This window comes from Rhinatrema bivittatum, chromosome 13 (genome assembly GCF_901001135.1).
Source record: "Rhinatrema bivittatum chromosome 13, aRhiBiv1.1, whole genome shotgun sequence".
NCBI lineage: Eukaryota > Metazoa > Chordata > Amphibia > Gymnophiona > Rhinatrematidae > Rhinatrema > Rhinatrema bivittatum.
Genome location: NC_042627.1, coordinates 4,264,867 through 4,407,467, shown reverse-complemented (window position 1 = coordinate 4,407,467; position 142,601 = coordinate 4,264,867). Strand labels below are relative to the sequence as shown.

The 142,601-nt window shown below is 47.7% G+C and overlaps 4 protein-coding genes across 8 annotated transcripts; 2 read left to right on the top strand and 2 right to left on the bottom strand.

Annotated features, from left to right (window-relative positions):
- Positions 1-11,646: 11,646 nt before the first annotated feature.
- On the top strand, positions 11,647-29,981 carry SLC15A3 (solute carrier family 15 member 3). Its single transcript, XM_029574694.1, has 8 exons — positions 11,647-12,867; positions 14,672-14,973; positions 17,050-17,194; positions 18,033-18,143; positions 22,217-22,385; positions 23,148-23,306; positions 27,510-27,668; positions 29,464-29,981. Exons 1-8 carry the CDS (start codon positions 12,289-12,291, stop codon positions 29,637-29,639), a joined length of 1,800 nt encoding a protein of 599 aa, XP_029430554.1. The 5' UTR covers positions 11,647-12,288; the 3' UTR covers positions 29,640-29,981.
- A 2,863-nt stretch (positions 29,982-32,844) lies between these two features.
- TMEM132A (transmembrane protein 132A) lies at positions 32,845-81,486 on the bottom strand. Its single transcript, XM_029574688.1, has 11 exons — positions 81,323-81,486; positions 60,837-61,048; positions 59,132-59,347; positions 58,161-58,561; positions 52,585-52,734; positions 50,527-50,716; positions 49,484-49,627; positions 46,149-46,348; positions 42,815-43,094; positions 40,995-41,186; positions 32,845-35,516 (listed from the first exon to the last, which is right to left on the bottom strand). Exons 1-11 carry the CDS (start codon positions 81,399-81,401, stop codon positions 33,552-33,554), a joined length of 4,029 nt encoding a protein of 1,342 aa, XP_029430548.1. The 5' UTR covers positions 81,402-81,486; the 3' UTR covers positions 32,845-33,551.
- A 6,600-nt stretch (positions 81,487-88,086) lies between these two features.
- TMEM109 (transmembrane protein 109) lies at positions 88,087-108,548 on the bottom strand. 3 transcript variants are annotated; one of them, XM_029574700.1, is made up of 4 exons: positions 108,413-108,548; positions 93,757-94,033; positions 92,688-92,790; positions 88,087-91,644 (listed from the first exon to the last, which is right to left on the bottom strand). In XM_029574700.1, the coding sequence occupies exons 2-4, from the start codon at positions 93,994-93,996 to the stop codon at positions 91,250-91,252; spliced, it is 738 nt and encodes a 245-aa protein (XP_029430560.1). In that variant the 5' UTR covers positions 93,997-94,033; positions 108,413-108,548; the 3' UTR covers positions 88,087-91,249. The 3 variants fall into 3 exon arrangements, with proteins under 3 accessions (XP_029430560.1, XP_029430561.1, XP_029430559.1); XM_029574701.1 differs by lacking the exon at positions 108,413-108,548 and adding an exon at positions 108,317-108,340; XM_029574699.1 differs by lacking the exon at positions 108,413-108,548 and adding an exon at positions 103,205-103,284.
- Positions 108,317-135,820, top strand: PRPF19 (pre-mRNA processing factor 19). Of its 3 annotated transcripts, none has more exons than XM_029574698.1 (16): positions 108,317-108,414; positions 111,995-112,144; positions 112,490-112,566; positions 112,846-112,987; positions 118,487-118,560; positions 118,736-118,798; positions 119,545-119,586; positions 120,083-120,157; positions 125,785-125,860; positions 126,271-126,380; positions 126,464-126,619; positions 126,707-126,776; positions 127,325-127,410; positions 133,233-133,403; positions 134,211-134,316; positions 134,406-135,820. In XM_029574698.1, exons 4-16 carry the CDS (start codon positions 112,855-112,857, stop codon positions 134,501-134,503), a joined length of 1,260 nt encoding a protein of 419 aa, XP_029430558.1. In that variant the 5' UTR covers positions 108,317-108,414; positions 111,995-112,144; positions 112,490-112,566; positions 112,846-112,854; the 3' UTR covers positions 134,504-135,820. The 3 variants fall into 3 exon arrangements, with proteins under 3 accessions (XP_029430558.1, XP_029430556.1, XP_029430555.1); XM_029574696.1 differs by lacking the exon at positions 108,317-108,414 and adding an exon at positions 108,608-108,857; XM_029574695.1 differs by lacking the exon at positions 108,317-108,414 and adding an exon at positions 108,608-108,918.
- The last annotated feature ends 6,781 nt before the right edge of the window (positions 135,821-142,601 follow it).

Genomic DNA, 142,601 nt, shown 5'->3' with positions numbered 1-142,601 from the left:
ACCCATACAGCTCAGGCTTTGGGGTTTCCATTTGACCTCGGCCTTTGACTGTGGTTGGCCAATTCTGGAGCTTTGGTTCTGGGCATCTTCTTCTTCTGAGACACCATGGGGAGCTGCCTGTCTCTTAAATGCTGCACTTCCTGGACCGCCTGGACCTGTCCTTGCTGCTGTTGCAAATGGAAGAAAGGGTAAGGAGCAGGGTGGCCATCCTGGCTTTCATTTATTCTGGATGATGATTAGGGCTAAGCCACAGCTTGGGTTTCTCTTCTCTTCTTTGAGTCGAGCTTGGCTCGGATTGAAATGCGGCTCAGTGCAGATATTTTAAATAAGTCATATAAGCTGGGGGGGAGTATTAAGAGGGAAGGAAGAGAAAGATTTCTTGCGATTAAACAGCCCTCCCACCCAGCCCAGGCAAGAATCTAACCTGAGGTCTCGAGGAGAGAACATTATTGAGGAGTACGGCACTAGAAAGAAGGTGCAAGTTTATGTTACTTCACGCTTATTGTATTTTCACTCGCTCGATTGCTTTGGACATTATCCTTAAAAGTGTATTTTCCTAAATCCTTGCACCTATTTTCTCTGCAGAAACAGAAATCTGGAAGAGGAAGCGGTTGCCATCAGTGTGGGTGAGTGGTTCCCTGGAAAGGATCTCTTACAAAAGCTCCAGGAGCCTGAGGGTAAGTGATTCCAATCTAATTATTCTTTCATTCATTTTCATTTAGTAGAAACTTTTCCCGAAGGCCCACTACAAACAAATTAGAAACATCAAATACAAAGCAACAAAAAATACATAATAAAAATCACAAAAAAAATAAATATATGAAAATATATAAACATAGAAAGCCATGTAACAATAAAAACTATAAAAACATTTAGAAACTTCAAAATCATCATGTACTCATCATTAATGTTGTCTGGTCTGTTAATCTTCCACACTCCAGCAAACCTGCTGATTGGCTGACAAGGTTGGGAACACAGCAACTATGATTTCCTCCAAGTTGATTCTCTAAAAGGAATGCAGTTGCATTTCCTTTTCCAGAGGCTGTTCTGAAGGAGACTTTGTCAATGCATTAGCGCCTCCTTCTCTGCTCTGAATCCCTTGCAAGTGAATTCAGTATACGCCATGAGGACCGCCCCTTGTAATTCTGAGAGCCGCTAAAGTCAGCAAAGGATTTAAAAATTACTTTCTCCCCCTCCCCCCCCCCCCCCCCCCCCAAGAAAGAACCCAGAGATGTTGGGGTGGGAATGTGCATGGCTGCCCAGATCTGTGCATGGCCCCTCTGTTCCACCTTGCATGAGATATCATCAGAATCCTTTACTGACACCAGAGAATCTTTAAAGAAGGGGATGGATCACTCAGGTATTGCAAGAGCACTGGGATTGTCAAGTGAGAGCCCACTGAAAGTGGAGAAAGCCATGGGACTGGACAAGATGCATTCTTGGCTATTAAGGAGTGGAGGAGCAGCCTTAGTGGTTAAGAGCAGCAGCCTATGACCTAGGGAAACCAGCGTTCGAATCCCACTGCCAAGCATTGTGACCTTGGGCAAGTCCCTTTTACCCTCTGTTCCTTTGGGTATGAGCTTGGGGGTGAATTTTAAAAGAGCTGCTCGTGTTAAAAGGCGCGAGTGTGGGCTCATCACTAGCAGCTCACGTTTTAAAATGCCCCGGTTACGCGTTTATGCGTGTGCACAAGCAACCCAACGCGTGTAAAAAAAAAAAAAAAAGGGGGGCGGAGTTAGGGCATGTCGGGGGCGTTCCAGGGCAGGGCGGACATGTACACTCATAAATACAGATTTTAAATCCCATACCCACAGTCTGCACTGGGCTAAGTCACGTCTGCTTTTCAAGAGGTGAAGAAAACTCGTTTTAGGCCTAAAGACTGGATGAGGGATTTGTGTAAACTGGGGGAGTGCAGGCTGAAGAACCAGGGTCTCGAAGACTGGGATAGACTGGGCATACTGGTGGACTAATTGATCAAACTGGCTATTTCCTTCACGCTGCACAGTTTAGCTGTGTGAGTTAAACCTGACAAATTCTTAAGGCAGGTACGCGAATAACGTTTGCTCATGTAATCATTTAAAATTAGGAGTGCCATACATGCACTAGGTGTATTTTAAATCATAGGCATGCACTTGCACTCACGATTTAAAATTACTGCGTATGTGCACTCGTGCGCTCGTTTTAACGTTACCGTCTTACTGAGAGATGCATCAAGCTGCGATAGTGCTCTGACATGCGTTAAACAGCATATATCATGTGACGTACAAGATATTATGCATGTCCCCACCCAGGTTCCCTCCCTCATTAAAATGATTTGCATGTACAAATAATGCAAATGTATGCAAAGAAGGTCGTTAATAGGCAATGTGATGCAAATATTGTATCGCAGCCCAACTGAGAAAGTGATTAGCTGTGATAAAATAACACTTTTTTGAAAAGCAGTAAATGTGGCGTGGGAGTCCTGGGACCCTAACACGGGTCCCGAGGCTCCAGCATCACATTTAAAGGGCCAGGGGGGGAAAACAAAAAATGCCGCAACAAAAAAAAAGATTGTGCAGGGGGGTCAGGGCTGACACTTGGCTCAACCCAGGCCTCCACTCGAGACAGCCCAGACTCCTCCATGTAAAAAAAAAAAAAAAAGATAGTAAAAATCACGTGCTGAACGCCCCCATTCAAAGTTTCACATAAAAATCATTGGAGGTTCAGGAGTCCCCACCCCCATCCCAATAAAAGCCTCAACTCTTCTGGGTATAGGGTCCCCACCCAGGAATCCCCCTCTCCCCCCCACCCCCAAAGGTGTGAAGGTAAAGCATTGGTGATTCAGGGCCACCTCCTGACTCCCCTCCCGCACCTCCAAACCTTAAAAGGAAGAATCTGGTCCCTGGTTGGGGCCGGAGCGCCCCTCAGCACCCCGTCCGATCAATGCCATTTTTCAAAATGGCGTCAGCCCAATCTTGCGCCAACCATGTGACTGGAGCAAGGTCAGGGATAAGACCTTGGGATTTGAGAGAGGCAGACGTTGTGGGTAGTTGGAAGGTAGTTGGAAATTGCAGGCCTGTTAATCTGGCCTTGGTGGTGGGAAAATTAGTGGAGACTCTTCTGAAGGAAGAATAGGGAAGCATCAGGATCCAAAGCAGCATGGGGTTAAGTAGAGGAAGAGCATGTCGGATGAATCTGATTGATTTCTTCAATTGGCTGACTAGAGAATTGCATCATGGGGTAGGTTCTGGATGTGGTGTACTTGATGCTGTCTCACATAAGAGGCCCATAAATAAACTGAGCATTTTAGGAATGGGCACAAAGGTGGTGCATTGCATTAGAAACTGGTTGAGGGATAGATGAGAGACCATGGTGGTAAATGTCATTCACTCTGAAGACAGGAAGTGGTTCTGTTCGATATCTTTGTGCATGAGATGGCAGATGACTTAGGAGGAAAGTTTGTCTTTTTGTGGATGATGATAACATCTGCAATGTAGTGGACATGCCCGAGGGAGTAGATGGAATAAGAAATGATTTAAGAAAGTTTGACAAGTGGTCAACTGTTTGGCATCTAAGTTTTAATATATCAAATGTAGAGTTATGTACTTTGGGTGCAGAAATCGACGGGCATACACTGCATGATCCTGGATGAGAGACTGTTGTCCATGAAGCAGTAAAGAGACTTCGTGGGGACTGTATCCAATGATTTTAAGGTACAGAAACAGTGTAACAAGGTGATGGTCAGAGCCGGAGGAATAATAGGGTGCAAGACTAGTAGAAAAGAGGAGGTGATTATGCCTTTAGACAGGCTGTTAGTGAGAACTCACCTGGAGTATTGTGTTCAGTTTTAGAAGTCATTCTCACAAAAGGATAGAGATCAGTGATGGCAAACTCCAGTCCTTAAGTGCCACAAACAGGCCAGGTTTTCAGGAAATCCCCAATGAATATGCATGAGATAGATATGCATACAATGGAGGCAGTGCATGCAAATCTTTCTCATGCATAATTATTCATTGTAGATATCCTGAAAACCTGGCCTATTTGTGGCACTCGAAGACTGGAGTTTGCCATCACTGATATAGACAGTGGAGGAAGTTCAGAGAAGGGCCATCAAAATAGTACGAGGTCTTCATCAGACGACCTGTAAGATAAGATCTAGAAATCTAAAGAACTACTCTACAGTAGTGGTAGGTAAGTAACTCCGATTCTCAAGAGCCACAATCAGGTAGAGTTTTCAGTATATCCAAAATTAATATGCATTAGAGCGATTTGCATGTACTGCCCCATTGTGGATCAATCTTGTAATATAACACACAGGCAAATATAAATAATGGGAACCACTAAACTTTATAGAAAAAAAAATTTTTTTTTTGAGACATCATAGGTAACAGTGTTTGTTAACCACCCAAATAGTGTTCCGCTCACAAATTTTTAATCATAGGTCTCTTTAGATTTTTTTACATTTTTTATGCATATAAAATAATTTCTAGAATGAATAACACTTATCTGTGTGCATAGTTGTTGAATGAATTTTTTTTGTCCAGAATGCCAACCCAACACAAGTCACGTTTTGTTGCTTCATCAGGAACTGTGTTTGACCAACGGTTAAATCAATATTGCACTAAAATAAAAAACAAAACCATTTCAAAACTCCCAAACTGCAGGTTATTCATAAACATATTCTCTTATTAAGGAGTCTCACATCTCAGTACACATCAGCATCTTGAATCCAAACTCCTCACATATAGCACTGTAAAGGGACATCCTTACCACACGGTCTTTTAATATTTGGACATCCTATAAGTAACCAAGCTTGCAATATAGATAGCAATAACTTGAATGAATTGATGGGCCATTTGGTCTGTGTCTGCCATCATCTATTATGTTACTGTGTTAATTACATTTTTAAATAGAAATTAATATACTTCAAAGCTCAGTCGCACTCCCAAATAACCAAATAGTATGCTTTGAAAGAACTTTATCACACATTTTCAAACTGAAATATAATATTTCAATTTAGGTGTGTGATTGAGCTTTGAAGTATAAATTTTCTAAGCTCAGTCACGCTCCCCTCAGCAAGCAAAATAGTTTAGCAATATAGGCCGACCTCCATTTTTATCCACTGCAAAGTCCTGTTTTCATCAGCTTTTGCTTCAGAAGCAGCTTCCCCAAGACGTACGTCCAGAAATCTGGCACATCCTAGGGTTTGACATGCATATCTGTCCCTATAAGGTTCTGTTTATGTTTCTGCATTAATCTTTCTGATTTGTACCCCCTTTCCTGTCATACAGACTTCTTCACGATCCACCTGGACCTGGATTCACGTGCAGAACAGCAGGATAACCCTAGTCCAACGCGGGAAGAAAAGTCACCAGCATTCAGGTAGAGACCTTAGTGCAGGTTTCAAGGCTCCCCAGTCGTCGTCAATATTCAGGATGACATGGAGAAAAAGGAAGCGCCCTCCTGTAGATACAACATTAATCTTTACACAGGGATAGGTCTTGCACAGGTCTGAGAAAAGGGACTCGGATCAGTAACTTCTTCTATTGCCCAAGCCACACCAGTACTAGGGGAGAACTAATGAACTATCTCATCACCAACAGCCATTCTGCAGAATAGGGCGCTCTCTTATCATCAGCACCCGTTCTGCAGGTCAGAACCTCATCATCATCATCATCACCGGCAGCTACTGTGCAGGATAGGGCTCCCTCCTGCTCCTCATCAGATCATCATCATCATCATCACCACCAGCAGCCACTGTGCAGGATAGGGCTCCCTCCTCCTCATCAGAACATCATCATCATCATCACCAGCAGCCACTGTGCAGGATAGGGCTCCCTCCTCCTCATCAGAATATCATCATCATCATCACCAGCAGCCACTGTGCAGGATAGGGATCCCTCCTCCTCCTCATCAGCACCTCATCATCATCATCACCAGCAGCCACTGTGCAGGATAGGGCTCCCTCCTCCTCCTCATCAGCACCTCATCATCATCATCACCAGCAGCCACTGTGCAGGATAGGGCTCCCTCCTCCTCCTCATCAGCACCTCATCATCACCAGCAGCCACTGTGCAGGATAGTGCTCCCTCTTCCTCATCAGAACATCATCATCATCATCATCACCACCAGCAGCCACTGTGCAGGATAGGGCTTCCTACTCCTCATCAGATCATCATCATCATCATCACCAGCAGCCACTGTGCAGGATAGGGCCCTCTCCTCCTCCTCATCAGATCATCATCATCATCATCATCACCAGAAGCCACTGTGCAGGATAGAGCTCCCTCCTCCTCCTCATCAGCACCTGTTCTGCAGGTCAAAGCTCCTCCTTCTCATCACCAGCACTCACTCTGCAGGATACGGCTCCCTTCTCATTACTGGGCAGCCTATTTTATGTCTTAAAATCCCAACTGTGCCCTTTCTTGCAGACAGCAGATAATGCAGGACAGTGCTGCAATTACAGACATAAAGAAAAATACAGAACTTCCAGGTGGCCTGGACTGGACTATACCTGTTATCAAGGAACATAAATAAATCCTTCTAAAACGTCTTATTGTCGGTTTTCAAAGTATTTCTGTTATTATTACTGAGCATGTCAGTTTTATACATCCATCACACAAAAACCCACTAAACACCACTCGTGTATTCCAGTACACCACTCTGTAAACAACCAAACAACCAAATCATGTACTGGTATAAAACTATAAAGCACCTTATTACCGACCCAACAAACTTTTGTTAGACCCTCTATACACGAGCAGGCATAGAACAGACCATCTTGTTTTTTATAAGGGGTCTTAATTACTTTAATTTTCAACTCCTAAAATTTTTTCTTTTTTCAAAATATTATAAAAACAGTCCCGATCCAAATTCATAGAAAAAATTTCAATTATTGAATCCAAGGCTAATGATAGTATAAAGATACTCATCCATAATGCATCGATCCCTAAGCAGGTTGTTAATACAAACAAAAAAACACTTTGAAATGTCTGTATGCCAATGCCAGAAGCCTAAGAAGTAAGATGGGAGAGTTAGAGTGTATAGCAGTAAATGATGAGATTGACATTGTGCTGGCTCAATAGAAAACATCCGAGTTTCCCTCATCCAGACAGCTAACTTTCCTTCCCAATCAGTCTTCGGACAAAGATCTCTTAAGTTTGAAATTATTTATTGTACAGATAATTTTCCATTACTTACAATTGTTGCTTCCAAATGTATAGCCCCAGGCAAAGACCTTTGTAGCTGGAGATAGGCAAGAGAAAGGAGAACGGAGTTTCTTGGGATGCAGGGTGAGAAGACAACAGGGTTCTGAAGCTGATTTAATCTTTAGAATTAAAGCGATAAGAAGGAATGTAAAAAAGCTGATCGTATCACAGAGGTTGCATGCACTTCTACCTTTGAGGCAGCATGGCTGAGACTGGCTAACAGTCTTGGAGAATGATTACAAGAAACATCCCCACAAGCTGGGGCTAGAGGGCGAGATCCAATGGTAGCGAGCCTAGGATCCATGTGACACAGAGGGGAACATGAAGGGCAGTCCCTTGAGCCAATAAGGCACTTAAGAAGACTCAAGTTAGATTGAGAGGGCATACATACCCTTCCCAAGTGAGAGAAAGCAAAGGATGAAGGGAACTTCTCTTAAGGGCAAGCTCCCTTAAAGGCAAGGCTCACAGGTTTTTATAGTGGGTTACAAGAAAGGTGTTTCAACACTAAGCACAGTAGAGGTATGCATGTTTGTGGTATTGATTTGGAAATACTCTCGGACTCCCTCTCCTAGGCACCGTACAAATTTTGGATCTTGCAACAATGATTCATTTAGCCTCCAGAACCTTACACCTGGCTGAATTGTGGTCAACCTCATGTCCATCCAGACCGGGGCATGATCAATCCATGTGATAAGATCAATGTCTACCTTTGTGACTCTATTTTGAACTATGGGGCCTACCAGAAAAATGTCAATCTGGGAATAAGATTGGTATGCCGGTGAGAAATAGGAGTAACTATGGGAATGGGGATACCTCTGCCTCCAGATATCTTGCAAACCCCACCTCGTCACAAGAGATTTGAGAGACCTACGAGCATGTCGAGAAACATTAGAAACCTGTGATGAGTTATCCAATTTAGGGTTGTAAGTGACATTAAAATCACCCCCAAGAATAAGTAGTCCCTCCAAGAGTTTCACTAGCAAGGCGTCCAAAGCATCAAAGAAGGGGCCCTGACCTACATTGGGAGCATATACAATCAATAAAGTGAGAATTTCCGTCCCCAGACATAACTTTAGAAGGGCATACCTTCCCCGAGGGTCTGTGACAACGGCTAGCACCTCATGTAGCAAGTCCCGACTAATCAATATTCTCACTCCCGTGAATTTAGCTACTTTAGTGCTTGCTGCCAGAAATCTGTGTGGAAATTGCCGAAATGACAATAATTGTTCATGCCTTTTACGTAGGTGAGTTTCTTGTATCAATGCAATGGACGCCCTCCTAGTTAGTAAATCCTGCTCCAAGAGAAAACACTTTCGATGGTGATTGAGCCCTTTCACATTTATAGAAACAATGCGCTCATCCACCGCCATAATGAAAAATCGAATAAATGCCCTTGAAAGCAATGATATCAACTCTTATTGCCCCCAACCCTTCTCCCCTGTAGATAGTCTAAGAGCAATTCCCTCCGGAGAAACCTCCCCACCCCCTTCCCCCCTTCCCCTCTAGACCTCCTAACCACCTGGATGGTAATTTCCTCTCCTACTTCCCAGGGATAGCCTCCTACCCGTTCCCCCCCCCCTCCTCCCCCCGAAACATTCAAGCAATGTACTAGCTGCTGATCATTCTATATATAGAAAAACTCTAAATACCATTTATAAGAACTAAAATAGTTAACCAGCCCCCTTGGGACTCTTTAAATAACCAGAATGGATTTCCCAGGCAAGATGTGCTTAGTCTGGAAAGCCTATAAGTAAACCTCTGTACGAGGTAACAGAAAGTAGTAAAGGCAAAAGGATAAGAGTTCAGTCTTCATCCCTGGTCCGAAAGGGCCGCTCTTGAATCCTCCGAATTTCTCTGTAGCCTCCATCCTCCTTTGCCAACCCGATGCCAGCGTGGTTGATCATCTATTTTCTGCAGTTTGGGAAGGAGCGATGCTGAGCTTGAGACCTGCCTTGTCCAGGGCCACTGCTGCTTCAGATAAGGTTTTTACCCGGTGGGTCGAGCCGTTCACCATAAATTGGAGACCAAAAGGAAATGTCCATCGATAACGTATGTTTTCAGCCCTCAGAAGGGCCGTCGCCTCTCGCAGATCGTACCGCCATCTCAACGTCGCCGCCGCCAGGTCCTGATAAATACTTATAGCGTGGCCCTCCCATGACCAGTTGTTTTTCTTTTGAGCTGCTACTAATATCTGAGTTTTTTTGCACAAAGCTGTGAAAGCATATGATAATGTCTCTCGGTCTAGTCTCGGACCTCTGGCCCAGGGTCCTGTGGGCTCGCTCTATTTTGATGATGCACAAAGTATCGGCCGCCTCACCAGCTGTAGATCGCCCCTCCTGAAGAATGAAGTTGCATATTTTCTCTGCCACCTCTTGGGCATTCGCAAAGTCTGCTGAGTCAGGGACCCCTCGGATTCTGATATTGCTCCTGCGGGAGCGATTTTCCAAGTCTTCCAGTTTCTCTTGGAGAGTGGCCACCTCATTGGCCATCGAACTCTGTTGTGCCTGCAATTTATAAGGCTGCAGCATGGCTATCTGCCCTTACATCCATGTCATCCACGCGGTGGCCCAGCGACACCAGGTCTTCCCTTAAATCAGTAATGGAGGTGAAAAGTTCTGTTTTGTGCTTCTTGAGATCAGCCCGGATGTCTTGAAACCAGTCCCGAATTTCATCCTGAAGCAGCGGGGTTGCTGCTGCATTTTCAGTCCCACTGACCTGGAACTCCCCGGCGCCCTCCTGAAAATTTAGCTCGGTGGCTCCCACTGCGGCCTGCTCGGGCCTATCAGCTGTTTCTTCTGCCAGCTCCAGGGCGATTTTAGAGAATGAGAACTGCTTTAAGTCAGCAGTTTTGTGCTTTGTCGTCATCGTGGTCAGTCAGGCTACCCAGGATTGCACCAGGAGAATGTTTTTTCGGGGCTCAGGCTGATCGCTAAATTCTTTTCTTTGTTCCGGGAGGGAGAGCTCCGCGATCATGCGGCCATCCCCGTCAACGACAGAAGAGCACCCCCCCCCCCCCCCCCGAAAAAGTGGTCTTTTATGAATGCTAGGATTGTACCTGCTATGCAGCCTCATCCTACCCTGCTGCCTCCTGCTATGAGACCTCCTCACCCGCAGAGGTCTCTGCTCTCTGCCACTCAGGGACCACCCTGACTCAGCCTGTGGTGCAGCCTTTTCTTCACTAGGAGTACTTGTAAGGCTTGGATTCCAGAATTTGCCAGGCTCCTCTTTCTGCCTGCACCAGACCCAACCCCAGCTCTATATAGACTTGCCTTGCCAGAACTTCCTTGCTGGTTCATTGAGTTACTCTTGGCTCTTTGTCCTGGCCTCTGTTCCTTGCTCTGCTGTGTGACCTACAGGCCTTCTTGCTTTGCCTTGTGGCATAAGAGCCTTCTTGCTCTCAGCCTTGCCTTGTGGCCTAAGGGCCTTCATGCTCCTTGCTTTGCCTAGCTCTGTGACCTCTCTTGTCCAGGCCTTGTCTTCTTTGTGTCTTGTCCTGTCCTGTCCTGCCCTGGCTTCATCCAGCCTTTGTATTCAGTCCTTACCTACCGCCCTGTATGCCTCAGTCTCCAGTCCGTCCTTACCTGTTCCAGCTAAGTCCTACTGGCCCCAGAACCCAAGGACCCAACCTGTGGAGAAGGGGGCTGGCTAGGCAGAAGACCAACCCAGCCTTCACCATCGTGCTCAGCGGGTGTATCCAAATCCTTCTGGTCCCCAGAACCCAAGGGCTCAACTTGCGGCAGGAGGGGGCTAGCTAGGCAGAAGACCAACCCAGCCTTCACCATCGTGCTCAGCGGGTGTATCCAAATCCTTCTGGCCCCCAGAACCCAAGGGCTCAACTTGTGGTGGGAGGAGGCTAGCTAGGCAGAAGACCAACCCAGCCTTCACCATCGTGCTCAGCGGGTGTATCCAAATCCTTCTGGCCCCCAGAACCCAAGGGCTCAACTTGTGGTGGGAGGAGGCTAGCTAGGCAGAAGACAGATCCAGCTCCTGCCGTGTGGTCCTGCCCTGTTCCCGAGGGGGTATCTCTGAACTCCACCAGCTCTGACACTGAGCCAGCAACCAGCAGTACAATAGCACTCGGTGTTCCACAGAGGTTCACCATCAGAGGACTGGTCGGCCAGCGTGGGGGAGGTTCTTACTGACTGGTCCTAGCCACATCCTGCTGCACTGATCCTGTGCGCAGGAGGTTTCCTTAAGGAGGTTCCACTGCCGCTGCCTTTAAACATCACAAAGAGAGATAGTGATAGGGGCAGAACAGAAAAAGAGTTTGTGATAAAAGCAGAGGGAGAAATAGAAAGAAAGAGATGGAGATAAGGGAGGCTTTTATTTCAAAACAGGAACATCACTCAGAATGCAAGTGACTTTGGGGAAAGAGTTTCAGTTCTGCTCAGATCCTCGCTAGCATATGACCAAATATCATGTGATCTCCCAAAATCAGCACAGGATGTAAGGAGGAAGTCACAGCAGGGGCAGGAGAAACAGGTCCCAACACAGACAGAAATATGGACAGAGGCACCAAGGCAGGTGTGGAGCCCGACAGATACACAGAGAGAGACATCAAGAGACGTGAGCGGTAAAGAACAGATACACAGAGAGAGACATCAAGAGACGTGAGAGGTAAAGACAGATACACAGAGAGAGACATCAAGAGACGGACGTGAGAGGTAAAGAACAGATACACAGAGAGACACATCAAGAGACGGACGTGAGAGGTAAAGAACAGATACACAGACAGAGACATCAAGAGACGGACGTGAGAGGTAAAGAACAGATACACAGACAGAGAGATCAAGAGACGTGAGAGGTAAAGAACAGATACACAGACAGAGACATCAAGAGACGTGAGAGGTAAAGAACAGATAGACAGAGAGTGGGAAGCAGAGACAGGCAAAAGGACGCACAGAGATAAAGACCGAGCAACAGACTCACAAAAGGGAAGGCTAGAGGGAAGGTACAGATGAGGGAACACAGTGCTACACTTACACGCTTACATATGTACTGATTTATAGACACACACATGCATACATTCATTTACATACACTGCGACCCAGAGACCCACACCCACCTCTGGACACACTGACTGGGATACACGTACGGAGAGATGCCGCAGACTGAACGGAGTATGCCCAGACCGCAGAGTGGAGAACGAAGGCCTCTCCTGGGGAGGGAGGCTGCCGGCAGCCCCAGCAGCAACTCGCCTCTTGCCGGACGGAAGGCTGCCTGCGCGGCCATCCTGCTGGTGGAGGTCCTGGAGCGTCTCGCCTTCTTTGGGATCGTCTCCAACCTTGTGCTCTACCTCAACAGCAGCGTCTTCAACTGGGGGGGCCCGCAGGCCTCACAAGCGTCCCTGCTGTTCCTCGGGGCCTCCTACCTCCTCTCGCCCCTGGGGGGATGGCTGGCAGACGCCTACCTGGGCCGCTACTGGACCATCCTGGCCAGCTTCCTGCTCTACACCGCCGCCTCCGGCCTGCTGCCAGCCACCGCCTCCGAGGACCTGCGGCCCCTTCTGTGCGGCGCGATGCCGGAGTTCCCCCTGGTGAGGAACTCCTGCCTGACGGCCGGGGGTTGCGAGCAGCCGCCGGCGCCATACTGCGCTCCCGTAATGTACAGCTGCCTGGTGTTCCTGGCGCTCGGGATCAGCTCCGTCAGAACCAACGTAACCTCGTTCGGGGCAGATCAGGTAAGGCTCCCAAGGCAGAACCGCTTTTCCCCAGAGAGCAGCGGCGTTGTTGGCTGCTCCCAGGCCTTTAGCTGGCCCCTTAAAAGAATTGGCCAAAGGTGAGGATGTGCAGGAGCTTTGGGGAGCCGTACAGGGCCGGATTTAGGCTCAGGCAACACGGGCGCGCGCCTTGGGTGCCGAATTCTGGTGGCGCCCAAAATCTGGGACTCCCTGTGCCGCAGTCTGGTTTCTGGGAGCAAAACTGCCCACCCCAGGGCCTCTGCCTGCGGGCAGCAGAATCTTAAATCCGGCCCTGGAACCTACGCAGGAAAAAAAAATCTTGTGCTGGTTCCAGAAAAGGATTCACAACCTGCAAAAACACCTTGGCAAGAAAATCCCTCTTCTTCATGTTTTTTTTAATTAATTTCTATGGCAAGGTTGGTGTTTAAGGGTTTTTTTAAAGCTCCTTCCCAAATTATGATTCTACATTTAATAGGGTGGTGCTGATTTACCTATGCAGGCCTCCCGCTGAAAGCCCGAACGCAGCCTGCTGGGACAGTGGATGTGCGGGCTGGGGGAGAAGGGATTCCTGTAAACGCGGGGAAGAGGTCGGAATGAAAGGCGCAGCCTTTGTCTTCCACTAAGAGCAAAAACATAAGAAATAAAATGTTAGCATACTGAGAAAGGAGACTCAGGAATAAGACCCAAAGCAGCCAAAACGGAGGCAGGAAACGGCAAAGTGAATATGCTTTTAGCGTTTGTTATCAGCAAAGTATTTCCCGAGAGTTCGGTCTGGAGCTGGCCTTAGCTGCGCAGTGGCAGTGCGGAAGGACCCTGGTCCGACCCCTGGGTTGGGTCTTCTGCACGCGAGGTCAGCAGGGCTTGGGGATGTAGCAGGGGCTACCTGGAGGCGGGAGGAGCCACGATGCCCGGCTCCCTCCCGACCTCAGCACCGGTTCCGCAATGACCAGACTAGGAGCAATGGGAGGGGCTATTAAAACGGGGGCGAAATCCCTGGGGTGGTTGTGAATGGAGGTTACAGGACCCGAGTCCCAGCACTGGTTCTGACTGAGCTGGAAGAAAAAGGAGAACGGGGAACTGCTGGACCAAATTAATACATTTTCTCTGGGCAGCAGTCGATATGAACATTTTGAATGGTTAAGGTATGAGACTGGGGATTAATGCCCTTGTCCTCCAGCTGATGGTGTTGCTTGGAATCACAACGTCTGTTCTGTGTGGATAATAATTAGTGTCACAGGCCTGGGCTGTGTCTGTGAATCCAGAGGTCATGCAGAGAGGAAGGGATAGGACAGCCTTGCGCACTGTACGACTTCAGAGCTTTCCTTTGTAAGTTTTGTCCGAGGCGACAAAAAGAGGGAGGCAGCTTATCTCAGGTCAGCTGACTCAGTTTGGTTTTGCCCTGCAGGCCGAAGGTCAGACCCAGGAAGGAGAAGTCAGTGCCTGACTGAGAAAGAGAGTCAAAATGGGGACAGAGAGAGTCAAAACAAGAAGCAGAAAGAGAGAGGGAGGGTGAAAAGAGAGAGGAAAAACTGTGATGAAGAAAGCCAGAAACAGAGAGATGATGAGGACTGAGAGAGAGAGAGAGACTGTGAGATAAGGACTGAGAGAGAGAGAGAGAGAGAGACTGTGGATACAAAGAGAGACAATGTGGGGCCAGCCTGAAGGGAAGAAAGATCGGGACAGGACAGAGAAAAAGCTAAAGAATATAACAAGGAGAGGGTAAAGAACTAGAGAGACACTCAGAGATGGAAAAATAATGTCAGGGTCTCCTTGATTTTCTAACTTCATGTTTGCTCCTGGCTAGGTGACCGATCTCGGCCAGGAAGCCACCCGCCGGTTCTTTAACTGGTTTTACTGGTGCATAAATATCGGGGCCATCATCTCGCTGCTGGTGGTGGCTTTTATTCAGCAGAACGTGGACTTCCTCATCGGCTATTCCATTCCTTCCATCTGCGTGGTGTTGGCCCTATTTGTCTTCTTGCTGGCCACACCGTCCTTCATCACCAAACCTGCCCATGGTAGTCAGATCTCAGCCATGGTAAAAAGCATCGGTCACACCTGCTGCCGGACCAGGAGGAGCAAAGCCAGCCAGGACACAGACTACAGGTGGGCGGCCATTTTCTGCTATCTGATTGGCTCAGCACAGTCATGTGATGAGTCAATAACACTAAAGCTCTCGTGCATTTTTAACCAACATGATGGCAGCTGCACTTTGCATCCCAAGAAGCAATATCCCGCAGAGCCTCTGATGTCGTAGCTACCATGAAATTAAGTATCAGCTTCTTATAATATCAGAGATAGGAAGAGTGAAACCTCACCTTGCAAACAGTGAATGGAGAGGGAGGCGCCACACACACACTGTCTTCACTCAATCCATTCTCTCCACATCTTCCCCTCCATTCCTGCTCCTTCATGCTGGTATCTCTGTGCCCCTCCCAGTGCCTCTTTACCCGAGTTGTGTATACTTAGGGGTAGATTTTATAAATCTACGCGCACGAGTACTTTTGTTCGCGCACCAGGCACAGCACACTGAACCGACAATTTCAATGTGTTATCCACTATGACACCTAGATCTCTTTCCTGGGTGGTAGCTCCTAAGATAGAACCTAACATTCTGTAACTATAGCATGGGTTATTTTTCCCTATATGCATCACTTTGCACTTGTTCATGTTAAGTTTCATCGGCCATTTGGAAGCCCAATCTTCCAGTTTCGCAAGCTCCTGCAATTTTTCACAATCCGCTTGAGATTTAACTACTCTGCATAATTTTGCATCATCCGCAAATTTGATCACCTCACTCGTCATACCCCTTAACAGATCATGTATAAATATATTAAAAAGCACCAATGCAAGTACAGATCCCTGAGGCACTCCACTGTTTACCTTCTTCCACTGTGAAAACAGAACATTTAATCCTACTCTCTGTTTCCTGTCTTTTAAGCATTTTACAATCCACAAAAGGACATCGCCTCCTATCCCATGAATTTTTAGCTTTCTTAGAAGCCTCTCATGCAGGACGTTGTTGAATGCCTTCTGAAAATCCAAATACATCATATCTACCGGTTCACCTTTGTCCACATGTTTATTTACCCCTTCAAAAAAATGTAGGAGTTTTGTGAGGCAAGACTTCTCTTGGGTAAATCCATACTAGCTGTGTCCCATTGATTTTATTCTTTATAACCATTTCCATGGTTTTCCCGGCACTGAAGTCAGGCTCACTGATCTATAGTTTCCCAGATCACCCCTAGAGCCTTTTTTAAATATCAGCATTACATTTACCATCTTCCAGCCTTCAGGTACAATGGATGATTTTAATGATAGGTTACAAATTAATTTAATAGATCTGAAATTTCATTTTTTAGTTCTTTCAGAACTCTTTAGTGTATACCATCCGGTCCAGGTGATTTACTATTCTTCGGTTTGTCAATCTAGCCTACCACATCTTCCAGGATCATCTTGATTTGGTTCAATTCATCTGAAACATTACCCATGAAAACCTTCTCCGGAACGGGTATCTCTCCAATATTCTCTTCAGTAAACACTGAAGCAAAGAAATCATTTAATCTTTCTGTGATGGCCTGATCTTCCTTAAATGCTCCTTTATCCCCTCGATCATCTAATGATTCAACTGATTCCCTTGCAGGCTTTCTGCTTTGGATATATTTAAAAAAGTGCTTCTAGGATGGTATTTTTTAAGAATGCCCATGCACACTTTTTACCTTTGTAGTTTTTATGGTTTTTGTTTTTACTATTTTTCTCATTTTCTCAAAGTTTCCCTTTTGAAAGTTTAGTACTAGAGTCATGGATTTTCTTACTGTCCCACTTTCATTATTAATTCAAATTTGATCATATTATGATCACTATTGCCAAGTGGCCCCACCACAGTTACCTCTTTTACCAAATCCTGCACTTCACCGAGAACTAGATCTAAAATTGCTCCCTCTCTCCAGGTATGATTCACTGTCTATTAATCATCTCAGAAAGAGGCCTGTGTAACTAGCTCTTAGATAATGACCTGATATTATTACCAATTGAGGCATAAACCCCACCACAATAAAAAGGGGCTTGTAGGCAGAATGTTTACTGCTATAAGCTCACTTGTGTCTGGGCTCTTTACTGTGGGGGCGAAGGATCTCTTGTGCTGTGCAGTTATTGACAATTTATAGTCACCTCACCTCACAGGGCAGACAGAATCCTGCCACAGATGCAGAACAGCAATAAGAAGTCTCCCAGTGATGAGAAAGAGGTGGCTTCTAACATTGAAGGGTTGAAGAAGATTCTGCCCGTGATGGTGACTCTCATTCCTTATTGGATGGTGTATTTCCAGGTCTGTATGCCCCCCACGGAAATAAAGTCAGCAGTCAAAACCGCAGTAGGACCCTTCTCTCACTGCAGTCAAAATACACTTGATGTATCACCAATATCATCTATAAATATCAGCATCAGACACCCATATTATCACTGCATATACACAATAGTATCAACCACAGAAGCCTAGAAATATTGCCTCTGTACAACAATATCAGTGCCAACAAAACCACTAATACAACTCTCTTCAAAGTCAACAAGCAGACTCTTACATGGACCAGTTTCATCTTGTACCCTGAAGATTAGCATATGATAGCCATTAGCCAATGACAATATCAAACTCTGCATAACATCCTCAGAACAGCCCAACAATCATACCTCAGGCACCTTCCACAATATTAGATACTTACAGTGTTATCCTGCACACTCAGTACGGCAATACAATCTGAGCAAGCTGCCAATATATGCCAAATGATATTCCCAGCAACTCCCAGTCCTACACCCAACAACATTACCTTACATCCACTACCAAGGATATATCATTACCATTATTATGCCAACAAACTCACTTCATGGAGCCAAGAACGTCTGGCCCTATAGCCCCCACAGTAACAATAGCAGGATCATATGCCCACCAAGCCTGCCAGAACCACTGCTATCATTATTACTCAGCTCATAACATTGGCATCAGACAGGTTATACAGCCTACAATATATCCAAGAAGGCCTGCGCTATACAGCCAGTAACAGCACTATACAAACAACATGATCTCCCACTACCAAGATTATTAGCACCATAGTTGAGTTTTCTTGTCTCAGCGATTCTCTTTGAAATAGGTTTGTTTCATTTTCTTTCAGATGCAGAGCACGTACTACTTACAAGGTCTGCACCTGTACATCCCCGACATCTTCAGTGGCCAGCCGTCAAACCACAGCTCCAGCTATGCGGCGGCAGCTGGCAACTATACGGTAACATCAGTCCTAGCATCCTGCTCGTTCAGCCACGCGCTTTTGGTAGAAGTAACAGACTTGTACTGTTTGACCTGCTCCCTGCTCTGAACACCCACTCACTGAGGACATGACCCCTAACACGCACAGCCTATCACATCTGGAGATGGTAATGATGTCACTAGTGATGTCATCATGAATCGAGGTACCTAAAAGGGGAAAGAGTAACTAACCTACTTTGGAAACAGGCTTCAATGACGCTTGTCCATCCACTGTGTGTCTCATGTTATGAAAACATTCAAGGGAAGGGCCGCTCATGACCGACTATAGCTACATCACCTCCGACCTGAAGTGATGCCTTCGGTTTCATTACCAAGCCCTTAGGGACTTGCATTTTCAGTTTTCATTTTATTTTTCCTCAAAATTTATCAGCGTTTATTATAACAAATGAAAACCAGGAGAAAAATCAGTAGGGAAATAACTCATTCATTATAATAAAAAAAACTATTCATTATAATATACACTGATAAATTCCCAGGAAAAATAAAATAAAAACTGAAAATTAAGGTCCCTACATACAACTCATCCAGTCCTGTGGCTCCCCCTGCTATGCCAGCAGGGAGAGAGAGAGAGAGAACACACCTAGCCATAAAGCCCTTACACTAGATAGGTATTTATATCTCTATGGGAGGCCCACCTAGTAACTCGAGGTGAGGTTTAGGTATTAGTGTTGGGGGTTAGGGGCAACTTTGACATTCAAAGTGAGACGTACGAACAGAACAGTGCTCTCTTGTGAAGATTTGATTACTTTCGGAGTGAGGAAACTCACACAAAGATGAGATTTGTACAATGTTCTCTCAACCTAGCTTGATGGACTCTCTACCTGGGTAAGATGCCAATGCACCTCAATCCTAGCCTCTAGCACCCTCTGCTATTTTAGTACTCTCTCTTTTTTTGCATGACAAACTCCAAAGTCATATTTCATAAGGAGCGGAACAAAGCCATGTTGAAGACCAGTCGTTGAGTATCGATAGATTGCCAAGGCAGCGGAATGCAGGGCTTCCCGTAACAATGCATTCCAGTCACAGATGGGCCCAGTTAAGAGAGCTCCAGGAGAATCTGTGAAGACTGGTCTTGAGAAAGATTTGCAATAAGGAGCATGCATTCCTCAGAGACCCATCATTCTTTCCAAAGGCACAATATATCATTCTGGTACCCACCCCACAGCTCTGCCAATGCACCTCTGACCTCTGCTATTTCAGTACCAAATCCCAGTACGCAATTTTGATAGTAATTTTATAAATGCTAGAATCCAGCTGTTTCCTAAAAGTAACAGCAGGCTATCTCATTGCGATTCCTTTTTCCGTGGAGGTCTAATTCTCCCCACAGCACTCTGCGAAAAGAATCTCAAATAAAGGGAACTGATCCGAGCAGCCCCTCCCCGAGCCTTCTGCTCGTCCTCTCCCATCAGTGACTGCTGAGAACGGAAACACAGAACTGCTCACAATTAACGCTCAGAGCAATCCTATCTCATTTTCTGTCAATCTTCTCCCTTCTCTCCTCTTTTTTTCTCATATTACTTTCTGCTTTTTCTGATCTCTTTTTCTCCTGAGCCTTGGGAGTTGGTGTGTGCCGTTCCCCAGGGCTGGGTCATGTCTCCCTCTCTGTTTAATGTCTAAATGTCACCCCTTTGTAATGTGATAAGGGCAGCAGGATTCAGTCTCCATTCTCTTTGCAGTCGCTGTGCAGATTTTTCTGCCGGTGGGCATGGGGTAGATGGAAGGACTGGGAAAACTGCAGCACAGATTACAGGTGGTGGCAAATTAGTTGAAAATGAATAGGCTGAAATGGAATGTAAGCAAAATGCGGGTTAGTAGGGAAGGCTCCCATCCAGATTTTCGAATTGAATTGCATGGCCTGGTGCACTAGCAGACCCAGTTTTAGGAACGAGCAGCCTAGGCATCTATTTCCGTCACCAGGTTTTCATAAGCACCGGAGCATTGCAGATACCCTAACCGCTGTCTGGGCCTGCTCCTGTCAACCCACTGAAGCAACTACTTGAAAAATTATTCATTCTGGGGCCTGAGAACACTTGTGTGAAACGAGGCCCGGCGGCTCCACACCGCTCACATGGGTTTCCATGGTAACAGGACACTCGTGCAGGAGGAGGGGGCAGGCTACCGCCGGGCCTGTCAGCACTGGAGGGCTCCTAGGCCCCATGCTGAATTTCAGCCAAATAGCTGCTGTGGCAGGTCAGCACCCCCTCTCTTGCCTGTGGGTGCCGCCTTATGAAATCCAGCCCTGTGAGCCAGGGAATATAGCTCGACCTCTGGTTGTCATTTGATAAGCAAATTTCTCCTTGGGTGATGACAACTCATGCCTGGCGGCCCTATTTGTCTGTATATATATATATATATTAAGTTCACTTAATATATATATATAATATATAATATATATATATATATATATATTATATATTATATATATTATATATATATATATATAGTGAGTTTGCCCCAATCATCTAAGAACATAAGAAGATGCCATACTGGGTCAGACCAAGGGTCCATCAAGCCCAGCATCCTGTTTCCAACAGTGGCCAATCCAGGCCATAAGAACCTGGCAAGTACCCAAAAACTAAGTCTATTCCATGTAACCATTGCTAATGGCAGTGGCTATTCTCTAAGTGAACTTAATAGCAGGTAATGGACTTCTCCTCCAAGAACTTATCCAATCCTTTTTTAAACACAGCTACACTAACTGCACTAACCACATCCTCTGGCAACAAATTCCAGAGTTTAATTGTGCGTTGAGTAAAAAAGAACTTTCTCCAATTAGTTTTAAATGTGCCCCATGCTAACTTCATGGAGTGCCCCCTAGTCCTTCTATTATCCGAAAGAGTAAATAACCGATTCACATCTACCCGTTCTAGACCTCTCATGATTTTAAACACCTCTATCATATCCCCCCTCAGCCGTCTCTTCTCCAAGCTGAAAAGTCCTAACCTCTTTAGTCTTTCCTCATAGGGGAGTTGTTCCATTCCCCTTATCATTTTGGTAGCCCTTCTCTGTACCTTCTCCATTGCAATTATATCTTTTTTGAGATTTCTTAGGTATTTGCAATTAATTCAGAACACTGCAGCTAGGGTTTGGGTGGGGAGGGGTGGAGAGACCCTCAGCTAAAGGAACCATGGACCTCCCCTGCTTAAAACCTTCCATTGGCTTCCAATAGAATCACGTGGCAAACTCAAACGCCCGATGCTGGACTTTAAGATTATACAAGCGATGGGCTCCGATCATCTGATGGATAATTGGAGGCTTATATTCCAACTTGTGAGTTGAGATCCTCTCAGGACAGCCTCCTGAAGGCTTCAATGATAAAGAAAGTCCATCTGCAGAAGCTGGGAAGAGCATTTTCGGGCGGTAGCTCCATCCCTCTGGAATAGCTTCCCCAGAGAGATAAGATGTCAGCCACAGTAATTGTGCTACCATAAGTTAGTGAAAGCCTGATTGTTTGGCCAGACATTGGCTGTTGAGTAAATCGCTAGCTGGAGACCAGGCAGAAAGATGAAAGGTAATATGAGGGATCTCGGAGCTGGCGGGCTGGGTCGCACAATCGTGGTGTTTGAATTTTTGAGATCTGCTACTATTAGTGAAGGAGGATTTTAGTTATTTATTTAGAAAATGTAGACGTCGCTTATCATCATTTCTAAGCGGTTTACATAAAACGTACATAATTAATCATAAAAGTTTGACATTGGCCCCAAATTGTAATTTGACTATGGTTGTATTGTGTTGTATGTATCATGCATGGAAGTTTTAGGAGACTAAATTGGTAAATATTGTATTTATATATTTAATGTACGACTGGAGATAGAGGTCAGGCTTAGAGTAGATTTATAGTACGGAAGATCTTAGGGAGAGCTACATCGGAGAGAGCTGATAAATTGGGATGTGTTATTACACTGACGGTTATGTGTTTATGCACTTTACATTATGGGTTCATTTAAATTCCTTCGAGCAGTTTGGAGTTGTGGTCTCTTTTTCCTTCTGTCTATATGTCTCAGTCCCCTCACATTCTTTCTCTCTCGCCAGTTCCCAGATGCCTGGCTCCTCATGGCCAATGTGATAGTCCTGCTGGTTCTGGTCCCACTAAAGGATCGCGTCATTGACCCATTCCTGCTGCAGAGAAAGCTGCTGCCGTCGACCCTGAAGAGGATGGCGCTAGGCATGTTCTTTGGCCTCCTGTCTGTGATCGCTGCAGGTAATGATATAAACACGGCCCTGCTTCAATATGGCTGAAGGCATGCACGGCCTTCCGCACACATTTAGGGGAAGTGTTCCCAGGGGAGCGTGTTTTGGAGGCAGGATTGGAAGAGTATTTTCCATAGCAAAGCTACCCACAGGAAAAGTGGGTTCAATGCCCAGGGGTTCTTCGTAACCATGGCCAGCTTCAAAGTGAAAGTAGGTGGGCACTCCCTGCTCACAAACTGGTGTCAAGCCCTCAAGTCAGAAGTACTCCCAGACTCTGTCCCGACGTGGACAGTCTGAAAACTGCCCCCATGTGCAATGGGTTTCCACAGAGCAGCGTCTGCAGCTTTACTGGCTCCAGGCTCAACCTTCCCCACGGAACAGGGTCAGGATCAGGGGCGGAGCTTCCATGGAGAGTTCCTACCACGCCTTCCAGCAAGGGGGTCCCTGGGATCAACCAACTCATCACTGACGCCACCAACGAGAGAGGAATTCCTGAGAACTAACCTATAAAAGAAAAGGAATTAAACTGTCCCTATCTGTAATTATTATTATTATACATAACTGTCCCTATGGGGGGGGGGGGGGGGGGGGGGGGAGGCTGATCCTCCCAGGACATAAAGGGTTAAGGTTTTCAGCCCATGAGCCTGCTGGCCACATGCACCTGTATCTGTTACCTGTAATGCTCTTCTCGTTCTCTGGGTGGGCGGAGGGTGAGGTCGCGCAGCGTACGTGGGCAGTAGCAGGTCAGCTTGTGTCGCTCTCTCTCTCGTAGGCATCCTGGAGAAGGAGAGACTCATCTACGTGCACAGTAACCAGACGGTAATGCAGGTCATCGGCAAGGACGAGTACACGGCGGCTGCTCTGCCCATCTGGTGGCAGATTCCCCAGTACCTTCTCATTGGGGTCAGCGAGATCTTTGCCAGTATTTCAGGTAAAAGAGAGAAAAGGCAGCTCGTACCCCGCTCACTGCTGAGGAATGGGGTGTCCTGCGGCATCTCCCTCAGTTACACGTCGCGGCTCGGGCGACTGTGGAGAGCTTACGGCAACCTCCCAATTACCACAGAGTTTTATGAGCTAGTAATGAAATTATGTACAATACCAACCTTTAGGGAGAGCTAATTAAATTATATAACACTTAGTACAGTGCTGTCCTGCACCAGCCAAGGCGTTTAGGTGCCAGGGGAAAGGTTTGTTTCCTTATAACTTTTTATTGCTTCTTTTTTCATTCTTTTTGCCTCTCTTTCTTCCCTTCCCTCCATTTCCACCAGGCTTCTACCTAGCATGGTGGCCCTAGGCCACAGCAGCCCCACAGGCCTGGGGTGGCCACCTATCCCGAGCCCAGGCTGGCCGTGGCATCTCCATTCGAGGTCAGATTGGCCGCTGCGGCTCCTCTCAGGCCTGAACCCAAGCTGGCGGCAGCAGCAGTGGCTCCTCTCAGGCCTGAACCCAAGCTGGCGGCAGCAGCAGTGGCTCCTCTCAGGCCTGAACCCAAGCTGGCGGCAGCAGCAGTGGCTCCTCTCAGGCCTGAACCCAAGCTGGCGGCAGCAGCAGCTCTTCTCAAGACCACGGTGGCATTAGGCACCACATTTTAAGTGCCCAGACGATCTGAGGCCCAGGATTTTCCACAGCCCTGTGTATTTGATATATATTGAGTTTTCAGTTCAGGACTCCAAGCACTGTTAAGTTTTCTGAGGCCCATATTCAGCTCTGCTCTCTGGCTGAGCTCGTTAGCTGGATAAATCTATGCAAACCTATCCACTGAATATATCCAGCTATCTAAAAGTTAGCCGGCTATCTTTAGGACAGGTCTGCAGCACGACTAGTTAGCCAGATAAGCTATTGGGCAAACTCAGCTCCTCCCACTTACGCCCACCACTTAGCCGGCTATCTATCTACTGGATATGTAGTTAGTCGGGTAAATGGCGGCCGCTCATCCCAAGTAGATATTCGGCCACCACCATTTAGTCAGATAAGTCAAAACATAGCTGGCTAAGTGGAGCTGAATGTAGACTTCTCTGAAATTAACAGAGCATTGTGGGCTGCTAAATTATTACCATTATTTTTTTTTATTAATTTTTACATTAAAGCCAAGAAACGGCTTGACTGGAAATAAGGGAAAATGTGGTCTTCCCTGTCATTTTCCTTGAATCTTGCTACGTCATCTGGATGTGAGGGTTTATGCCACCCTGCCAGCAGCTGCAGAAAGAGAACACAATGTTTCTCGCGGCATCGCCATTGCTATTAATGGTAGTGCGGCAGGGCGGAAAGCCATGGACAGAAATCATGATCCATTCAAACCAACCCCTCATGAAGAAAATGCAGGCCATAAAGAAGAACAATAAAGAAGGATGAAGAAGAGATGATCATGAGTCTTGGATCCTTTAAGAGAAGCAAACAATCTTAGTATAAAAAAACACTCTGCACGAACTGCAGCAAACTGCAGCGCTTGAGCTCCCGGGTGCTTTCTGGACTGGTGTGACAGGATTCAAGACAAGGAAATTAACAGGTAAGACCAAATTCCTCCTTCCTCGTCACCCTGCTTCACCAGTCCCGACCCATGGGAAGTCCCAAAGCATGGGAGAGAGGCAGGGCTACCGTCAGAGCACCCGCATCCGCCCTAGCCTGTCCCGACACATGGGAAGTCCCAAAGCATGGGAACGAGGCAGGGCTACCGTCAGAGCACCCGCATCCTCCCTAGCCTGTCCCGACACATGGGAAGTACCAAAGCATGGGAATGAGGCAGGGCTACCGTCAGAGCACCCGCATCCGCCCTAGCCTGTCCCGACCCATGGGAAGTCCCAAAGCATGGGAGAGAGGCAGGGCTACCGTCAGAGCACCCGCATCCTCCCTAGCCTGTCCCAACACATGGGAAGTACCAAAGCATGGGAATGAGGCAGGGCTACCGTCAGAGCACCCGCATCCGCCCTAGCCTGTCCCGACCCATGGGAAGTCCCAAAGCATGGGAGAGAGGCAGGGCTACCGTCAGAGCACCCGCATCCTCCCTAGCCTGTCCCGACCCATGGGAAGTCCCAAAGCATGGGAGAGAGGCAGGGCTACCGTCAGAGCACCCGCATCCATCCTAGCCTGTCCCAACACATGGGAAGTACCAAAGCATGGGAATGAGGCAGGGCTACCGTCAGAGCACCCGCATCCGCCCTAGCCTGGGCATTCACTCTACAATGCTTGGTGAACAAACGTAAAGACAAGCAGTGGCCGGGTCACAAATATTTTCCGGAGACCCTGCATCTCCACCCAGGAAGAGGTCAGCTCTCGTCGCTTGACCCCATCAGGCACCTTCCTAGCCCTTTTAGCAAGCGAGGCGAGGAAGATTTGGAGGCTGCCTTTCCCTCACACAGGCCCGCACCCAAAACAAAGGGCCTGTCTGACTCTCGAAACGGATTCATCTCCTCCAGAGGAGAACCCAGCAAACGTCCAGAAGAGGAGGCGCCTTGATACTTGCCCAGATATTCCTTTGTAGAAAACGCTGGGAGATGGTGTGGTTAACCTGAGTGAAGGGAGACTGCCCCTCCTGAGAAGGTCTAATAAGGATCCCTGCACGCCAGAGCCTGGAGCTCTGACATCTGCCCAGCGGAAGAAATGGCCTCGAAGAATACTCAGGGGAACTGTCAAAGGAAAATGTAAATATAACACAGCATTAGAGGAGGTCTCAGAAGCCCATGCATACGCATTAAAACCATCGACGCTTAGCAAGTTTAAAGGCTTTAGAAAATGGTTACAATGATTGCCATTCAATTGTCAATAGGTTTCACTCACTCGCATTAAGGCGGGTAAATGGGCTTCTGAAAATTGCTGCGATATATCTTACACTTACATTTTTCTGACTTAGCAGCGGGAAAGGAGATCCTGCCAGAGCCTAAGAAATCTGCGGTCCTCCCAAACGGCTCTTCCTTCCCGGCCTCTGCCAGATTGTGCCTTCAGCTATTGTGCAGCAACGATTTGGAAGAAGGCCCCATTACCCCTGTGCGTTGAGCTTCGCCACCTTACTTTCAGGAGAAAAGCTAAGGCCTGGCTTTTCAGCCAGGTCCTCCCTGCGGACACCCCGTTCCCCTTGACCTAACTCCCTATATTTCTGATTAAGGACTTGAAGGTGATTTAAATCGATTGCAATCTGCCTTGAGGCCAGTCTTGATTAAAAAAACCCTTCAGGACATTTTCTGTGGCCAGACTTCCCTGTGTAAATTTTGCCAGGCAGCGTTTGATATTGGCCCTGCCCCCAGAATGACCTCCCTCTCATCAGCCAGGTGAAATGGGGAAATGTTCAATTCAAGATTTCTGCCTGGGTAACTAAATGTTCCCCGGACAGACCCTTTAAATATTTACCTCCAAATGCATTGTATTTATTTATTTATATTTGAAATGACATCAAACTCAAAGCTAAACTTAAACTAAATTTCAATACTAATCAATTATAGTACAAAGTACACGGAGGCTCAGATCCGAGTATACAGTACACGTGCTTTGTGACATATCAGCGAGTTACAAAGGGAATCAGATAGTGAAGAAGGGAAGGTTTTGGAAACCATGGCACTACCATCTACAGAAATCCCAAGTCAGCCCAGATTATTGTTAGTCTGCTTGAAAAATAAGCATCTTTAGATAATTAGAACAAAAAAGAGTTTTACCTGTTTATTATGTTTCCAAGCCTATATCATGCTTTAAAGCACAGCAACATGCTGGGCTGCTGGGAGATGGAAGATGTCCTATGACAATTAGTGCTGCCAGTAGCGCAGTACCTCTAACACCATGCTGGGCTGCTGGGAGATGCAGAGTGTCCTGAATATGAAAGATATCACCTGTAGCAGCACAGCACCCCTAACACCATGTTGGGAGATGGGAAAGTGTCCTGCTTATGAAAGACAGTGCCATCAACAGCACAAGCACCCTGGTTATACCATGCAGATGTGCTGGGAGATGGGTGGTGTCCTAGTTATGAAGGACATTTCATTTCCCAGCATTCTACACCATGGTAGCGCTGGGGGCATTGGGAGATAGCCTATGTCCTGTTTATGAAAGGCTGCACTTCCATACAGCACACGTTCCCACAGGACTATTAGATAAGGATTAGCTCTTTCTGTTTCCCTTTGTCACTGACTTTCTTTTCTCTCTTCTCAAGGTTTGGAGTTTGCGTACTCTGAGGCTCCCAAGTCTATGCAGGCAGTTATCATGGGACTGTTTTTCTGCATTTCTGGGGTGGGATCTTTGTTGGGATCTGGACTCCTTTCTCTCCTCTCTGTGCCAGCTAATGGATGGATGCACTGCCCTGAGGACTACGGTAAGAAAACAACAAGTACATATTAGCCTTACTGTTAATGGTATGCACTCTCCTCTAATATGCATGAGACCTGCGGGCCATTCCTGGTCAGGTCCCTGCGGCTGCTGCTTAAGAATCAGACTCTGGGAGATGGGCTCAGCCGAGCACTAGCTTACAGTGACACCTAGTGGCCAGCTCTGGCAGAAGCTGCACCATGTTCTCTGGCTTACAGTGACACCTAGTGGCCAGCTCTGGCAGAAGCTGCACCTGTTCTCTGGCTTACAGTGACACCTAGTGGCCAGCTCTGGCAGAAGCTGCACCGTGTTCTCTGGCTTACAGTGACACCTAGTGGCCAGCTCTGGCAGAAGCTGCACCGTGTTCTCTGGCTTACAGTTACACCTAGTGGCCAGCTCTGGCAGAAGCTGCACCGTGTTTTCTGGCTTACAGTGACACCTAGTGGCCAGCTCTGGCAGAAGCTGCACCGTGTTCTCTGGCTTACAGTGACACCTAGTGGCCAGCTCTGGCAGAAGCTGCACCGTGTTCTCTGGCTTACAGTGACACCTAGTGGCCAGCTCTGGCAGAAGCTGCACCGTGTTCTCTGGCTTACAGTGACACCTAGTGGCCAGCTCTGGCAGAAGCTGCACCGTGTTCTCTGGCTTACAGTGACACCTAGTGGCCAGCTCTGGCAGAAGCTGCACCGTGTTCTCTGGCTTACAGTGACACCTAGTGGCCAGCTCTGGCAGAAGCTGCACCGTGTTCTCTGGCTTACAGTTACACCTAGTGGCCAGCTCTGGCAGAAGCTGCACCGTGTTTTCTGGCTTACAGTGACACCTAGTGGCCAGCTCTGGCAGAAGCTGCACCGTGTTCTCTGGCTTACAGTGACACCTAGTGGCCAGCTCTGGCAGAAGCTGCACCGTGTTCTCTGGCTTACAGTGACACCTAGTGGCCAGCTCTGGCAGAAGCTGCACCGTGTTCTCTGGCTTACAGTGACACCTAGTGGCCAGCTCTGGCAGAAGCTGCACCGTGTTCTCTGGCTTACAGTGACACCTAGTGGCCAGCTCTGGCAGAAGCTGCACCTGTTCTCTGGCTTACAGTGACACCTAGTGGCCAGCTCTGGCAGAAGCTGCACCGTGTTCTCTGGCTTACAGTGACACCTAGTGGCCAGCTCTGGCAGAAGCTGCACCGTGTTCTCTGGCTTACAGTGACACCTAGTGGCCAGCTCTGGCAGAAGCTGCACCGTGTTCTCTGGCTTACAGTGACACCTAGTGGCCAGCTCTGGCAGAAGCTGCACCGTGTTCTCTGGCTTACAGTTACACCTAGTGGCCAGCTCTGGCAGAAGCTGCACCGTGTTCTCTGGCTTACAGTGACACCTAGTGGCCAGCTCTGGCAGAAGCTGCACCGTGTTCTCTGGCTTACAGTGACACCTAGTGGCCAGCTCTGGCAGAAGCTGCACCATATTCTCTACACGTAAGGCTGTCCCTGCCGTGCCGACTGCCGCTGGAGACCGCGATGTGGCTTCCAACAGGTGACACTCGCACTCCGCGGCTGGGATCTGCATTGGAAGTGCTGTGGAAGAGAAGCTTAACCAGTGCAAAGAAAGGGAATGTGCCCACGTGCCAGGGTGACAGGCGTAGGAGACCGGTGCGCAGCACTGAATGCACAGCATTGGTCACAGCAGGGGAGGAAGGGTCAGCAGTTCAGCTCTAGGTTGGCAAGAGCCCTCCTGACCAAGTGCAATAAATGGAAATGTTTTCTTCCCCTCCCCTGGAATCAGCAGGGGATGATCTCATATTTATTTATCTTTTTTTTTTTTTAGGAAATATTAATAATTGCCACATGGACCGTTATTTTTTCCTGCTTGGTGGCATTCAGGCTGCGGCTCTCATCCTCTTCGCTTGGATTTCATTCCGGTATGAGAAGCAGCAGCAGAGAGAGGAGTGCCACCTGTGCATCAACCGGCAAAACAACAGTGCGGACGGGCCCGGCTCGTGACAGAGATCACCTGCTCTCCAGGCTTCCTGCTGCCCTGCTCTCTCCCCAGCCTCAGTCTGCGTACGCGATGGAGACACAGCCCCCACTTCTCATTCCCCACTGCTCCAACATCTGCCGCCCATCACAGACTCCTCCACACTGCCGGGCCTCCTTCCTCAGAAACTCCGATTGCAGCGCGGTAGAAATAAACCCTCCGCCCTTGTGTGACAGCGCCACAGCTCACAATCAGGCCGATACAGAAAGAAACGCGGGAGAGCGGGCCAGCGCCCAGTGTCCTGTGCGCGCGATACAGTAAATAAAATTATGCTAATTAGGGCCCATGGTAAAAGGAGGCGCTAGGGACACTAGTGCGTCCCTAGTGCCTCCTGTCTTTGGACAGGAGCGGCGGCTGTCAGCGGGTTTGACAGCCGACGCTCAATTTTGCCAGCGTCGGTTCTCGAGCCCTCTGACAGCCACGGGCTCGGAAACCAGACGTCCGGTTTTCAACCCGTGAGTCGTGGGCTGATTTTAAATTTATTTATTTATTTTTTTTTTACTTTTGGAACCTCCGACTTAATATCGCCATGATATTAAGTCGGAGGGTGCACAGAAAAGCAGTTTTTACTGCTTTTCTGTGCACTTTCCCGGTGCCGAGAGAAATTAGCGCCTACCTTTGGGTAGGCGCTAATTTCTGAAAGTAAAATGTGCGACTTTACTTTCTGAATTGCGCAGGAATAACTAATAGGACCAGCAACATGCATTTGCATGTTGCGGGCGCTATTAGTTTCGGGAGGGTTAGACGTGCGTTTTCGACGCGCTATTACCCCTTACTGGGTCCCACTTCGTTTCGGGCTGGAGGATCGGCGGTGCCAACCACACACGCTCCTTTGACAGCGGCCATGCTGTGTGGTGTCCGATGTGAATAAGTCAGCGCTATTACCCCTTACTGAATAAGGGGTAAAGCCAGCGCGTCGAAAATGCGCGTCCAACCGCGGGTTAACAGTGCGCTCCGCCGGCCTGTAAGTGAAAACACAGGAGAGGTCAGAAAATGAATTTCCCCAAGGCATAGGAAGTCCAGAGCTCTCATGAACCCCCAGCGTTCTGCTGCTCTTCAGCGGATCAATATCTTCGCAGGTCACGCTGCAGTTCGATATGTGCAGCACCACCATCTGCTGTTGGGTAATAAAGTTTTGTATAAAATGCGATCTATAATCTGTGCAATAAATCTCTCTGTCACTGACTGCTATTTACTTCCTTCTGTGAGAGGAGTCGGGGTGAGACCCATGCCCAACTGTAGCAAAGCGAGTGATACCATTGTCCTCTTCTAAATTAACCACATCGCCACCATTCTTACACCCCGTACACGTGTACCAGCAACACATCCTCCATGGCTGAGCTGGGCCACTCTGGTAAATATCATCCAAGTGTCAAGTGACTCGAATGGTCCGGGAGTGGGATACTCCAGAAGCAGGCCTGCATGTGGGTAGGGCTATGGACAAGCTCTACCCGTTGCCGGAGGAAACCCTGGAGCTGTTGAAAGTCCCGAAGGTGGATGCTTCGGTGTCCGCGGTCACCAAGAGAACCACTATTCCAGTGGCTGCGGCAGCAGGCCCTCAAGGATCTCTAGGACAGAAAGCTTGAGGTTCACTTTAAACGCATTTTTCAGGTCTCGGCTCTAGGAATCTGAGCTGCTATCAGCAGCAGCCTCGTGCTTAAGGTGGGCCTGAGATGGGTGCAGCAACTCCTGAGCACCAGGGACCTTCCTTCTCAGGAAGTGATTAGAGGTGGCGGTGGCCTATGGGGAGGACTCCTTAAATGACCTCCTTTGGAACTCCTCCAGAACTATGATGTCGGCTATTTCCGCCAGGAGGCTTTTATGGTTGCGCAATTGGTCGGCGGATGTTTCCTCCCAGGTGCAGCTTAGTGCGCTTCCCTTTCAAAGAAAGCTCCTCTTTGGTGAGGACTTGGAACAACTTAATCGAGTCTCTGAGTGACAATAAGGTGCACAAGTTGCCAGAAGATAAGCCGAAAGGACCTAGAGGGTTTCTCCCGACCTGCTCTCGTTTTCGGAGTCAGCGGCGTGTTCGCCAAAATAGAGTATCTGGGGCGGGCCAGCGGCAAACCTCGGAGAGGTCTCAGTCCTTTCGTGGACGGTAAGCAGGCCGCAATGGATCCGGCCAGGGATCCCTCGCGGCTAAGTCCTCTCAATGAGACAAGGCTGGAAGGCAAGGTTGGACGAGGCAAGGCTGGACGAGGCAAGGTACAGGAATGCAGGAACATAAGGCAACACACACTGCAAAGCAGAAGGTTCATTGCTGAGGTATCGATGGAGCACTGGGATGGGCTTTAAATAGGACTCGGCTGATGCCATCAAAAGGCCCTCTGGCGGGCTTTCCCACTGCATGGCTTACGAGGCTCAGTGCGCAGTCAGCAAACGTGTCCAGAGGCAGTGCCGGCAGCAGGGAGGATTAGTGAGTGCTGGCGTCCCTACTGCAGCGAGGAAGGACCCTGGGATGAGCGAAACGGCTCACGGGACTGTCCTGTGATCAACAAATCATTACACGTAAATTATGCTGAGGCCGCAGAGCCTTCATTGCTCTTCTTAGGAGCAGACATTTGTTTCCTGGACCCCAGACCTCTCTCCTCCTTCTCTCCTGCCTCCCCTTCAGATCTCTCCTCTTTCCTTTTTATCATCCCACCTCTATCCCCTTCCCCTTTTCTCACCTCTCTCCCCATCTCTCTCCTCAGCACCCCATATCCTTCCTCATCTCCATTCCCCTGTGCTCACTTTTCTGACCACCAAACTAAGCTCCAATATTCACCTGGAAAAATGCCGAGTACATTTTTTCCCACTGATTTTCCTCCTGCTTTTATTCATGTGAAAATAAACCTTGATAATTCCTAGGAAAAATAAAACAAATAAAATCCAAAAATGAAGGTCCCTACACATGGTGGATCCTGAATGCTTAGTCAATGCCCAGCAATTTCCCTGAATCACCTGAAGCTGTTCTTGGTTCTGAAAAACCTATTTTCCATCGTGCGGCAGGAGGATTCTTAGATTGCAAACGGTTTATTAAATACAATAAATAACAACATTAATAATTATTTAGGTCACAAGCCCACTAATCATCTCTGAAACCTCTATCTAAGGTTCTGAGTTCTCCGTCTCTTCATGCAAAAAAAAAAGGAGGCAGAAAGAATAAAACCAATGGAGGAAAACAGAGCATTAGAAAACATTTTTAAACTTTATTAACACTGAAAGAGCCAAAAGGTTTTATATAAATAACTAAACCATTAGGAGCTTCTTTTTAAAACTATCAAATACAAAAACAGAACTAAGTGGTAGCTGTGCACACTGGATGTGAGTGTGGTAATAAATTAGTTAACGGGCACCGTCAGGGGGTGCGCGTGGAGTGCGAGAGGGTCCGGAAGACTCCGGCTGGCCCTTGCTGGAAGGAGGGGACAGAACTGCATCTCCAGAGAAAATATCAGTTCTGCAGCAGCAAACAACCAAAAGAAAAATGACGGAGAATAAAAGAAATGCAATGGTTTATATTTTCTAGCACTTTCACCCCCTTTAAATTCAATTCACAACATTTCTCCCCCCCAAAAAAAGTCTCCACCTTCAGCATCCTGATCAAGACTGGTCCAATCAGATTAAACAGAAAGGATCTTTTCTTAAGTGTTCTGCATTCCTCTAAGTGGAAAAAAAGCTTATTTGAATTCTAATGCTGGCTGGTAGAGCCCCTGAGACATTAACACAACCATCACGATTCTGTCCCCAGTCTCTAAGACAATCCCTAAGAAGGCTGGAGGCCTTCACCAGCTGGCAGTGTTTCTTGGATGCAGATCAGAATAATTTCCCTACGTTTGTAGTGCGGGGAACATACATCAACTTCAGAGAGAAAATGACATTATGAACCCACACAGGACTTATGAACTCCCCCTAATCCTCTCCATGTAGTTTTGAAGCTCCTCTGGGTCTCTTAGTCCCATGTCCTCACAAACCCACCGAATATCTTCCTCGCTTGCCACCAGGATGGACTGAACCGGGGCCGAGAGCGAACCATCTGAGATACGGGGTGAAAAGGTCACAAATTCTGCCCTTTTGCGTCTAGGAACTTGTGATTCCAGCTCCGGAAACAGGCGGCGGGAGCCCTGGGAACCCAGTTTTTTCGGCGGCATGGCTCGGGAGCCCTGGGAGATCAGCTCCTTCCGAGCCAGTATGCCAGACGCTGGCACGTTCTGCTTCTTGCAAGACAGGGTGTTGGAGCTTGGGAAGCCCGGCTCCATGCGAGACAGGGTGGCAGGCACTGGCATATTCAGCTCCTTGCGAGACAGGGTGATGGAGTCTTGGGAGCTCAGTTCTTTTGGAAATAGGGCACCAGACATTGGAAAATTCAGCTCCTGGCGAGTCAGATTGTTGGAGCTTTGGGAATGTAGTTCCTCCTGAGGCAGGGTGCCAGGCTCTGGCATAGTTAGCTCTTTGCGAGACAATGTGCAAGACACTGGCATATTCAGCTCCTTGCGAGACAAGGTGCCAGACCCTGGCATATTCAGCTCTTTGCGAGGAAAGGTGCCAGACCCTGGCATATTCAGCTCTTTGCGAGATAAGATGCCCGACACTGGCATATTCAGCTCTTTTCGAGACAGCATGTTGGAGCCTTGAGAGCTCCACTCCTGAGACAGGGTGTCGGACATTGGCTTATTCAACTCTTTGCGAAGCAGGGTGCTGTAAAAGTGTGAATTTAAATTGCCTTGAGATAGGTTTACAAGTCCCACATCCATGCTTGCCTGCAAAGGGTGGAAAGTGTTGGTCATGTTTATGGGATCCCCTAGTTGGGTGTCCTGGGACCCAACTTGAGTTCCCCCTATTGAACTCCCCACTACCCCAACTCCACATTCTGCCACCAGAGTCCCATGCAGGTCTTTCTGTTTCTCATCTACAGTCTCCAGCGCTCTCCCCTGTTCCCCTGCTTTTGGAGCACCCTCATCACAGTGTTCACCTGCCACTCTCCCCTGCTTTGTGTCCCCAGGATGACGACGCTCCTGGCCCTGGTTGCGAAGATCCAGTTGCCGGCTCAATTCCTGCTGGTCTGTTCCAAGCCACACCCAGTTGTGTGGTTGTGAAGTTGGAGCTTCATCTGTCTCCGGTGCCTTTTTGCGCTGGTAACGAAGCATAAAGGTAATGCAGTTGATAAGGAAGATGAGGATGGCGAGAGAGAAAACTCCCAGAAGAACATACATGCCAATCTCTAGATCAGTGACGGGCTGCGGTGCCTTTATGATGGCATCGGCGTCATCATCATCATCGTCATAGTTATCCATGCTACCCGAGTGTGGTGACTCGGAGGAAGAAAAGCGATCTCTACTTCTGCCAAGGTCAAACTTCCACACTGGAGGGTAGGGGACAGCTTCAGAATCCGGCACAATCCCACGGCCCTTTTTAACTTCAATTTTGCTTTGAGCGGCAAGGGTTGGGGCTTCATCCAGCATTGCTCCCTCAACTTTTTGAAAAGGAGACTCTGATTTCAGGTCCAAGTCACCCAGTGATAGGTTTGACATGGTTGGGAACTTCAAGCCTATCTTCTTGTTCTTCTTCCTGCCTTCATTGGAATCAACGTGGACTCGAACCCAGCTGGTCCCAGATGCTAGGTTTCCCCGGTGCTTCCCTTTCTGGCAAAGCTCAGGGGCTTGGAGGGCAACCTGTAGGAGGAGTCCATCTCCTTCTCCCTCAGACACAAGGATCATAGGATGTGTGAAGTCCACATTTGGGTTCATGGATACCATACGATGGTCTGCAGATGTGATGGTCAGTTTGAGGTTCTGCCAGCTGTACAGCTCAATCGGAGCCATAGTGTGATCACTGAACTGAAACCAGATACTGAGGATGGATTCCTGGTGCGAGAAAGAGACCAAAATAACAAGTGAAATAGATCAAGTAACAGAGAGAGAGAGACGAGGAGAGCAAGCGACAGATGGAGAGAGAGAGAGAGGGAGACACAGATCAAGAGAGCAATTGTCAGACAGAGAGCGAGCAGGAGAAGATTTGAAAGGCAGTGAGACAGGTCAGCAGAGAGAGAATTTGACAATGACAGAGTACAAAGAAGGGGAAAAGAAACAGTGAAGCAGAAAAACAATAAGAGAAAGATTTGGTTTTCATTTTCATGTTTTTCAGTTATCCCTAATGTTGAATGTACAGCTAGGGCTAGATTTTGAAAACCACATAAAACAAGGGTTTGTGTCAGAGTAGATCACTTTTACCTGCATAAAGAGTATTTTCAAATTCCAAAAGTACCCACACTGTTTCACAACATGGACTGCAGCTTGTGCACCCCGCTGAAACCCCCTTCCCTATCACCTCTCTCCCTCCAAAGGCTCCCAACCCAGGACAAATTCACAACGAGCTTCACCATTGGGCAGTGCTAGATCACCACTCGGTGCCAGGCAGGAGGGAGAGTTACCCCCTCTCCCCTCATCATGGAGGCCTCAACGTTCAGGGTCACGGGCTCTAGGGTCTGGGGGTCCCAGGTCCTGAAGGTTGGGGGGTGAAACAGCAGCACCTGGAACCCCCGAGGGTTTAGAATAATGAGATTTATATCAGTTCAGTAAGATAAGGCACAAATGTTTTGTGGCAAACGGGAACGAAGCTTTTAAAAAATGCTAGAAAGAATCAGAGAAATGAGCGGCCTTCATGCGGGCGGCAGCCGGAGTGGATCCTGCAGGCAGGGCTATAGGCAGGTGTGAGGGCTCAGAGGGCTGGATGGAGCCGGAGTGGATCCTGCAGGCAGGGCTATAGGCAGGTGTGAGGGCTCATAGGGCTGGATGTCTGGCTGGAGCCGGAGTGGATCCTGCAGGCAGGGCTATAGGCAGGTGTGAGGGCTCAGAGGGCTGGATGTCTGGCTGGAGCCAGAGTGGATCCTGCAGGCAGGGCTATAGGCAGGTGTGAGGGCTCGGAGGGCTGGATGTCTGGCGGCAGCCGGAGTGGATCCTGCAGGCAGGGCTATAGGCAGGTGTGAGGGCTCAGAGGGCTGGATGGAGCCGGAGTGGATCCTGCAGGCAGGGCTATAGGCAGGTGTGAGGGCTCAGAGGGCTGGATGGAGCCGGAGTGGATCCTGCAGGCAGGGCTATAGGCAGGTGTGAGGGCTCAGAGGGCTGGATGGAGCCGGAGTGGATCCTGCAGGCAGGGCTATAGGCAGGTGTGAGGGCTCAGAGGGCTGGATGTCTGGCTGGAGCCGGAGTGGATCCTGCAGGCAGGGCTATAGGCAGGCGTGAGGGCTCATAGGGCTGGATGTCTGGCTGGAGCCGGAGTGGATCCTGCAGGCAGGGCTATAGGCAGGTGTGAGGGCTCAGAGGGCTGGATGTCTGGCTGGAGCCGGAGTGGATCCTGCAGGCAGGGCTATAGGCAGGTGTGAGGGCTCAGAGGGCTGGATGTCTGGCTGGAGCCAGAGTGGATCCTGCAGGCAGGGCTATAGGCAGGTGTGAGGGCTCAGAGGGCTGGCTGGAGCCGGAGTGGATCCTGCAGGCAGGGCTATAGGCAGGTGTGAGGGCTCGGAGGGCTGGATGTCTGGCTGGAGCCGGAGTGGATCCTGCAGGCAGGGCTATAGGCAGGTGTGAGGGCTCAGAGGGCTGGATGTCTGGCTGGAGCCGGAGTGGATCCTGCAGGCAGGGCTATAGGCAGGTGTGAGGGCTCAGAGGGCTGGATGTCTGGCTGGAGCCGGAGTGGATCCTGCAGGCAGGGCTATAGGCAGGTGTGAGGGCTCAGAGGGCTGGATGTCTGGCTGGAGCCGGAGTGGATCCTGCAGGCAGGGCTATAGGCAGGTGTGAGGGCTCGGAGGGCTGGATGTCTGGCGGCAGCCGGAGTGGATCCTGCAGGCAGGGCTATAGGCAGGTGTGAGGGCTCAGAGGGCTGGATGGAGCCGGAGTGGATCCTGCAGGCAGGGCTATAGGCAGGTGTGAGGGCTCAGAGGGCTGGATGGAGCCGGAGTGGATCCTGCAGGCAGGGCTATAGGCAGGTGTGAGGGCTCAGAGGGCTGGATGTCTGGCTGGAGCCGGAGTGGATCCTGCAGGCAGGGCTATAGGCAGGTGTGAGGGCTCGGAGGGCTGGATGTCTGGATGGAGCCGGAGTGGATCCTGCAGGCAGGGCTATAGGCAGGTGTGAGGGCTCAGAGGGCTGGATGGAGCCGGAGTGGATCCTGCAGGCAGGGCTATAGGCAGGTGTGAGGGCTCAGAGGGCTGGATGTCTGGCTGGAGCCGGAGTGGATCCTGCAGGCAGGGCTATAGGCAGGTGTGAGGGCTCAGAGGGCTGGATGTCTGGCTGGAGCCGGAGTGGATCCTGCAGGCAGGGCTATAGGCAGGTGTGAGGGCTCAGAGGGCTGGATGTCTGGCTGGAGCCGGAGTGGATCCTGCAGGCAGGGCTATAGGCAGGTGTGAGGGCTCAGAGGGCTGGATGGAGCCGGAGTGGATCCTGCAGGCAGGGCTATAGGCAGGTGTGAGGGCTCAGAGGGCTGGATGTGTGGCTGGAGCCGGAGTGGATCCTGCAGGCAGGGCTATAGGCAGGTGTGAGGGCTCGGAGGGCTGGATGTCTGGATGGAGCCGGAGTGGATCCTGCAGGCAGGGCTATAGGCAGGTGTGAGGGCTCAGAGGGCTGGATGTCTGGCTGGAGCCGGAGTGGATCCTGCAGGCAGGGCTAAAGGCAGGTGTGAGGCTCAGAGGGCTGGATGTCTGGATGGAGCCGGAGTGGATCCTGCAGGCAGGGCTATAGGCAGGTGTGAGGGCTCAGAGGGCTGGATGTCTGGCTGGAGCCGGAGTGGATCCTGCAGGCAGGGCTATAGGCAGGTGTGAGGGCTCGGAGGGCTGGATGTCTGGATGGAGCCGGAGTGGATCCTGCAGGCAGGGCTATAGGCAGGTGTGAGGGCTCAGAGGGCTGGATGTCTGGCTGGAGCCGGAGTGGATCCTGCAGGCAGGGCTAAAGGCAGGTGTGAGGGCTCAGAGGGCTGGATGTCTGGATGGAGCCGGAGTGGATCCTGCAGGCAGGGCTATAGGCAGGTGTGAGGGCTCAGAGGGCTGGATGTCTGGCTGGAGCCGGAGTGGATCCTGCAGGCAGGGCTATAGGCAGGTGTGAGGGCTCAGAGGGCTGGATGTCTGGATGGAGCCGGAGTGGATCCTGCAGGCAGGGCTATAGGCAGGTGTGAGGGCTCAGAGGGCTGGATGTCTGGATGGAGCCGGAGTGGATCCTGCAGGCAGGGCTATAGGCAGGTGTGAGGGCTCAGAGGGCTGGATGTCTGGCTGGAGCCGGAGTGGATCCTGCAGGCAGGGCTATAGGCAGGTGTGAGGGCTCAGAGGGCTGGATGTCTGGATGGAGCCGGAGTGGATCCTGCAGGCAGGGCTATAGGCAGGTGTGAGGGCTCAGAGGGCTGGATGTCTGGCTGGAGCCGGAGTGGATCCTGCAGGCAGGGCTATAGGCAGGTGTGAGGGCTCAGAGGGCTGGATGGAGCCGGAGTGGATCCTGCAGGCAGGGCTATAGGCAGGTGTGAGGGCTCGGAGGGCTGGATGTCTGGCTGGAACCGGAGTGGATCCTGCAGGCAGGGCTATAGGCAGGTGTGAGGGCTCAGAGGGCTGGATGTCTGGCTGGCAGTCCGTGAGGGCAGGAAGCTCACTGTGCAGCTTTCATATCTTTAGTGGAGATGATATAGAGATTACACACAGGTAACTCTCTCCCCCTTCTGGCAGATAAGGTTTGGCTTTTCCCTGAGGGGCTCAGACATTTGCAAGACAAGGGATATCCAAAGGTAAGGATTTGAGAATCTGGGGGTAAGTTGTAATTCATTTTGCTAAGGCCACTAATACAAATAAAACTCATCACTCACCATTTCAGGTTATGATTTTGAAAACATCACCCGCTTTAACGTAAAACTGCCTTTTTTATAATTTTAAAACAGTACTTGTACATTTTTCTTTATTTTCAAATGTATAAACTGCTTCCCCTCAATGAGGATACAAAGCAATATCCCTAAAAACAAACAAACAGACAGAGATCAGTTAATCAAAACAAGCAAAATGACGATTCTATGTGGGAACCTCCGTTCCGATGCAGGACTGTGGCCCCTGGTATGGAGCGACATGCACGGCCGTCACTGCAGGAGCGCAGATCTTCACATGGAGCTGCGGCTCTTTACGGGGAGTTCACTGACTGTCAAGGCGGGACTGCGGTTTTATGCAGTTGCACAGCCATCACTACAGGACTGCAGCTCTTTGTATACAGCTGCATGGCTGTCACTGGGGAGCTGCGGCTCTTTACATGGACCTGCATGGCTGTCCCTGTGGCGCTGCGGCTCTTTACATCGATCTGCATGGCTGTCACTGTGGAGCTGCGGCTCTTTATATGGAGCTGCATGGCTGTAAATATGGGACTGTGATTATAATCAGCTGCAAGGCCACCACCACAAGGCTGCGGCTCTTCATATGCAGTTGCATGGCTGTCCCTGTGGAGCTGCGGCTCTTTAAATGGATCTGCATGGCTGTCACTGTGGAGCTGCGGCTCTTTACGTGGACCTGCATGGTTGTCCCTATGGAACTGTGGCTCTTTACGTGGACCTGCATGGCAGTCACTGTGGGCCCGTGGTTCTTTATGTGGAGCTGCATGGCAGTCGCTGCAGGAGCTGCATACCTGCTTCCAATTCACAAGTCGGCTTCCTCTTGCTGTAGTAGCATTGTTGAAATATATAGAAAGGAAGTTGCACCGTCATTAAACAATCGTTGCACATTTCTCTGTCCTGACTGTACCTTTACCAAACTTAGGCCTAGAGCCCATGCAGGACTGCAGCTTTATACGATGTTTTACTGCAGGGGATGTCACCACGATAATGGGGGCCTCTCTCCCGAAAAAGCATTCTGGCAGTTTGATGCATCCTTTTGTCTTGTGGCCTAACACCGTGGTGCATTTTTTTTCTTTACATTTTGGGGGGAGTCAAGGCCACTTCAACTGATGGCCCCGGAAGAGAAGGGGGTCAGCAGTGACCCCTCCCCCTCAACCTCCTCATTTGCCACTTTTTTTTTTTTTTTGCCCTGGGATCCGCGTTAGGGTCCCAGGCTTCCTGCCTCACATTTACCGCTTTCCCAAGAGGTGTAGATATTTTATCGCAGCCGACCACCTTCTCAGTCAGCCGCGGTAAAATGTTTGCATGGGATTGCCTACGCATGACCTTCTTTGCATCATTCATACCTTCCTACCTCAGCTTAGCTTCTAACACGCTGTCAAATTTGGTCCGTCTCAAACTCCTAGCAAGGGAAGGGAGGAAGAGCAGGACGGTAGCAGACAGGAGGGTGCCAGCCATCGGTTCTGGCTGCTCCCCTTCCACCCAGCCCCTCTCTCACCTGTTTGTAGGACTGCAGTTCTCGCCGAGCCCGACACGTAGCTACAATCACTCCTTTGTACCCCGCCATGCTGCTGAGTGACAGAGAGATCCCGGACACCAGCTGGGTGCGCAGTTCAGCGATGGAAACCTTATCTTCCGACACCACCACTGTCTGCTCCCCGAGGACAGAGTGAGAGACCGGGGAACGGACCTGCAGCAAAAGTGCAACAGGGTGAAAACCTGACATTTTCATCCGTACACAAAATGTGTGGAGCAAAAAAACCTTATTCTGCTGTCGTATAAACCCATTGAGGCCAATATTCAGCCACTGTCCAGCGGAACAAGTTGGCTGGAGAAACCTATCCGGCACATTCAGCTGAGCACATTCAGCGGCACAGGCACCTGCTGAATATGCTCAGCTGCCTTCTAGCTAGACAGATGTTTATCCTGCCAACTATAGGCCAGTTGTCTTAGACTTAGCCAGCTAACCAAGGCCTACATTCATCATTACAATATAAATATAAATATAGTGGAATATTGAGCCGTGGTCAGAAAAGGGGCAGGAGGGCGATAGTGTGCAGATGGCCACATTGCAGCAGTGCGTTTTTTTCACCCGCCGCGGCTGCGGCCACACCGCACACTATCGCCCCCGTAGCGCCACTGACAAAGGTGGTGGTATTTCCTGGCGCTACCGCTGGCGATAATGTCTAACAAAACATTATTGCCCGCTGTGGTACCGTCAGAAAACATTTTTTTTTACCCCGCCCCTTTCCCTAATTGAAATCTTACCATCACGATACGGTAGTTATCGCGTGCATTAGGTCGTTATCACCCTAACACACGCAATAACTGCCCATCATGTTTTAATGAATGACCCCCTAAGCTGGATACAGCTGAATATCCAGCTAAGGCCCAGATGTATCAAATTGCTGTAAATATCACATGTGGTAGAAAAAGGGGCATCACATGGTTCAAACATTGTACAAATCTCATCTTTGTGTGAGTTTCCTCACTGCGAAGGACATCAAATCTTCACGAGAGCACTGTTCTGCTCGTACGTCTCACTCTGCATGTCAAAGTGACCCCTAAGCCCTACACTACTACCTAATCCTCACCTCGAGTTACTAGCTGCTTACTATGGTGCCACCCCTAGAGGTGCTCTCTCTCTCTCCCCCCCCCCCCCCCCACATCTCAGGCCCTCCCCCTACTCGTATCGCACGGTTTAACGCAATTGAAAAAGGTGTAGGTATTTTTGGCGATAACGTGCATTATGGCTTCGCAAAGTGTGAAGCCAGCCCACTTTTTCAGAAATCCCGCCCTGGACTCCTCCCCTTTTAAAACTTTGCACCAGGCCATGCGTTATGGCACTTAGCGCCTGCGTCAAGGCATTTCTGCATGCACTAAAGCGTTTTCTCTCCACGCGTTTAACTAAGCGTGGCCAAATATTCAAACCACACCACTTAAATCAGAACTTAATCGGCTAAGTGGCGCTGAATTTCGATCTCACTGATTTTGCACTATTTTTTATTGGCATGCATTGCATTGCTCGAGACTATGCAAGTTTTTATGTGATAAGACTGCGTTTCGAATTCTCTGGTGAAAAGTCATCGTGAAATTATTCACCAAATGGAAAAGTGACATGGAGACTTGAGATCCCCTCCACCCGTTTCGAAGGAGAGGATCAGAAATGTAAGAAATCTAGAGCAACTCCAGAAACCACCCAAGAAACTTGAGGCTCCTGCCTTTCGCTTCCGCAATAAGTTTTGCAACTGAAGCGATGGTGTTTCTGAGGACGCTCCGGGAACAAGGGACAGGATTAACCGCTCAAACCCTGCTCACCTCCACCGACGTCACGCCCGGCTCCCGGCCGATCAGAACACTCCCCTCCTCCAGCACGGCTATCTGGGGGTCCTTGGCTCTTGCGTGCTCTCTCAGCAGGGGCGAGACATCCAGCAGCCAATCAGAGCCCAGCAGGTACGTCACGTGCCGGCCACCGTCCAACGGGTGCGCCACAAAGTGAGCCAGGAAGCGGACGCTGGCCCGCTGGTACTGGGCACGGCACTCTCGGGCCTTTCTCTCCACGGTGCCATCCTCGTCGGCTTGGTCCAGGTCAGAAAGCCTGCCAGAGAGAGAGAGACATCACATGAAGCAAGGTTTACCCAGAAGCCTCTACATGGGGGCGGCTCGGACTGCAGTGACTGCCCTATTGTTTTTCACTTCTTTTTATTTCTGAAAATACTTTCAGCATTGTTTGCTTTTTTACAGTTGTCTTAGTGAAACTCTAAATGCTGTATTTATTTTATCTTCCAGGCAGGACTGGCTCTGTTTGATCCTCTGTTCTATTCTGTCTACATCCAGCGGAAAACAGCACCTTTCTTATACTCTGGGCTGTTCTTTTTTTTTTGTTTTGTTTGTAAGATTTTCAAGAAGTACAACAGCCACAAACTGTAGTACAAGAAATGTTAACTTGTGAACCGAAAAAGAAAAATAAACCACATGAAATATTATCACAAGAGAACCTCAGGGCCATACGTGGAGGGTCAGATAACATGGGACTGAGCAAAATAGACAAAATTAATATTGGATTTAATTGTCTTATATCCAACCAGATGCTAGGGATCTACTAAGAAGCAACCTTATCAAGAAATATCTTCAAGTGCATGGACTTATAAAAAGAAATTGATTCCCCAGTGAAGGAAAGATTTGCTCTGAAGAGGTGCGTGCTCACAGAGGTCCAGGCAAACACTCCCGCTACCTCCTAAAAAGGAAAGAGATTCTTGAAAAAATGGTTTCAAAACCAAGCCCCTATCTATTTCCAAAGCTAAAGTTACAAGCAAGGTTTCCCTAGCCAAAAAACATGTCCTTGGGAAGTTTCTAACAGAACCGATACATTGAAACTCAGTGGAAAAGGGTAAACAGTGGAGTGCCTCAGGGATCTGTACTTGGACCGGTGCTTTTCAATATACATATAAATGATCTGGAAAGGAATACGAGGAGTGAGGTTATCAAATTTGCGGATGATACAAAATTATTCAGAGTAGTTAAATCACAAGTGGATTGTGATACATTACAGAAGGACCTTGCAAGACTGGAAGATTGGGCATCCAAATGGCAGATGAAATTTAATGTGGATAAGTGCAAGGTGATGCATATAGGGAAAAATAACCCTTGCTGTAGTTACACGATGTTAGGTTCCATGTTAGGAGCTACCACCCAGGAAAAAGATCTAGGCATCATAGTGGATAACACATTGAAATTGTCGGCTCAGTGTGCTGCGGCAGTCAAAAAAGCAAACACAATGTTGGGAATTATTAGAAAGGGAATGGTGAATAAAACGGAAAATGTCATAATGCCTCTGTATCGCTCCATGTGCACCCCAGACCTGAAGGCTTCCGTCTGTCATGAGGAGGGCTCTCTGGCTGAGGTTCCATCCGGACAGGGGTAAGTGAGGTAGCAAACTGTGCCTGTACGAAGACTTGAAAGCCTTGAAAGAATTCCACCCAAGAGAAGGCAGCTGGATCCATGCTCAGCCCAAAGGTACTGGGTTAGGTGCCGCCGAATTTCCCTCTCCCATGGATGACCCAGTCCCGGGGGTACTCAGGTCAGGGGTACTTCCAGTTAAGGCTGTGGCTGACCCATCCTCTAAATGGGAAGAGCCAGGCTTAGCAAAGTCCGGGGAAGCCAACTCTCCCTGGGCTTCCTCCCAGTGCCTAAATAAGCAAGAATCCAGGTCAGACTGTGCAACCCTAATATGACAAGCAGCGCAAAGAGACAGGCGCTTGTGTTTCTTTGCTGCCAGAGCCATTGGCAATGGTAACTGCGTGTTCAGTCGGCTCGCACTTAAAATTTTATGCGCACAGATTTCGGGCTCCTCCACGGGCCGCAATGAGTTGCATGCACAACCCTTGTGCCTGGCTTTACTTGTATTCTGCGTCTAGTAAGTTGTGCGCACAGTGCGTGCGCTCTATGATGGGCAACACAGCACACGCAAAGACGCGCGCAAGATGATGCTGCCGCGGCCAACCACGAGGTGTGCCGACCAAGCCTAAAGGGGGGCCTAGCCCACCAGGGGACTGCTCAACCCACTCAGAAGCCCACTTCCCGTTATCCCAATGGGATCGGGAACGACATCGGCACGGAGCGCCGAGCAAGGAGACGGGAGGAAGTCTTACTGAAACCCCTCCAAAACATCTCTGAGTCGGGAGATAAATCCTCTTCTTTTTTTTTTTTACTTACCTGGGCTCAGTGCTAACCGGCTGAGCACAGAGACGGTCTCCGGCTAGGGGGAAGAGGGCTTTGGCTGTCACCGCCACGCTCTGCTTCCTGCACCCACTGCCTTTCAGCTGCTTGAGCAGCAAAGTCCACACCGGGAACCAGCTACCGGACCAAGGCACACCTCTGAGGGATCTCGGAAATCACCTCAGGAATTCTCAACTAGGAGAGGGACCTTTAAGTATCACCGCAGCAGAGTAGGGCTCAATCTTTTCTCCAATTTAAAAGTAGAATTTTTTTTGCTTCCAAAAAGTACAGCGATCCCCATAGGGAAAGCACGTCCTCTATCTGCTGGAGACGGAGAAATACTGAAGGGCTGAGATCACTGCAGGGGTGTATGTAGGGCGACGTCAGCTTTGAAACCGGACTCCATCTCCATCTGCTGGCAGGGGAGTATAACCCATTGGTCCTGGGTCCATCTGGCTACACGCTAGAAAACAAGATTTTCATATCATCTGCTAAGACACATGGACAGAAGTATATTCTGTGAAGCAATGCAAGCTCTCTTGCAATGTAATATTATACAGCAAGGACTCTGTTGAAGAGGTGAGTGTTCCTCTAACACAACTGCCATGAAAGATCAAGCGAGCTGCAAAAGAATGTGGGAGGGGGAGCTGAGCAGTTCCTCTCAGGGGCCTGGCGGGGAAAGGATAGGGGAGGTGCTGATTATCCCCCCCTCAGAGGCTCTTCAGGAAAGCAGGGGTACTAAATAGTCCCTCTGAGGGACTCTGTAGAAAAAGGGTTGGGGAGAGACTGAGCAGTCATCCTGAGGGCCTCTGCAGGGAAGGAGTAAGGACAGAGCTGAAAGTAACCCTAAGGGAATCTGCTAGGAAGTGGTTAAGGAGGGGTTGAGCGGTACATTCAAGGGATCTGTAGGGAGGATGAAGATTTCTGCACTCACCTGTCCCGGGTCGCTGCCCGCCAACCTCGGATCTGCTCCAGATGGGTATCTGACACCTCAACACGTAGTGGCAGCAGCGGGACCCAGACTCGGAAGTGCAAAGTCGTCCAGAGTCGCTCGTACCAGAAATCCACTCGAATTCTGAGAGCCCCACGGCTCTCCTTGCCCGCAACATAGACAAAATCACAGGCCTCCGTCACCTGATTACGAGGAAAGCAGAGAGGACCAAAAGAGAAAGAGAAAAGAATTGGTTAGAGTTATGCCAGGCAGATCACAATGAAAAAGAAAACAGAATATCGTCAGCATAAGAACAGAAGATCTGCCATACTGGGTCAGACCAAGGGTCCATCAAGCTCAGCATCCTGATGCCCAACAGTGGCCAATCCAAGTCACAAGCACCTGGCAAGCTTACATGACACACCTAGCTATCCTAGAATTCGGCATAATGGGGTTAAATAGACGTGAAAGAGTACAGAGGACAGACCAGAACCCTGTGGAACACCAGATTGTATGGAATGCCAAAACGAATTAAATGAATTGATCCTGATTTGATATGTTCAGTTAGCCAGATAGGAAGCAAACCAATTAATGACTCTACCACCTATGTCAATTTCTCTGAGTCGTGATAACAATACTGCATGATCCAGTGTGTTGAATGCAGAACTGATGTTTAATAATACTAAAATGACTTTCGGACATCGGGATAACAGGTACGGCTTTCAAATGGTTCGACTCCTTTCTCAAGAACAGAGGCTACAAAGTAAAGATCAACAATAAGGAATCTCCGCTCATCAACACTACAAGAGGTGTTCCTCAGGGCTCCTCTCTGTCTCCTACACTATTCAACCTATACCTTCTCCCCCTTTGCCAGCTGCTTACGAATCTTAAACTCAAACACTATCTTTACGCCGACGATGTCCAAATCCTGATCCCTATAACCGAATCCCTTACAAAAACACTGAAATTTGGGACAACTGCCTCCAAGTAATCAACGACCTCCTTACTACCTTAAACCTTGTGCTCAACACGTCCAAGACAGAAATGCTCCTTATATCTCTCAACCACAAAGATAGCCTACACACAAGTCACACCCAAACCCTGGTCAACCAAGCAAGAGACCTCGGAGTTATAATTGATAACCAGCTAAATCTAAAAAAGTTCATCACCAACACAACCAAAGACTGCTTCTTCAAACTTCAGGTATTAAAAAGACTCAAACCGCTACTGTATTTTCAAGACTTCAGATCGGTACTCCAGGCCATTATATTCTCCAAATTAGATTACTGCAATTCCATTCTGCTAGGCCTTCCCGCTTCCTCCACCAAACCGCTTCAGATGCTACAAAATTCGGCTGCCAGAATTTTAACAAACTCCAATAGAAGAGACCACATCACACCCATCCTGAAAAACCTACATTGGCTCCCAGTAAACTTCAGAATTCTACACAAGTGTCTCACCATCATCCATAAAGCTATTTACAACAGAACACCCATCGATTTACACAACCCACTCACACTACACTTCTCATCCAGACCCATCAGAGAAAAATACAAGGGCACGCTACACACACCCCCAGCCAAATTCACACACCTCTCATCCACCAAAGATCGAGCCTTCTCGACAGCAGCGCCAACCATCTGGAACAACATGCCCACAGACCTAAGACAAGAACCTTGCACGCAGACATTCAGAAAAAAACTCAAGACTTGGCTATTTCTACAAGCCTTCCCTGATCTATGACCTCCCCAACTGCTACAACTCACCTTGGTCCGCCAGTCGACACCCCCCATCCCTGACATGGCTTCTGATGTTATATTAATCAGTCCTGAGTTTTATGAACTAATACTATTTAGTCAGGAACATTTGATATTCCACAGCCCTAAGTAGAGGAGACTAAGTACACATTTGATAATATTCAGTCCTGAGTACAAGTGATTATTATAGTCCTAAGTATACGTCTAGATATTACTTATTTCTGAGACTAAATATTATTTATTTCTATGTTAGCCATGACTCTGGCTTTTCCTCCTCCCAGTTCAAGTGCCCCTGTTTTATTGTAACTTTCATTCACTTTTTCTCTCTTCACCTATTGTTCACGTTGATGTTAATGTTATTGCACCACTGTTTATTGTAAACCGATACGATATGATTGGTATCATGAGTGTCGGTATAAAAAAGCCCTAAATAAATAAAATGTATCCTGAACCAGGGTCAAATCCATGATGAAAAATATCTAATAAGGAGATGAGAAGAGTTTCGGAATTGTGAGCTTTCTGAAAGCCAAACTAATGTTGGTCTAGTCATGTGGAGAATTACATTTAGACTTCTACAGTTTGTTGCTTAAGTGTTTGACCGTAACTGGACCAGTACATCTGCAAGACCTCTTCCTTCCTTCTACGCCTGCTTGTCCCCTGCCCTTCATCACAGTAGGTTTTGCTCCAAGTCCCTTCGCTCAGATAAGCTGGAGACTACCTTGCTGTACCGCCTGGTGCCTGCATTATGGAATTCAATCTCTGAGGAAATTTGGGGAGAGGTTTGATATTTTAGCTCTGAGGCATTTCTTCAAGATAAATCAGGTTAGGAATCTGATGGGTCTCAAAATGTTGATAAATTAACAGTACTGGGATTAGGTTGCAAGGTCTGCTCTGATTAGTGGGATTTTATTTGTGGGGCTTGGAAGGCAGTTTGCTGCTTAAATTATTGGTATGGGAAATAAGATTTTATTGTAAACTGCTTTGAGTGTTTTGCTGAAGCAGGATATCAAATTGAAATAAAACAAAAAATAAAATAAAACACAGAAAACAACAATAAAACATACAAAAACCATCATACATCTCTCTAATCTTGATTAATTAAGTTCACAAAATGTAGTAACAAACAATGAACGATAACCAAGCTGCACCTCCTACCAATTCCATTCTGGTCAACTCTGACTCAACAGGATGAATAATGTGTCAGCTCTCCACTCACAGGTAACTCAGCGTTAGTTAAGAATCTTGTAAATATTCTGCCACGTCACTTCTCTGATTTGCTTTTCAAGTTCTGGCCACACCTCTCTTCCGCATTATGAAACATGATTTCCTGTTAGTAAACAGTGTGGATGCGGAGAGAGGTCTGGAGATGATATAATTATATAAGGGCATAAACTGAGAGAAGCAGAGCAGCCCTGGATTATAGGAGGGTTGATAAGGAAATTAAAAAATGAAGAAAATAAAAATCAGAAGTCCCACCTCTCTCCCTAGAAGCTTTTTTCTAGGCAAAGGAAAAGGCACTTCCCTGTTTCTGTCTCTAGGAGGCGCTGCTGTGTTATGTAACTGGGAGGGTCCATTTCCCACCTGAATTACTTGCACGCTGGAAGACGCGCAGCGCACATGCTCTGAGATGTCCAGCGCAAAGCCTCCAGTCTCCACAGCAACCAGTTTTACTGGCACCTTCCGGGGCACGCCGGTCAGCAGAGCCGTGTTCAGAATCTCCTCTTCCTGTGGCAGAAGAATGCAGAGTAAGATCAGAACTTCTTCTTCATAGCTAGACAGGCTCCAGCATTTCCCGGCGCCCAGGCATGATGGCTGTGCGCACAAAATCGCTTTATCCAGTGAATAGTTCTGCACGGGCCAATTAATACCACAAAATAGTTGTCAGACAGGAAAGCCTCATGCACAACCAGCCCAACCACAGACTGCTTCCTGTTCATTAACCCACACTGGCCTCCTGCTCTGCTCAGGATGTACAACCCAAATGAGTCTTCAGTTTTTAGGATATTAATGATTATAAACAATTGTATACACAATTGGCATGAAAATAAATTTAATTTGTACACTTTTAATTGATTTATTAATTGTTCTCAAGACCATAGATTTGCATAGCGCTTTTTATGTTTTTATTACAGACTATTTTATTTAATTTGTACACTTTTAATTGATTGTTTTTGTTTAGATATATTTTACTGGAATTTGTATGTGTTTGAAATGTTTGTAAACCGTTGTGACAGTTAGTCTAAACAACGATACACAAAACCCTAACAAATAAATAAATGTTTTAATAACGTCAAATTTCAAGATAATATTAAACCACTTTTATTTGGCAATGGCTGAAAGGTCATCAGTTACGGGAACTGAAACCCATTTAAATTAAACCTGGGACAAGCTTTTGGATTTTCGAGCAGTTTACTATCATCTCTGGGATCTGGGCTTTTGTTTGTCTCCTTGTTGCTATAAAGCCATCCAGGAGGCATGCGATGGAGCGCTGTAACCTTACATTGAACTTGGACTAAAGTGGATGGTTTCATTTAAGAGCAGATTTTCCTAATGCACACAGGAGAGGATGTCATTAAGCACAGAAAGGATCCCACGGCCCAAGCAAGCCAAGATCACCTCCTTACCTTAACCAGGGGCACAATGGCCCGAAGGTCGCGCTCCGACACCAGCACCTCCCAGAATACTTTCTCCCCCTCCCCTGAAGCACCAGGGCCAGGGAACTCCACCTGCCAGGAGACTCGACGGGTGGACACAGAGCCTGTCCCGTTCTCCACACCAAAATCCAAGTAAAGAAACTCTGGAAAATCTGCCGCACTGTGAAAAAAAAAAAGAGTGCAGGGGAAGCCACAGTCACACACCCAGAGCCAGTGCTGAGGAGAAAGCAGAGGAGGACAAGTCAGTGACAAATATACAGCCAACACTGCAGGCAAGTCACACACCCAGAGCCAGTGCTGAGGAGAAAGCAGAGGAGGACAAGTCAGTGACAAATATACAGCCAACACTGCAGGCAAGTCACACACCCAGAGCCAGTGCTGAGGAGAAAGTGGAGAGGGTCAGGTCAGTGACAAATCTACAGCCAACACTGCAGGCAAGTCACACACCCAGAGCCAGTGCTGAGGAGAAAGCAGAGGAGGACAAGTCAGTGACAAATCTACAGCCAACACTGCAGGCAAGTCACACACCCAGAACCAGTGCTGAGGAGAAAGCAGAGGAGGACAAGTCAGTGACAAATCTACAGCCAACACTGCAGGCAAGTCACACACCCAGAACCAGTGCTGAGGAGAAAGTGGAGGGGGTCCAGTCAGTGACAAATCTACAGCCAACACTGCAGGCAAGTCACACACCCAGAATCAGTGCTGAGGAGAAAGCAGAGGAGGACCAGTCAGTGACAAATCTACAGCCAACACTGCAGGCAAGTCACACACCCAGAACCAGTGCTGAGGAGAAAGCAGAGGAGGACAAGTCAGTGACAAATCTACAGCCAACACTGCAGGCAAGTCACACACCCAGAACCAGTGCTGAGGAGAAAGCAGAGGAGGACAAGTCAGTGACAAATCTACAGCCAACACTGCAGGCAAGTCACACACCCAGAACCAGTGCTGAGGAGAAAGCAGAGGAGGACCAGTCAGTGACAAATCTACAGCCAACACTGCAGGCAAGTCACACACCCAGAGCCAGTGCTGAGGAGAAAGTGGAGAGGGTCAGGTCAGTGACAAATCTACAGCCAACACTGCAGGCAAGTCACACACCCAGAACCAGTGCTGAGGAGAAAGCAGAGGAGGACAAGTCAGTGACAAATCTACAGCCAACACTGCAGGCAAGTCACACACCCAGAACCAGTGCTGAGGAGAAAGCAGAGGAGGACAAGTCAGTGACAAATCTACAGCCAACACTGCAGGCAAGTCACACACCCAGAACCAGTGCTGAGGAGAAAGCAGAGGAGGACAAGTCAGTGACAAATCTACAGCCAACACTGCAGGCAAGTCACACACCCAGAACCAGTGCTGAGGAGAAAGCAGAGGAGGACAAGTCAGTGACAAATCTACAGCCAACACTGCAGGCAAGTCACACACCCAGAACCAGTGCTGAGGAGAAAGCAGAGGAGGACCAGTCAGTGACAAATCTACAGCCAACACTGCAGGCAAGTCACACACCCAGAGCCAGTGCTGAGGAGAAAGTGGAGAGGGTCAGGTCAGTGACAAATCTACAGCCAACACTGCAGGCAAGTCACACACCCAGAACCAGTGCTGAGGAGAAAGCAGAGGAGGACAAGTCAGTGACAAATCTACAGCCAACACTGCAGGCAAGTCACACACCCAGAGCCAGTGCTGAGGAGAAAGCAGAGGAGGACAAGTCAGTGACAAATCTACAGCCAACACTGCAGGCAAGTCACACACCCAGAACCAGTGCTGAGGAGAAAGCAGAGGAGGACAAGTCAGTGACAAATCTACAGCCAACACTGCAGGCAAGTCACAGTCACACACCCAGAACCAGTGCTGAGGAGAAAGCAGAGGAGGACCAGTCAGTCACATCCATAGTCATCACTGTGAACAAGTCACACACCCAGAGCCAGTGCTGAGGAGAAAGCAGAGGAGGACCAGTCAGTCACATCCATAGTCATCACTGTGAACAAGTCACAGTCATCCACCCAGAGCCAGGGCTGAGGAGAAAGCAGAGGATACCTCCAGTCTGAAGCCCCCCCATCCATGCGGCGACATGTGACCAGAACCGTATGTGGCTTCGAGCCCTTTTGCTTTTCCAGCTTCACTGCCCAGGTTTCAGGGGCCGCAGAGTGAGCAAAGATCACATACAGACCTTTCTTAAACTTCACCCTGGAATAAAACACAGAGGAAAGGTGAAATGGAATTGTTTAGCATGAGTCTGACTATCCTTTGGTGAACTCAGAGCGCTCACACATCACACCTCACAAAACTGCAGGTTAAAGTTTACTTTTATCTCTGGCACAGCTGCAGCCTAGCACATCTCTGAGGTTAAAGGTTAATATACCGTTGACACAATCACAACATTCAGTGTGTTACATGGTAAAGAGTTGCCCTGTAGGTTGCGGAGGGGTAGGGGGTGGATAGGCACCCCCCCCCCCTCCCCTGAAACACTCAGACATGATGAGAGAGAGAAGAAAGAAGATAGAAGGACTGAGAGACACACCTCAGCCCTGCATCCTTCTGCAGATTATTTACGTAAGGGATGAGTAACTTTGCATTATTATTATCTATGCTATATACACATATGATATCTATATATCATTCCTTCTTGCATTATTTTCATAACCTAGCTCATATAATAAATATCCATTGTCCTGGGATCTGCTGTTGTGTGAGTGTGTGAGTCTAGTGTGCCCTTTGTGTTCATGTGCATTTGCCACAGCCACACACTGCGTATCACGGAACAGCAGGGTATCCTCAGAGGCCAGAGAGTGCCGCAAGATCCTCTGGCACGGATCTAAGTTTCTAGCTTAGTTTTACATCTAGAACCTGCACTGGAGAAATGAGGTGTTAAAGTGAGGAGACGCAGTACCCTGCTATATCCTGACAGCCAGGGTTCTATCCAAAATATGTACTACACCAATTCTGCACTTACCCTGAAACCTTCTGAAAAGAAGAATCCGAGAGCACTTATGCATGAGCGAGACTGCCATAGCCCGAGTGTGTGTGCTAGTGTATGTGTGTGCGAGTTTGTTTTGGGGGACAGATCCACATGAGGGTTAAAAATGTACCCAGCTTCATGTGGGCTTTGCAGAAGATGACAGGAATGCCCTGCAGACATGTACTGTTGAAACAAGTTTCCTAGCTGCATGAAAATAAAATGCAGGAAATGGTAAAAGAACATATAATTCAAAACTCTATAAATGAACAAGACCAAATCCATGGATGTTATCAAACGTACGTCTTGGTCCAAACTGCAGCCCTTTACCGCTGTTGTTATGTGCTGTGAAGTCCAAGACAACCTATCAGCAACTGCTTCCCGTGACTTCTTGGATCCCACCCGTTCCCCTTGTATTCTGTCTTCCTTTTTTCCTGTGCCTGATTGTCTTCTCCATTTCACTGTTTGCCTGCATCACCTGTGCAAAGAATGCTAATTTCTGCTTTTGTATCCTGGCCTCGGGAATAAGTAGATTTTATTTGGCCTAGGACTGACTGATTAGTTCTCCTCCCTGTCCATGGAACCTTCAGCAATCTTCTCTAACATCAAATTTCCAATGCATCGACTCTCTTCCACCCATTCTTTCACAACCGTACATCCCCTACTGGGAAAACCAATTCTTTTACAATTCTTGTTTTAGTTGTCACAGTAACATCTTTGTGATTCAGGGCAATGTTCATGTTTGGGGTTGTTGATCTTCCTCTGATTTCCTCAGCATATTCCCCACTTCTATCTATTCTACACCCCAGGAAGATGAAATTGTCCCTAACTTCACTTGGTCATTACCTACTTTGAATTCTTTTAATGTTTTGGGTGAAGTGACCTTGGTGTTCTTTACATTTTGCATCAGAGCAGCTCTTCCAGTTTTTTTTCAGACTTTTGTTCAAAGGTTTTTGAGGTTCTTTTCATTGTAAGCTCATAGAGAGACATCATGGGTCTGATTTCTAGGGTTTAGTCTCCTATCTTTTGGAATCAGGCTCCTATATTGGCTCTTTTGAAAATGTACTATGGTGTAGTGGGTGGTTATAGGGGTGAAGTTAGGACGGGGAAAAATCAGGAGCTTAACACTGATTTTCAGCATTAAGCATCTAATTCAGGAGCCTAAATCTATGCCAATGAATAGTAGCCCTCAATTTAAATCCTCCTAAATTTAGATGCATTTTCTGCTGAAACTAGGCCCCTAAATTAGGTACCTAAATTTAAAGAGGCTCAGCTTTTATTTGAGTATCAGCCTCCATCTGCATATTTTAGATTAGTTACCTTGCAAACTCTATTTTGATTCCTCCCTTGGCCTATTCTAATCCATCCATTCTCCATGATTTTGCAGTACAGGTTAAACAGGTATGGAAATAAGATACATTCTTGCCTTGCTCCTTTTCTAATGTTGAACAATTCTATTTTGCCAAATTCGGTCCTCCCTGTAGTTTCATGCCTGATGTAATAACTTCTGAGAAGACGGATCAGACGTTCTGGTGCACCTGGCTTTCTCAGTTTATTCCAAAATCCTGAATAATCCATGCAAATGATTTACTAAAGTTGATGAAAGACAAACTTCCTTTTGATATTCACCTTCTTTTTCCATTACCCATCTTATGATTGCTATCTGGGCTCGTCTTCTCTGTGGTGGTAAAGAAACAAAGATAATGCAACCTTATCAGTGCAATCACAGCACGATAAGAATGCACTGATCAGACTTAAAGAAATAGTCAAGGCTGTTGAAATGCTAAAGGTTAACCAATATGTTAAAGGTCAGCTTCTGCTTTCTGGGCTCAACTTATAAGAAATCATATGACTTACAAGAATATTCAGCTTTATTAGAACATATGAGATAAAATAATAGCCATTTAGAAAATGTTATGAAAACTCATTTATGTGTAACTATATTTAACGGAGTTTACGAGCTCAGAAAAGCTCAGTTGGGGGTTTACTATGCATTGTTTGGTAAGCATCTAAGAGGTAGATCAACTACAAAGTCAGTAGTGATGTGAGTCCATGGCTGTTCCGGAACTGGCAGCAGTTGTAGCAATCCCCAAGGCTGACCAGAAGTAGGTTTATGTTTGGCATAGTTGGAGCATGACGCTACATAGGAGTATGTGTCTTCCTTAATAGTAGGCCACCAATAGTACTTCTGTAATTTCAGCAGGGTACAGCGTTGACCAGGATGGCCAGCCAATTTGGAATCATGAGCCCAGTATAGAAGTTTCTTTCTGAGGTTCTTAGGCACAATTGTTTTACCTGCAGGCACAGAATGGGTAGCCACCAAGATGACTTTCTTCAGGTCTATGATGTGCTGAGATTCTTCAGGAACATCCTCAGAGAGGAAAGAGCGTAACAGGGCATCAGCTCTGGTATTCTTGTCTCCGGGGCGATATTTGAGCATGAAGTCAAAGCGATTAAAAAACAAGGACCATCTGGCTTGTCTGTGGTTAAGACGCTGTGCATGACAGAGATACTCTAGATTCTTGTGGTCTGAGAATACGGTAATTTGATGTTAGGCGCCTTCGAGCCAAGGCCGCCATTCCTCGAATGCCAGATTAATGGCCAGGAGCTTTTTATCTCCGATCCCATAGTTCTTCTCTGCTGGAGAAAAGCGTCGCGAGATAAAGGAGCAGGGATGTAAGGCTTTAGAATCTCCAGTTTGGCTTAACACAGCCCCTACTCCAACATCTGAAGCGCCAACCTCCACGATGAAGGGTCTTTTGGGGTCTGGGTGACGCAGACATGGCTCAGTGGAAAAGGCAGTCTTTAAATTTCTCGAACGTGGAAATGGCCTCTGCAGACGATTTAGAAGCGTTGGCCCCTTTCCGTGTCATTGCAGTTGAGGGCACTGTCAAAGAAGAGTAGCTCTTTATAAAGCTTGCATGTGCACGCGGAACACCAGGCCACGGTATTAATATGCACAGTCGTGCACGCTCTTGAGTGTGCAAGAAAAACCCCAGCCGCAGCCTTACCATGCGCTGCAGCGGCCTAACCTTTCCTCACACGGATGACATACAGGAGTGGCGGCGCGGGAGCCCAGAAGCACGACTGCCATCCGAACTAATGGCATTATTGGTTTGCCACCCAGCTCCATTCCCCAGAGATCGATCAGAGGTGCGAGGAGAGGATTAGCACTGGGGAGAGAAAACGGCCTGCTAAGGAAGGGAAAAGCCCCCTGATTTCTTTTTTTCCTGATCTCAGACCTCCGCCAACTAAAATGACGACCGGGCAGGTGGCTACGGGGAAAGAGGGCCCAAGCCTTCACCACCAAGCTCCCCCATTCCTCTTCTTCTTTCTTTTAAAGCCGAAAACTGCAAGGCACAGCGACTCAAAATGCTCAACTGAGGGAGAGCCCTAGACTGGGTTCAACCTCAGGAGCTCAAATCTGCTTTTCTTCTTTTTTAAAACAGGCAATCCTCACTAGAGAGATGCACATCCACCATCTGCTGGAGACAGAGAATACATGCAGGCTGATGTCGGGGCAGGGCTATATGTCAGTTACGTCAGCGAATCATTCTCTAGAACCAAAGATCCATGAAGTAACCTTCAGAAAAATGTTACCAAATTTTGTGAATTTGGTTCAAAATCATATTATCACCCCTCCCAGTTCCGATACCAACTAAGGTAGACAGAGGAGTAACTTAACGACATAGTTCTTAATGGAAAGGGTGGTGCATACAAAAAAGACAAAAACAGTAACAGAACTCAAGAAAGCATGGGATAAGCCCACAGGATCTTCACCACTGGGGAAGTGAGAGGAAAGCAGGAGATGGGAAAAAGTGATGGCATTGCAGGTCTTTAGCCAGTGTTCTATTTTCTAATTGGAAAGCAATGCAGTGGTGTGAGCCTTCAGAGATGTAAATAAATAATAATAAATGAATAATAAATAAATATATAATAATAAAGCAATGCAGTGGTGTGAGCCTTCAAAGATATAAATAATAAATAAGTAAATAATAATAAATGAATAATAAATAAATACATAATAATAAAGCAATGCAGTGGTGTGAGCCTTCAAAGATGTAAATAATAAATAAGTAAATAATAATAAATTAATACATAAACAATAATAAAGCAATGCAGTGGTGTGAGCCTTCAAAGATGTAAATAATAAATAAGTAAATAATAATAAATTAATACATAAACAATAATAAAGCAATGCAGTGGTGTGAGCCTTCAAAGATGTAAATAATAAATAAGTAAATAATAATAAATTAATACATAAACAATAATAAAGCAATGCAGTGGTGTGAGCCTTCAAAGATGTAAATAATAAATAAGTAAATAATAATAAATGAATAATAAATAAATACATAATAATAAAGCAATGCAGTGGTGTGAACCTTCAAAAATGTAAATAATAAACATGTTTTCCAGGAAAGCCTCATTAACACAATCTCTGTATTCATCTGGATCCCAGAGGCACCGAGAGATAAAATGACCTGCCCAGGGTCACAGAGAGACTCATCAGCAGAGGGCAGTGCTAAACTCATATCCGTGAATTTGCCCAGAATTACGGTCCAGTCTACTCCACCTAACTACAATCACGGGGAGGAAGAGCAACTAAGCTCTATGGAATGGGGACACAAGAGACGGTGGAAATATGACGGATACCAACCTGACATTGACAAGGTCTGCAGAGAAGTTCTTCCCAACGCTGATGGTGGCGGTAAACACCTCTCCAGGGAGCAGCGTTCTGTTAGGGAGCCGCACCATCATGTCCCCATCCAACTGGAGCTCCTGGTGCCGAGGCACAGCGGCCATTTTTATTTCCACAGTGGCAATGCGCGTGAGCCTGCCCTGTGCCGCCTCCGCACCCTGACGCCGCTGACGGCCTGGACGCACCTCACGGCTGCACTCATCCTTCTTTCCTGCCGCTGCAGAGAGCGTGAAGTAAAGTTCTGCCTGCTGTGCAGTGCCGCCTGGAGCCTCTGAGAGTCTGTGACCCGCCGCTGCCGCAGAGGCAGAGAACCAGCGCTGGGGAAATTCCAGCTCCACCACACACACTCCGAGAGGAGCCTGAAATACAGACATGAGGAATTACCCACTGCTCCCTCCCAGGACCACTCTCCCACCACAAACACACAAAGGGAAGCCTGAAACATTAACATGAGAGATCACACCCCTCCGCATCACAGGACCCCTCACCTACCACACACGCCAAAGGCAGCCTGAATTTCTGGGTCTCTCTCCTGGGTATAACTCAGTGAGGATCCCTATCTCTCTCTCTCCTGGATGATGCATACTAAAGACGCTTTGGTCTCTCTCTTAAATCTCTTTTGGTCTTTCCTGCGGGTCACACACTGAGAATACCTCATCTCGCTCTCTTGGTCTCTCCCTTGAGTTCCCACACTGAGGGATTCTCTGTCTCCCATTCTTTCATTCCTGGGTGTTACTCATTAGGGGCTCCTATCTCTTTCCTGGTGGCCCTTTGCCTTTATCGGTGGGTCACGCACTGAAGGATCTCCTCGTGTCTCTTTCTGTAGGTATCCCACACAAGGGAACTTGTGCCTCTCTCCTGATCTCTCCCCTGGGTATCACATTTGTGTTTACCCTGCCTCCTTCCCTCTGCTGGTCTCCAGCACTGACCTGCAGTCGGCAGGCTCTCTGCACAGACCGTGTCTGCTGGAAAGCCTGCATGATGACACATGGCAGCTGCGGCTTCTCCGACAACCAATCTCTCCCTGTAAGATGAAAGAGGACTCGAGCATAAGGGTCTGACGGGGAAACCGAGCCCTCGATGAGAACAGCTCGCACGCTCCAAGCAGCAGAATCCCCAGGGGTCAGGATGTCATCAGGAACCTCCTGCGAAGAGAAAATGAACCAACAGGAAGCTTGACAGCAGACACTGATGAGACAAAGTCAGCCTGTGCACTGAGAAGTACAAAGAGAAGGAGAGGGAAGAGAGGGAAAGAGAGAGAGAAAGAAGAAGGGGAAGTGGAGAAGAGAGAAAGAAAGGAAGAGGGAGATTGAAAACCAAAACAAGCTGGAATGATTATAGATCCCAACACCTGCTAAAAGAATCCCTCACTTTGGTCACAAATACAGACCCTCACCAATACGGAATAAGTGACCGCAGACTACAAACAGAAATCATAACACCGACAGAGGGAGTGGACCCTTGGTGCTGTCGTGTGATTGGCGCAGCTCAGCAAGTGAGCCCACTAGGCCCACACCGGCAGCTGGCAGAGAAGCCCTTAGGTGGGACCGGCTCTACCCCGCAGATTAAGCTCTTGGGTTTTGGCAGCCGGAAGATTTTAGTTGGGTCCCTAAGGCTATCCAAAGCGAGAGTCCAAGCCCAAGCGAAATCGGGACAGGCAGAAGACAGCAGATACAGATACCAGGCCAGAGGTCAGGGCAGGCAGCAGACAACAGAGTAGACGGGTCCAAAGCAGAGGGTCAGGTTCATGGAAAGTCAAATTCCAAGCCAAGATCAGGTTCCAGGAATCAAGCTGAAGACACAGAGGATGTACAAGACGAATGAGGCAGACAAACAGGGAAACCAAGACAAGAACGCGAGCAGAGTGGGAACACGAATCAAGGAAAGGACTACAACAAGCAGCAAAGCAAGGAACAAGACGGGAAGCAAGACAAGGAAGAGAACACGGACTAGCAACACGCACTGGGACACGAGGCACAGCAGGGGACCTGCTGCTCAGGTGTCGGAGGATCCTCTGAAGGAGCTTCAAATAGGAAAAGCTGAAGACGCCAGTTCCCGTCACGGGCCCTTTAAAAATGGGGCTACTGGGCGTGCGCGCACCTCTGGGAGGCTGAGAGGAGCGGTGTTTGGTGGCGTCCTGGGCTGCGCTGAGCAGCGTCCCAACTGCAAAACGCTAACACCTACATTGGGGGTGAGTGCAGCGTGTTGCAGGACGCCTAGCATAACCGAAATCCGAAGAGAAAGGCTGAAAAAGCAACCCCTGGAAACCAGACTTTGCATGCAACACCGGAGAAATAGAAATAGAAACAGAAATGCATTTCCTCCTGAGTATGCAAAATACAAAGAGATCGGAGATGCACATTTCCCAAAGCTGCAGAGACAATAAAAGATTTCTCACAAAAGAATGAGCAGGAAAATCTCTGGATGGAAACAGGAGAAACAGAAGCAAAATATGATATATCCTGCCACCAGGCTATTTGTCATATTTGTCCTTTTATATTGCTATATTGCTTTGGCAAGAGAAATACGGATTGTCTTGCCAATAAAGTTTTCTTGAATTGAGCAGATTGGATAGAAACCGATGAGAGAAGTGAGGCTGGCGGGAGGCTGCAGTCTCATCCCCTCCTGCGTTACCTGGAGGACAGAGAAGGGCTGGTAGGTGGCCCTGACGACAGGCGTGCGAGAGCCCTGGCGGCTCAGCAGGTAGGTCTCAGCGCGGGCCCCCAGGGAAGTGTTTGCATGAAGGTAACGACCCGTCTCCTGCAGGCGGAAATACTCTGGAACGTCCACCAATTCCAACCCCGCCGGGAGGAAGACCAGGTCTGTCACTGCAGTCTCACAGCACACTGTCACAGAGAAAGAGAGAGAGAGAGAGAGAAAGAGACTGTCACAGGAGACAAACAGCAATAGCTCATAGCAAATGTCAGTCCTTCTCTGTGCCCTACCCTAAAAAGTGTTCAATAACTGGTTCCAACATACATAGAGACACAACAAAGTCAAGAAAAAACTCAAAGAACCTTGGAAAAAAAAATCTGCGGTAATAAAACAGATCAGCACTTTCATCATTGAAGGTTTTCCCTTACTGCTCACCAGAAAAAACTGAATATTCAAATTCTGGTGTCAAGCCAGTAGCAGCAACACAAACCACTACCAGGCACGTAGGGGCCAATGTAATAAGCCATCCGCGTGTTTTTACTCCGACTTTTGCGTGGGTTTTTCGATGCTAACCTTGCTCATGTATGTAGTAAAAGGTTTTAGTGCACAAATATCGGAGTAAAAACATGGGGTTAGCTTATCGCGGGCCATGTAAATGAAAAAATTAGCTATTATTGAGCAAGGCACAGAGCTGCTCTAGCAGAGAGACCTCTTACTTTTATGCAGGTTTTCTAGAGCCTGGGTCAGGGCAGGAGTAAAAGTCAAAGCTCGTGTCTGGCGGCCATTTTGGGTCCGTTGCTGGCATTTGCGTAGCTGTGCCTTGCTGCTTCCCTGGTGTAATCATGAATTATGTACACTTTTTTCTGATGCTCTGGTACATTTTGTGGGTCAACGGAAAAATTACAGCAAGGAAGAGAGAGGAAACAGACTGAAAGATGACAGTTAACTGCAGAAGGAGAGAGGAGAGCCCGAGGGGAGTGGCGCTTGCCTCAAGCTGTTCGCAGAAGGGCCCGGAGGCGGCGAATGTTCTGCCTGAGGACAGTACTGCTGTGGCTGCTGGAGACAGACGTGGTGCAGGCATACAGACTGAGCTCCAGGGCTAGTCCTTCTCTCTGTGAAGAAGTCAAGGATGACACAGATCCTCTAACAGCCTGGCCGTGCCATTCCGGGCTTGGTCAAGCTTCTTGCTACCTTGCACTTCCTCTCCATGGGCTCCTTCCAGAATACAGGGCCTGTGGTGGCTGGTATGGACCAGTCAACATTTTCAAGGTGTTTCAAGCAGGTACTGAGGGCCATGATGAAAGGAGTCAGGGAGTACATCAAGTACCCGCAGGAGCTTACAGAGTGGCAGGAAATGACGCACGCCTTCTTTGACATAACTGGCATGCCGAATGTAATGGGTGCAATTGATTGTACCCATGTGGCTCTTACACCCCCCCCCCCCCCCCCCCCCCCCCCACAGGAGAGAAATGGCATATCGTAACAGGAAGCATTTCCATTCCCTGAATATACAAGTTGTCTGCAATGCACACATGAAGATCGTCAGTGTTGTCATGGGAGAGAGAGAGACTGTGATTGTCACAGGAAATAGAGAGAGAGAGAGAGAGAGAGACCATTACAAAGGGTAAACTCTCTCCATAAGGTACATCTGTGAGTCTCATCCTGGACATTCAGCCTGCTGTTTGTGCCTTGCAGACTAAAAGGAAAAGAGCCATGGACAGTTGTCCTGGGTAAGGGGTGTATGAGGGAGCTTCCTGTGATAAAGGAAGTCTTCCCTTGTGACCGGAGTAAGATTTATTGGACTCATGAACCATACTGGAACCACTTAGAGGACAGGCCTGAAGGATTCAAGATGGTGATGTGGAGAGGCACAAAGCAGTGCCCCTGGAGAATCACAAAGAATTACATTGCCTCTGCTTCCTTGGATGGAAAAGAGGTGAGGCACCACTGAAGTGTCAAAGGATATTTGCCAAGAAAAGTCCATCCATAGAGTTCCCGGGCTTGTCTTACCAGAGTAGACTCCTGTATGCACAGCTTCCTCCCTCATGTGTAAATCTCCTGTATGCACAGCTCCTCCCTCGCGTGTAAATCCCCTGTATGCACAGCTTCCTCCCTCCCGTGTAAATCCCCTGTATGCACAGCTTCCTCCCTCATGTGTAAATCCCCTGTATGCACAGCTTCCTCCCTCCCGTGTAAATCCCCTGTATGCACAGCTTCCTCCCTCACGTGTAAATCCCCTGTATGCACAGCTTCCTCCCTCATCTGTAAATCCCCTGTATGCACAGCTTCCTCCCTCATCTGTAAATCCCCTGTATGCACAGCTTCCTCCCTCATGTGTAAATCCCCTGTATGCACAGCTTCCTCCCTCATGTGTAAATCCCCTGTATGCACAGCTTCTCTCTGCTGAGCCGATCTAGATCAGCACTCTCGGGTCGTGTAGAAACTGCTCTCTGTCCGCCCTAGGATCTCTCTTTATCCCGAGTCCCAGGTACATCCCAGAGGGATCCAGATGTCCCTCTTGGGGGCTGTTGCAATAAAGTGCGAGCAGCCTAGTCCACAGGTTTACACGCAGTTGGCCGTGTGTTTTGCATGCACTACACTAGCACCCAATACAATAAGATTAGCCTGTCCAAAACGCAGAGCTGATAGCACTCATCATGTGTAAATCCCATGCAGACGAGGCTATTAGATATTACCCTCCCAAATTGTTGGGCGTCCAACCCACACATTTTAGAGCGGCAAATTTAACTCCAACCCCGGAGGTGGCGTTAAGACAATCCGCGATTCAAGCACTCATCGGAAATTTTAAAATATGGTCCTCTGTGGTTCCTGCTTGTTAGTATCGCTGTGACACTTAAATTTACTGCTTGCGGTGTTTAACAATAAAGACACAGGGGCCTGATTTAAAAAAAAAATAAATTTCTGTAGACGCACAATAGCAACGGGCGCTTAGCGATGGGCGTCCAGCAACCTCAGCAAAATTGTCCAAGATAAAACCAGACCCTCGCTCTGAGCGCCCGTTGTAAATGTAGGCGCCCGATGCCTTTGAGTGCTAGGGGCACACGATTCTCCCCTCGTTTACGCAGCCCCTCGTTTACGCACTGCATCGGGCGCCCAGGGGACGCGGCTCTGCGCACGTTAGGAAAACAGGCGCTCAACACGAGCTCCCGTTCTAACGCGCGCGTCTTATTGCCTGGGCCTGTTGGTGATTGGCCGTTTCACCAGGATGGTTCAGCCTGACCTGCCCTGGGCCCACCCGTGCATTTTCTGCTGCAGGTCCACGGAGCGCGCCTTCACGGACTTTGGTTCTGGCTTCCTTTGTACTGCAAGAGATCCCTGATGTACCCCCACACCTCTGAAGCTTGGGTCTGGGGACATCGCATAGGGATCCTCCTACATTGCTTCTGAGTCCCTGTCGGTCAGCTGGGCCTCCATTTCCTGACCAGGAGCCTCAAATATAATCTTGCAGGAGTTCCAGACCAGTCCTGGACCAAGGAACCACCTTCCACATATAAACACCAGAACACTGGATGAAAATATAGATGTGTTTTACATTTAATAGGAGGGAGCCATAGCTGGAGTATTCCTGGGGGGTCTTGTAGATGGGAACAGATATAAAGAGTGAGTGGGTGAGTGAGGGGCCTTCCCTATATGACGCTGGGGTCTTCACAAACACTGTCTACCTGTCAGATGGGTAAAGTACCCCGATCCTTACAGCCAGGAATGGATATAGTGGGACAGTGAGAGAGTGAAGGGTGGACAGAATAAATAATGATTAATAATACTAAATAAAAATAAACAAATGATTATCAAGAATAGCAGTAACAATAATGTTATATGGTGACACTAGTAACACTGCAAACAGATAGTGCTCCAATGCCGGCCTGACCCTCTGGCTTTTTCTAAATGTCCAGTCCCCGGGGGAGGACTTCAGTCCGGTCCTGAATCCCTGGAACCTTGTGATAGCTGCAGTGACGATTTCAAATAAAAGACGCCGCACCGCAAATCCCTCAAGGCACTGGGATGGAAGCTGAAAACCCAGGCGTGCGCAGAAATCTCTCTCCATGTTGGGGCCTGGCTCCTGGTGCTCAGAATTAGTGCGGGCTGAGGTCCCACCTCCTGTGAGCAGCGCCGGCCCTGGAAGCAGGTCCTATCACTGGGCTGGGGGCAGCCGTGCAGGAAGCTGCCAGGGCAATGAACGTCTCCCCCCTGATAAGAGGGGCTCTGGCCAGCCTATGATAGCTCACTGAGGAAGGGGGGGGGCAGAGAAATCTCCCTTCAGCGTCTCCTTATCAGTCCCTGCTCCAGATGCACCCTGGGGACTCCCCAGAATGATGAGCAGCTGCTCTGGGATTCCCTTCACTGCCTCTTTCTCTCTCGGCAGCTGCTAAAGGCAGGAACAGGTGGGTGATTTCTGTCTGGGTGAGTAGCGAGAGCCTGAGGGGACTGACTCCAGTGACATGCCCCTCCTCATTACATGTATCTGCCACGCTAATTACAATTCCCTGCCCATCAATTTCTCCCTTATCACCCTGACAGGCATTCAATCCACAGAAGAGAAAGCAGAGACCCAGAGATCAAATGCCTACTGTGCGTGAACAATCTGAACAATTCATCACCCTATCTTCCAGCCCACTGCAGACTGCAAATCCTGGGGTCCTACAGGTCAGCCTGGAAAAAAGAAATAAACATTCAGATTTCCCAGAACAAAAGTCCTACAAAATGTCCGGCATCAATTCAAATTCACCAAGATCTAGAGCACCTACCTGACACTACAGGCCTGATTCACTGAGCTTTTTCCCCATAAATACAGAATGGGAGGAAAAGCTTAGTGAATCACTGGGAGCTTTAAGTTGAACGTAAAGACACAACCAAAAGAAGCTCTAGGGGCCCTAGATGAAATAAAGAAATCAGTGATCCCCATTTCCAGCTATTAAAGCTATTTCATACCTCGTATAGCACAAAAGACAGGTCCATCATTAACCCAAAACTATTTATAATGGGAAAGGAACAAATACTAAGTTAAACCTTGCAGCTCTGAATCCACAGAAACAGCCCTAGTAACTGGGGCAGACCAGTAACTGGTGCTTCCCCTTACTACTCACCATAACAAAAGAAAAAAATAAGAATATTCAGATTCTGGTGTCAGCTCAGCATCCGTGTAGCAAACCTGTGATAGCAAAACCCACTAACTCCTAGGATCCAAAGAGCAGCCACCCCACCTATGAAGAGACAGCCCCGAAACCACAGTAACACAGCAGAAAAAGACCAACTGGTCCATTCAGTCTGCCCAACTATTCCTGCTCGCACTAGAAATATACCTAGCCCTAAAGTGTGACCATATGTAAGAGCTCTTTCCCTATCCAGGACACTTTCTGTTAGCTTCCGTCTTTCTATTCTACCATCATGGGCAGATAAGCATACGTGAACACCATGCAATTCATACCCAGCACTCCTCGCTTCCCACGTCTAACCACAGAGCTTTGCAATGAGCTAAATAGCCCCCGATTCTAGTGTGGCTGTTGTTCTGGACATATGGCCTCCTCGGGTTCCATGGCCTTTCCAGATGGTACCTCACCACCATCAACCTGCTGCACTGACCCAACCAGTCTCCGGGCAGTTGTAATCTGCTGGTACCAACCCAGCTACCCCCATGGCCTATGGTGACTCTAGGTCGTGCTTCCGCCATCTCTTCTCATTGTTTACAACTAAGGGTCCTTTGTGTTTATCCCAAATCTTTTTAAACTCTTGTTACTGTATTAGCTTCCATCACCTCCTATGGGAGGGCGATCCATGCATTCACCATCCTTTCTGGGAAAATATATTTCCTTATGTTGCTCTTCAGGCTACCTTCTTGGAGCTTCACATAATGACCCCCTTGTTGTAGGTTTACGTCTTTTGCACTATGAATATCTTTCAGGTATTTGAGGGCCTCTGTTATCTCTCCCATGTATTTAGGTCCTTTAATTTCATTTCAAAGGGCTTTTGGTGCAGATCCCATACCATTTTGGTAACTCTTTTCTGTACCACCTCCTATATTTGTCTATAGCATTCCAGAGTTATGACCTCCAGAAATAGACAGAAATGGGTGAGGTCTTAACATAGTAATGACAGCAGAAAAGGACCAAATGGTCATCCAGTCTGCCCAGGAATCTTCTTGTGGTAGTATCTGCCGCACTGTGTAAGTTACCCCCATGTTTCTCTTTGACTGGCCGAGGAGCATTCTTGAATGTGCTTTGTTTATGGATTTGGCCTAGAAGCAGTCCTGTGCTTTTTCCCTTATGTCTGCATATTAGTACTCCAGACCATAAAAGTCAGGGCCCATTTGGTTGTCGACTGAATCCAATTCCTCCCCATCCCCGCAGTCAAAGCAGAAATCGATGTTGCAATTGCATCAAAGACATCAAGGCTTATTAGTTAAGGGTAATAATCCCATGCTTCTGTGACCCCCACACTTATCTGTTCCCCAGACCGTAAAAGTCGGGGCCCTCATTGATTGTGATCTAAATTCAATTCCCCTTTTCCTCCTGCTATTGAAGCAGAGAGCAATATTGCAGCTGCATCAAAGCATCAAGGCTTATTGGTTAAAGGTAGTGATCGCTGCACCAGCAGGTTACCCCCATGCACTCTTTTCCTCATTCCCAGCCTCGAGTCTTTAGGAATCCACAGTGCTTATCCCATTCCCCTTTGAATTTTTTGACTGTTTTTGTCTTCCTCACCTCCTCTGGAAGGCCATTCCAGGCATCCACCACCCTCTCCGTGAAGAAATATTTCCTGACATTCGTTCTGAGTCGTCCTCCTGGAGTTTCATTTCATGACCCCTAGTCCTACTGATTTCTTTCCAATGGAAAAGGTTCGAAGTTTGTACATCATTAAAATATTTCAGGTATCTGAAGATCTGTATCCTATCTCCCCTGCACCTCCTCTCCTCCAGGGTGTACAGATTTAGATCCTTCAGTCTCTTCTCATAAGACTTCCGATGGAGACCCCACAACATTTTAGTCACCCTTCTCTGGATTGTGTCCATCCTGTCTCTATCCTTTTTGACATACGGGCTCCAGAACAGTACTCCAGTACTCCAGATGAGGCCTCACCAAGGACCTTATCAGTTATTCCTTTCTCTATGTAGCCCAGCATTTTCTGGCTTTAGCTATCGCCTTTTCACATTGCATCGCCATCTTTAGATCACCAGACACTTTACTCCAGGATCACTCTCTTGGTCCGTGCACATCAGTCTTTCACCCCCCATCACATACTGCTCTATTGGATTGCCGCACCCCAAATGCATGACTCTGCACTTCTTGGTATTGATTCCCAGTTGCCAAATCTTCGACCACTCTCAAGCTTTCTTAAATCACTTTTCATGCTCTCTACTCCTTCAGGCGTGTTCATTGTGTTGCAGATATTGTATCATCCACAAATAGACAAACTTTACCTTCTATCCCTTCCGCAGTGTTGCTCACAAAGATATTGAACAGAAGCGGTCCCAATGGCACTGCATTTAACACAGTTCTCTCATCAGAGCCGATTCCATTTACAATTACACATGGTCTCCTATCAGTCAACTAGTTTGTAATCCATACCACCGTCTTGGACCTCACTCCCAAATTTCTCATTTTATTCACAAGTCTCCTATGCAGGACTGTATCAAAAGCTTTGTTGAAATCCAAGTAGATCATTTTGAGCGCTTTTCCTTGATCCAGTTCTCTAGCCACCCAATAAACAAATCAATCAGATTTGTCTGACAGGACCTTCCCCTGGTGAATGTATGCTGCCTCAGGTCCAGCAACCCACTGAATTGGAGTTAGTTCGGTATCCTTTCCTTCAGCAGCATCTCCATTACTTTCCCACCACTGAGGTGAGGCTAACCGGCCTGTAGTTTCCAGCCTCCTCCCTGCTATCACTCGTGTGAAGCGGAACCACCACACTCCTTTCCAATCACTCGGCACCACTTCTGTTTCCAGGAGTCTATTGAACAGATCTTTCAGCAGAGCCACCAGCACAGCTCTGAGCCCCCTCAGTATCCTGGGATGAACTTCATCCTGCCTCATGGCCTGGTCCACTTTCAGTTTACTTAGATCTTCCCATACATTCTGTTCTGTAAATGGAGTTTTGTCTACCCCATCCCCATCCCCAATCTTGTTAACCGGCAATGGTCTTTTTCTCCAGGGTCTTCTTCTGTGAACACCAAACTGAAGTATTTGTTTAATATTTCTGACATTTCTTCATCTTCCTTCACTCATTGCTCCTTGTCACCTTTCAGTTTCTCTATACCACTTCAGGCCTCCCCTTCTTTCTGATATATCTGAAAAATGTTTTGTCTCCTCTCTTTACCTCTTTGGGAATCCTTTCTTCTGTCTGACCTTTTGCTTTCCTGATTTCTTTCTTCGTCTTCCTCAGTTTTAACAGATAGTCTTCCCCGTGTTCCTTTTTTTGGGATCCTTTTATACTTTTTAATGCTGTTCTTTTTGCCTTTATTTTTCCAGCTACCTCCTTAGAGAACCAGATCGGTTTCTCTCTCCTCTTACTCTTGTGTAATTTCCTAACATACAGATTAGTTGCCTTTGTAATAGCTCCTTTTAATTTGGTCCACTGTCGTTCCACCTCACCATTTTTTCCCACAGTCTTCCAGTTCTTCCTCCAGGTACGTCCCCCATTTTGCCAAAGTCTATATTTGTGAAATTGAAAACGCGGGTCTTCGTGTGACTTCTCTGTATCTTATTTGCGATATCGAACCATAACGTCTGCTGATCACTGGTGCTCAGGTGAGCCCCTCCCCGAACATTAGAGACATTATCCCCATTGGTGAGCACGAGATTGAGTATCACATCCTCTCTCGTGGGGTCCATTACCTTTTCTTTGAGCAGAGCCCCATGAAGGGCATCCACTGTCTCCTACTTCTTGTAGATTCCAGGGAAGGGATTCTCCAGTCCACATCCGGCAGATTAAAATCTCCGACGAGCAACACTTCTCCCTCCTTTCCCACCTTTTGGATGTCTTTGATCAGATCTCTGTCCATTTCCTCTGTAGTAAATATGAAAGCACCACCTTCTTTTTTTACGATGATCTATAATGCTTCTTCCTTACCCCATTTCCCTTGCCATTCAGCTGCTTGGATATTGTTTTTGCCCCCTTTTCTGTCCTCTAACAAGTTATAGCCCGGGATGGCTGCATCCCAATCATGAGACTCGGTGAATCATCTCTCTGCCAAGTTATGAAAGTCCACGTCCATCATTAGGGCCTGCAGGTCTAGGCAGGGCCAGTGCCAGGGGATTAGGTACCCTAGGCACCTCTGCTTTGCACCCAACCCCCCAGCCCTGGTCTTGGCCATGACTCAGACTCCTACCTCGTTCTCGGTTTTCTGGGCCGCGAGCAGGTGAATCTCCCTCCACTCCTCTTTGTCGCTTCCACCCGCGGCCCCACATGGCTCATGCCCCCTAGTGGTTGGCATCCTAGGCCCTGGCCTAGTTTGCCTGGTGCTTCCAGCAGCCCTGGGTCTGGGATTTTATTGCCCAAACTACGAGCTTTCCAGCAGCTCTTTCCAGTCACTTTTTCTGCATTTTTAACTGATTGTTACTCTCTCTTCCCTCTTCCTGCCTACAACCTGTACAATGGTATAAATCACCTCCTTTTTCATGCTGTTATGCCTGTCTCTATGGATCATTGCATCCCTCTAGCTCTGGCCACTACCTTCTCGCACCATTTCATTACCTTGACATTAGTGGATATGGCCTAACTAAGGTCTGTTTTCTACCTGAAGTATTTCAGCTCCCATCTTTGGATATTCTGCAGAATAGCAAAACAAACCAAACCAAACTTCCGTTGGGAAGTGCAAACGAGAAAACAAAACAGACCAGACTGCCTACCTACAGGCTAGCGGAAAAACCCCAGCTCGGTCACATATGCAAAGCACAGGCAGACTCTCACCAAATACAGAAGAAGGGCCCACATATTGGAAACAGGATCATGCAGACAAAAACTGAACTGAAAACCCCAAGAAAGCAGGTTAATGTGCAATGCAACAGCAAAGAAAGAGAAAACATAAATGCATTTCTTCCTGTGCTAAATCCAGAGATACCGGAGATGCACATTTCCCAAAGCCGACAGAGAAAATCAAACCTCCCCACAAGAGAATGAGCAGGAAAACCTGCGTGACCCCCAGGGCAGCAGTGAGAGCAGGAAAAAGCTAATCAGGGACAAACCTGAGCCGCACCAGAACTGGGGGCTTTGTTTGTGAATTCTCCTATCTGTACTTTGACATTTTATTTTACTATTATCAATACAATTGTAGGTGATTTTTCCTCTCTTCATTTTTAATCATGTCCCTATCTTTTTGGTAACAGATGTACAAATTGTTATGCCAATAAAATTCACTGAACTTGAATCTGTGTTCCGTGAGACAGACAGACAGACAGACGTCAGCTCAACAGGCCTCCCCAGCCCCAGATCCTCACACCCACACACGCACGTCAGTCCAACCTCAGAGAGGGAGCGAGGAGAGGAACAAAGAGAAGGAGAGAGAGGAGAGGGAGACCCCGAACACGGGCAGGAACACAGAGACAGGCGCGTACCTCAGCCTGCAGGCAGGGATTTGTCTGTGCACAGGAGACACCGGGGCAGGAACACAGAGACAGGCGCGTACCTCGGCCTGCAGGCAGGGATTTGTCTGTGCACAGGAGACACCGGGGCAGGAACACAGAGGCAGGCGCGTACCTCAGTCTCCAGGCAGGGATTTGTCTGTGCACAGGAGACACCGGGGCAGGAACACAGAGACAGGCGCGTACCTCAGCCTGCAGGCAGGGATTTGTCTGTGCACAGGAGACACCGGGGCAGGAACACAGAGACAGGCGCGTACCTCGGCCTGCAGGCAGGGATTTGTCTGTGCACAGGAGACACCGGGGCAGGAACACAGAGACAGGCGCGTACCTCGGCCTGCAGGCAGGGATTTGTCTGTGCACAGGAGACACCGGGGCAGGAACACAGAGACAGGCGCGTACCTCGGCCTCCAGGCAGGGATTTGTCTGTGCACAGGAGACACCGGGGCAGGAACACAGAGGCAGGCGCGTACCTCGGCCTCCAGGCAGGGATTTGTCTGTGCACAGGAGACACCGGGGCAGGAACACAGAGACAGGCGCGTACCTCGGCCTGCAGGCAGGGATTTGTCTGTGCACAGGAGACACCGGGGCAGGAACACAGAGACAGGCGCGTACCTCGGCCTGCAGGCAGGGATTTGTCCGTGCACAGGAGACACCGGGGCAGGAACACAGAGACAGGCGCGTACCTCGGCCTGCAGGCAGGGATTTGTCTGTGCACAGGAGACACCGGGGCAGGAACACAGAGACAGGCGCATACCTCGGCCTCCAGGCAGGGATTTGTCTGTGCACAGGAGACACCGGGGCAGGAACACAGAGACAGGCGCGTACCTCGGCCTGCAGGCAGGGATTTGTCTGTGTACAGGAGACACCGGGGCAGGAACACAGAGACAGGCGCGTACCTCGGCCTCCAGGCAGGGATTTGTCCGTGCACAGGAGACACACGTGCACACACAGGCCCAGCAGGGACCAGAGCATATGCAGGCAGGAAGAGACTCGTGGATACACAGGCAGCTAGAAATGGACACACTCAGACACATACTCTCAGCAGCACACATACGTTTATGTGTATGTATATACACACACACACTCAGCCATGTATAAGGAAATATCGGTACGCACACACAGTCTCATAAACACAGAGCACTCTTGGGAATTAGCCAATCCAGATGTTCATTCAAAAGCAGCTTTAGGCTCTAAGTCACATACCAATATCACAGCAATTTTCAAAAGCTATTTACAGGCTTAAAATGGGTTTTACACAGGTAAATGCACTTTGAAAATTGCCACAATATATGCCATTGAATTGTCAATAGGATTTAACTGCATTAACTGCATTTGCAAATTGTTACAATAGTATGATACATATATATACAGTACGTGTGGTATAAAGAATACATTAATGTTTTAAGCCCTGTAATAAATCTCTCAGCGCTTGCCTCTCAATCCCTCCCAGACACTGACATAAAAACTCTCCTTCACTCTCTGCCTGACCTCATTCTGCATCGATCCCACAGCAGAGTGACCAAGCAGGCAGATCCAGCAGGACCACAGGGAGAGGCGGAGGTCCCAGTACATCAGCAGGCAGCATCCGGCATGCACACCCATGTAAGCTTCTCAAAATGAAGCCATCACACCAAGAGCATTGGGGGAATGCACGCACAAGCCATGAAGTCCGGAAATCCAGCGTCACCCCATGTACCTAATGTACTGCAATGGGACAGGGGTGACACTGGCACAGCCCAGCTGCTAACCAGTGCATGTACAGGCACGGACAAGCCAAAAGAGAACCACGTTGTCAAAATGCAAAAGTTCACCTGAGAAGGCACTAATGCCTTATCCTAGCCTAAAGTAACAGAACTCAAAAATAAACTGTACTATTATTATGGCTGGATTGGATTATTGCATTACTGTGACAGCTATTTCGAACCTGCAACGTGCGCAGACTGTGGCAGCTCGCCTTCTTACGGGGGCAGTTACCAAGTGCATACAATGCCAGCATTGAAACAACTGCCTTGGCTGCCAGTCCAATTCAGTTTGCTGTTTAAAAGCAACGACCTTGGCTTTTAAGGCTTTTCATAACTTGGCAGCATCCTACCTTGTGCCTGGCTGTACTCTCAGATCAGCACAGGATGCCTTTTTGGCAGTATCCTCGGCCAAAGATGCACCATTAAGTAGTTCAAGGCAGAGGGCCAGTTCCAGGGCAAGGGGGCGGCTACCCCGGGTGTCGGGACCTAGGAGGCATCATCAGCAGGGCTGCTTTAACCTACGGGCATAGGAAGGGGCCCAATGCATGAGCACCCATGGCTCTACCCCACTGGCCAGAGCCCCAGTCGCAGGCGGCAGAGACCAGCCCTCTGCTTCCTGCTCCAGTACCTCCCCTCCGACCCCAGGGAGCAAACAAGGGACAGGAGGAGGCCGGTTGGGTGAGCAGGGAGCAGAGAGGGTGCAAGTCTAAGCAGCCCTCTGCTCCCTGCTCCAGCCACCCTCTCCCCTCTTGTTCCCTGCAGAGAGAAGAGGATGGGGAACAGGGAGGCAGGGGAAGGGGGGGTGAACCCAGTGTGGACGGAGTAAAGACTGTAGTTTGTGTCTGTATATTTTCTGTTTCTAATTCGTGATCCCTCATTCTGTATTTAGTGATGGCCTCTGTGTGACTGAGGTGAGAGATTCTGCTGCTCTGCTTTATACCTGGGAATATGAATAAGTGGAGACTTCCTTTGAAGATGAAGTGGTTTTATTTGGGAGTCAGATTTATTATATTTTGTTATTTTTATTATGCTTTTGTATTGTAATCTGTTTGCATTTTGTTTTTATTTTAAATTATGAATGCTATGCTGTGAACCACTTTCACTGTATTTTTACTGTTTATGCAGTATTTAAATGTATTATATAAATAAATAAGGGGTAGGATCTGTCTAGGGATCTATAGCAGCCCAGCCTGTTCTGTTTTTCCAATAGGAAGTGCCTCGGTGTTTTAGGGCCCAGCAAAATATTGGCAGTGTTGCCTTGCCATACAGGGCTGTTGCTGTTTGAGTTCTGAGAGTTAGTGCTGTTTTGGTATGGCAGGTTTGCTATAAAGGCTCTGACTGTGACTTTTTTTTTCGGTGTTTTGTATCGTTTCACAAAGTGCCTTGTAATGGAGGCAGCCTGTGTCGCTGTCACTGAAGCCTGTGTCACTGATACTGAAGCCTGTGTCACTGATACAGAAGCCTGTGTCACTGATACTGAAGCCTGTGTCACTCTTACTGAAGCCTGTGTCACTGATACTGAAGCCTGTGTCACTGATACAGAAGCCTGTGTCACTCTTACTGAAGCCTGTGTCACTGATACAGAAGCCTGTGTCACTGATACTGAAGCCTGTGTCACTGATACAGAAGCCTGTGTCACTGATACTGAAGCCTGTGTCGCTGTCACTGAAGCCTGTGTCACTGATTCTGAAGCCTGTGTCACTGATTCTGAAGCCTGTGTCACTGTCACTGAAGCCTGTGTCGCTGTCACTGAAGCCTGTGTCACTGATACAGAAGCCTGTGTCACTGTTACTGAAGCCTGTGTCACTGATACTGAAGCCTGTGTCACTGTTACTGAAGTCTGTGTCACTGTCACTGAAGCCTGTGTCACTGATACTGAAGCCTGTGTCACTGATACTGAAGTCTGTGTCACTGTTACTGAAGCCTGTGTCACTGATACTGAAGCCTGTGTCACTGATACAGAAGTCTGTGTCACTGTTACTGAAGCCTGTGTCACTGATACAGAAGTCTGTGTCACTGATACAGAAGCCTGTGTCACTGATACAGAAGTCTGTGTCACTGTTACTGAAGCCTGTGTCACTGATACAGAAGTCTGTGTCACTGATACTGAAGCCTGTGTCACTGATACTGAAGTCTGTGTCACTGATACAGAAGCCTGTGTCACTGATACTGAAGCCTGTGTCACTGATACTGAAGCCGGTGTCACTGATAATGAAATTTGTGTCACTGTTACAGAAGTGAGAATATAATGTGAATTACGTCCCTCTGGTGAGTAGTAAGGGGAAACATCTGATTTCACCCACCCAGCCATTTAAGAGATTACTTTCAACAAATGTAGTATGGATTTCCTTTAATTGATACATTCAGGTGTTTATTGGTGGAGGGGGAGGTTTGCAGTCTTAGCACCAAGAATCGCAGGTGACATATTCATCAGACACATTTGTATTAAGTATAAATATATAATATCCTGTATACACACACAAAACAAAGTTTAATATTTAAAATATGATTTTACAGGACTGTACTGGGAAGGTTGATAGTGAGGACACGCTTGTTGAGTTTTAATTACCAAAATCTCAGGAGAAGTCTATGGGCCTGAAAGTTAATTGGGATGGGGATGCAAGGCTGAAGATTCACCTAGGGCAGTGGTTTCCAGGCCTGTCCCGAGGGACCCCCAACCAGTCAGGGACATGGCCAGGTCATCTCGGGGCCCGTGAGTGTCGTCTGGCTCACAGGCTCCATCTACTGATTTTATTGCAATTTTCCGCAGCCATTGCCGCTCCACTAAGAGCTACAGATTGTGGCTGAAGGAGCAAAGGAGGGAGAGGAGAAAACGGGGGCTCTGCCAGGGACTGTTGCTAGACTGAGGGAGAAAGAAGAGGGGGCTGCTACTGGACAAGGAATGGAGAGGTGGAAAGAAGAGGATGCAGGGTAAGGAGTGGGTGAGAGAGTGAAAGAAGGATTCAGAGCAAGGAGTGGGCAGGAGAGAGGGGGAATTGAAAAGCAAGGATTTGGGGGAAACGGAGGGGGGGTTGCAGGGCACAGAGTGGAGTGAGGGAGAAAGAGGGGGATGCAGGGGAAGTAGAGGAGAGGAAGAGGAGGAGAAGAGGGGCAGCTCTGCCTCCATCACCGGAGGAGAGAGCGCTGTGTGGAGACAGCCGCTGGCACGTGGGGGAGGAGAGGAGGAGAAGAGGGGCAGCTCTGCCTCCATCACCGGAGGAGAGAGCGCTGTGCGGAGACAGCCGCTGGCACGTGGGGGAGGAGAGGAGGAGAAGAGGGGCAGCTCTGCCTCCATCACCGGAGGAGAGAGCGCTGTGCGGAGACAGCCGCTGGCACGTGGGGGAGGAGAGGAGGAAAGAGGGGCAGCTCTGCCTCCATCACCGGAGGAGAGAGCGCTGTGCGGAGACAGCCGCTGGCACGTGGGGGAGGAGAGGAGGAGAAGAGGGGCAGCTCTGCCTCCATCACCGGAGGAGAGAGCGCTGTGCGGAGACAGCCGCTGGCACGTGGGGGAGGAGAGGAGGAGAAGAGGGGCAGCTCTGCCTCCATCACCGGAGGAGAGAGCGCTGTGCGGAGACAGCCGCTGGCACGTGGGGGAGGAGAGGAGAAGACCTGGTCCTGCTGTACCTGCCGCATGGAATAAACTGCCTCCCCAGCAGATCTGGCTGACGGTTGTCCTGGGCTGGAAATTGCAATGAGTTTCTTATGCATTGCGTAATGTCGATTGCTAACGACCAGTGCTTTGCTAGCCTTCACCATTTTTGAGTCTACATTATGTTTCTTATTTTAACTGTGTTTTATTAGATGTTTCTGTTTATGGCTTGTTTTGCTATGTTATGACTTGCCTTCAGTGTATGGTAAGATGTGAAAGAAGAATAGAATTATTAATGTTATTAAAGCGAGTATTAACCATTGACATAAATGTGTTCACAGAGAATTAGCACGTATATAACGCATTATAAAGCGGTAGTGAATGTTCAGCCAATCAGACTGCTTGACTGGCAGGCCCCCTTCCCATTTCTAGCTAATCAGCATAGACAGGGGAACCTTTCCCACAGGCACTTTCTAAAATAATTCTAAACACTATCTATAAATGCACGGCCCAGTATGGCATGTTCTTATAACAGGACAGCATCTGCAACTGAGCATGTCTCTTATTACATAGGAACATCCTCAGCTGCCAGGGCACTTGTGCAGGAAGAGACGTTGTGCATTGCACATATTAATGTACCTTTTATCAGTCGGAAAAGGCACACGACAGAGCTTGCAGAGAGGGGCATTGGATCATCGTTCGTTGAGTCCTTCCAATGTGGGCTTGGACGCTCTGGGAACATTTAGAAGTTTGGACGCACACGCAACGTCTTCATAGTAGCTTTCAAAAATCGATTTTCTGAAAGGACCAGCCAGGCTGGGATTCCTACGGCGGTTGCCGCTGATGCAGGCTGACTCTGGATCGAAACGCGAGCTGGGCCGCACCATGGGATCTTGCTGGTTCAGAGAACCGAGTGACGCGGAGGCCGTTTCAGCACTTTACACGCGGGGGCCGAAAGATCAGGACAGCAGCCGAGTCCTCCTCACACCCTTCCTTTATGGCACAGAAGCAGCGGGACGTCAAAAATGAAAATAACGTATCCACGTCTGAAGGTGCTCCCGTGCTCTGCCCCACGGTTCAGATTTATGTTTCAGGCAAAGGTAAGGGCAGGGAAGACTGTGGAAGGGAGGAAAAAAGCTCCTGCAAGCAGAGACTTGTGTAGAAAGCACCATGAAAGCTTTGCCTAAATCTTAGATACAGACCTTGGGGGTATGAGCCCCTCGGCACTTTCTATCCAAGTCTTTGCTTGTACGGTTTTTCTGTTGATTTTTATCGTAGAGCATGGGGAGATCAACTTTCCAAGCGATTTACCTCAGCTGAAAACTGCTCAGTGCCTCACTCTAGCCGGCTCATGGCGTGGAGACGGGTACACGCCCGCACACGTTTTACCTCTGCTCGCAGACACAAAACCACGCGCACAGGTTTACCCCTGGTTGGATGCGCATCCGTAATGCAATAACGGGATCAGCGCGTCCAAACCAGTGCACGGCTAACGGTGCTCATCCCATGCAAATGCCAAGTTGCTGAGGCTATCAGCTATTCCCCCCCCTAAAGTAAAAAAATGCTGCTTTTCTGTAGCTCCTCCGACTTAACATGGAAGTGATATTAAGTTGAAGGAACTGAAAAAAGGAGCATCATTAAAAAACCATGGTTTTTTTAGTCTTTCCAGCAGTCAGGTTAGGGTGACGGACACTCAACTAACCAACGTCCGTTTCCTTACCCCGCGCATGGCCGCGTCTCCTGAGCGCCCGATGCCATGGACGCGCTAGGGATGCACCATCTCCCCCTAGCGCCTCCTTCCTAACGCAGTGGCTGAAATGTCTGCTGTATCGCGCGCGCCCGGGAGAGGGGGACGGGCGTGCATTAGAAAAGCGGGCGCTCGGTCATAAGCCCTCCCCGTTTTTCGCACGCCGATACCGCGTCGGCCAGAGGGAGTGCTCCCAGGCTGGCAGCTACGTTTCAAAGGCAAGGCACACAGCAAGCTCCTTTCTGAAAATTAAACATAAGATCGGTAGATACGTAACCTCCCCGGACATTGCACCCGGCCAGAGCACTTACTCCCCGGGTGAAAGAAATCCCATTTCAAAACTCTCTAGATTGTACGTTGTTGCCTATCTGCATTTTTTTGTGCCTAAAACTTAATATCTGGCTCTAAATTTTAAAGACACCGACCAATGTGTGTTATTTTTATTTTTTTTAGAGGTGTTTGCATAGGGTCAGGGAGGTTAGAGGGAGCCCTGGGTGGGGGGTGGGGGCTGGGTATCCCCTTCCAGGTCTCTGAACATGTCTGCTGGCTTTTTTCAAACTATGAACTGGTCATGGGTCATGGGTCGTGTCCCGTTCCCCCCAAGGCATGGGAAGGCCAGAACCATTTGGAAACCCCCGATGGCCAGAAATCTGCTCTGGGTGCAGGCTCCCCAATTTTTCCACCTCTGTGCTCCAGCGGCTGAGATCTGTCACGCACCTTATATTTAATTCAACAGACATCTCAAGCTGCCCTTGGTGCTCGAGCTCTGGGACCCAGCACAGGACTGGTTTGGATTTTGCGCGTCTCCTGTTTTTACGTTAAGTGCAAGCTTGTTATATTTCTACCCTGCAGCACCAGGGCCATAGACCTCAGAACTAGGAGGAGTGTAGGCCAGCGCAGCAAAACAGGAGCACAGGCACAGGGTTGCCACAGGCAGACCGGGGCCGGTGCAATACAGCGCACTCAGCCGAGGGCACCGTTTAACCCCTGGCTGGACCCCTCACGCACGTCCAAAACACGTGTCCACCCCCGTGAAACTAATAGCGCTCATCACCTGCAAAATGCATGTTGCTGGGGCTATTAGCTGTTCTCCCCAAATCCAAAAAACAAATGTGCGCCGGACCCACGCATTTTTACGCTGGGAAATTAACGCCTGCCCAGAGCAGGGCATTCATTTCTGAGCAGCCCAGGATGCTGCTTTCCTGTACATCCTCCCACTTACTATCCTGGCACTATTAAGTTGGAGGAAGGAAAAGGTTTTTTTTACTTATTTTAAAAAAGTGTGCAGGTGGTCAGGTTAGGAAAAGGGACGCTCAGGTAACGAGCCACCATTTTCCTAGTCCATGGCTGCGCACGGGTTAGGAAAAGGGACGGATGGACGCTGGTAAAACTGAGCGTCCTTTTTCCTAATTCGCCCTAGAAGCGCATATTTGTCCCTAGCGCCTCCCTGGCAGCGTGACCCCCCCTCATTTAAATATTCAATGACAGGGCCCAGGAGAGGTGCTGGGCGCACAACACTGAGCGCCCGCTTTGCGTGCTGAGTTTTTTGCATGGGCCCCACTCACATTACAAGGGATGACTTTATATCAAGGACGAAACGCCCATTCCCCTCACTGTCCTCTGTACATGGGTGCACCATATAACTTGACATTAAGGGTAAAATGCTTGCTCCCCTCACTGTCCCTGATATAAAGTTACACAGAATAATTTAGTATTAAGGATAAAACGCCCGCTCTCCTTACTGTCCTAGATAGCCAGGTTTACATTAAGGATAAAGCGCCCATTCCCCTCACTGTCCTCTATACATGGGTGCACCATATAACTTGACATTAAGGGTAAAATGCTTGCTCCCCTCACTGTCCCTGATATAAAGTTACACAGAATAATTTAGTATTAAGGATAAAACGCCCGCTCTCCTTACTGTCCTAGATAGCCAGGTTTACATTAAGGATAAAGCGCCCATTCCCCTCACTGTCCTCTGTACATGGGTGCACCATATAACTTGACATTAAGGGTAAAATGCTTGCTCCCCTCACTGTCCCTGATATAAAGTTACACAGAATAATTTAGTATTAAGGATAAAACGCCCGCTCTCCTTACTGTCCTGGATAGCCAGGTTTACATTAAGGATAAAGCGCCCATTCCCCTCACTGTCCTCTATACATGGGTGCACCATGTAACTTGACATTAAGGGTAAAATGCTTGCTCCCCTCACTGTCCCTGATATAAAGTTACACAGAATAATTTAGTATTAAGGATAAAACGCCCGCTCTCCTTACTGTCCTAGATAGCCAGGTTTACATTAAGGATAAAGCGCCCATTCCCCTCACTGTCCTCTATACATGGGTGCACCATATAACTTGACATTAAGGGTAAAATGCTTGCTCCCCTCACTGTCCCTGATAGTAAGTTATTCTATGTAACTTTATATTAAAGGATAAAACGCCCACTCTCCTTACTGTCCTGGATAGCCAGGTTTGCATTAAGGATAGGGCGCCCTCGCCCAGGATAGATACCTTACCCTGTATAACTTCACTGCTGCCCTGGCCCCTATGGGGGATCACTGTCTACCCTCGTCTGCCTTTCAGAAGCCGCTCAGCAATGCCCTGCGAGGCTGCAACAAGGATCAGAGGGGGCTCTGCGGGGTTACAGGTGGGGCAGGGGGGGGGTCCCTCAGCCAAGGGACGATGCCTTTAGCAGAACTGGGGGAGGGGGAGAGACAAGTGCAGACCCCTCCATGCAAGCCGAACCCGCTAACAACGCAGAAAGCAGCACAGCCTCAGCTTTACCTTCCGAAACCTCTCTGGTGACCACGAGGAGGAGGAGGGGGAGAGAGAGCGGAGAGCCGGGGATCCTCGGGGGTCCCATCCCTCTCCCTCGGCTTGTGCCTGCCCCAGAAGGCCCCCTCTCGCCGGGTTCCCACAGCCACAACCTCAGCAGCTCCCCTGCTCGGCAGACAATAAAGGGAAAGAGAGGAGAGGAGAGGGGGAGGGGGAGAGAAGAAGGGAAGCAGGGGAGGCTGGACCAGCCCTCCCAGGGTCCTAGAGACCACCACGTATTGCCCAGCCTGCTTTATAGCAGGACTCGCTCCTTCCATCCCATTATAAGTGCCGGGCTGCTGGGGCTCTCCCTTACCCCAGGTTCACATTCAAGAAGCTTTGCTGGTTATGACAAGGGTGGTCCCTCCCAACCAGGGAGACTTACTGCCCCGCCGAGTGAGATGTAGGCCAAAGAGTGGGGCATAAATCTGGACCCCTTGTGGGCTGCTCCCTGTACCATGAGAGGCAGGCAGCAGGTTTCCCTCTTAGGGGATAACAAACAGTCAGGAACTGCTGTGCTCAGCAATTTGGATGAATATCCCTCAGCTCCTCCCTGCTCTCAGTCTCTTGTCTCTGCCTGTGTGTGGCCCCCTCCTTCTCTCCCTGTGTGGATCTCAACCAGGGCCGGTGCAAGGGTGACAGGCATCCTAGGCAAAAAACTTACAGCCTTCAGCCCTGCTCCACCCAGCCCTCTCTCCACCTGCCATTAAAAGTTATGGAGCTATAGCAAATTAGACTTTTATTGGTGTTTATTAACATTTCATGATCGCTTATGCCCAATTTACAAATAAAGTATACATAATAGTTACAATGTCCAAAACTACAACAACAATATAAAACAAAACAAAAACATTCATCATCTCCAGGAATTTGGTCAAAATGCTGCAGTCTTAACAAGCACATCACATTAGCCAAAAGCCAGTCCCATCAGAAAGCATTCTAGGAGGGTCTTAAATGGTTTAGTGTATTCCAGCGGTCTCAGTGCTCCAGATCGCAGGCCCAGCTACAGAAAAAGCACAGTTTCTTGTCACCAATAATCGTGCTATTTACCTCAAGAATTCCTGTTTCTTTGGGAACTAATCTGAAAGATGACATTCAAAGTATACTTGTCGGAGGTAAAAATATCACTTAAACTAACATATATTATATTTACATGCACTGCTGTGGTGCCAACCAGAAAACCCTGCAAAAAAAAGACACTTGGAAGCCATATAGCATTAGGCCTAGTGTAATGCCTGTTGTATCTGGGCTAGGCCCTCCGAAAGCCATGAATAAACAATTTCAATTACAATATAGTAAACCTCCCATACCAAAACAGCATTAACTTCCAGCTGTTAAAAAGTAACAACACTACCTATGAAAAGGCAACACTGCAAATATACCAGCAATACACCTGAAACAGCAATACACCTCCTATTAAGAAAACAGAACAAGCCAGGCTGCTCTAGATCCCTACAAACAAATTGCACAGTATAGTGCGGCACGTATACTGACAGGCACGAGAAAGAGAGACCACGTAACACCGGTCTGGAAGGGTTTACACTGGCTGCCAATAGAACAGAGAATAATCTTCAAAGTATTACGTATCATCCATAAAATTCTATACGGAGATATGACAGATTGCTTGAATACCACAGTAAGACCACATGTACCGCAACGTGATCTAAGATCATCTCATAAGGGTCTACTCACAACTCCGAATATCAGATCCGCCCGCTTATGTGAAGTAAGAGAGCGCGCCATATCCACTGCGGGTCCGAAATATTGGAACAAATTGCCACCGGACCTGAGATTGCAGCCAGAAAAGAGACAATTTCGGAAAGGACTAAAAACATGGCTGTTCCTTCCAGCAAGCATATGCAGACGAGACATTAGCATAGGAGCCTAGACATTCTAATGTGTCTTAACTTTTTCTAATACTGCTTTTACTTTTTATCTTTACTTCGGTAATTTTATAGTTTTTAATCATTTTAGATATTTAGATCTATATTTATAATATAATAATTGTATTTTTTTTCCCATTTCGCCACCTATTTTATCATTATGATTAATTGTAAACCGCTGAGATGGATTTGTCCGTGCAACGGTATATAAAACTGTTTTAAATAAAAAAACAAATAAATAAATATTGGCTGAGTACAGAGACTGTGGGGGGAGAGGGCATCGGCCATCACCACCGCGCTTGGCCTCATGCACCCACTGCCTTTCAGCTGAACTAGCAGCTAAGTTCTCGCCAGGAAACTCAGCTACCGGACCAAGGCACACGTCTGAGGGACCACGGAAATTGCCTCAGGAATTCTCAACTGGGGAAGGGACCTTTAGGTATCACCGCAGGAGAGCAGGGCTTTCTTTTCCCGAATTTATAATTTCAAATTTCTCCTTTCAAAAAGCTCAAAGCAATCCCCATAGGGAGATGCACGTCCACCATCTGCTGGAGACAGAGAATACTGGCAGGCTGGGGTCACTGCAGGGTTATATATACTGTGACGTCAGCTTGCTCCATCTCCATCTGCTGGCAGGGGAGCATAGCCCCACTGGTCCTGAGTCCATCTGTCTACACTAAGGAAAACAAAATTATCAGGTAAGTAATTTCTCCATTCAGAAGTCCATCAATGTCCAAATATGAAAAAGTGATGAGCAGAGTTCCACCAAAAAGCCAGACTAAGTCTCCTGCAGGGGTTGGACCAGTCAAAATCTCCTTGCTCCCAGAATCATACACTAACTGGCATCGATGCCAATGCTTCTTAGTCTTCATGCGATGCCAGTGCAGATATAGTGGAATCCTTCATGTTCATTGGATGGGGGAGTTAGATGATGGTCTATCTCCTTGGCCTTTCTGAGTGCTCGCTGTCAAGAGAGATGAATTTTTCCTCAATGTCAATGCCCTTGCCAGCATCTGGTACAACTCCCAGACCCTTCGATGCCATTTTGTTGGACTTGCTTTTCCCCAAAGGGCTTTTCCATCAGCTCTAAACAGGAACGACAACCTCTAGGGGTTATTTTCCTGCATGTGAAGCATCTAGAAATATTGTGGTGGATCCCCAGGCAGAGCACACATCTGTCATGAGGATCCCTGACAATCATGATGCAATGCACAAGGGTTACTTGCTGAAGCTGATGGCCCTTTTCTCTTTCGGGAAATTGGTCAAAAAAATAGCCAAGGTGAAATCAACTGAATTTTACCAAAATAAACCGACCGATACCGTCAAAGCCTGATGCGCAGATATCAATGCGGTGGTGGAAAAAAATTTAGAAAACTTAAAAAATGACAGAAAAACTTAATGATCCCAAGGGCCCTGCCTCTCCTCCCCAAAGTAAAAATCATGCAAAAAAAAAAAAAAGATATGAACATTGGGCTCTGTGGAAAAGCAAGACTTGAGCTGGACAACATACAGGGTCAGTGGCGCATGGGAAGAGCTTGCAGGTCTGAAATGTAACATTCTCTGTGCCAGGCTCGGCTGTGGGACTTCACACCTTGCTTGTGCCTGCAGAGGGACCAGGTGCAGTTTGCTGTGATTCTACAGCTGCTGTCACTGGAGCTTTGTGGATGGGCTGCAGCTGAGTTACATTTCAGGTAGTTCCCTGTCTCAGAGGGGTCACAATCTAAGGGCCCTATTTACTAAGCATTTTTCCTTAGTTTGTCCCCGAGCAAGGGAGAGGGAAGTGACTTGTACAAGGTCACAAGCAGCGTAAGTAGAGGTGGGATTTGAACCCCGGCACTGCTGCAAGCACTGAACTATTCCTGCACTCCACTCCAGCCTTGATGTCTCTCTGCATAGCCGGCTCTCCTTCTGCTCCGCTTCTCTCCCCTCCCCCGACTGTTTCCTCTCTTCTCTCCCCCTCCATCCATTCTCTCCGCATGCCATGTTGTAGGTGCATTGCCAGAGTAATGTAAAACCGCTCCTCTCTGAGCCTGTGATGGAAGAGCCAGCAAGGAGCTTGAAATGTTGAAGCAGAACAAAGGGAACCATCTGCTGCGGAAGGGGAAACCCCCATGGGGGGGGGGGGGGGGAGAAGGGGGAGACCCAGGGAAGACCTGGAGCAACAGGCGCCCGATTCCCAGCCCCGAGCAGCAGGAATGATCCGGGGGTGGCAGAGCCACATCTCACGCTGCCACTCGCCAGGCACTCACGAGAGAGGAGAGGCAAGGAGCAGGGGAGGGAGGGAGGGAGGCAGTGACGGTGGGTTAGAGAGAGAAAGTGGAGAGGAGCGAGGGGAGAGAGGCACACGCTGCAGCCTTCCCGCCCCCACGCCAGACTCTTTTAGTTGCTGGTATGATGCTGTACACTAATGTCGGTATATAAAAGTTTCAAATCAATAAATAAATTCTCTACAGGCAGCAGCAGCAGCTGAAGATCCAGGTGGCAAATGCTATAAATCCCCCATGACATTCAAAATCTGAAACACAAGTCACAAATCCAATCTATTATAATTAGTAAAAACAACTGCTAGGGCAGTCTGCTCTCCTTCCACCCTCACAGCCAGCATTCTCCCTTCTTCCTCCTCACCACCTCTGCTCTCTCTACCTTCCTCCTCCTCGCTCCATCACCCATAACCAATGCGCCCCCCCATCGGTCCCCTTCAACTGCCTCCCCCCGCTCCTGCTCTTTCCTCTGCCTCCTCTAACATGCAGCCGCACTTCCTCCCCCATTCCTGTTCATACCCAGATCAGTCCAGTCAAGTGGGGCTTTCCATCCCTCCCAGCAGGTGGAGGCAGAGAATAGAAACAACTTTTCACCGTGCGAGAGCGCCACCTGCAGTCCCTCAGTATTTCTCTGTCTCCAGCAGATGGTAGAGGTGCCACCTGCAGTCCCTCAGTATTTCTCTGTCTCCAGCAGATGGTAGAGGTGCCACCTGCAGTCCCTCAGTATTTCTCTGTCTCCAGCAGATGGTAGAGGTGCAAAACCTGCAGTCTGGAGTTTGGAAGAATTTAAAAACGAAAGAAAGAAAGAGAAAAAGATGAAGAGAAGAAAAGAGTAGGAACTGTGGAAGCTCCAGCATCCAATTAACATAGAAGGAGGAGACAATCTTTGGAAAAACTGAGGGAACCGTATGCAGCATCATAACGTCATTCGCAATCCACCAGAAAGGAGCTCTACAGGACCAAACCTGAATCTCCAAAATCCACCTGACCGAACAAATGGTCAGCAGAAACACTGCATTCAAGAAGAGGTTCCTCATCGACACTCTCCACAAAGGCTCAAACAAAGGTCCACACATCACCCGCAGAATCACGTTAAGGTCCACTTTGGACACAACTTACGAATTTAAGGACGTAAGTGCTTGACCCCCTTCAGAAAATGAACAACATTCGGAAGAAAGGCCAACGACTTCCCCCGCTGCTTGCCTGTTGGTCATCCCAAGGCTGCAACAAAAGGACAAGATCCGAGCTGTCTCCACACAACGGCTCCAGACTTTCATCCAAACACCAGGATTCAAACAGCCTCCACACTCTGACATATGCCAGAGACATCGAAGGCGTCCTAGCCTAAAGCAAGGTATGTTGGACCAATGGAGCTATCTCGTGCTTCGGTTACTGTGTTGGTTGTTGAGGCTCCAGTTCAGGGGGCTCCAATCTTGGGTTCTCGGTTTGCTCTTGAAGGGAAAGTTCACCTTTGAGAGGAAAATTTGATGGAGTTGGAGTTTTCTTCCTTTATGTTGGCTTGGGTACAGGTCAATACTGAGGCACTGAAGGTGGCACTCTCGGTTATGTAGCAGTGCATGAAATAATTGTTTTTATTCTCTGCCTCCACCTGCTGGGAGGGATGCATAAGCTCACTTGTCTGGACTGATCTGTGGTATTCAAGGAACGAAAATTAGCAGGTAAGAACCAATATTCCTTTCTCACTCCCCTCAGACAGTGCTCCCTCCACCATCCTCATTCTCCTAAAGCAAATACTCCCTTGACCATTTTCCCACATACATAGCACCTCCACCACCCCCACAAATTTCTCCTCTGCCATTCTCTTTCCCCTATAGCCTGCACTCCCTTCACAATCCCCCCTACATCAACAGATAGCACTTCCTTCACCATTTCCCCCTTATACAAGGCCACTGCTCTCTCCACTATGTCCACACACAGCCAGTGTTTCCGCTAACATCCCCCACAAACAGCCAGTGCACCTCCATATTCTCTCCTCCATATCTAGTGCGCTTTCACCTGCCTTTCCCCCCGCCACACACGGTGCTCTGACACCATCCTCCTTCCACCCACAGCCAATGCTCCGCCAGTCAACTTTCCCTCTATCTTCCTCCCTTGCCCATAGCCGGTGCTCCCTTCACTATCACCCCCTTCCACACACAGCTAGTGCTCTCTCCACATACATACAGCAGGCACTTCCTTCACCACCATCCTCCGATCCAGCACATCTTCCATCACCACAACTCCCACCACCACCACTACCATCCCTCAGAGCCAGCGCTCCTGCCACCTCCTCCCACTATACACAGCCAGCTCTCTTCTATTATCTTCACTCCCATGCAGCCAACACTTCCTCCATATTCTCTTGTCCATATCCATTGATCCTCCACCATAGTTAACTTTCTCTCCATCATCCTCCAATGCCCATAGCCAGTGCTCCCTCCACAGTCAACTTTCTCTTTATCACCCTCCCTCCCCCATACACCCCTGATCCTTCATATTCTCCCCATAGAGAGCTAACGTGATACAGAAAATTAGACACAAGAAAAAAAATGATAGAAAAAAGAAACAAAATTACAAACTGAAAAAAATATGTCTTAAAAATATTTTATTTGGAGCTGGATATCAAAATGATACTTTTTTTTTTATCCACAAAGAGCTGTAAAATATAGCATTTTTTAAATCCATAATTGCATCCCTCTCCAGATCAAATTAAAATACAAATTACAATTCTCTCATTTATTTTCTATCCAGATTAAAAGAGTGAATGTTCTTAAGGGTAATATAAAATCAATATTAATAATCTCTTATTTTAGGTAAGCAGATGCATATATGAACCCAGGACGTTAGGTTCAGTCCTACCCATTGAACTGTGGGATCTGTAGTCCTGATCTCCAGTAAGCACAGCAGGAATACAAATCTTATCACAGGTCGGAATCTGGCATTTGAGATATATCCAAGGTCTTGGATGTCTTTGGTACATGCAGCAAACCAAGAAACTAATCACCTACACCAGCACAAAGTATAAAAAAAGGATTTACACTGCAATCCATTCCAAGGATGATCATTTCACCCTAGGGTCTAGGACATCACACCTATTCCTATGGGAATCTGCTATGCTGTCACACAAAGGGTGATGCAGCAGGAGGACGAAGGCTCTGAACCACTTGTACATTCACTAATGGCATCCGGTGGCAGGTGTAAGATAGCCAAGGAGCAGACGGACATGGAAGGAACACGAGGCCATCATGCAAAGCTTGCATAATTCTGTGGCAAATGTGTGTTACAGGAATGCAGAGGGCAATTTGCAAAAGCCATTTACCCGGCTGAAACTGCCCATCATGTACACCGGCTCAGTCAGGGAGCCAGCAGCGTACAGTCTGGAAGTTTCAGCACGACGCACGCCGATTCTCAGGGGAAAAGCAGGTGCAAATCTTTCTGGGTAGGTTGTCCTTGGCCAATTTTCAAAGGGCGACTACGCGTGTATTTTTTTAAACTGGTACAAGGTAATGTAAATCTGAATTTGGATGTATTTGGTTTCCTTGTCACCTACAACTCAGAGTCAACTCTGTCATGATTTAGGAGGCTTCATTCTCCTGAATTGCTTTTTGGTTTTCTGGAGAACTGGAATTACGCCTTTGGTTTTAAATGCTGGGATTCATCGAGTTGCTTGCATTTCTGAACCGATATTGTACCCTGACATGGTGGATGCAGAACCAAATATTACTGCGTCCAACTTGCTGATGGTTTTTTTGGGTTTTTTTTTTTAATTCAATCAAAAATATTTGACCATAAAACACGTGTAAGGTGCACCCGCGGACTGCAATTATCCACATGGTTTTGAAAATTGCCCTCACAAGGTTCCTGCCATTTCATAAGAGCTACAACAGCCCAACACTGACTAACAGGTCCTGATAATTCACTTCTCCCAATAGACTGCATGGTTTTTGACTATGGAAACCTGAGATAGTTTGCTGGCCTTTATATCGCATTATTTCTTGTGTCTCTGCCACAGGTGAAATAGAAATCAAAGGCCTTCCCAAACCAAGAAGGCTGTATCAAAAATTTTTTTTCACAATAAACCTGAGTTATTTATTTCATTCACACACAATATAAAACGGTTTGTAGCTGGCTTCTTTGTAGTGCAGTGGTTCTCAAGTCCCTGAATGGGATTGGGTTTCAGGGTAACCGTGTGCATTAGATATATTTAAGCACATTAAGGTCAAGATCTAGGTTAATTTTTGGATAACCTGAAGGCGATCAGCCAGTATAACAGAGCAGCAGGGAAAGCTAAGAATATGCGCAGATGCATAAGGAGAGGTATCATTAGCGGGGGAAAAAGCGGTAATATTACCCTTATAGAGATCACTAATGTGATCCCAGCTTGAGTGCAGCGTACGATTGAGAGAATGGAGGCAGCTCAGAGAAAGATTTCATAAAATGAGACAGGACCTGCATCACAAATCCTGCACAGAGAGGCTGAAGGAACTCAAAAGGTACTTGCCAGAGGGAAAAAAGGCAAAGTGGGAAGATAAGAGACTCATTCAGATTTGGCTTGCTTGGTCGCAAATTGGAGGCATTTTGATAGAAAAGACATTCAAGGGAAAGGGTCATGATGAGAAGTTATAGAAAAGAATTCAGAGAAAATAACGAAGAAATCTCTCTTTACTGACTGTGGTGGATGCCTGGAATTGCTATCAGCAGAGGTGGCAGTGAGAGAATTTAAGGACAGGTGGGAAATAAACAGAAGGCATTGGTGTGGGAGGGATTCGGCAGAAACCCTGGGAGGCCTGAGTGTTGGTTTAGGGGTGGAAACTTATAGGATCAGGAAAGAGAAAAACGTGACGTGATCAAAGCCACTTGTACTGAGGACGTGGCAGGCAGGACCTTGCAACACTCTCAGTTATAACGGGGAAGAGATGGCAGACGGCTTGGCGTGAGCTGCACTCCTCAGAAAGGGTGATTTCCTGCAGGTGGGAAAGGAGCTCAGCACAGCGGGAGGTGGTTAGACCAAGAAAGACAGATAACCAGAGCTAGGGCAGAGGAGGGGGTCAAGCCTGAATGTCTAACAACTGGGAGATGTCTTTAGTTGGAACAGTGCAGACAGACGCAATCAGGCAGACTTGGCTGGGCCAAATGGGTCTTACCCGCATCCACATCACAATTCTTTGGCTGACTTGCAAACCTAATCTATTTGGTGCCCCAAGGACCAAATTTGGGAACCATCGTCTAAATGGCAGCCTAGAAGCACAGTTTGCTTTAGCCCTGCTCAGGAAGGTCCATTCATAGGGGAAGTGAGAAGAGAATTTACCCTAAAAAAATTGCATGGGCAACGCAAATATTTATGAGGGTGTCAGTCTGCATTGTCATTCAAGTCCTTAGGTTCTGCCAGGTGGTGGCAATCTTGAGACTTGTGGGCAGCAGTCTACTGGGAGCTGGACTGACACTACCAACTCACTTCACCTAGGCCAATGGCGAGTAGTGATCTGGAATGATGTTTGATCACTAGAAGCAGGGGCTGGATGTGCACGACTTACTGACCAGCCAGGATAAGGTCATAATGAATAGACTTAACCATTAGACAACCAGATTGCTTGATATAGTGGTACTAGTTTGAGGTGATGAGTAGGGGGTGGAGATGGCTTACTGAAGATAATCTCTCTCTCACTCTTTGGTAAATTCTGCATATTTGGTGTGTGTTTAACCTTTTGTGAACACTGTCAAATGTTCATAGCTTGCTTCCTTCCTCCTGCCCTTCACTCCTCATCGTAGCTCTTCCCTAGCTTCTCAGCCCGCCTCTGCTTTTGGTGCAGCCTCTCCACCTGCCTCTCCAGGTTCCACAGCTTGTTCTCCACGTGGGCATCATACCGAGGGCCCCCTGAGCCCAGCCGCCTAAGGACGGCGTAGGCGCTAACCAGGCCCAGCAGCAGCAGGACACGGAGGTTGGTGTCTGGAACCATCATGAGGATGTAGAAGAAGGCCAGCAGGAAAACCGAGATCTTTATCAGCCACATGATTCGAGCCAGGAAGGAGAAGACCAAGCCCAGCAGAAAAGACAGGATCCAGTAGCCAATGAGGGCAGCTATTCCCCAGAGAAGGATGTACTGCACCTGGCTTGGGGACAGTTCCAGAAAACCTGTGACATGGTCACCTAATAAAGAAAGAGAAAACCCATTAGTACAGAAGGAAACCGAGGCAGGACTTCAGACCCCAGAACATAGCGCTCAGAATACTGTCCAACACCACGGGAATGTTGCATTACAGCACATTCAAGATACTGCCTCATGCAGCAGCCTCATCCTTCCATGCACTGTTACCTCGCTTGCAGAACCATGGCCTGCGTAATCTGTACACACCCTGAGAACGGAGGCTGCAAAGGAAAGAGCTATCTGCGCCGACAGCAGCCTGGGCAAGACACCAGGAATGATCAGACAGCCAGCATACAGACATTTCATATTTACGTGTGACAGAAAGGGGTAAGCGCTGTGTACATCTCACACAGACCTCCATCACAGCCCCAGCACCGGCACCAACAGAAATGAATAGGAATCAACTCCAATAAGCAAAGCAGCAGAGCCCCTGTTTCTATTTTGAATTACTTCTTTCCTAAGGAGACAGGAGTCTCTGAAGTTGTCTACGTTACTGTTCCAAACATTAGGAATCTAAGTACATCGGACGCTGCTGTGCTGATCGTCATCTGCGCCCCATGCAGGCGTCACACTGACACATGCAAAGCATGGAGATAGCACAGAGAGCTGAAAGGCAGATCTTCAGAGCCCCAGGCAGACATCACAGTGACACTCAGAGAGGGCAATTCTCAAACTGCTCGCATTGTTGTAGAGTCTGCGAGGGCCTTTTACCTCTGCTCTCTGCATTGATTTTCATCGCTTAACTTTGAAAACTGCCTGCAGACACTTATGCCTCCTTTTTTCAACTACAATACGCATAGTTTGCAAAATACAAAACTAGGTGCACAGGAGCAACGTCCGCCCAAACCCTGCTCCCAGGAATGTCCCTGCCCAATGCAAACACAGTCAGCTGAAGACCGGACTGGGGAAAGATGCAAAACAACACCCAGAAAGCTCCCTTTGTCACCAGTCACATAAAAGGACAGCCCCCTTGCAACACAGCTTGCCTCCTGTGCCGAGGAGAGGAAGCCCCCACTGCTCACCCCGAGCTGACCCCACCACTTACCCTCAACTCCAAGCACCTTCAGCAACTGCTGGAGAAGTCCTGAGAGGGTGAGCAGCGCCGTGGAGACTCCCGAGCAGAGAATCCAGAACAGGCTGGAGATGGTCTGGAAGGGAAAGCAGGAAACAAACACACAGTGGGGAGGGGCAAAGAGAAAGCAGCGCAGACGTGTGAGGGCCTCTCGCCGACACAGGGCTTCCCTGGTGCCGCAGCAGGAGGGAGGCTGGAGAGTGAGCATAAACCCCGCCCCGGCGGGAGGACGAGATTTCAGACCAGTTCTGGGGTTCCGGCTCCCCCTCTCCCCTCCTCCTGTGCTCCCTGTGGCGCTGATTTCAAACTGAAGCAGCACAAATCCCACACTAGGCACAGGGAGGATGGACTGGCAGGCATGGAGCTTGATAAAACGTCTGACCAGGTTCGCAAGAGCTGCACGTGTCTTTCCGATCCTAAATCTCAGGCTTGCGGGGACCCTTGCGAATGGAAAAGATCCCATCGCCCCCTACTCTGACCTCAGCTCAGCCTTCCTCCGTCTCTTATCACAGCAGGGATCAATGCTGATTCTATTTACCATGGATTCAGCCTCAGGGCCTGCAGCATTACTCCTGAGGAAGATGGGCAGGGACTGGTTTAGGAAGACTTAAACCTCTGCATATGCTGAGAGAGGCTTTTCTCCCACAAACACTGCCGGCGGTGCTGGGACATTAATTAGGGGGAGCCGGGAAGGGGGGAGGACGCAGTACCCACCCCTCCACCTGCTGGCAGGGAAACCGGCCGCCTCAGAGTGCTGCGCTTCTGGCGAGACGGCCATTAAGAGTCCGGTTTCCCTCTCTTTCTTTTGACATGTACAGCGGCAAGTGCCTGCTGAAGCCATTGGGACTTCCACCCGGTGCCTCAGGAAACCGATGAAACGCGCTCCATGTGTGAGCACAACCGGGTATGGAAAAAAAAAACACACCTTGGCCCGCTTCCTCGCCAGGGATCCGCATCCTGTCATAACCTCTCGTGCAAGCACAGCCCCATTACACCCAGCCCTGAAACATTCTCTCACAGATGTAAGAAGACTTATGCTTACTGTGGTTATCTGCTCCGTGATCTCCTTCCCCAGCAGCCCCTCCAGGGCTTCCCTCACTGCGTGGGCCACCTGGGCCATGAAGTCCCCAGGCCTCTCGGCCTCTCTCTTTTGAGACCCCGTGTGCTGCGCCGGCACCCCGGGGACATGCAGGATGGCACAGGTAAGTACGGCAGCAGCGATCATGCGGAGCAGGAGCCGACAGGCCGAGAAAGAGGGCAGGCAGAGCGGCGTCATCTTCATCCCTGTCTCAGACCTCCAGGAAGTAGCACGGGGAAATCTGCAGGAAGAGGGGAGAAGGAAAGGAAACGCGTTTAAAGCAAAAACGACAGGCAGAACTGGGCCTCCATTCTCTGTGAGAACGCAGAGCACTCTTACTCTTACAGGCAGGGCGGCCGTTTCTTACGATCACGCTCCTTTTTGTCTGGTGCTTGATCAGGAGAGGGAGCACAGCGACGGCGCTTAAAGCAGCGCGACGCAATTCAAGAGAAGTTCCAAGACATTTGACATCAACCGCTTTCAACCAAACACTCCCCATCTCCTCCATATGTAGAAAATGAAGTGCAAGCGACAGTGCAACCTGTAATCTGTGCTCCTGCTAGAGAGGAAGCGCAAAGCTACACATCCTGGACAGTGGACCCTGACGTTGATGTTTAGCCGCAGGGGAGTTGATGCCAGTGGTCAGCAGAAGACTAGCACTCACACTGGCCAGCTGTCTGGCTCTGCCAGCCCAATACTGGCTGTTTGGCAATCCTAGAGCAGCTGGTGACCACGAGCACTGATCAACAGCAGGGCAGTTTTGAAAGTGCTCGATGACATTACAATGCGCTCTGACCCCCCTGAGATTTCCTACAGGGACATATAAAGGAGAAGGGATTCTAAGGCTCAGGGGCGCTGAGGGCACAGGAATAGTGAGAGAAGAGAATCATTGTCGCTGGCACAAATCTGAATGATATTGGGCAAATGGTTCCAAGGTTACCGTGAAGAGGAAGGGAGGACGGGCGCGCAGATGTGATGATCGAATTAGGCCAGTTTCCCTGGAGGAAGCCAGGCTAGCATGAAGCACTGAAACAGAAGAAATGTATCCGAGACACCTCCCCCACAATCAGCCCACAAGACAGGGAAAAAAAGCATCTTTTCCCTCCTGCGTCTAAGCACAGAAATTCACAGCAGATGGTTTGCTGGTAAAACCTCCCCACGCCCTCGATTGTTTTAGCGAGTTGCACGGAGAGAAAGTGATCAGGCCAGATTACAAAACAGACGACCAAGTACCCTAGAAACAAAGGTGAACGTTGACACTGCCACAAAGCAGCAAACTGTCTCATAAGAGCATAAGAACAGGCCATACCAGGTCAGACCAAGGGTCCATCAAGCCCAGCATCCTGCTTCCAACAGTGGCCAATCCAGGCCACAAGAACCTGGCAAGTACCCAAAAACTAAGTCTATTCCATGTAACCATTGCTAATGGCAGTGGCTATTCTCTAAGTGAACTTAATAGCAGGTAATGGACTTCTCCTCCAAGAACTTATCCAATCCTTTTTTAAACACAGCTACACTAACTGCACTAACCACATCCTCTGGCAACAAATTCCATGCTTGAAGCCAATATTTTCCTGTGCTGGATGTCATCGTCAGCATGGGAAGGTTTCTCGCTTCTTGGGGTGCAGTTTCATTATTTGTTCATTGAAAAGAGAATTCTAAAACCACTCAGGGGGCAAGCGACCAGAAATACATCTGGGGTTCCTCTCTAAAATGTTTCAAACATAATGCGTAACCCTGTGCTTGTGACTGAGATTGGACCTAAAGGTGTGGGAGGACTATAGTAACAGGGTAATGACGGCAGGAAAAGATCCAGCCTGCCCAGCAAGTTTCTTATGGTAGCAACTGCCGCTCCATGCAGGTTACTCCAGTGCACCCATTTCTTCATTCCCAGCCTCGAGCCTTTAGGATCCGCAGGGTTTATCCCATGCCCTCACCACCTCCTCCGGAAGGGCATTCCAGGCATCCACCACCTTCTCCATGAAGAATATTTCCTGATGTTGGTTCTGAGTTGCCCCTCTCTGCCCCGGAGTTTCATTTCATGACGTTCGTGCATCATTAAAACCTTTCAGATATCTGAAGGTCTGAGTCCTATCTCCCCTGTACCTCATGCATCTTGTATGATCTACCAGTGCAGTCTGTGAGAAGAAGCAAACAGAGATACCTGCAACAAATGATTATTATGTCGGGGTTTATTGAATAGGCTTCCTTGCCTGTATTTCGCTGGTAGGATGATCCTTGATATGTTAATATTAATTGCAAGTTCAGCATGAAGTGGCATATAAAAATGTTAAAATCAATTGGCAATTGATTCTCTGTTTCTATTTGAGTATTTGTCATTTTGTTCAGACTATTTTTTGATTGTGATTTTCACAAACACCTCCACCGAGAGTCCAAATGAACTCCTCTCAACTCTAACCCAGGACTGGACATGGGGGCATTACATAATACATCACTTACTGGGGGGGTCACGTCATGCAGGGAGCGTGGCAGGTTCTGTGCTTGCCCTGCTCCGAGTGCTACTTGGCCTCAGATCCTTCCATTGGCTCCATAACTATTTGCAAATGCTGTCAGTTATCGGATGAGGTTTGTCAACTATAGAGCTGCTAAAAAGGATAAGGAAAAGGTAAGGCCTGGCAAACACAAAATGGCGGTGATTGACCTCGGTTTGGACGTGACCCCCTTAAATCCTGTGACTCATAGTGTTAACCGCAGCTGTAGTTAAGGCCCTCAAGACCAACTTTGAGAGGGTGGGTGTATGACAAGTTAGGGGAAGTTACCTCTTCTATCACCACGTTCAATTGGATTACCGAAGAGGTACAGAGAGTCTCGGGGTTGCATGATGAGCAGCAGAGCCACACGGAGACGCTGGCAACATTGCAGCCCGTGGCTCACAAATTTGAAGAGTGGATGGAAAGCCTGGTAAACAGGTTGTCCTGAAACAATCTCAAGATTTGTTGGCCTGCCCGTCTCTAATGGATGCAGAGCTTCTGAACTCCCACAAGAGCTAGGCCTCGGTGACATGGATGCTCACATCTGAACTGAGCGCTCACACAAGCTGAGGCAGCAGGAAGGCCACGGGTGGTGATCACCTGTTTGCTCAACTTCATTCACAAAATGGCTATTTTGAGAGCAGTCTGGAGTGATAAGGAGCTCAAATACAACAATAAATCCATAATCAGGACTTCTCCATGAAATTGTTAGTGCAGCGTAGAAAATTTGCACCATTGTGCATCAAACTACACGAACTAAAGTGTAATGGCCAAACTAAATGGTTCACTTCAGAAGGGGAAGCTAGAAAATGTGTAGAACAAGACTGCAGCTGATCCGGAGGGCTCCCCGAATACAGCGTGAGAGGCCCACGTGCTTTCTCTGATGACCCACAGCTCGCTGTTCGGCATCTTTCTTCTGCCCAAGCAATGTGCCCGATAACTATTGCCAGGCTAGATGTCTGTATTGTTTATACATTAATGCGCTGCACTGCAAGACAAGTTTCCTTTCCAGCTAAGCAATGATGCAACTCTGATATTCACAAGCTTTACTGGTGTTAACGCCCTTGTCCTCTCTGAGAGGTCTCACATATTGACACACAACATGGTTTCCCTTGCCAACCTCGCACTTGATGCAAATTTGGAATCCCTTCCAATCCAGGAAATGACTGCTGTCGCTCTCCCTACTGATTGGATAGCTACAATTTTCAGCATTGCTTGTTGTTTAGATTTCACTGACAGAGTTTGCTGCCTCTGGCTTTGTTACATTTGGACCAGCTTGCCAGTTTTTGCAGCAGGTATGCTGAACGTCTGGGAGCGTTTAGGGGTTGCACCCTTATGCATCTTTAGTGCTCTTTGCTAATGGAGAGGGGAGATGTGGGAGAAGGTGGTAAGGGAAGGGTATTTGGGCTTGGTCAGATTTAGTTCACTGAGTAGGCACGGAAACAGTAGGTCTCACAGGAATATTGTTTAGTTGAAGCCTAGGCTGGGGGGCCCCTACCAGGGTTTATCAGGAAGTGCACCCTGACACATGGCTTCTCACACAGGAGTGTGGAAATGGGATGAGTTCCGCGACTGCCGAAATAACGTTGTGGAAAGTAGGAGGCATCAGCTCGGTCGTTAAGAGACAAAACATTTTGGAGGTCATTAAGCAGAAATAAAGCTGGCACAGTTCTCCTGCAGAAAACAAACCTGACGGATGTGGAGCATTTGAAATTAAAGAGATGGAGGAGGGTTGGGAACGTTTGGTTTTCTGTGGTATCCACCAAGAAAGCTGGTTTTCTCATTTTGGTGCATAAATCGCTTCCATTTGTGGTGACCCATACAATAAAAGATCCAGGTAGATGTTTTTTTTTTATATTGGAAGCAAAATTATATAATAAGCTTATTGCTCAAACCCACCTCAGACTTGAACCTTGCATCACCAAATTCAGAGCCCAGCTCAAAACCTGGCTATTCAAACAAGCCTTTCCCCAACACCCTTGATGAATATTGAATTGTGATGGATCATGACCTGAATTTGACTATGACCTTGTTCTTATGACATTATAGTTCACTTGTTGTTTGTTCCTATGCTTCTCTGTTCTCCTTATGGTTTTTTGTACCCCTTACCCTTCCCCTGTTACTTGTAATTTCCGTTGCTTTTGTTCCATGTAAACCGAGGTGATGTTTCGACTAACATCGGTATAGAAGACTTTTTTTTAAATAAATTGTACTGTGTAATATCTATGCACCCAACTCATATGATTTCAAGTATTTTTTAACAGACTAATTTGCTACAATCTCAATACTGTGTCACTTAGGTGGGTGGCAACTTCGATTGTGTTCATGACCATGACTGGATAAGGTCGTCTCGCCCCCTCCTCGAACCCCAATAAACAGATTAACTGCAAATGAGGGGGTGCTTTTAGAATGATGCCCTCCAGTTATTGGAAGTCTGGAGGGATTTCATGCATTTACCTCAGGCACACTCTACTCTCTCCAGAACTCAATGCCTATAAGGGCGTTTTTCTAGAATTCTAGAAATCGGAATCAGCACGATTACAATTCCTGACCACACTCATGTATGAATTACGACTAATTGGGACTTGGATTATATGATGCAGAAGTACTGGAGATTTCCCCTTTATTTAATGAAAGATAAAGGCTTTCCAGATTTCCTGAGGCAAAAATGGGATTTCTTCTTTGTCTGCAAATGATGGCATCTGGATAACCCTATATTTTTCTGAGAAACAGCTAAATTCATCAAGTGAGGAGAGATTATTGCCTAGTCAATTAGAAAGAGGAAGGTTATAGATGCCACCCTTTTGTGACTGGAAAAACAATTAGACAAGGTTAAGTGCAGTTTGGTGTGGACCAAGTCATATAACCGCGAGGGATCAATCTGTAGCCACACAAGTGACCATAAATTCTTTGATTCACCAAAGGGCTTCAAAGAACATCTTGTATTTTAAATATAAATAGTATCAGTTTGGGGGTAAACCAGGCAGAATGTTGGCCAATTTGATTAGGAACAGTGGAGGTTCGAGGTAAATTGCAGCATTAAGGAAAGCTAGGGGACAACTGTGAAACTCTAATCTGGAGATTCTTCGAATACTAGATGAATTTTATAGAGGTTTGTACACTGCCCAGGGTAGTAATGTGGAGCAATGTATATCCACTTTAAATCATGAGTCCCTCCGTAATACTCTCCACAGCACTTGGCCAGATTGAATGCCCCAATAACAAGGGAAGACATAATGTCTGGGATATAGAAGGCTGGGGCATGTAAAGCCCCAGGATCCGATGGCTATAGTGCAGAATATTATAAAGTACTAATTGATAAACTGGCTATTTTGAGACTTTGGTCTGGGATGGGAGATTCCCTTCTACCTCTAATACAGCCTTAATGACAGTCTTACCCAAAGCAGGGAAGGATCCCATGTTTTCAGATTCTTACTGCCAATTTTGCTGTTAAACGTCTTGCAAAAATTATGGCTAACAGGTTGGCCCTGATTTTCCCAGAATTCATATCCGATAGCCAAGAGGGATTTGTGAGACACAGATATTTCATCACTAATTTGTGCAGCGTAATGGCGGCCATGGAGATGAGTAGAGTGTGGAATCCTTCTTCGATGGCCAACCTGAATGCCGAAAAGTCTTTTGATTGAGTGGAACAGGAGTATTTATTTCACACGTTACAGATTTGGGGGCTAGAGAGGAATTTTCTTAAGGCTGCGTCAGCTCTTATACACGGATCTCTCAATGATGATTATGGCCAACGGTCAAAGATCTGACATGTTTACTCTGTCTAGAGGAAGTAGGCATGGGTGCCCCTTGTCCCCACTATTTCTAATATTTATGGAATCTTTGTTAAATTTTATCCAGAGAGATGCTCAGATAGAAGGGATTTAGTTAGGCCCCAAATGTTTTAGAATAGCACTTTTTCCAATGTCTCCTGGTCTATCTTACAAATCCCAAGTGTCATTGGAACATTTGTTGGATGCTTTTCTTGGATTGGGGAGCTTTCCAGTTTTAAATTGAATAATGAGAAATCTAAATCTTTGGTTTTTCCTGATCAGATTCATGGGTGGTGGGCAGCAGATTTTCGGTTGAAATGGGAAGATGGGTCCTTTGCCTATATTGGAACTAAAATTAATTAATAATTTGGACTCCTTGTATTGTTCAAATATTTAGCCCCTGTTGGAATTAGCAAAGGCCAAAACTGCATCAGTTGCAAGCTCTCCCTTCATCACTGGTGGGATATAGAATCAGATGTAAAATGCTACGGTTTCCCAAATGGCTGTACGGTCTCCAAACCCTTCCTCTTTGGAACTTGCAAAGAGCGCTCACAAAAGCTGATAAGTAACTTACCAAGTTCATATGGAAAGGCTCAAAGCCAAGGGTTTGGCTGAAGCAGGGGTGGGAGACTAAGGGCTTCGCTGTTTGTCTTGCTAGAATCAGCCAAAATTAGCTATTTGACACTTAGACCTATGTAGTGAGGTGGAGAGAGTCTTTTTTTATTCTTCTTTTGTTTTTGTAGCACTGAAAAGTGCTGTTTGGGGGCTGCCAAGGCAGAGAGGCAAAAGAATAATTGAAAAAAGGTATGAAAATGTTAGTAGGAAACATTTTCTGGAGAGAAAGGATATGCATTTATGCTGAGGCTTGGACAATAAAACAAAAAGTCTCAGGGATCTCGCGCAGGAATTCCTACACATTTTCAGTGCAGCAAAAGCTCTATGAGCTTACAGAGAAGAATCCATGCGGCGCCATCTGATGATGTCACCCACGTGTCATACCTAATTAAGGCCTAGATTCATCATTCCGCTATAAATGGGGCTATAAATATAGCGGAATGATGAGCTGTGGCCAGAAAAGGGGTGGGGAGGGTGGGGCGAGTGTGCACCTGGCCGTATTGCACCGGTGCGCTTTTGCCTGCCGTGGATGCGACCGAGGTGCACACTATTGCCCCTGTACTGCCAATGGGATCATTTTTGAGAAGGGTTTAATGTTCCCAAAGAAGTTGTTCAACAGTCAACGTACTCATTCACCCAACTCTGTATATGAATCATTTAATGTGCTCTGTGAGGACTGTTCTCAGAGAGCTAAAGCAGAGCCACCCGGAGATAACTGAATAATGAGCTCAGAGAACGCAACAACAGCACCCAGAGACAACGAAAGTATGAATAAAGCACAAACAGCTGAAGAGTGGCCTCAGGAGAAGATGGCATCACTCACTAACACCCCAACATCAAGCAATATTTAGACATCAGCCAAATTTTTAGGAACTAAAATTTTGTTTTAAATAAATGTACTCTGCTAGTTTGAGGTTTTTACTTTTCTGTGTTTGTTTTGTTATTTTTTGGTTCATTTTGGGGAACGTTTGCTTTTTAGACAGATCCAGCGAAACCTCAGGGGAAGAGAGAACAGCACCTTGAGACACCCAAAGTATGAAGGCCTCGTGGCTACAAAGAGACTTCAGAGAAGCGTTTAATACCAACAGAATGCCAAATGGGCCCTGCCATGGTGGCCATATGTGTCCTCTCATATGTGCACATTTGGACAGTTTACACACCTAAAATCCTGCTGGTGGGAAATTGCATGCATAAATCCAGCCGCCAGCACCACAAGCACACACCAGATCAATCACACAAAGAAACGCGCACACACACACACAATACTCCGTCATACCCTCTTAATACAACCTCCAACACAAGCGTACAGAAGTACATAGAAAGTTTCATTTAGTCCCTTAAAAGTAATTGCTGGAGATAACGATCACCTTTGGAAATTGTGTAGTTCCTGGAATACACCTTTCCAATCTTATTTTATTTCTCCTCCCTGATCCCAGCTTCTTGCTCTCTCTTTCCTTCCACCAAAGCCTCCCATGCCCAGGACATTTAACTCAGACAGGCAATCTGGCAGGGTCAGCACTAGGCTGCAGCCACTGCCAGGCCATGCTGTCTCACTGTCCCTTCCTGTCAGGTGCACACCTTACTCAGTACCGGTCAGCAGGGACCATGTGGGATTTCTCCGCTCTCGCATCCAAAGTATAAATACAAACATAGCATGAACAGCTGAAAAGAAACCTCAGGGGAGGGGACAGAAGCATCCTCTACCTGGTCGATATATGAATACAGGACAAACCGATTCAGCGAAACCTCAGAGGAAGAGAGGGCAGCACCCTGAGACACCCAACGTATGAGGGCATCGTGGCTACTGAGAGTCTTCGGAGAAGAGTTTTACAGGGCGATGGCCATAATAAAAAAATGAAAATAAATATCGGGACATGGGAAATAAAGAAGCTTGTTGGCCAAAAGACAGGTGAAGCACGAATTAACAGAAGGAAGATTAGTATCAAAACAGGCAATCTGCACTGTAAGGAACACAGCTCAGCAGCATTCTCGGGTGAGCCAGGTTAGTGTTTCAGTAACTACTTCCCAAGTGCATTCTGGAGCCTGTAGTTCTTGCAAATCTCTCACTACAGCAGCAATCCTGCTTGGCTTCCCTATGCCCATCTACCCTAACCTTCTGAAGAGGGACTGTGTTAGATGAGTCCCACCCATACGATGCAGCGAGCGGGTTCTCCAGTGAATAAGCAACACTTGCTCTGTAAAGGGTAGGGTGTCGAGGAGGAGGAGAGGTGCTAAGAACAAAGGACGGAAGCAGACCAGGAAAAGAATTGTAACTCGACTGCATAGCTCCATTACCAGTGGCAGAACACCATGCGGATAACAAGTCCTCACTACAGAGAGTTTGCCAGCTGGGCTGGGCTTTTTTTGGAGAGGTGTAAAGATCAGTTCTTCGCAGGGCTCCCCTTAAATTCTTCTGATAAAAAAGAGCAGCAAGTCCCCTGAGGATACTCACAGATATGAGAAAGAGGCACAGTCCCCCAAGAAAGAAAGAACGGGGGGGCGATCGAGGGAAAGAACAATTAAACTCACCCTGCCTCAGCCCTTCACGTGTGGCTTTTCCTCGGGGCAGCGGCTGTGCCCTGGCATCATGGGAGGCGTAGTTCCATAGGAATTCACTTTAAGAATCATGGGAATTGTAGTTGCAAACTAGACATTTACTCAGGCAGGTCAGTTACATTCTAGCACGAATTAGAAAAACTTTAAGGACACAATAAACAGTTTTAAAACCCTTAAAAGGGGATAATATCCCCCTACATTAAACAGGATTGCAATCAACCTTGATAAAAATTGCATTTTAGATTGAGTTGTGGGACCTTTTTATTGTACAGGCAGATCTGTGACAAGCTGCTGAGATTTATCCTCGCTTCATCAAGTCAGTGCAGAAACCATGCAATTACACTGGAGCTGGTGCAAAGCAATGCGCTCAGCCCAGCGCAGTTTAACCCGCGGTTGGATGTGTGTTGTGTAGGCGCGTCCACGGCCCCTTATGCTATAAGGAGATTAGCGCCTACACAACACGCGTCCAACGCACTGCCAAACTAATAGCGCTTATCACATGCAAATGCAAATAGCACTCATGACATGCAAAACTAATAGTGCTTATCACACGCAAGTGCATCCAATACTGCTTTTCTGTACAACCTCCGACTTAATATCGTGGTGATATTAAGTCGGAGGTACAAAAAGTTTAAAAGATTACAACAACAAAAAAAAAAAAAAAGAGTGCCAGCAGTCAGGTAAGGGAAACGGACACTCAATTAACCATCGTTCGTTTCCCTAACCCATGGCCGTGTGCCATTTACAAAAACAGACGCCAATAAATCCAGTGTCCGTTTTCTTAGCCCGCGGACAGCCGACCTCTCCTGGGCGCCCATTGCCAAGGAGGTGCTAGGGGCACACGCTAGGAAAGCGGGCGCTGAACACTCAGTACCCACTTTCAGCACTATTTTTTTGCATCAGCCCCACTGAGCTTAAACAGTACAGAGTCTTCTAGGTCTTAGGCTGTCCGCACCGGTCATTACATTTCAATAAAGGAAAGTGCACTTGAAAGGTCCAATATTGGATCATGGGTGATTGAGCTTTTTTGTGTTTGTTTCAAAGTGGTTGATCATCCTAATTTCAAATGTTTTTCGTTCTTCTGCGCTTCTCAAGTTCCCTTTGAGTACCCCGATTCTGAGGCTGGTAAGGGAATGGTCTTCCTTCGTCATGAATGTTTTGATCAGTTGTGTAAAGTGGTCCTTTTTAAACAAGAGATGTACTCCTGCCAGGTTCATGTCTTCATTGGGGCTGGGTGGCAGGGTGTTAATGTCACCAGGTCATACAGACTCCCACTCCCAAGCTCACGCAGCTCAGCCCCCTACATTTCATACGTAGCCACCCTTCCCGGTGATTTGATTCGCTAGGGAGCACTTAATACCAGGGCCAAGTCCTATTTCAATTCCACAACCCTGAAAGATGTGGGGGTTTAATCTCTAGGGCCCAAGGCATATTGATGGAATAACAGCACGGAGAGACAGTATATGAGAGGTGCTGCTCCAAAATGAGTCTTTACTATAATATTTCACAAGAAGAAAAATATCAGTGTGTACAGTCTTGGCATGTTAAGGGGGTTGCTGATCCTTTGCTTTCACAGTCTCCTGAAATGGCGTCACTTTTGCGCTTGGGGTCTGAGGCCACCATGGTGTATGGTGGGCTCCCTGACCCCAAGGACTCTTGTTGGTGCCAACTTTTTTTTCAATGCTCGAACCTTCCTTCCTTCACATATTTCTTTTCTCCCCTTCTGGCTCACTGGATGCAGAGTAGCAGATGGGCAGCTCTCCTCCTTCCACAGAAGTGGTGCCCTCAGGGAAGCACCTGACACTCATTTCTCACTGGTTCCTGTAGAGATCTTTGTTCAGCTTGAACCCCAGATCAGAGGCTTCTTTCCCCACTCCCGGTAGAGAGAGAGGCCTAAGGTGAGAGGTTTACTACCTTAGATGAGGATTCCCTCCACCTCACTGATGAAAAACAACAGAAGGCCTTACTTACAGCTAATTATCACAAGCACCACCATGGAAGACACTCTGTACACAATACGGACTGTGGAGTAACAGGGACAAAGTCAAATTTGACTTCTTCCCAAATGCCACACTGCTACAGAGATAAAAAAAAACAAAACTGGCTTCCTCTCTCATCTCCTAATCTAGTGACTAGAATGATCTTAGGCTGCACTAACCCAACCCCAGGACGCCACCACTGTGGTCACTCCTAGAAGGGTGGACCATGGCTAATGGCTTAGTCCCAAACACTACTCTGCCACTGTCAATATGTCCTACACTGGGAAGAGCACAGACCTAGTGGAGGGACCTTTACCCACATTAGCTCAAAGACCTAGTATTTTCTGCTGGATAGGTTTGCAGTGGTGGCTCAGTGGCAAATGCTGCAGACTCGGGGCAGTAACAAGTTCTGAAGGAGTAAAGCCAGCGCCCACTCCTCTGCTCCCAAGCCCCCTTCCATTAGAGGGTGGGGCCCAGAGGCAGGGAATGTGCTGGCTTGGTCTCTGACCCATACTGCCTACCGCTGCAGCCACTGCCAGCACCAGGGTCAAGCTTTGGACCGGCCCCTGATTTGAGAAGGTCCACGGGGGAGGGGAGAGCAGCAGCTGTGAAGGCTGACAGAATACCGGCACTTAAGCTTCACTACTTATCTCGTTATATAAAGGGATAAAGAATGTTGTTATTTTTAATAACTCTCATACTTAATGTCTCAAATTTATATAATAAAACAAAATATTTTTCTTCAATATATTTTCAGGAGGAAAAGACCTCAGAGGCCAGCAAGTTTCCACTTCTCTAATCATTAGGCATCAAAAACCTCCTTCCTTTCAAAAGAACAGGAGGAAATGGGGGGAAAACAAAAAAGCCCATTTGCTCCGGATTTCTCCTTCTGAGAGAGAGAACTGCAAACCTAAGATACCATAACAGCATCAATGTCTAGGACTGAAACAGCAAAAGCCCTCCCTATGAAATATTACAATGGGCCTTAGAACAGATCGTGCAGATAAACAGCTGGGATGAAACAGAGCCCTATACAGAATCTACAAGAAAAAAGATACAGTGCACGCAGAAAGTATTCAGCCCCCTTCACTTTTTCCACATTTTATTATGTTACAGCCTTATTCTACACAAAGCAAAATCAGGTTTGTAGAAATTTGTGCAAATTAAATTAAAAAGAGAAGGAGCCTGTGTGTGTGTGTCTGAGAGGGACAGAGGGAGCCTGAACTGAGAGAGGGACAAATTCTGGGAGTAGAGATAGAGTGGAAGGGATTGAGCCTAGAGGAGAAGGGGAAAGATAGTGGAGAGTGGAAGAGAAGGGAAGGGGACCTGAGAAGGCAAAGTGAAAGGAGGCTGGCCGGGGGAATATGGAGAAAGAATGGAAGGGTCACTCTTACAATGTATTTTTAGGGAAATTCTGCTCAAAATATTTAAAACTGCATCTTTAAGTAATAACTTTTTTTCTGTATCACATTTTAAATTAATCATGTATATTGTGTTATTTTGACCAATATAATGTATGCAGAATTTTGCAGAATTTCCAGTTTTTGTGGCTTTTTGCACAGAATTCCCCCCGGAGTAAACTCTATCCCTCAGTTCCTAAATCAAGAGTATCTGTTTCATATTAGACTTCCAAATAATCTCCAAACACCAGGTCCAAGCAGTGGCCAAATCTGCCTATTTCCACCTCTGCCAACTCCACTATACGCATCCCCTCCTAGATGATTCTGCCTTTGCAACTGCCATTCAGGTCATTATAATATCTTGCCTGGACTGTTGTAAACTTGTTTTATGTCAGAATCCCCAGTACCCTACCCTGCCATCTACAATTCACCAAGAACACTGCAGTCCACTTGGCAGTGAATTTATTTATTTATTTAACATTTTTTATATACCGAGGTTCTGGTAACAATGTTACTAATTACTTCGGTTTACATATAACTTTGGGGTGACATAACATATGTGTCTTACAGAGAACAAGGATATGAAACTTGGAAATATTAATTTACAAAAACAAATTATGAGAAACAACAAATTATAAGAAACAAGAATATGAACTTGGAAATATTAATTTGCAAAAACAAATTATGAGAAACAACATTTGAATTAAAGCATCTAGCATAGTAGCGAATATTATCTGTCAAGTTAAAAAAGATATGTAACAGGAGGAATAGTCGTTGGCAGGGGAAATTACATTTGATTCTGGATTAAATTAAGCAGTGGAACATTTGATGTGAATGCAAGTAAATTTGAACATACAACACCAATTCTGAGAATTCTTCACTGGCTCCTAAACCTCTACCACTGTACCATGTCAACTTAAAATTTTAAGACTGACCTTCAAAATTCTCAAAGGCCAAGCTCCCAAACTACCTTAGCAGCTACCTCATCTCTTTTATGCCCTTTGCGCTCACTGCCTCAAGCTTAACTAATACGGTAGTACCATCCCTAAAAGGAATAAGCCTTAGCAGCAACAAGATGAGAATCTTGGCAGGATCAACCCCAACCCTCTGGAACTCTCCACCAAACTGCATTAGATTCACATCAGTCCTGCTATCCTTCAGCAAGTTGGTGAAAACCTGGCTCTATGAAGCAGCATTTGGCCACAACTAACAATCCTGATCCTCACCAAGTGTCCAGATGCAGCCAACACTTTAATACCCTATGTAAAAACATCCCATAATGCACCAATGTATAATGTCATCTTATCCAAACCACACTATGTACACAATGTAACTATATTCTACTCTACCACTTTTATTGGAAAAGTGTGACATAAATACATGAGAATGGAAAAATACATTTCCTCTGATACTGTGTGCAAAATACAAAGCTATCATAGATGCATATATGCAAAACAGAGAAAATCAAAGATTTCTCACAAAAGAATAAGAAAAAACTATAATCCTGGGGAAACCAGCAACTAAAGTAGCAAAATATGACATCCTAGCACCTGGCCAGAAATATAATCTGGAAACAATACAGACCAACCCCATAATTGTACTGTCACGTTCTTTCTCTTCTTTTATTTTTAACCACTTTACATATTACTTTGGCATAACGGTCACATGTGAAATTGTCAGGTTAATAAAGTTATCAAGTGCTGAACCTTTAACAGGCATGGGACACACAGGCCTCTGCCCTGGGGCATCACGGGAACTCGCCAGGAATGATGGGAGTTCGAATCTGTGTCTTTATTTCTTACCGGTAAGTTATTTCCCGTTTTGCGTTCAGTAAAACGTTTTCGCGGTCATCTCGCTCGCTGGATTCCGGCTTCCGTATTCTGAAAGTCTCTATTGTTCTAAAACAAACAAAAAAACAAACGAAAACAAATGTACTTCCGGTCTCCTTACGTCACCGTTTAAGGCGGGGCTGGAAAGGCCGAGGCGACCCGGGCAGGATCTCACTGCGAGTGGGATGCAGGAACCGGAGGCGCGTCACTGAGCCTGCGCAGTCCAGAACGCAGCGTGCGACTACCGGAAAAAAAAAAAACCACATCGCTGCGTCTGCGCAGTTCAGAGCTCAGTGCGCGGGCCCAGGATAGGCAATTTTCGGGCTGTGGTGCGTGGTAGTGGGACAGTGGGAAACGGATCAATTAGCGCCCAATAGAACCGGAACCAGAGCGGAAGGAGACTCGGACAGCAAAACCGGTACCGGATCCAAAGGGAAGAATCGGAGTCTAGGCCTTAGCTATGTCCCTTATTTGCTCCAGTGAGTGTCGCCCCACACCTCTCCCATCCTTCCTAATAACCCCTCTGTCCGTTTACCTCTCCCCCACGGAACAAACCTGTGACCGGTGTTTCCCCTAGAATAGCCCCCAGCCATGATTTCCCTTCCCTCCTAGTAATAACCCCCCTACCATTGAGCAACCTCTTGCCCTGCCTGTATCAGAACCACCTTCAAGCTGGGGTCCTCCTCTCCTTCTAACCTGGTGGCTGTGTGTTTTCTTTCTCCCCTTATAATTGCCTCTAATAATTTCTCTCTTCCATCAAGACCCTGCAGTGTATGCTCCTCCCCATTATATTTACTTTGCTTCTTATTTATTTTGGGGTTTCTTTTTGCTTTGCTGCACACCTGTGTGTTTTGCTCATTTAGAACCAGGTCAGGACCTGCTGTTTCTGAAGGGGAATCCTTGAAGTTATGACACCATAGGTCATCTTTTATGGTTTCCAGAGGACTTTTTCCCGGATTATGCCCCCCCCCCCTTTCCCTCTATAATGCAGCCAGTGTGACACTAGGTATACATACATACATCCTGAATCTCGTCCGTTGATGTTGCTGGTGTCTGATAACTAGGATCCCCCCCCCCCTCCCCCAGGGATGGGATTGCTGCCATAATGAACAGAAGATGGTTTTGGAAATTTAGTATAAGAGGACAATTTTGAAAGCTGTTTACCTGGGTAAATTGGCCTGTTTGAAAATTATTGCGCTCAGAATATTTCAGTCACATTTGAATACCTTTGTTGTCATGCTAGAACCCCAAGGTAAAACTGCAGCATATACACATTACAAGTAGTGCAATTGAAATAAAAAGTTTATAGTGCACATACTTGCAGGTTAAAATGAGACATTCCTAGGGGTGTGTATAGTAAAACAGTATACACAAGACATTTTTTAAAATGTATGCACTGTTTTACCACCACCCCGTCCTCCGCACAAATAGCAGGTGCAAAGTACATGGACACTTTCAGCACACAGACTTTCTGTAGCTAATTTTCAGAGAAACAATACTTGTGCGATTTCTCTTTGCAATTCTGCATGCTATTTGAAAACTGCCCCATAGCACATGATGGATGACAATTGGGCCATCCAGTCTGCCCAGTTCTTCCTGCCCATATTGCTAAGGATACATTCCAGCTGCCAGACATACAGTGTGACTGTCTGGAGGATATCGGTCCTTATCAAGGACAGGTTATGTTGTCTTCCTTCATTGTAATTGGGTACCTGAGCATGCAAGTTCATATTTACACCAAGTATTTCTCTCTCACCCCAGTTTCCAATCACAACATAAAAAAATACCCTGAGCACCTAAAACAGGGCTCGAACTCTCAACTCTGAAATAAATTCTCTTGCTCTTCCCCCAGCTAGTTATGCAGATGAATACAAAGTCTCCAGATCAAGGATAGATAACTGTGGTCCTGGAATGCCACAAACAGGTCTTGTTTTCAGGATATCCCCAGTGAATATGCATGAGAAATGTTTGCATACAGTGGGAAGCAGTGCAGGCATATTCATTGCACTCACAATCAAACTAGGTGGAGAGTACATTGTACAAATCAACTCCTCTTTTACCTTTCATCGCTCCAGATATTAGAAAATCTTCACTGGTGTCAGTTTTGCTGTTCGGACCTTTGTATGTAAAACTGCCCCCCCCCAAACCTCACAGTGGTATAAATAGTAAACTTACATATTAGTCTGTACAGAGGCGCTCTCTCTGAAATTACCTATGTGATGTGGGAGCAGGGAAATTAGCCTAACCATGCCCCCTTTTTGGGTTTTTTTTATCAGGCACTATTTCCTCTATATTTATAGCAGTTTGATGAATCTAGGCATCTGTGCGTTAGCTTTTAGATATGTTTTGTGGGCTGTCTGTTTATTTTATCTTAATGTTTAAATTAAAAGTTGTTTTTACATATTTTGATGTTATGTTTGTTTGGTTGTGTTGTACTGTGTTTTATCTTTTTGACTGCATTTTGATTATTTGCATATACATTTTGCATTTATTCCTCACCTTGGAAAGGCATGCAGAAAACTGAATAAATTGTGATGGGGCAGTGTCTGTGAGAGGAGCTTGGATTCCTACTGCTTGTGCTGTCCCTGTTCTGTACCTGCCTTGGCAGAACTGTAAATAGAAAGATCGGTAAATAAGTAGTAGGTGAAACCTTTTTATTGGACTAAATACATTTCTGACTGGCATTTGAGAGCTATGCTCCATTGATCCGAGGAAGGAAATGCAGCGCTTGAAAGCCGGTCAGAAATGCACCTTTATTTTTACATATTCTAGTGGACTGACATGGCAGTTGCATCACTTTATCCATTGACCAAGTTGGGAAGTGCTTAATTGAGGATCTTTCAGTAGATCTAAGCTTATTATGAGTCAAAAATAAATCTGGAAATCAGCTTATCTCCTGAGGTGGAGGCTTGTGTTGCTGGGGCTGCAGAGGCAGTATTCCTTTGGTGTACCAAGTATCACTCTTATAGTGCTCCCTGCCACTAGCTCTAATGTGGCTTAATATTATTGCTACTGAGAGGTGCATTACTTGGCTATAGGAGTGGGCTGTGTGAGAACAGTGCAGAAGGAACCTGCCTGGGAGCTGTGGTTAAAAGAAAATAATTGAAGATTGCAGTTTTGTCATGTCTGCCTGTTAAGTGGAAGATAGGGTTTTATTTTATTTATTTATTTATTTTTATTTTTTCTATACCGGCATTCGCGATAAATATCGCATCATGTCGGTTTACAATTAACAAGTGGATAGGGAACAAAAGGTAAAAAATAGCATTGATCTAAGTAATAAAAATAATAATAATAGTAGTAAAAACATTAAACAAGAGAAGGCTAAGGAATGCAGTTACAATAAAACAAGGGAGTAATTTAACTTGGATCAGAGAAAAGAAGCAGGGGTTTAAATAGAGAGTTGTGAAAATTGCAGAAAAAATCCTGCGGGAAAGTGGCAAACTAAAACCAGGCAGCAGTGGTGACAGGAGCCGTGTGCTAGGGATGGAGGATGGATAGGACGAGAGATGGTCTCTTTCTTACTGTGTTTCATTGGTGGATTTATTTTTTTAGTTTCCAATGAGGTCCCGGAGCACCCCTGTGTGTCTCCAGTCTCCAATCACGTTTTTGAACGGCGACTTATTGAAAAATACATTGCAGAGAATGGGACAGACCCAGTGAACAATCACCCCCTGTCTGAAGAGCAGCTCATTGATCTCAAAGGTAAGGCACAGGGAGATGCTTTATGTACAGTATATCCGTGTGGAACCTGAATGAAGCTCTGCTTTTCATTTGTTCGTGCTGTATTCATGCGTTACGTGCATCCGTGTGATGCCTGTACGGGGCTGTGATGAAGATGTTTGTATTGAATTGCTGCTTTTCATTTGAGGCTTCAGTCTACTATGTACTTTTAAAAACTTTAAACACTAATAGCTTCTCAATCCTGAAATAAAATCTGAAAGGTAATTTGATGTCTTAATGCATTATTCAGATTTTTGCTAAACGTGCGTTAGTCTGTAGGTAAATCACCAGCCTCTTTCATCATGTCTTTCCTTATCTTGTCCACAGTTGCACACCCAATCCGACCAAAGCCCCCATCTGCCACCAGTATCCCGGCTATCCTGAAGGCACTGCAGGATGAATGGGTAGGTGCATGCAGCTGGAGGTGGGGCTTTGGCTTGTTTAAAGAAAAGGCACAGAGCTCATGATCCTATTAGGTGGAAGCATGCTTGGGGGGACCTTGGAAGAAGGGGATGATCAAGCCAGTTAAGGGGCAAAAAAGGATAATGGGAACCAGAGCCGGGCTCAGCTTGTGAAGGACCCCCTGAATTGCTCTGTTTGATTTCTGGGATGGGGGAGGGGGTACAGCTCCTGAGCCTTTGTTTGGTTTCTGAGCCTCTGTCTTGCCCTCTGTTTGGTTTCAGGATGCCGTCATGCTTCACAGTTTCACTCTGCGGCAGCAGCTGCAGACGACTCGCCAGGAGCTCTCCCATGCCCTGTATCAGCATGACGCTGCATGTCGTGTCATCGCCCGCCTCACCAAGGAGGTCACTGCTGCAAGAGAGGGTAAGTTTGTAGTCTGGGGGGTGAAGGGAGTGGACCGGAGAGAAAACAAATACAAGCTCTACAAACATTTCTGGGTTTGTCAGAAAAGTCAATATAAAGTCCTGAAGAAATAGGATCTCCTAAGTGTATGTGGCCTGCTACAATAATAGGCCTGCTGGTGAGTCAGTTGGATTTGCCTTTAGCTGCCCCAGTGACCTGCGTGGAAAAGAAATACAAACATTAAACCCAGAAACGAGATGCAAATCATGGAAAACAGGAAAGACAAGTCCCTTGCGTCCCCTGTCTGTAACCTGCTACTACTAGACACATGCAGAGCTCCGACACTTACTTCTCCAGAGAGCTGATGCTCAGGTCAAAATAAACAAGTCCTATAGGAAATGTATTTATTGTAGAGAAGTGATTAGGATTTAAAAGCAGCCTCTAAAAGGTGAGTAGTTATTTAAACTTGATTTTCCTAGCATGTAGCCAGATGGACTCAGGACCAATCGGTTTATGCTTCCCTGCCAGCAGATGGAGGCGGAGTCAGGTTTCAAAGCTGACGTCACCCCTAGATGCATCCCTGCAGTGACCTCAGCCCTTCAGTTTTTCTCCGTCTCCAGCAGATGCAGACATGCTTTCCCTGTGGGGATCGCTGTACTTTTGGAAGAAGAAATTCTACTTTTAAATTGGAGAAAAGATTGACCCCACTGTCCTGCGGTGATACCTAAAGGTCCCTCCCCCAGTTGAGAATACCTGAGGCGATTTCCGAGATCCCTCAGAGGTGTGCCTTGGTCAAGTTGCCGGTTCCCGGCATGGACTTTGCTGCTCAAGCAGCTGAAGGCAGCAGGAAGCCGAGCACGGCGGTGATGACCAAAGCCCTCTTCCCCCCGCAGCCGGAGAACGTCTCTGTACTCAGGCGGTAAGCGCTGAGCCCAGATAAATTAAAAATAAAGAAAAGATGATTTACCGATCCAGAGACAATTGGTGGGATTTCCGGTAGGTTTCCTCCGGTCTCCGTGCTCTGTGCGCCTTACCAACGTCGTCCCCACTCTCGTGGGGGTAAGGGGAATTGGACCTTCGAGCGGGTTGATTAGCCCCTGGTGGGCTAGGCCCAGCTTTACGCACACCACATGGTGGGCCTCATCGGCACTATCTTGCGCGCGTTTATGTGAGAGCGATACAGCCCTATGTAGGACGTCGGTACATGCGGCGAATTGGCTGTGCGCATAACATCAGCACATACTTATGCACACGTCGTAAGCGCATACAGGAAAAGCTGAGCGCATGGCCTGAGCGTGTGCCTCTCCGCACCCTGTCTTGGCGCTGTAAATTTGTGTGCATATAATTTTTTAAGCACGAGCCATTTGGAATGCACAGTTACCGCCGCCAATGGTGCTGGCCACCAAGAAACCTAAGCGCCTTGCTCTCTGCGCTGCTTGTCGTATTAGGGCTTCACAGCCTGACCTGAATTCCAACTTGTGTCAGGGCTTTGAAGAAGCCCAAGGAGAGTTGGCTTCCTCGGACTTTGCTAAACCTGGCTCCTCCCATTCAGATGATGGGTTAGTCAGAGCTTTATCTGGAAGTAGCCCGGATCTGAGTACTCCCAGGACTGGGTCATCTGTGAGAGAGGGAAATTCCACGACACCTACCCCAGTACCTCCTGGGCTAGGCTTGAACCTGGCTGCCTTCTCTTGGATGGAATTTTTCCAGGGTCTTCAAGCCTTTGTATAGGTGCGGTCTGCTACCTCACTTGCCCCTGTTTGGATGGAACTGCAGCTGGTAACCCCTCTGTCTCCCAGTCCTATTGGCAGACCTCGAGGCAGGCCTTGCCAATTGTATCCCTGGCAGGGACCCGGATGACACGGAGGAGGATACAGATTCCTTGGAAGATGGGGAAATTCCACCTGGTTTAAACCATGGTTTATCGGACCATGGTATGGTTTTTCTATAGAGACGAATTGCCAGCCCTGGTTTCCCAGACCCTGAAGATGCTGGGAGTTCATGGGCCGGACTCTATGTTGGAACCAAAGAAGAACCCCATTCTGATTTCCCTGTGGAAAGCTTCTTGCTGCTTTCCATTACTGGAAGCCATCCAGGAGTTGATTGACCTGGAATGAGATGCCCCAGAAGCAAGTTTTAAAGAGGGACGAGCATTAGAAGCTCTATACCCACAGGATCTGGCAGTGAGAGAGCATTTGCGTTTCCCTAAAGTGCCATCTCTAAGCGAACAACAACTATCCCAGTGGAGGGAGGCGCGGCCTTAAAGGATGCGCACGATAGATGGATGGAATCCATCCTTAAACAGCATTGGACGCTGTAGCAATGACCTTACGGATTGCTTTTGTTGTGCCGTGGTAGCTCGTTCTTTCCTACTTTCTCAGACGGTGGATGAATCTGGGGTGAATTCCAGAGCGGTTATGGAACCCGCCGCCGCCGCCTTTTTAGAAAATGTGGCTCGGTTCTAGTTCATACTTTGGCCAGCTATGGCTGCGGAATTGGTCAGCAGACGCAACCTCCAAGGCAAATCTTGCAAAGATGCCCTTTAAAGGATCTTTTTTTTTTTTTCATTTTCATTTCATAAAATGTATTAATCGCCTAACACAAAGTAGGCCTAGGCGATGAACAGAAATACATACATAGTAAAACCAATAATAAACATACACTTCAGACAAAAATTTTTGTTTCACAGAAACTGGAGAAAAGTACTACCAAATACTGGTATCTATGTCCCTAGATCAAGTTATTTATTCGTCAGTTGACATTAACGAGAACTCATAGCAATTACTCTACTCACATTATTCTCATTTTTCTAATAACCATGTTCTCACATTCTTTTCTCTGATAGCCTGAAGTATGTGTAATTCAGTTGTTACATATTATAAGCACGATGGATCACTCCTTTTTGGAAGCAAATTGGAAAAGCTGGCCAGTAAATGGGGCAAATCTCCAGTTCCCCGGATACCAGAAGATAAGAGAAAGCAGTTACAGCGCCCCTTGCCTATGAGGGGTCGATCCAGGGGCTCCCAACGCTTTTGCTCCTACAATCCTTTCGTATTCGACAGCCCAAGAGAGGGGCAGGTTCAGGTTCGTCCCGAACCCCCCAATGAAAATTTGCCGACCCACCCTCGGAACGAGGGGATAGGGGGTCGTCTGTCCCAGTTCTACCAAAGATGGGTCGAGATCACTTCGGATAAATGGGTACTGGAGGTCATACGAGAAGGATATGCACTGGAATTTCACAGCACTCCTTGGAACGTATTCGGGATGTCTCCTTGCCACTCTCAGCACAAGAAGCGGGCAGTGGAGACTACTATTCTGAGGCTCCTCAGGATGAGGGCTATAATCCCAGTACCTGTGCCCCAGGAAAATACGGGGCGTTATTCCATCTATTTCATCGTAACCAAGAAGGAAGGTTCCTTTCGCCCATGCTGGACCTCAAGAGCGTCAACTGACATCTACGAGTGAATCAGTTCCGCATGGAAATCCTACGCTTTGAGATAACGGTCGTACAACCGGGAGACTTCTTAACTGTGACTCCTACATCGCTCTAAGCTTCAACAGCAAGAGGTAATGGAAAAAAGGATTTGCACTCATAAAGAGGGGAGTAGCTGGCTTGTTACGGCGGTTACTACCCCAAACCAAATATGCCTGATACTTCACTTTCAATGCATATACAGCATAGCTCTCTGCTTCAATGACAGGGGAGAAGAATAACTGATACTTCACACATCCAGCAGAGCTCTCTGCTACAACGGCAAAGGAGAAGAAAAAGGGTTCGCACTCAAAACGCGGGGAGTAGCTGGCTTGTTACGGCGGTTACTACCCCAAACCAAATGTGCCTGATACTTCACTTTCCATGCATATCCAGCATGGTTCGCTGCTGCATCGGCATGGGAGAAAGACTGATACATCACGCATTTCCAGCATAGCTCTCTGCTTCAACGGCAGGGGGAAAAAAAAAAAAACAAAAAAAAAAAAAAACTGATGCTTCACGCATATCCTGCATAGCTTCAACGACAGGGGTGAAGAAAAAAAAAAGGATTCGCAATCACAAAGCGAGGAGTAGCTGGCTTGTTACGGCGGTTACTACCCCAACCAAATGTGCCTGATACTTCACTTTCAAGGCATATCCAGCATGGCTCTCTGCTTCTACAGCAGGGGAGAAGAAAAAAAAACCAACAAGAGCTGTACAACATAGTCTAGGTAAAACAAATAAGCATGGGTGTAGCTTGCTTATCGCAGCGGTTACTGCCCCTACTACCCCTAACTAATCAAGCTAGATATTTCACTTGCATGCAGCTCCATCACTGCTCTCTACATTAATGGTGGGGGTGGAAGGGGAATAGAACAAGGAGCTAAGAGTAACAGATAAGAATGAGAGAAAAAATGTGCGAGGCTTGCTGGGCAGACTGGATGGGCCATTCGGTCTTCTTCTGCCGTCATTTCTATGTTTCTATGTTTCTATGTTTCTATAACCTTGCTGGACCTATCCGAGGCCTTCCTACATATTCCAATCTGTCAGGAACAACAACACTTCCTATGCTTTTCGGTACTGGGTAGCCTTTCTCAGTTCTGGGCAATGCCCTTTGGCCTCAGAACATTTTCTAAGATTATGGTGGTCGTAGTGGCAGCATTGAGAAAAGAGGGAATTCTGGTGCAGCCATACTTGGACGACTGGTTGATCTGGGCCAAGTCCGTGGAAGAGAGTCTCCGGGTGACCAACAGAGTGACCTTGTTCAGGAAATGGTTGAATTGTAAACCTGGACAAAAGCAGTCTCAAGCTCTCCCAGTCCTTGGAATATCTGGGAGCCCAGTTCAACACCAAGCAGGGCAAAGCTTTCCTTCCGACCACGCGCATAAGGAATTTGATGTCCCAAGTGTGTCAGTTGATGAGCATGATACACCCGACACTGTGGAGCTATCTCCAAGTTCTTGGCTTGATGGCAGCAACCCTGGAGGTAGTTTCGTGGGCGAGGGCACACATACGACCACTTCAACGCTCACTGCTGTCACGTTGAACCTGCAGTCTCAAGACTATTTGATTCGCCTCCATCTAGCTCATCAGTTTTTCTTGGATAGTGGCAAGTGGTGGATGCTTAAAGAAGTGTCTATGAAGCAGTTATGCGTAGAGTTGTCCATCCCCTGGTTTCCAGCATTCATGGTACAGGAATGTATTAAATCTGAGTGATATCCCTGATTTTTATGTTTACTTTCTGACTAACCTGTCTCATGATTGTGTCTAATCCCATTATAGTATCTGCTCCATGCCATCCTGTGGCAAGTTAATTTGAGTTTTTGACATGCGATGTTGTCTCCTGCTCAGCGGTGTATAGTAATTAGCTGTCCTGCTGTGTATGGACTCCAAGGTGCTTCTCCTTCAGGGCACCTGTGCTAAGATGCCTCGCTCTTAGACTTGAGATGGCAAGCGCACGTATTCAGTTTATTTTCTGTGGGTAACTGTGCAAGCTCCTCAGCTGGTATTTACCTCATATCTTTTTTTTTCTTTTTTTTTCATTGCAGCTTTGGCAACTTTGAAGCCTCAGGCTGGTCTTGTGGTTCCTCAGGCTGCACCTGCGGCTCAGCCTGCTGCTGTGGTGAGTGCAGGAGAGAGGAGTTTCTGCCTGTGTCCTGGGTTTGGCTCACACCATGAATGCTCTTTCCCTCTCTGCCTGCATCTTTCTTTCTACTCTATTCCTGGCGCCCTCCCCACTCTCCTTCTGTTTGTCTCCATCTGTCTTTCTAACTGGTATGTTTCTTTTTACTCTGCAGGGAGCAGGAGAACCAATGGACCTGGGAGAGCTGGTAGGAATGACATCGGAGATTGTTCAGAAGGTAAAAAGCACCCAACATGGAGCCCCACACCCTTATCACCTGGGCTTCTAGTGTTAGGGATCAGTTCTCAAGAATTTCACCAAAAACCTTTTAGCGACTCCTCAAGCTATTCTAGCACAAAATGCCCACAATTTTGTGCCCCTCCCCAAGCACCTGACACTCGCTCTAAGTCCTGCGATACCACAGAGAGCGCACACTACTTCAGGACAGATCATTTCTCAGATCCTTCCCCTTTTTCAGCCATTGCCTTACAGTTCCTTCAAACAATCTGTTTCTTCCCACACTCCCTCTTTCACCTCCAGGGTCTCAATCTGCCCACTCCCCATATCTCTCTCTTGTCTCTCTGGCCATCTTCTTATACCTCCCTTCTCCCTCTCCCTTGGTTTGTCTATAATTCTCTCGTTAACTCTTGCCCTTTTTTACTAATTCATAAAGGTTGTTTGTATTTAGCAAGCTTGAGAGTGGGATTCTGGAGCATCAATTCCTCTCCTAGGAGGTGGAGCAGATTCTGCCCCGCTCCTTCCCTCCATGGGAGAGAAAGCTGGCAGTGAGGGGTGGGTTCTGGGACAGCTGGCATTGGTAGTTTAGAGGCCTGTGGGATGTGGTGCAGTTGGTGTCATTTCCTCCCCAAAGAGGGGAATCAGGAGCAGCAAAGTGGTTTTTGCATTCGTACTGTCTGTCCCTCAGCCTGGAAGCCTCTTATCTCTGCAGGAGCTCATGGCTATGGTTGTTTTCTTATCTTTCAGCTGCAAGACAAAGCTACAGTGCTGACTACAGAGCGTAAGAAGGTGAGTTAAGTAGTGTAAAGAATGGGGCTTGTACTTTTGGGATTCTTGCTAGGGAGAACAGAAATACTTGGACGAGTGGCAGTGGTGAAGCGACCTTGCGTGGCTTTTGAAGGAATCTTGGCTTTTTCTCCATGGAAAAGCTGCAGTGAAAGCCCAATTCCATGCGCTGTGATGGCCAGGGCTGGGAGTCCCCAGAGAAGAACAAACTAATTGTTGCTTGCTCTCTTGCACCTCTTGATGGTCAGGGCTGGGAGTGCTGCATAAGCAGTGCTTGCAGCCCTAGAACTGGTGATATATAAAGAGCTGGCAGGTGAGGGAGGTGCATTCTCTGTAACTAGGATAAGCAGGAATGCTATGACATGATGATGTGTACTGTCAGGAAGGGGAGCAAATAGAGAAGAAAGCAGTTAAAACTGTGCATAGAATCTGGGCTGGCGGGAGCTGATAACGCTGTGAGAATGCCATTACTAACAATTCTGTATCCTCCTCCCATCAGAGAGGAAAGACCGTCCCCGAGGACCTGGTGAAGCCTGAGGAGCTGAGCAAGTACCGGCAGCTGTCCTCGCACGTGGTGAGTGACGGGGGCTGGCTCTCTGAGGCCCTTTTCCTGTCCCTTCTGTTTGAACACCTGCTGGTGTGGGGGTTTGCTGAATTTGTGTGGAGAGGGCTGGATGTTACATTTTTGTCTGGCAAAGACAGCTTGCCAGTCCCGTCTTAGATCAGGTAAACTGCCCTCTCTCACCTCTGGCTGTCACATTTGCCTCTTTTGGGATGTATTCTTCTGCATAGCCACTGATTAGTAGCTCATATTCCTGTTTGTACCACAGATCAGTCCAGACAAGTGGGTTTTGCATTCCTAGCAGCAGATGGAGGCAGAGAACTAAAAGCTTTGAGGCACAGCTACTTAACCCAGTGTGCCACCTGCAGCCCCTCAGTATTTCTCTGTCTCCAGCAGATGGTAGAGGTGCCACCTGCAGCCCCTCAGTATTTCTCTGTCTCCAGCGGATGGTAGAGGTGCCACCTGCAGCCCCTCAGTATTTCTCTGTCTCCAGCGGATGGTAGAGGTGCCACCTGCAGCCCCTCAGTATTTCTCTGTCTCCAGCGGATGGTAGAGGTTCCACCTGCAGTCCCTCAGTATTTCTCTGTCTCCAGCAGATGGTAGAGGTGCCACCTGCAGCCCCTCAGTATTTCTCTGTCTCCAGCGGATGGTAGAGGTGCCACCTGCAGTCCCTCAGTATTTCTCTGTCTCCAGCAGATGGTACAGGTGCAGAACTGTAGTAAAGAAGAAAGAAGGGTCAGAAGAAGAGAAGTTAGAAGACGCTCCCTGAGGTGTTAGGTTCCTTCGTGGGCCATCCCTCAGGTTGAGCCAGGTGAGCGGGGGATTAGTAATCCCTGACCAGCTTTAGCCCACAGCAGATCCAGTGGTCTGACAGCCCAGGGATCCTGGTTTCCTCTTATCCCCTGAAGGCTGCTTCCCAAAGGTGCTGCCAGCAGCAGGGAAGTTTTCCTTTTTTTTGGCTTGAATTTGTTCCTTTGCTGTGGCTGCTGTTTCTTTAAAAAAAAAAAAAAAAAAGTGTTACAATTTTCTTTCAGCAGCAATAGCTCAGGCTGTTCCTGGTTTGATCATCGGGGTAGGCCCGGGCTGGGGAAGGAGCAGTGTAGCTCCTCTGTTCGCGGCTTCGGGCTGCATTGGGCAGCGTTCTCCTCCTCTCCCATGCGCAGCGATCACGCGGCTTCTGTTCCTCTGCAGCAGGCCCGGCCGCATGGAGACGAGATGGTGCCCACAGCGGTTTCCCAGCACAGGAAAGCTTGTCGGGCCAGCAGCCTGGATCGGGGGTAGCTGAATGCAGCGGCGCTCTGCTGTGATTCATTTTTGGAGGAGAGGGGCCCTCCAGGAGGAGCGAGGCTGGTAGAAGAGCTACAGTTTCCGAAGGCCATGTCAGGATCAATACTGGGGGCCTGAACAGCCTATCAGGCAGGAAAAGGTTCTACAGCTCGGAAGGTGACAGACCCCTGGGAGCCCAGGGACTCCCTTACCCCGTTGTCTCCGGCGATCCCATCGGAGGGAGGGGGCGGGGTGGAGATGCGAGCTCCGGGCCGGTCAGGGGAGAGGATGACGTGGTGTTTTGCTTATGCATAAGGCCTTTTTAACCAGGAAAAGCACTGGTTATAAAAGTCATTTCTGTCAGCTGCAAAGAGGCCAAGGGACTCCTTCACTGGTTGGGCCTGGACTATCCTGAGGGGCCTGGCAGCTTGGATGATTCAGACCCGGATGACCCGGAAGATGGTCTTGGGGGTTGGTCTGAGGGTGGATCAAGGTGACCCAGCGGACCTCATGGCAGATGTCGATCAGGACGGGAATAAGGACATGGCTGATCTGGAAGAGGTCTCGATAACAGAGGGAGGTGACCCGCGGGTGGTTCATCTGCTCCGTAAGGAGTTGAGGCCCCTTATTTCCCATGTTCGGAAGGAATGCTTACTGGGAAGAACTGTCAGAATGTGTATATATATACAGAACCTAAAGAAGTTTAGCCCCTTGGGTTGATTGGCATTTTTCCTGTTTCAGGGGCTCCAACTTTTGGGTTTGGCGTTTGCCGTCATTTAGGGGGTTGTTGAGGAATTGTTACTCTATAGTTGGCTTGGGTACAGGTCAATACAGAGGGACTGCAGGTGGCACTCTCGGATATGTAGCAGTGCCTCAAAGCTTTTAGTTCTCTGCCTCCATCTGCAGGTAGGGATGCAAAACCCACTTGTCTGGACTGATCTGTGGTACTTCAGGAATGAAAATTAGGAGGTAAGAACCAATTTTCCTTTCCTGTTCATATCCCAGATCAGTCCAGACAAGTGGGTTTTGCATCCCCCAGCACCAGAGTTTCCTGCGGTTCTCGGTGCTGGGGGACCATTTCCAGTTTTGCGCCCTTCCGTTCGGATTAGCCACTCATATTGCAGGCGTGGACAACGTTCAAGCGGATTTTCTCAGTCACCAACATCTAGACCCAGGAGAGTGGGAGCTGTCGGCAGAAGCGATGCGTCTCATCGTTCGGCGATGGGGGGTTCCGCATCTGGATCTGATGGCCACTCGTCTAAACGCCAAGGTGGCGCGCTTCTTCAGTCGGTGGAGAGAACACGGCTCAGAGGGCGTGGATGCCCTGGTGCTTCCGTGGCCTCCTCGCATTCTGCTTTATGTGTTTCCCCCGTGGCCCCTGGTGGGGAGGATATTGAGGCGCATAGAGTATCATCAAAGTCTGGTGATTCTAGTAGCTCCGGAGTGGCCAAGGCGCCCGTGGTTCGCGGATCTCGTCAATTTGGCGATGGACGGGCCCCTGCGTCTCTGCCATCTCCTGAATCTTCTTTGGCAGGGTCCAGTATTTTTCGATCTGGCGGATCACTTTTGTCTGACGGCTTGGCTTATGAGCGGAGGTCTTCAACTGCCTTAGTCTATGCTAGAGTGTGGAAGGTTTTTGACGCTTGGTTGGTGTGTTACGGCTTTCTCCACGGCGGGCTTCGGTAGGTCACATCCTTGCGTTTTTGCAGGATGGCTTGAAGAAGGGGTTGGCCTATAGTTCTCTTCGAGTTCAGGTGGCGGCTCTGGGTTGTCTGAGGGGCAAGGTTGAAGGTTATTCTCTTGCAGCTCACCTGGATGTGGCGCGTTTTTTGCGCAGGGTTCGGAATTTACGTCCTCCCGTAAGGGCTACATGTCCATCCTGGAGTTTGAACCTGGTTCTTAGAGGTCTCTGTGCTGCCCCATTTGAACCTCTTAAGACAGCCACCTTGAAGGACTTAACTCTCAAGACTGTATTCCTGGTGGCCATTTCGTCCGTGCGTCGAGTTTCGGATCTCCAAGCGCTTTCATGCAGAGAACCATTCTTGCGTATTTCTGAAGCCGGGGTTTCGTTGCGCACGGTACCTTCATTTGTGCCTAAGGTGGTCTCGGCCTTTCATGTCAATCAGGAGGTGGAATTGCCTTCTTTTACGGAGGAGGAGCTCCGCTCTTCTCAAGGTCGGGATTTGAGGCGTTTGGATGTCCGTCGAGTGCTTCTGCGGTATTTGGAGGTTACTAATGACTTTCGAAGGTCGGATCACTTGTTTGTGTTGTGGTATGGGCCCAAGAAGGGTCTGCAAGCCTCGAAGATGACTATCGCTCGTTGGTTGAAGAGTGTGATCGCGTCCACATACATTGGCTGCGGTAAGTCTGTTCCGGAAGGTCTTAAGGCTCACTCCCTGCGTTCTCAGGCAGCTTCGTGGGCTGAAAGCCAGTTTGTGTCTTGCCAGGAGATTTGCAGGGCGGCCACTTGGAAGTCCTTGCATACTTTTGCTAGGCATTATCGTTTGGATGTTCGTGATCCATCGGCAGAGTCCTTCGGGAGCAGCGTGCTTCGAGCGGGACTCTCGGGGTCCCACCCCATTTAAGGCGGCTTGGGTACATCCCAGCAGTCTGGACTGATCCTGGTACATACAGGGAAAGGAAAATTAGTTTCTTACCTGATAATTTTCGTTCCTGTAGTACCAAGGATCAGTCCAGACGCCCGCCCAAGTCAGTTTACGGAGAGTCCACTCGACATTCTATCGGTTTGTTCTTTTGCAGTGTCTACGTCTACAGGTTGTAATTGCAAGTGTGATGCAGTTTATACGGTAAGTTGTTCGCCAGTTTATTTCTAGTTCAATATATAGGTGACAGGTTTGTTTCTGTCCTTAGGCAATGTTGCTACTTGATCTGGTCAGTGGTTGTCCTACAAAGTTTGGGGTTCTTGGCGGGAGTGATTATTTAGTGCCTTCTGCTTTGATATCGAATATACTGAAGGATGGCAGGTGGCACACCAGTATATTAATTTTCCTTTAGATCTCTTGCTCTTATGGACATGAAATAAATTAATGAATTAATAAAGAAGAGTAAAGAAGAAGAGACATTAAAGGCAGATTGTTGATGGTCTTGAAGTTGTCCACAGCTTAGCTGTTGCAGAATTTACTGGCAGGCCGATGTCACCGCAGAGGTATATGAGGGGGTGACATCAGCGAGCTTTACATTACTATCAGTAGACAACAAACGTTAATTGGTGTCCAAAGTTATTTTTCTCAGTGTGGTTATCGCGGACTCCAAAGATACTAATGCAGACCATAAAGAGTCCATTGTAATCGTGGCAGGTTTTGTCAGAGGAGTTCTAGTTGTTAAACATACCTTCTAACCAGAATCTCCTGCTCCTAAGGGATCAACGGCACCTTCCCCAATTCCTGAGGCTCCTACTAGACAAGTCATCACGTCAGCTTCCAGAGACAGAGTGCACACCTGTTGTTTTTTTTCTCCTCTTTTCTTTCCCCCACCCCTCTACCCATGACATCTTGTCCAAATATAAGCAAAGGTTGGCTCTAGGCAGTTATCAGGCAACAGCATGGGTAGAAGGTGACTCCAAACGAGATCTGCAGGGCAGCCATCTGGTCCCTCCCTGCATTCATTTACCAAACATGTCCTGGGGAAGTCAGAGGCAGTTTTTGGAGCAGGCATCCTCAGGCAGGACGCGCTTCCTCCTGCCTGAGGGAGTAGCAGCTCTGATGCTTCCCTGATGTAATGACTGCTCTATCAGGAAGATAAGGAAGTGACATTTTAACATAGCTGATAAATTCCTCTCTCTGAGTCCTACCAGACCAATCCAGAAACCCACCCAGAAATACGGTACTGCCAAATTGCACAAGGCAGTGGTTATAAGCATCTCCCTGCCCTTTCTTTCCATGCTTACCTTGGGAGGGGAATATAATCCTAGACTCCATCCTTGAAAAAAATATATAATATAATATATATAATATTGAAGGAAAGGAGGGAGATAATTTATGGAAAAAAAAGAGGAAGCTATAGATGATATACATAAAACACAGAGGTTTAATTAATGGATGAGTGTCTGAAGAGTGAATCAGGGTTTTTCTCTCTGGAACTCTGATGCTCTTGTGGATTTCCTCACGTGAATTATGTAGTTGGCTCTTTTGGGCTTTGACAGAAGGTTACTTGCAGTTGCCTAGAGCCACACCTCTGTTATACTTGGAAAGAGAGAAAAAGGTGTGTGCTCTGTTTCTGGCAGCTGTGAAGGAGGGAAATCCATGATGCAATGACTGAGCTAGCAGGACACAAGGAAAGGAAAATATCAGATAAGATAAAATGTCACCTTAAGTCTTTGTACACAGCTGTGATTCTATCTGTTCTGTGTTTAGGGGCTGCACAGTGCCAGTATCCCAGGAATCCTTGCTCTAGACCTCTGCCCCTCAGACACCAACAAGACCCTGACAGGTAAGCTGTCTGTCCTGCAGGTCTGATGGCTTGTTCCCAGCTGAGCAGGCATGTCCAGCCCCCACCCTGTGTGTATGCTGCTCTAAAACTGTTGGCACCAGGCTGAGGTGGAGGACCTTTGAGCTCAAGGACTGTGCTGCTGTGTGCAGAGTATTGGATAGAAGAGTGTACCCCTGCTATAGTTTAGTGTGTGTGCCTCTGGATGCCTGCTGTCCTCTCCTCTCTGCTTGTGATAGCAGAATGATTCTGCTGTGATGTGAGTGCATTCCCTCTTCCCTTGCTTCCTCCATGACAGAACAGGATTGCCTTGTCTCATTTTATTGTGCCTTTATTCCTTGTTGGCATAATGTAATGTGTGTCCCCTGAGATGCCTGGGGGACTCTGATAATCATCCTTCTCCATTCCTCTAGGCGGAGCGGATAAGAATGTTGTTGTGTTTGACAAGAGTTCCGAACAGATTCTGGCCACCCTCAAAGGTCACACCAAGAAGGTTACCAGTGTCGTCTTTCACCCCTCCCAGGTAAGATCTGTCCCTATCTTTCCACCTCCTTTCCCTTGTGTGTTCTGTCTCTTGCTAACAGTTTCCTATTCTCACTTCTTTAGGAGCTGGTGTTCTCGGCGTCCCCAGATGCCACCATCCGCATCTGGTCTGTACCAAATGCTTCCTGTATGCAGGTTATTCGTGCTCATGAGAGTGCTGTGACAGGGCTGAGTCTCCATGCCACCGGTGACTATCTGTTGAGCTCTTCTGATGATCAGGTACTGCATATGGCTTCACTTCTCCAGCAGGAGCCCAGTTAGAGGTGTCGTTCTGGTAATACTCCATTTTCTCTCTTCTCCCTTCAGTATTGGGCTTTCTCAGATATCCACATGGGACGTGTTCTGACCAAAGTCACAGATGAGACATCCGGCTGTGGTAAGAACTTTGTCGGGTTCAGGATCCCATGATTGCCACCATTTACCAGGGTTTCACACACAATCAGAATCCCACCACTACTGCCATCTGCAAAGGATCCATACTTGTTCCAGCTTTCCCAATATTGGTATTTGGTTTTGCTATTGATCATGTAGGATTTGAACGTGAAACCTTTCACCTTTTCCTCTCATGATCTGTGCTGGATTTGCTTTTGTAGTTTAGCCAGAGGAAAGATCTCTCTTTGAGCTGGTTTCTCATTTATCGCTCCTAATTCCTTCTTCTGGTTGGATCTACTTATTGAGTAAAATCATTTTTTCACATTTCTGCTAAAGACTTTGTTTCTCCCAGTATATGTTAGAGGTCCAGTTTCCTGCAGCACACTCTGATGCCAGAGCTCATCTTCTCCCACCCCTATGTAAACATCTAATCCTAAATTGATAGATTGGTGTCTTACAGCATGGTCTAGGTCCACTTGCCTCAGTGAAAAGTAATAAGGTAATTATGCTCTGTATTTGTGTGTCCCTTAACCTCACTCTCTGTCTCTACAGCTCTCACCTGTGCCCAATTCCACCCTGATGGGCTCATTTTTGGAACAGGGACCATGGACTCGCAGATTAAAATTTGGGATTTGAAGGTGAGGATTCACTCGAGGGAAAGGGCAGAAAGGTAGAGCCTTATAGTGGTATTGCTGGAGTAGAGTTCATTTTACAGCCCTTAAGTACACTGAAGCACCTCTCCTGTGTCACCTATGAAAGTGAGAAAAGTGTGCGTGCTCTGTCGCTTCTCAGTTCTTGCATGGATAATGCAGTTCAGCCTAGGTTTGTCTTGCTCATGATGTCAGCGAATGGTAGGGTGTACACTGTGAAGAAATGAGCAGGGTGAGCGAGGCCAGGCGAAAGCAATGGCCTCGCGGTGTCAGCCAGAAGGCTCCTCTGGTTACGCAATTGGCCAGCGGACCCGGCGTCAAAGGTGCGATTGGACACTTTTAAAGGTAAGTTGCTTTTTGGCAAGGACCTTGAGCAGCTCATTAATTCCTTGGGTGAGAACAAGGTTCATAAGCTGCCGGAGGACCGACCGAAATGATCCCGAGCTTTTGTGCCTTCCTGGTCCCGGTTTCGGGGCCAACGTCGATATATGGCTCGGGGGCGTGGTGCTTCTTCTCGGGGTTATCCTTCTCGGTCTCAGTCTTGGTCTCAGCCCTTTTGAGGTCGCCGGCCCTTCCGAGAGGGGGCACCTCAGCGTATCACCCCGAAGCCCGCTTCCCAATGAGATTCGGTTGACCCATTCCTCCGTCCCCCATTTAGGGGGTCGTCTCTCCCTATTCTTCGAGGAATGGGTCAAGATCACGTCGGACCAGTGGGCTCTCGAGATTATCCGAGACGGTTACGCTTTAGAGTTTTCTCGAGACCTGCCGGACCTCTATGTAGTCTCTCCTTGCGGACGTCTGAAGCGGGAGGCTCCAGCAGCTGGGCACCATTGTCCCGGTCCCCGAGGCGGAGCTTGATGACGGCCAGTATTCCATCTACTTTGTCGTACCAAAGAAGGAAGATTCCTTTCGCCCGATCTTGGACCTCAAGAGGGTCATCCGGGCCCTCAAGGTACCTCATTTTCGTATGGAGACCCTGAGGGCGATCATAGCAGCTGTTCATCCCGGCGAATACCTGGCTTCTCTCGACTTAACGGAGGCATACTTACACATCCCGATTCACTCCGAACACCAGAAGCTCCTTTTCGGGAGGACCTAGATCAGTTGGTTAAGCTGCTCGGGGAGTCCAAGGGTAATAGGTTGCCAGAAGACAGACAATCTTCGAAGAAGGTTTTTTCCTCTCGGGCTCACTTCCGGGATTTCGCCGCTTTCGACCCGGCAGATATTCTGCGCCTTCTGGATCTAAGCAGACTCAGGGACGCCAGCAGCCCTTTCGTGGTGGTCGCCGCACTGGTAGAGACTCTGGAACCCTCAGTGCAGGAAGCAGTAAGCCCTCCCAATGAAGCCACGAGCACCCATTCCGTCGTCGAAGCTCGAAGGCAGATTAGCCAACTTTTACACAGAATGGGCAAGGATTACCTCAGACCGTTGGGTTTTGGAGGTCATCAGAGATGGCTATGCTCTAGAGTTCTCACGTCCAGTTCGGGAAGATTTTGTGGAGTCCCGCGTGGTCTCTTACGGCAAGCGCGAGGCGGTTCAGGAAACCCTGCAACAACTGCTCGATCTATGGGCCATTGTCCCAGTTCCAGTGACGGAGCAGGGACGGGGTCGGTACTCGGTTTACGTTGTAGTCCCCAAAAAGGAGGGCACGTTTCGGCCTATCCTCGATCTCCAGAAAGTGAACCGCTGTCTTCGAATCCCCTGTTTTCGAATGGAGACCCTGAGGACGATAATGGCTGCTGTACGGAAAGGGGAGTACCTAGCGTCCCTGGATCTTATGAAGGTGCATCTGCATATACCAATCCGACTGCACCACCAGCGGTATTTACGCTTCAAGGTCCTGGGTCAGCATTTCCAATTTCGAGCCCTTCCCTTCGGTCTTGCAACAGCTCCTCATATGTTCACCAAAGTCATGGTGGCTGTGGCGGCCTTCCTTCGCAAGGAGGGGATTTTGGTCCATCCGTACTTGGACGACTGTTTGATCTGAGCGAAATCCTGGGAGGACTACGAGAGATCAGTTTGGAGAGTGCAGTTCACGTTGCAGTCACTAGGGTGGATAATCAATGTGCAGAAGAGCCACGTGGAACCCACCCAAGCGCTGGTCTGCTTGGGAGCGATGTTCGATACCTTTCGCGGCAAGGTGTTCCTAGCGGTGGACCCGGGTGACGAAGTTACAAGACAAGGGCCGGGACCCTCTTCTGAGGGAGAACCCTAGAGTTTGGCATCATTTGCCAAACTATAGGGTTCTCCCTATAGTTTGGCATCATTTGCAGGTCCTAGGATCCATGGCTTCCACCTTGGATTTGGTTCCATGGGCGTTCGGTCACTTACGACCGTTACAGCGTGCGCTCTTGTCACGATGGAGTCCAGTGTCGGAACAGTTCCATTTGCCGATGTCGCTGCTCCCAGCGTCCAGAGCCAGTCTGTCGTGGTGGCTTTCGCGCGATAATCTGGTCTGGGAAGTGGATCTGGACACTCCGGATTGGGTGATAATCTCCACCGATGCCAGCCTGTCAGGCTGGGGAGCAGTTTGTGCAGGCAAGACCGCCCAAGGACTCTGGTCCCTGACGGAAGGTTCCTGGTCCATCAGTCGCCTCGAAACAAGAGTGATACGACTCGCCCTACACACATTCCTACCCTGGATCGAAGGCAGAATGGTGCGAGTGTTCTCCGACAATGCGACGACTGTAGCTTACATCATTTGCCGAGGCGGGACAAGAAGTGCCGTGGTGGCGCTTGAAGCACGACTCTTGTTCGCCTGAGTGGAGCGTCGTGGGAGTTGTCTCTCGAAGCATGGAATCTAATTAGGACATTGCCGCATCTCATGTCGCAGGAGTAGACAATGTGCAAGCAGACTTCCTCAGCAGGCAGCAGTTCGATCCAGGGGAGTGGGAGTTGTCTCTCGAAGCATGGAATCTAATTTGCGCCAGGTGGGGTGAACCACAGTTAGATCTGATGGCAACTTGAGCCAATGCAAAGACAGAACGCTTCTTCAGTCGTCGAAGACAGCAGGGCTCGGATAGGGCTGGACGCTCTGGGGGGTCCTTGGCCTACGGAAATTCTTCTTTATGCCTTTCCACCATGGCCTCTCATCGGGTGGCTTCTCCGTCGCATAGAACTCCATCCTGGCAGGGTGGTACTGGTAGCTCCAGAGTGGCCGTGTCGCCCGTGGTTCGCGGATTTGGTTCACATGGCCCTAAGGGGCCCTTGCAGCTGGCTCATCTTCCGTGTCTGCTTCGGCAAGGACCCATATTTTCGGATCAGGATGATCGCTTCTCTCTAGCGGCTTGGCTTTTGAGAGGCGACATTTACGCTTGAAGGGTTATTCCGAGCAGGTCATTTCCACTCTCCTCCAGGGTTCAATGTCCGGCTACTTCTATGGCCTATGTTAGGGTCTGGAAACTTTTTGAGACGTATTGACTTCAGCGCTCTTGCGATCCGTTAGCAGTAGATGTTCCAGTGGTATTGGACTTCCTGCAACAGGGACTCGCTAAGGGTTTAGTGTTCAATTCCCTTCGAGTGCAAGTAGCAGCCTTAGGCACCTTAAGGGGCAGGTTTAATGGCTGTTCGCTGGCAGTTCACCCAGAATTTGCTCAGTTTCTCAAGGGGGTCAAACATTTGCGTCCTTCCATCCGCCCTCTATGCCCAGATTGGAGTTTGAATCTAGTGCTGCGTGTGCTTTCTGGAGCCCCCTTTGAGCCTCTCTGCAGGGCTTTGCTTAAGGATCTCACCTTAAAGACTGTGTTTTCGGTGGCCATTTGTTCGGCTCGCTGGATTTCAGAATTGCAGGCGTTGTCGTGTCGCGATCCCTTTCTCAGAACATATGATGATAGGGTGTTGTCTCAGCCTTTCACGGCAATCAGACGGTGGAGCTGCCGGGGTTTCCCCAGTGGTCTCGGAGTTCAGCTTAGGAGAAGGATCTTCATCTTTTGGATGTTTGGCGCACCTTGTTGTGCTAGTTGGAGGTTACCAATGACTTCAGACGTTCAGATCATCTGTTCATCCTGTTCAGTGGACCAAAAAAGGGAGACAAAGCATCTAAAGTGACCTCTCTTGTTGGATTAAGGAAGCTATCTGCTCGTCCTACATAGCCCGGGGCCATCAAGTCCCCTTGGGTTTCAGGGCTCATTCCACCCGGGCTCAGGCGACGCCCTGGGTGGAGTGTCAACTACTGTCGCCTCAGGAAATCTGTAGGGCGGCGGTGTGGTCCTCTCTTCACACTTTCACTAAGCTTTATTGACTGGATGTCAAAGGTACTGGAGAATCGTCCTTCGGTGAGAGTGTCCTGCATGCTGGTCTTACGGATTCGCGCCCAGTGTAGGGTGGCTTGGGTACATCCCACTGGTCTGGGTATGTTCAGGAAATGAAAATTGGTTCTTATCTGCTAATTTTCGTTCCTGAAGTAACACAGATCTGTCCAGAAACCCACCCCTTTCTTCAAATACCGAAAGACTGTCTTTTGCTGAATATTTGCTATTTTTTTCTAAGAGCTCCTGTTGCAGATATTCTTGATGGAGCAATTTCATAGGAGTTTGGTTTCTGATTGTTTTTCTTGGGGGCGAAAAGGTTGTAGGTTTGTTTGGGTTTCAACCCCTTCGCCCGTTCGTTCAGTTAGTGTGGGCTTGGATTCAAGCCAATACTGATGGACTGCAGGTGGCACTCTGGTATATGTAGCAGTGCCCAAAGTTTTGCTCTCTGACTCCATCTGCTGGTAGGGATACACAACCCATTGGTCTGGACTGACCTGTGGTATTACAGGAACAAAAATTAGCAGGTAAGAACCAATTTTCATATACTTGGTCCACTTTGGGATTTATTGCACATATCATCCAGATGCATGGGACAAAAAAACCCTGTGCATCTGGACTGATCTGTAGTATTCCAGGCATGAAAAGTAGCAGGTAAGAACCAGTTTTCCTTTAAACAGACCTACATAAACGGAATTGCAATAATCCATAGCAGTCAATATAAAAGTCTGAGCAAAAATCATTTTTGGGCAGAATGTACTTCAGTGATTGAATCATTGTAAGCTTAAAGAATACTGTTTTATGACAGCATTCAGTTGTGGCCTCCGAGATAGTCGTGACTCCTATGAAAATCGTAAATCCCTTATAGTTCCAGAGAAGGAAAGTGAACCCAAATCAATTGTCAAACTGGTGAACTGTTCAGGAATAAGTGCCTGATCTATCCATAAGACTTCCTCCTTGCTGGTTTTTTTTTTTTTCTTCTTTTACTAGCAGGAGCTGTAAGTTTGCTCTGATGGCTCCTTATCAGGGGTCCATGCAGGGAATAAGAACATAAGAAATGCCATGCTGGTTGAGACCAGTCCAGGTCGCATCACTCCCTGGGATAGCAATAGCTTTCTTTTAGTCTATTTGGCCAATAATGTTTTGCGGACTTTTCCTCCAGGAACTTGTCCAAACCTCTTTTTTTAAACCCTGCCATGCTAGTCGCCTTGACCAAATCCTCTGGCAACAGATTCCACAGTGTGATAATGCACTTTCTGCTGGTTGGCAGTTTTATGGGGTGAAAGGATAAGCTACCTTTGGCAGGTGTATAGTACTACGACAGATCTCTTTGTATCCGTGCAGATCATTTTAGTGTGTCCTCCTGTGTGTGGGAACTGCTCTGTGCTGCGCCCCCCGAGGGAGCCCGTGGTGGACGTCCCTCCCCTGTCTCTCCTCGTGCAGCGCTGTTGGGCTAGCCCTCAGAACTCTGCGGTGTGTCGTGCTGGTAGAGAATGCCATGGATGAAGGACTACCCGCTTTACTAGCCAGGTAGCCCTCACGATCTCTCCTCCCCTTCCCCAGGAACGCACTAATGTAGCGAACTTCCCAGGGCATTCCGGGCCGATCACGAGCATCGCCTTCTCGGAAAACGGCTACTACCTTGCCACGGCTGCTGACGACTCCTCCGTCAAACTCTGGGACTTGCGCAAACTAAAGAACTTTAAGACCCTGCAGCTGGATGACAACTTTGAGGTGAATAATTTTCTTTTCCCTCTCATGTGCCCTCCCAATGCTGCCCGCTTTTCCTCCTCTTTCCTCTTTCCTCCCTCCTTTTTCTGCATTTCTCTTCCCCTGTTTTGTTTCTTGCCACCTGTCCCCCTGCTGTATGGTGCCTCCCCTCCAAACCCTCGATGTGTGTGGCACACTTGCCCACCTGTCTTTATCTGCACAGGTGTGCAATGCTTTGCTATCCCACCCCAGTTGTGGCCGGCTTTGCCATTGGTCTTCTGCCGTCCCGTGTGTTTGTGATGGGCTTTTCCTCCCGTCCCCTGTCCTTATCACCCCAGGTGTCTGCTGAGCTCAGATACCTGCCCTTCTCGGTGTGCGGCACGCTGATACCTGTCTTTCTCTGGTGTCCATCCTCCTAGCTCGGCTCTTTTTTTTAACCTTGATTTATCTCTCCGTCTCTCTCAAATCTTTTTCTCTTATCAGTTTGTTTTATTGCTATAAAGAGCATGAATATTGCGAAAGTGATGTGAAATATGTGAACATATGGTGTAGATATCACGAGGTGCAGGCAAAGGCTGCGGTAGACGTTGTGACAACTTATGCTCTACATGAAAGCAGCTGTGGCTTTTGCTAACACTCTTGCAGTGTTTTCACATAGCAGAGTGCATTTTTTTTCCATCGTTTTAGTAAATTAAAGTTTGATGGTTTTACCCAGCTTAATAAACTTGGTCTCTTGTAATTGGTGTGGTATTCTCCCTTTCTCAGTGAGCTCTGTGTGGCGCTGATTAGTTTCATGTCTGTGCACCCCTCCCTGTATTTATGCCACTGCAGGTGAAGTCACTGATATTCGACCAGAGTGGAACTTACCTGGCACTGGGCGGCACTGACATTCAGATTTATATCTGCAAGCAGTGGACTGAGGTCCTTCACTTTACAGGTAAGTCCAGCCATGCTCTGACTGATGAGCACTGAGTGCTTGATGCCGTGCTTGGCTTCACCCCTGACCTCTTCCTCCTCTGTCCACAGAACACAGTGGCCTGACTACAGGAGTGGCATTTGGACATCACGCCAAGTTCCTGGTCTCGACGGGCATGGACCGCAGTTTGCGCTTCTACAGCCTGTGAGCTGCTGGGCCCTGTTTTTCTTTTTCCTTTGTAGAGTGTAGTGTGTTGTCCGGAGATGATTCCTGCTGGAACGCATGTCTGGGAGGTCAGAGAAAGGTGCAGACTTTGCAAGGGCAGAAACCCAAGCCAGATTCTTCATAACTTCAGCTGCTTTCTTGGCTGCATGGCTTTCCCTTGTTTGGTCTTTTTTTTCCTAGCCCTGGCTTCTCGTTTTGTCCTGATAGATTTTATTTCTTAAAATTTTTAAATTTTTTTTTTTTTTTATAAATAAAATGTGCATCTTTTTTCTTTTGATTGCGTCCTCGTTCTGCCTGTGGCCCTGACACAGCAGGGTCCTAATTCTCCTGCATAACAAACTAAACTCCAGTGTGATGAGGGCTATTTTACAGATTGTTATAACTACAAATTGAATTCTCAAATATTTTTCTAGTACTGCTCCTTTAAAGCTATTTTGATAATTCAGTGTTTTGAACAAACAAAATTACTTTTGTTTTCCTATTTTCTTTCATTTCTGGAGAGAATTTATTGTAGGAAGTTCTTAGGGAACCGTTCCTGCTTATTTAATCAGGGTGCCACTGTGGTGTTTATCATCAGAAATCTGTGCGAACATCTTTCTGACACGTTAGATGCAGGGCATTCTTGCTGGTCCTGGAGGGCTTCCATAAAAATCTGGCTTTCTGTTGTCTTAAAAGGTGCAAATTAACCTGGTCCTTGGACCTAATGTATATAAATACGTTTGATAAATATTCCTGGTGGACATTCTGAAACGCAGGCAGGTTTGCAGCCCGTGGTGAACTGCAGCTGCTTTGCAATGACAAGAAACCTGAAATGTGATTTTAGGGGGGGAGGAGACAAAAAAAATCAGGGAAAAGTGCAAAGGTGTGGTCAGACAATTCAGTACTTTTAAACTGTTTTTACTGTTGGGCAGTACACAGCTGCACAATAATAATTTCTAAAAGGACCATCCCTTTTATTCTCCCCGCATTCAGAAAGGCGCTGTCACATGAAAGGCCTCTTAGAGAGGCGTCGCTACAATGGAAGAGGCTTCTCGGAGCCTGCAGTAACCCCCAGCCGCTGCTTCTCTCTCTGCAGCCAGCGCACACATCCCTTGTGGCCCTTGCTGGCACCCTGTACAGCAGGCTGTCTGGCTTTTCCCTCTCTGCTGATTCCAATCAGCAGAAAATGATTTTTTTTTTTGGAGGGGGGGGGGGTTGTTTTTGGTTTTTCCCTGCTGTAAATGAGATTTGGAGGAAGAAGTGGTGTAAGAAGAGGATTTTTTTAAGGAGTTAACGAGTTGAATAAAAAAATATGACCGCTGTTGTGTCCATATTCTTTTGTTCTTTGGTTTTTAGTAATATTTTAGTTTGTGCTCTTTTCTGGATGAAAATAGTTCTACTGCTGTATCTGTCCCTAGAAATCCTAGATACTCAAAAAAGATATAATTGCGATGGAGAAGGTACAGAGAAGGGCAACCAAAATGATAAGGGGATGGAACAGCTTCCCTATGAGGAAAGGCTGAAGAGGTTAGGGCTGTTCAGCTTGGAGAAGAGACGGCTGAGGGGGAATATGATAGAGGTGTTTAAAATCATGAGAGGTCTAGAACGGGTTAATGTGAATCGGTTATTTACTCTTTCGGATAGTAGAAAGACTAGGGGGCACTCCATGAAGTTAGCATGGGGCACATTTAAGACTAATCAGAGAAAATTATTTTTCACTCAACGCACAATAAAGCTCTGGAATTTGTTGCCAGAGGATGTGGTTAGTGCAGTTAGTGTAGCTGGGTTCAAAAAAGGTTTGGATAAGTTCTTGGAGGAGAAGTCCATTAACGGCTATTAATCAAGTTAACTTAGGGAATAGCCACTGCTATTGCATCAGTAGCATGGGATCTTCTTAGTGTTTGTGTAATTGCCAGGTTCTTGTGGCCTGGATTGGCCACTGTTGGAAACAGGATGCTGGGCTTGATGGACCCTTGGTCTGACCCAGCATGGCAATTTCTTATGTTCTTAAAGTTGTGGTCTCTCTTATTGGAGCAACAAGAGGTTGTCAGAGAAGACTCAGCAATAAATTGTAGGCTGAGGTGGCAGAATAGCACCATCTCTCAGGACCAGCAGTCTAGGAGGGAGAGGGCTCTCTTCACTGTACTGCATCCCAGGTCAGGCTCACTTCCTAGCTGATGGGTAATCATTGCTTGGCTAGGAAAGAGACATGATGCTTTGAATATCAAACCATTCCCTGTATGTACCCGGATCAGTCCAGACCGTGGGTTGAGCCTCCTGTCCAGCAGGTGGAGACAGACCAGTGGTGGCCAATGGTGAGGGGTGACTAAAATATCTGGGGCTCCCCATTTTTCCTACTCAAACTAATTCTGAGTTCCTCATCACCCTGCCACACCAGTCCAGACAATGGGTCGTTTTCCCCTCTTACCAGCAGATGGAGGCAAAGAACACTGTTCTATGTGATATCATCACTGCCATATATGGTGCAGCCAAAGGATTCCTCCGTATTCTGTGCCTCCAGCAGGAGGACGGAAGGATGGTCTGGTGGTGCAGCAGGAGTTTTCTGCCAAGGCCACCCTTACCTTTGGCGTTATGATAAGGCAGGGGATTTTTTTCCCCAGTATCTGATCGCCAGGCTCCTGGTCAAGCAACAAGTATTGTGCACTGCTGAGAGGTTTCCCAGCCTCAGAGGGGCTTTGATTGAGCTTGGCAGCAAAAAAAAAAACCAGTGAGGAAAGATCCTCTGAGCCTGCCTCCCCCTTCTTAAAGTTTTTTTCTCATTAAAAATTTTAAAAAGCAGAAGCATGGCTTTCGATTAGCTTCTTCGAGCAGCTCTGAGGCTCCAGTTAGGTGAGCAGTGCTGCTGGCATGTGGCGTTTAAATGAACTTTTCTGGGGGTGAATTTTGCACGATGGCTGCTGGTTTTTTGACTTTCCATGCAAAGCAGCCAGAGATGGCAAGGGTGGTCCTTCCCAGTGAGTGAGATTTACTGTCCCAAAGAATAAGATTGTAGGCCAAAGGGGGCCGGTGCAAGGATATTATGCGCTCTAGACAAACTTTTTGCCTTGCACCCCAGTCCTAGCCTTCCCTTCCCCTCCCCTGGTCCACTCACACAGTAAAAATTATGAAAAAAGACATTCAAAGTATAGTTTTCTGAGACAAAAATGTCACAACAGTTCATGTAAATATTCATATTGTATGTTAACTAGAAAACTGCCAAAAGGCAAAAGAGACACTTGGAACCCACCTGGTATCGTGCCTGTTATAACGCGTGTTGGGTGCAGGCTTGGCACTCAAAGCCAAGAGTAAAGTGAATTACAATTACAAAACAGTAAACCTCCCTTACCAAAACATCACTAACTGCCAGCACTCAAATGGTAACAACCCTACCTATGAAGAGGCAGTGCTGTAAAGATTACACCTGGCCCTAAAACATCAATACACTTCCTATTAGAAAACAGAATAAGCCAAGCTACTCTAGAATCCTACACAGAAACTAAATTGTGGCAGAACACAGACAAACCATCAAATACAGAAGAGAGAGACCATAAAGCGAAAATGTGCAGACAAAACTGAACTGGAAACCACTACACTAGACTGTATGCAGCCAAACATTGGAAAAACAGAAATACTGCTATTCTTTATAAAATATCGAACAATAAAATCGAGAAATATAGAACAATAATGGTAAAGTGTCCAACTTCAAAATAAATGCTGCAAAACTGCACACTCATCAAATATTAGCACCCAGTGATTAAAACTAGTAAGCGTATAAAATGAACCACTCGCCATACCTGGGAACATTTGAATCCAGATGTTGCCCTAATTTCTTTATATATGTAATGTCCCCTGATGGAGACTCCCACTTGTGCAGACTCTATCAGTCCTTATGTGCCTGATGCCTCTACTGGGGGAGACGAAGATGTTAGTGTGTGGGATTTCCCTTCTTTCGCTCTAGGAAACCCTGAAAAAGCAGATAGGACTGTAAACAGGGCTGGCAGTACATACAAATATGCACAGAGGGCGTGGGATAAACGCAGAGGATCCTTAATGGCGAGCAGATGAACATGAAGAAAAGGAGCAACCTTTGGTTAATTTTAGACTGGGGGTAACCTGCACAGAGCAGACCATATGGATCTATTTACTGCGTGTCCCAGGAATTGGGCTGAGAACTCCTGAACTAGTGAAAGCTGTTAGATAATCGGAAGAAGGTTGGACTTTATGGGTCTCTGCTCTTCTTTCAACTTAACCGATTGTGTCATTGTTAGTTTTCAGTGGGAGTCTGACAGGTCTATCGGCCGGCCAGTTGAGCATGGCTGGCAAGATCTTTGCAGGGGCTGAAACATATAAAAATAATGTGGTTTCAGTCCTGGGTGGAGTCCTGCTTCAGGATATTGGCAAAGATCTTAAAGCCGTAATACTAGCTCGTAATAAAAAAAAAAAAAAATGCAGCAACTGAAACTGCATAATTAAACTTCCCCTTTCCAGTTAAGATTTGTTTCATTTCTAAGAAGAAATGTGACACAAGCTTCTCCAACTTAGACACTGCTTTAAGGATGAAAATAAATGTTGCTTCTGCTATTATTAGAAATTCCAAGTTGTACTTGTATTGCATTTTCAAATACCTATAAGTTTCCCGATTATACATACTCTTTATTTGGATTTAAGCTTTTCATTCTTCTCAGACCTGCTGCTTCTATTTCTTGGAAAATTTGGAGTACATGGCATTACATTGGCTTTTCTCTGATAAGAATCTCTGCTATTCTGTACTTTGAATGTGCAAAATAGCCAAAAGCTTTCCCCATGTAAGCTGTCCCTCCCGATGCAGCCTATGCAAAACAATCCCATGTCAGGGGACTGAGTTTCAAATAAAGATTGCTGTGTACACATCCTAAAAGCAGATTGCATTCTGTTATTTGGCTCACAAGCTTCGTTTATAAATTTACGGACCATTCATAAGACTATCTTGCAGCACACTTTCCTTTTTAATTAATTCAAAAGAAGGTATGCACAAAGCTCTAAGAATTAAGTTGAGGTCCGAGGAAGGAATGAACTTTGGAACAGGAGAGCGAAGATGTTGAACACCCTTTAGAAAACGCAAACCATCCAGATGAGCCATGAAGGACATCCCCTGAATCCTTGCTTTGTCGTGTAATAACTGCAAACTGCACCTTGAGAAAATTTAACACCAAACCCTTCCATATCCTTTTCTGCAAAACGGCTAGAATTAATGACACACATGCTTTAAAAGGTGAAATTCCAACTTCTTCATACCATGTCTCAAACATATTCCAGACATGGATATAGGTCAAGGATGCAGACTTCTTCCTGGCCTGAAGTAATATAGTAACCTAATCCGAATAGTCTCTATTCTTCAACATTTTCCTTTCAATAGCTAAGCCAAAAGACAAAAGGGAATTATTTTTTTCCATCATAACTGGACCATGTTGCAGAAGGTGGTGGATGTGATTAAAACTCAATGGGCCTTGCAACTTGAGTCTCATGAGGTCCACGTACCAGGGATTTCTGGGCCACTCTGGTATCACTAGTAGTACATGCCCTTGATGCTTCTCGTTCTCTGAATGACCATGAACCGTGAACTTATGCTGCGCTCCTTCCAACCAGGGATGCCATTCCTGAAGGGCCAATTTCACAGCTAAGAGTTCACGGTCCCCAATCGTGTAGTTTTGCTCTGTGGCAGAAAACTTATGCGAGTAGAATGAGCAGGGTACTAAGTCCCCTTTGGAGGAATATTGGCTCAGGACCGCCCCTGCTCCAATGGCGGAGGCGTCAACTTCGACGATGAAGGGGCGGTTAGGATCCGGATGACGTAGACATGGTCTGGTGCAGAAAACCTCTTTCAAGGCATGGAAAGCAGATTGAGCTTTGGGGCTCCAAACTTGAAGGTTACTACCTTTCCTAGTCATGGCCGTGAGTGGAGCAGCTAGCATGGAGTAGTTAGCGATGAGGTTTCTGTAATAATTTGTAAATCCAAGGAATCTTTGCAAGGCGCGGAGGCCTACTGGTTGGGGCCAATCTCGAATACCCTGGAGTTTCTCATGGTCCATGGTGAAGCCACGATTGGAGATGATGTAGCCCAGGAATGGAAGACAGGTCTGTTCGAAAATACACTTTTCTAGTTTTGCGTAGAGGTGATTGTCTCTGAGGCGTTGGAGGACGGTTTGAACATGTGAGCGGTAGGACTTCAGGTCTTTGGAAAAAATCAGTATATCATCCAGATATACCACGACAAATGAGTATAGTAGGTCCCGGAAGATCTCATTCATCAAACGCTAAAAGACCGCAGGGGCGTTACAAAGTCCAAAAGGCATTACTACGTATTCGTAGTGGCCGTCCCTCGTGTTGAAGGCGGTCTTCCAGATGTCTTCAGGCTGGATTCTTACAAGATTGCATGCCCCTCGGAGATCTAACTTTGTAAAGATCTGGGTTCCTTGTAGGCGATCAAATAGTTCGCTAATGAGTGGCAGAGGGCAACGATCCTTGCGAGTCATGGCATTTAGCCCATGGTAGTTGATGCAAGGATGTAAACTGCCATCTTTCTTCTTCACGAAGAAGAATCCGACTCCTGCCAGGGAATCGGAGGGTCTTATGAATCCTTTATTCAGGTTCTCTTTAATGTACTCTGACATAGCTTGGGTTTCTGAAATCGAGAGGGGATAGGTTCTGCCTTTGGGAGGCATGGTGCCTGGTAGGAGCTCAATGGGACAATTGAATTTTCAGAGCGGAGGCGGAATGTCAGCATTTTGTTTGGAGAACACATCTTTGAAGTCAGAATATGGAGCAGGTAACCCGGTAAGGGTTGTAGAGTTCAGGATGGTAACCGCTGGAGACACTTGTCACAGACAGCGATTCTGGCACTGGGGTCCCCACTGAATTAACTGCAGGGATTGCCAGTCGAAGTGGGGTGTGTATACCTGGAGCCAAGGAAGTCCTAGGATTACCGGATGCGTGGAACGCTTCAAGAAGAACAGAGATTTATTCTTCATGGAGGGTTCTCACTGTGAGACAGAAGGCCATGGGGCAATGAGTAATGCGTCCGGGGAGGTGCTCTCCCTGGATTGATGCGATACGGAGAGGTACTTCCAGAGGTTGAAGAGGAATCTGGAGTAGTGTGATAATGTCATCCAGAATAAAATTGCCACTCGCCCCAGTGTCCACCAGTGCGGTAGTGGCAAAGGAGCGTGATTCCCTAAAGAGGGACACAGGGAGTAATAATTGGGGGCCAGTAATAGTAGCGCCCAAGCTCAGGACCCCCCGCCGGGCTCAGGCTCTGTCTCATATACATGCCTATACTCTCACGTGAGAGCCTATATGTGATCCATAGGCTCTCACAGGCGCACATACACATAAACAGATACAGGCTTTCACACGCGCACACACACAAGCATATAGACTCTCACACAGACACACACACAAGCTTTCACAGATATACACATGCATCCAGGCTGTCACACACACACACAAGCTCACACACAGACATACACACATTAATAAGATCTCACACAGACAAACTTTGGGCCTGGTGGGATGAGCTCCATCATGGCCCCGTGGGCTCCTTTAATCGGCCCCTCCATGACGCGGTGGCTTTCCTGCTCTTGGGGGGGGGGGGGGCTTGGCGCTAAAGCAGGAAAAAAGTTGTGTGCAGGCACACAGGAGGCATATCACAGGGAACATTGCGGCAGCACAATATTTCCTCTTCAGCCACTGGCAGGTCTGGCTCCGCTGGTGGTCCTATGGCCTCTCCTGTTGCCGTCGCCCCCCCTCCCCGGGTTTGCCGTCTCATGGTATGCACATCCAGTCCCACCAGGCCTGACTTAATGCCAGCTCTGGGGCTGGCGTAAAATTTGCCACATCACAAATGGTGTGATGGCCGAGCGGTGATTTTCTGCATTGGGAGGTAATAGTTAATAGCCTCATCTACATGGCTTTTACAGGTGGTGAGCACTATTAGCTGTGCCTGAGTTTGGATGTGCATTTTGGACACTAATCTCCTTATTGCATCAGGTGTCAGCCACGCACTTCTGCTTGCTCGTTAGACCGTGTGCTAGGCTGAGTGCACTTTATTGCACTGGCCGGTGTGT

What these genes read in the sequence shown, in the direction of transcription:
- TMEM109 (XM_029574700.1), bottom strand. Translation starts at nt 93,996, where the DNA reads ATGAAGATGACGCCGCTCTGCCTGCCCTCTTTCTCGGCCTGTCGGCTC. An exon ending in TCACGGAGCAGATAACCACA is followed by an intron (nt 92,791 to 93,756) that starts GTAAGCATAAGT and finishes TTTCCCTTCCAG; the next exon opens with ACCATCTCCAGCCTGTTCTG. An exon ending in GAAGGTGCTTGGAGTTGAGG is followed by an intron (nt 91,645 to 92,687) that starts GTAAGTGGTGGG and finishes TTTCTTTATTAG; the next exon opens with GTGACCATGTCACAGGTTTT.
- TMEM132A (XM_029574688.1), bottom strand. Translation starts at nt 81,401, where the DNA reads ATGGGACCCCCGAGGATCCCCGGCTCTCCGCTCTCTCTCCCCCTCCTC. An exon ending in GGGGGGGCTTCAGACTGGAG is followed by an intron (nt 50,717 to 52,584) that starts GTATCCTCTGCT and finishes TTTTTTTCACAG; the next exon opens with TGCGGCAGATTTTCCAGAGT. An exon ending in CCAGCGTGCAAGTAATTCAG is followed by an intron (nt 46,349 to 49,483) that starts GTGGGAAATGGA and finishes CCTCGTAATCAG; the next exon opens with GTGACGGAGGCCTGTGATTT.
- PRPF19 (XM_029574695.1), top strand. An exon ending in CATCGGAGATTGTTCAGAAG is followed by an intron (nt 118,799 to 119,544) that starts GTAAAAAGCACC and finishes CTTATCTTTCAG; the next exon opens with CTGCAAGACAAAGCTACAGT. An exon ending in TGAGCTCTTCTGATGATCAG is followed by an intron (nt 126,620 to 126,706) that starts GTACTGCATATG and finishes TTCTCCCTTCAG; the next exon opens with TATTGGGCTTTCTCAGATAT.
- SLC15A3 (XM_029574694.1), top strand. Translation starts at nt 12,289, where the DNA reads ATGCCGCAGACTGAACGGAGTATGCCCAGACCGCAGAGTGGAGAACGA. An exon ending in AGCCAGGACACAGACTACAG is followed by an intron (nt 14,974 to 17,049) that starts GTGGGCGGCCAT and finishes CTCACCTCACAG; the next exon opens with GGCAGACAGAATCCTGCCAC. An exon ending in CCTGTCTGTGATCGCTGCAG is followed by an intron (nt 22,386 to 23,147) that starts GTAATGATATAA and finishes TCTCTCTCGTAG; the next exon opens with GCATCCTGGAGAAGGAGAGA.